A 114,768-nucleotide genomic window follows, 5' to 3' on the forward strand; every position below is an offset into this window, starting at 1 on the left:
TGTATTCAAACAGGCCATTGTGCTTCACCTGCTGAAGAAACCTTCGATCGACCCCACACTGCCATCCAACTATCGCCCAATCTCCCTCCTCCCCTTTGCCTCTAAAATTATTGAATGCCTGGCCCACCAACGCTTGACCCACTTCTTCAGTTCCAACTCCTTTCTCGATCCCCTACAATCTAATTTTCGTCCAGCCCATTCTATAGAAACAGCCCTCACCAAAGTGGTCAATGACCTTGCCAAAGCTGGAATACTCCATCCTGCTACTCCTGGACCTCTCCTCTGCATTTTATACTGTCGAGCACCACTCCCTGCAGTCAATTGGCATTCAGGACCTAGCCTTAAGGCTCATACACACATCAGACTATAGTCTTTGGAAACTGAAAGATCACAGACCAAATTTACCCCCCTTCATGTAGTATGAGAGCCATACTCTACACAGTCTATTCTATGGAGCTAAACTCCCCATCAGACAGAAATCTTTGCAAGATGCTGCACACACAGATGCTGTACAGACACAAAAGATCTGTAGCTGCATAATATCTGTTCCTGCCAAAAATCCATTCCTGCAAATTGCAATGATAGTCTATGAGATCTGCAGATCATCATACACACCTTGTTTAACAGACATTCATCTGCAGATCAGACAATCATCTGCAGATCTGAAAATCCATCCTGGTGGATCTGATCTGCAGGTGAATGTCAGTTAAATCATGTGTGTATGATGATCTGCAGATCTCATAGACTATCATTGCAATTTGCAGGAATGGATTTTTGGCAGGAACAGATCTTTTACAGATCCTGATCTTTTGTGTCTGTACAGCATCTGTGTGTGCAGCATCTTGCAAAGATTTTTTTCTGATGTGGAGTTCAGCTCCATAGAATAGACTGTGTAGAGTATGGCTCTCATACTACATGAAGGGTGGTAAGATTGGTCTGTGATCTTTCAGTTTCCAAAGACTATAGTCTGATGTGTGTATGTGGCCCTAGCCTGGATCTCCTCCTACCTCTCCAACCGCTTCTTCACAACATCCTTCCATAGCTCCTCATCCACTCCCACACCCCTCTCAGTTGGTGTTCTCCAAGGTTCCGTCCTGAGACCTTTACTGTTCTAACTCTACACTGCCTCAATTGGGAAAATCATCTCCTCCATGGGCTTCAACTACCACCTGTATCCCCGACACCCAGATATACCTCCACACCCCAGATCCCTCCTCCACCATGGAAAAAAGTCTCCACCTGCCTCACATACATTTCCTCCTGGATGGCCACCAGGTTCCTGAAGCTTAATTTGGACAAGACTGAGTTTGATATTCCCACCCCACACAGCTGCACCCCTTGCAGATATGCATATCACTATCAAAAACACTATCTCCCAAGCTTGCTGTCTAGGTGTTACCCTGGACTTTGCACTTTCCTTTGCACCCCACATCCAAATTATTGCCCAATCCTGCAACATCACCAGGATCCGCTTCTGCCTGTCCTCTGACACCACTAATCTCGTCATCCATGCCTCCTAGACTATTGCAATTCTCTTTTGTCTGGCCATCCCTCTAACCATATTGCCCACCTTCAATTGGTAATGAATGCAGCAGCCAGACTGATGAACTCTTCTCATCGCACCGCCTCAACGACTTCCCTCTGTAAAGCCCTCCACTGGCTCCCCATCCGCTTTAGGATCAATTTCAAAATTTTGTGCTTAGCCTTAGGGGCGTAGCTAGAAATGACTGGGCCCCATAGCAAAAAAAAAAATTATGCCCCCCCCCTCCCCCCACGACCTTCCAACCCCACGGACCTCGGACCTCCCACCCAAACATTTTCTGGGGCAATCTGATTTCCCCACAAAATGCAACCAGATTGTCGGCAGATTTCCCTACAATATGCAACCAGATTGTCGGCAGATTTCCCTACAATATGCAACCAGATTGTCGGCAGATTTCCCTACAATATGCAACCAGATTGTCGGCAGATTTCCCTACAATATGCAACCAGATTGTCGGCAGATTTCCCTACAAAATGCAACCAGATTGTCGGCAGATTTCCCAACAAAATGCAACCAGATTGTCGGCAGATTTCCCAACAAAATGCAACCAGATTGTCGGTAGATCTCCACACATTATGCAACCAGATTGTCGGCAGATTTCCACACAATATGCAACCAGATTGTCGGCAGATTTCCACACAATATGCAACCAGATTGTCGGTAGATCTCCACACATTATGCAACCAGATTGTCGGCAGATTTCCACACAATATGCAACCAGATTGTCGGCAGATTTCCACACAATACGCAACCAGATTGTCGGTAGATCTCCACACAATATGCAACCAGATTGTCGGCAGATCTCCACACAATATGCAACCAGATTGTCGGCAGATTTCCACACAATATGCAACCAGATTGTCGGCAGATTTCCACACAATATGCAACCAGATTGTCGGCAGATTTCCCCACAAAATGCAACCAGATTGACGCCAGATTTCCCCACAAAATGCAACCAGATTGTCGCCAGATTTCCCCACAAAATGCAGTATATGTAGTTAGGTCTATAGTGGGCTAACATTAATTACCTGGAGGGAGGGTGGTTGGGCAGGCTGGCACACTATTTGCGGTGCAGGCAATGCACTGGGTAGGCAGTTAGGTAGCTGGGTGGGAGGGTAGGCAGATAGGTAGACGGGTGGGAGGGTAGGCAGATAGGTAGACGGGTGGGAAGTTAGGTAGAAAGGTGGGCAGTTAGGTAGCCGGGTGGGAAGTTAGGTAGAAAGGTGGGAAGTTAGGTAGCCGGGTGGGAAGTTAGGTAGCCGGGTGGGAAGTTAAGTAGCCAGGTGGGCAGTTAGGTAGCTGGGTGGCAGGGTAGGCAGATAGGTAGCCAGGTGGGCAGCTAGGTAGCTGGGTGGGCAGTTAGGTAGCCGGGTGAGCAGTTAGGTAGCCAGGTGGGAGGGTGGGCAGTTAGGTAGCCGGGTGGGCAGTTAGGTAGCCGGGTGGGCAGTTAGGTAGCCGGGTGGGCAGTTAGGTTAGGTAGCCGGGTGGCAGGGTAGGCAGTTAGGTAACCGGGTGGCAGGGTGGGCAGTTAGGTAGCCAGGTGGGAGGGTGAGCAGTTAGGTAGCTGGGTGGGAGGGTGAGCAGTTAGGTAGCTGGGTGGGAGGGTGGGCAGTTAGGTAGTGGGCAGTTAGGTAGCCGGGTGGGAGGGTGGGCAGATAGGTAGCCAGGTGGGAGGGTGAGCAGTTAGGTAGCCGGGTGGGAGGGTGGGCAGTTAGGTAGTGGGCAGTTAGGTAGCCGGGTGGGAGGGTGAGCAGTTAGGTAGTGGGCAGTTAGGTAGCCGGGTGGGAGAGTGGGCAGTTAGGTAGCCGGGTGGGAGAGTGGGCAGTTGGGTAGCCTTCAGTTAGGTAGCCCTCAGTTAGGTAGCCGGGTGGGAGGGTGGGCAGTTAGGTAGTGGGCAGTTAGGTAGCCGGGTGAGAGGGTGGGCAGTTAGGTAGCCGGGTGGGAGGGTGGGCAGTTAGGTAGCCCTCAGTTAGGTAGCCGGGTGGCAGGGTGGGCAGTTAGGTAGCCAGGTGGGAGGGTGAGCAGTTAGGTAGCCGGGTGGGCAGTTAGGTAGTGGGCAGTTAGGTAGCCGGGTGGGAGGGTGGGCAGTTAGGTAGCCCTCAGTTAGGTAGCCGGGTGAGCAGTTAGGTAGCCGGGTGGGAGGGTGGGCAGTTAGGTAGTGGGCAGTTAGGTAGCCGGGTGGGAGGGTGAGCAGTTAAGTAGTGGGCAGTTAGGTAGCCGGGTGGGAGAGTGGGCAGTTAGGTAGCCGGGTGGGAGAGTGGGCAGTTGGGTAGCCTTCAGTTAGGTAGCCCTCAGTTAGGGAGCCGGGTGAGAGGGTGGGCAGTTAGGTAGCCCTCAGTTAGGTAGCCGGGTGAGAGGGTGGGCAGTTAGGTAGCCAGGTGGGAGGGTGAGCAGTTAGGTAACCGGGTGGGAGGGTGGGCAGTTAGGTAGTGGGCAGTTAGGTAGCCGGGTGGGCAGTTAGGTAGCCGGGTGGGAGAGTGGGCAGTTAGGTAGTGGGCAGTTAGGTAGCCGGGTGGGGTAGTGGGCAGTTAGGTAGCCGGGCGGGAGGGGAGGTAGCTGCCTCACCTGGGGTCCCCCCTCCTCTTATCAGCGGCGGGAGGTGCGTCATATACAGAAGGCTCCGTCGGAGTAATCAGCCACTAGAGGTTCAGCTGCCTCCGGGCTACGGTGTCCCCACTGTATTGCTGCTCGCAATAAACCAGGAAGCGGTGCGAGCAGCAATACAGTGGGGACACCGTAGCCCGGAGGCAGCTGAACCTCTAGTGGCTGATTACTCCGACGGAGCCTTCTGTATATGACTCACCTCCCGCCGCTGATAAAAGGAGGGGGGACCCCAGGTGAGGAGGGAGGGGGGGGCACTGAGGTGAGGGAGGGGGGCCCCAAACAAAAAGTAAAGAAAAAAATAATAAACAAAAAAAAAATTCCTCTCGGGCAGCTGCGGGCCCCCTGTGACGTAGCGCTGCCGCGGGGCCCCGTAGCAACGCTATGGCGGCTATCCCCATTGCTACGCCACTGCTTAGCCTACAAATTGGTGCACAGGACCTGCCCGACCTAAATTTCCAATCTTGTCCACAGGCGCATACCGGCCCGCCCCCTCCGATCTTCTATTGACCTGCACCTGGTTGCACCACGCGTACCTCACTCCCATGCAAGATTGCAGGACTTCACTAGGGCTGCCCCCACTCTCTGGAACTTGCTCCCTCCAGCCTTCAGACTCACCACCACCTTAAATATCTTCAAACAAGCCCTCAAGTCTCACCTTTTCATGCTCACGTACCCCCCCCCCCCACATCAGCACCATAATACGTTCTGCTGGGCACCATCTCAACAGATGCACCTATTGTCTCTACCACCACCCTTTAGATTGTAAGCCTCTGGCAGGGCCCTCCTCCCTAGTGTTTCCAGCTTGATTATGCAATCTTCGGGCTCATTCTCACGACGGCAATTAGCGAGCAATTCCCGCTAATCGCCAAAGCACTAGCGCTTTTTAAAGCGCTAGTGCTATTCTAACCCTATGGCAATGATCTCACTGCCACCATTGGCACCGATCACGGGTGATTAGCACCAATTGCAAAAGGTGTTACCTGCAGCATTTTGCCGCGATTCTGGAGCGATTGCAATACAGTGCTTATTAAAGCCCTGATCAGGATTGCTCTGAATCGCGGTTGTGTGAGCAGCGATTTTACCACGCTAATCGCAAACCGTTTTCAGATTTACAGGGTGAATGGGCCCTCACAGTCTGTCACCCCTCTGGTGGACTAGAACAGTCTCTATTTTGACCAATGACACTGAACTGTTATCAAAGACATTTGCATGATCTTGTTTTGTTGTGAATTACTTGTATGTCCTACCTTGCATGTTAACCCATTTATCTATTATGCAGCGCTGCATAATATGTTGGCGCTTTATAAATACAATAAATAATAATAATAAGTGATAAGTGACCCAGGACCACCTGTAAGGTACAATGCTGGGAATACACCATGAGATTTTTTGGCAGATAGATGGTTCGATAGATAATTTCTGACAGGTCCGATCTGATTTTGGATCGTTTTTCCTGATCGATGTCTCACAGAAGTGAATGGAAATCGATCAGAAATTCGATTGGGAGGTCGATCGGACAGCATTAAGGGCAAAAAGTGACCAAAAAGCCCTCTATCGAAAAGCCCTGCTTAATGCAATTTTGCCATCTTAAAACACAGAAGGAATTTGTGATAATTTAATTTTAAGATAGCACCTGTGTGGTTTCCCATGATGCATCACTCCTGAATATATGAATGCATAGATGCATCACGCCTACATAAAATCCTGGTGCTTCAGGTTCTACAAGACAATAGGGTTCCTTCCACTCTATTAAGCTCTACGAGTAAAACCACATCCCATTCCATGCCTTATACTGGTAATGGCCAAAATAGCTGGAAACTGCAGTTTGCAAGTTGAATTAAGTCTGTGGAATTAAAGGATATAGGTCGGCTATAAGCCAGTGATTCTGGGTACACGTCTGGTTTACAATTTGCACATTCCACTCACTGTGGCAGATTCACCTGCTGGTCATCCTATGCCCCAACATATCCAATAAACTCCCTTTCAACCAATTCTAAGCAGTTTATGTATTTTGCACTGCATCAAGCTGTACAATGCTTGCGGGTCGAATTGATGCTTGATAGATATCAGGACAACAGGGTCCAAAAGCATATGGTTGAACTTTGGGATGCTCTCTTTTATACACAGTTCTGTAATAATACATTATGACAAACAAAGAAACCATTTGCTTTGCTGAAAATCACTCCAGTGATTGCCAAAACAAGATTAGCAAAATGTTGTCTCCAAATCACTTCCTGCAAAATAAAGTCTTTATTACTGTTTCCACCTGACTGATCATGTGATCATGGAAAACACAGCTCAATAGGATAGAAATATTAACAGCAAAGATTGGGACTCATAACTAATCACCCTGCATGACTCATAAGAAGATTACAGGAGCTTTGTAGTTATTCTGATTTTGGAACCGTGTTTGGGAAGGCCAACCATTCACGAATTGGAAAGAATCACACCATCACGTTTCTGTAAATCTTTATTTCATGTGAGAATGAGATTTTCATGATTTGTAAAAGAAACAAAAAAACACACAAATGTATCAAAAAGTACAAATATAAATTAAGAGTTTTATATTTACAAAATAAATAAAAAACATGTACAAGTAAGACATATATACAAGATTGGTCTTTGACAGTAGGGCTGCTTCTCCTGTAGATGGAGATATTCAATTCTAGAAAATTAAAACAGAGTTATTGATTTGTGAGCGCACCAAAGAGTCAATAGAATTAGATTTTCTACATGTGGGATATAAGAGATCACTATCAATGCTGATAGCGAGGACAAATGTAAAGATTCCTCAGCGAATCAGAAGAGATTTTCGGCATACAGGTAAGCAGGGATGGGCTTTGGAGTGCTGAAGAACTCGAATTCCAAATTCTAAAGAAAATTACTTACTGTACCTGTGAGCGCGGGATGGGGGGTTAACTTACCCAGAAGTCCAGGGATCCTATGCGTGTCACCGCTGTAATACGCGGGACGCGTTCCACAACTCACTACCACATGTCCACGTCCTCCTTCCAGCGGAAGGACGAAGTGCGAAGCGTGGTAGTGAGTGGTGGAACGCTACCCATAGTTCACGTATTACAGCGGTGACACGCATAGGATCCCCGGACTTCTGGGTAAGTTAACCCCCCCATCCCGCGGTCACCGGTACCGTAATTAATCTTCATTAGAATTCGGAATTCGAGTACTTCAGTAATGGAAAGCCCATCCCAGCAGGTAAGCCTCTGGCTACTCATGTTACACATACAGTTGTGAAAAAAATGATACAGACCCTTTTCTGTGTCTCTCAGTCTGTATCCACGTATCAAAAGGAACAGCAAACACTTGGCAATTATTTTGAGGAGGAGTAACTCCAGTAGTAGCCTGTACAATTCTGGGGACATAGCAGATCCCCTCTAGCAAGGTATACAAACATTCTCTTCTTGTACCTCGACAAAGGGGACCTACCGTGGCCCCGAAATGGTCACTGGTTTTGTAAATGGACTTTTGTCACGACATGTGAATAAACTCAAGCTTTATTCTGCAGTTGAGAGTGCGGACCTTCTGGACTGTTTGCTTTGTCTTTACGGTCCAGCACCTCGGGAATTGTGTGCAACTAACTACCAGCTACCGCTACCAGTGGGAAGATAAAGGTGACCAGAGGATGCTGAGGGACCTTGCAGGCTACAGGGGGCTGGAGGAAGCCCCGGGTAAAGTCTGTTCAGGGTCCCTTTAAGCCAGCAGGTAATACTTTAAACAATCATAATTTTACTGTAATGTATGTTTTCTAGACTGCATTCTTTCTCTTAATAGCTTTTTTAGTACTAAGCCCACTTTACAAAAAACAACACGCATTCCCTTTAGAAGTGTGGCTATGATAATTTATGTGTAAATAACAGAAATAAATAACAGACACATATCTTGGTGCTACATTTAGCTTTCCTCTCCAATGCTCCATTTACAGGAGGCCTGTGTTTATCAGTGAACAGAAGACACTTGTGTGCATTAACGCTGCAACAATTCCACATCATGTGCCAAAGGAAGAGAAGAAATAAGTCAAAGTATAGACAAACCTGTTTTTCTTGGCCATCGTCTTCAGTCCACAGATTCCTCTCTGGGCTGTGTGCCTGTGAGGCCTCGGAAAATTTCATCTCCTGTTTAATGTATTTGAGCATTCCGCTGAGTGTACCTAGATCAGGACAGTCTGAGCTCTTATCACTGTGATCATCTACTGTGTACTCCAGAGGATTGAAAGAAGTGTTCTTCAAGCTGTCAGATGGCCTGTAGGCAGGCTTGGCCAGTGGGGGATTCGGCAGAACTAAGCCCTTTACATCATCTATTATGTTTTTAGAGGGATCTAGAGAACTAATGTCTGTAAGGCTCGTATCGCTAACTGAGCGCTGTAATCCCCAGTTCTTTAAGTCAGAGGTATTATGGAATTTAAGGGACTCCAGCAAATCATATTCACTGAGTATATCAGGAGACAGAGTAGAAGTGGCTAGCTGATGCTGAAGGCCCAGTTTCCTTTCAAATCCTGAAATGCGAGCTTTCATCCTGGTTAGCTCAGATTCCTAAAGCAAGAAAGAAAAATGTAAAGCAGATTTATATATGTGGTCATCATGAAATAAAAAATTTGAGAGCTCTAGATTAAACAAAGACTGGCAGGCCAATGGATCATAAGGATAATCCTGGACTCCATGTACACAGCCAAACATGAAATTATAGGTCACAGCAAATATAAGAGAACATCAGAGATGAGAATGTATATATGGGATGGATCAACTAAATTAGAAGCGATATTAAAGAATGTCCCTGATTTGATTAATAAATGAATTTGTGGTTTCCTCACTAATGCCAAAAACATACTGTGGGTTATTTGGTGTCCCACCTAATAGCCTGTAGACCACAGCAAAAACAGATTGTGGGACACACTAAGTGACCGGTAGGATGAACTGCTTAATGTATCCTGAAAGGGGCTGCACAAAATAGGTCATCACTATATTTAAATGTGCCATGCCATAAAAACAGCAGGGACCTCCTCCTATTGTTTCTTATTTTGCTGTAATTTGCCATATGAACGTGTACCAATTTTAGAGATATCTCAAACCACACGTTAACTTTGTATGAACACTCACCTAGAGGATTATTATGAACATCTGTTCAATTTCTCATTAATGCAGTTATCTACTCAACCAATCACATGGCAGTTGCTTCAATGCATTTAGGGGTGTGGTCTTGGTCAAGACAATCTCCTGAACTCCAAACTGAATGTCAGAATGGGAAAGAAAGGCGATTTCAGCAATTTTGAGCATGGCATGGTTGTTGGTGCCAGATGGGCCAGTCTGAGTATTTTATAATCTGCTCAGTTACAGGGATTTTCATGCACAACCATTTCTAGGGTTTATAAAGAATGGTGTGAAAAGGGAAAAACATTCAGTATGCGGCAGTCCTGTGGGCGAAAATGCCTTGTTGATGGCTAGAGGCCAGAGGAGAATGGGCCGACTGATTCAAGCTGATAGAAGAGCAACGTTGACTGAAATAACCACTCGTTACAACTGAGGTATGCAGCATAGCATTTGTGAAGCCACAACACGCACAACCTTGAAGCGGATGGGCTTCAACAGCAGAAGACCCCACCAGGTACCATTCATCTCCACTACCACTGGGAAAAAGAGGCTACAATTTGCACTAGCTCACCAAAATTGGACAGTTGAAGACTGGAAAAATGTTGCCTGGTCTGACGAGTCTCGATAGAGTTATAATTTGGCGTAAACAGAATGAGAACATGGATCCATCATGCCTTGTAACCACTGTGCAGGCTGGTGGTGGTATAATGGTGTGGGGGATGTTTTCTTGGCACACTTCAGGCTCCTTAGTGCCAATTGGGTATCGTTTAAATGCCACGTGCTACCTGAGCATTGTTTCAGACCATGTTCATCCCTTCATGACCACCATGTACCCATCCTCTGATGGCTGCTTCCAGCAGGATAATGCACCATGTCACAAAGCTCGAATCATTTCAAATTGGTTTCTTGAACATGACAATGAGTTCACTGTACTAAAATGGCCCCCACAGTCACCAGATCTCAACCCAATAGAGCACCTTTGGGATGTGATGGAACGGGAGCTTCGTGGCCCTGGATGTGCAGCCCACAAATCTCCATCAACTGCAAGATGCTATCCTATCAATATGGGCCAACATTTCTAAAGAATGCTTTCTCCCACTTGTTGAATCAATGCCACGTAGAATTAAGGCAGTGCTGAAGGCGAAAGGGGGTCAAACACCGTATTAGTATGGTGTTCCTAATAATCCTTTAGGTGAGTGTATTGGTACTTGTATTGCTGGATGTCCTGATTGTACAGTGTCTTGAACTTCTAATATACAGTATATATATATATATATGTTACCCAATATTGTTTTGTACTATGTACAGCGCTACAGAAGATGTTGGCGCTATATAAATAAAAAGTAATAGTAATAATGAAAAGGATATACAATGCAAAACATGACATGCAAATAAAATGAACCATTACTTTTTTTTTATTTTTTTTAATAAAACTGTATTATTTACCTTCAGAATCAGAACCTCATTGGTGGCTTTAATAACCTCATTTCTTGCTTCAACCTCTGTTTTTAAGTTGCAGATTGTATCTTGAGCGTCTTCAAGATCTTGTTTTACCTGCTGTAGCTGGTGAATGAAACACATAGATATGTATATGGATCTGTATGGACTGTCTGGCAGAAATGCAGCTGTTCATCTGTCGGCTATATGCTGCCCTCCCACTAGACCCCTCGCCTAAGCAGTACAGTCATGTGATGTTCAATAAGCCCAGTCAATGTCAAAGTTAAGATTAGATTAACCTCCTGAGCGGTATGGACGAGCTCAGCTCGTCCATCACCGCCGGAGGCTGCCGCTCAGGCCCTGCTGGGCCGATTTTTATCAAATAAAGTGCAGCACACGCAGCCGGCACTTTGCCAGCCGCGTGTGCTGCCTGATCGCCGCCGCTCTGCGGCGATTCGCCGCGAGCAGCGGCGAAAGAGGGCCCCCCTAGCCGCCTGAGCCCTGCGCAGCCGGAACAAAAAGTTCCGGCCAGCGCTAAGGGCTGGATCGGAGGCGGCTGACGTCAGGACGTCGGCTGACGTCGATGACGTCACTCCGCTCGTCGCTATGGCGACGATATAAGCAAAACAAGGAAGGCCGCTCATTGCGGCCTTCCTTGTTTATTCTGGGCGCCGGAGGCGATCGGAAGATCGCCTCCAGAGCGCCCTCTAGTGGGCTTTCATGCAGCCAACTTTCAGTTGGCTGCATGAAATAGTTTTTTTTTTATTTAAAAAAAAACCCTCCCGCAGCCACCCTGGCGATTTAATCAGAACGCCAGGGTGGTTAAAGAAGTAAAAACGAACTGTGCTTGTTCTTGATATGATCAGCAAACTTTGCTCTTGCCCTGGAAACAGCCGATTTATAAGGTTAGGTCATGTAGCTTGTCGCTGTACACATATTAGTGCTTGTGGTCCTGTCTGGCAGCCCGCTGCTCATGTAAGATCAGTCTGTAAGTTAAAGGAAACCTGAAGTGATAAACTTATGAAATAATGAATTGTATGTGTAGTACAGCTAAGAAATAGAACATTAGTAGAAAAGAAGAGAGTCTCATTGTTTTCCAGTACAGGAAGATTTAAAAAAAGATCTTCGAATACAGTCCTGTTTTCTGAAGCATTTAAACAGTGAGAGACAGCTTGAGATGAGGTTTTACTGCAAGAATGTTCAAAAGGTCATTATTTCATTTTTTTATAGCTTAAAAGACAGAGGGCCAGATTTATCAAAGTATTACCAACAGTTTTTTCTTCTTCTCTGGTTCTAACCAGCAGGGGCTACAGTTAAAGGGAACCAGAGATGAACGATTCACACAAAATAAACATATCAGTTGATAGCTTGTAAAGAATAAATGCTCTACCCGATAATTTCGCCACTCTGGTGTGCCTTTTTGAGTGCTTTTTATCCATTATTCCTCCAGGAAATATCCAATATGGCCGCCGGCTCATATTCCTTCTGTTCCAGGTTATGAGGTGTTCTGGATGTGCTGTATAGGCTATATGAGACTATAGACAAGAAGGGCTGCTGTAGGCTTTCATCTGTGTGCTTTCAACTTTATTATTCTGGTATGCTTTGTGGCTGCCTGTAGGAAGTGTCTCTCATAGTAATGAAACTGCATACAGTAGATAATAATGACAGGCTGCACACACAGAGCACACAGATCACACAGCCACACTTGTCTGTTAGACAGAGATTTTTCCTGCAGCATCAGCCCCTCCCATATCATCACAGCTCTCAGTATGTAAAGCATGAAATTTGAGCCAGGAGGGGGAAGGCTTGGGCTTGAAAAGACTTCACAGAAGAGTGACTCAGCTATAATGATTCCAGGTCAAACCTCGACTGAATAGTCGGTGGATTCTTATCACAGTTGATAACAGATAGATTAGACTGAGAAGAATAAAACTAAAAGCAGCGTAGGTGTTTACTGTCATGTTCCCACTGATAAATGTAATAAAATACATGAGGGTGCTTCGTCTCTGGTTCTCTTTAAGTAGGATTTAAGAATTTTCTTATTATCATGCATAATAGCAGCAGTTTAGCATGAATTTCTAGAAGTGCACTACAGTTAAGAAAAGTGCAAATCCACTCCTGAACTGCCACAGATTAAGAAGTGCTTAAAGTGAACCAGAGACGAAGCACCCTCATGTATTTTATTATGGGGACATTAGAGAAAACACCTATCCTGCTCTCTGTTACGGTCTTCACTGCTCAGCATGCTTCTAACCAGCCCTGATAAAATCCCTGATTGAGCATTCAGTCTGGCTTTGCTTGGTAATCATTACAGCTGAGTCATTAAAGCAGAGCCACAAGGGGGCAGGCTTGGGCTTGAAAATACATCAGAGAAGACAGACTCAGCTATAATGATTACTGAGCAAAGCCAGACTGAATGCTCAGTCAGGGATTTTATCAGGGCTGGTTAGAAGCAGGCTGAACAGTGAAAAATGTAACAGAGAGCAGGGTAGGTGTTTTCTCTAATGTTTCCACTGATATATATGGTAAAATACATGAGGGTGCTTCGTCTCTGGTTCACTTTAATAGCACTTCTACATAGCTTGTGCAGTTCAGGACATCATTTGTGAAGTGTTCCTCCCCCTGCTGAATCTTGTGAAGCTGTTCTGTGCTCAACCCTTCCAGTGCTGAACATTGATGCAATACAGCAGATGTATTGGTTACCTCAGCAACAGCACTTTCCCTCACACATTGCACTGCACACATTGTCTGAGAAACCTTCCTAACGCCTCCTATTTAAGAACAGTTTAGGAAGGAAACTGCACTGTATAGTGATTCCTTAATATGTCTGAGACAGTTCTGCACGTATTTATAAAAACCTACCAATATTTTGTCTCAGACACTCTTGATAAATGTCCCCCAGAGTCTGGTTTTAAAAATGCAACTGTGTTAGTAAAAAAAAAAAAAAAAAAAAAAAGTTTACAGATCGCTTATTGTGACTCCTCACATACTTTTAGTGTCACTTGTCAGGGTAGAGCGTGATCCTGAGGATGGCACTGCAGTGAATACGTGCTGTACAGCACCTCCCCATGGCAACAGAATGAAATGCTCTGGTATAACAGAACGAGGGGAGCAGGGATGACGGTGCATGCACAATGGAGCAGCTTCTGGTAGGCAGGGTAAGGAGAGGAACAATGCACACCCCCTATCAGTGTTGCTTAAATATGCAGCATGCCAGACCTGTACACACACTAGAGTCTCGGCTGAGACGGCCCTAGACAGCCACCTCAGCCAAGTTCCATACAGTGTGTGTTTGTGGCTTTAGCCTAAACTAGGTGCAAGCCTCTTACAGGTATGGGCTGTGGGACCATAGCATTTATGTCCAACATGTTTCAGGCACTGGTAACTTAAAAGAGGAATTCTGAGCACCAATTAATTCAGACTAAAGTCCATATCTAGGCACAGATCTATTAATACTATATTTACCTATAAAACATACCAGCTGGCTTTGCACTGAGGTAGCCAGCCAATTCCACCATAGAGCTCCATAGAGCTGACAGGTGTAGCACTGCTAAAGCAGCAGGCCTGGCCTCTGTGTGGTCATTAGTGCTTATTTACTCACTTTGCAGCTTACAACTAACTAATAGGTTAAGCAAGTCTTACAGCGAAACCAATTACAATATTAATGGTTTACTAAAATCATCCTAAAGGAGACATGCAACACCTAAGAAGTGGGAAAGGCGATAAACTTATTACCTGAACAGTGCATCATGGGAAGGTTCTAAAAAGCAACAGTCAAAAGTAATTACGGAAGCCCCCTGCTGGGTCAGTCTGTTACCTTTTCCCGGGAAAGGCGATCCATGCCCTCCAGCTTATGCTTAAGCCTGTCTGATTCTTTCTGAGCCTCAGCCAGCTGCTCTCGGGTTTCCAAGAGCTCTCGATGGGTGAACTGCATGCGTTCTCGGGCCAGCCGGACCTGCTGGTTGAGCTCCTTCCCTTCTTCTTGCTGCTCTGAGATATAGCTCCGCTGTTCTGCCAGTCTCTACAAGACAGAACATATGTCAGTTTAATGCAGAAGCAAAACAATTTATTTTTATTTCTTAAATGAGCTCCGGTACGCTTAACTGGTGTCTAACTCCGGAATAAAAATATGGACTTGCTTTTCCTTACTTCTAAGTGTATTTTTAAAATGCTCAAAGTGTACCTTAGATCAGAGTTCCCCAACCCTGTCCTCAAGGCCCGCCAACAGTACATGTTTTGCAGGAAACCACAACCATGCACAGGTGGGGTAATTAGTGTCTCAGCAGAGCTGATTAACTACCTGTGTGGATTTCTACAAAACATGCACTGTTGGTGGGCCTTGAAGACAGGGTTGGGGAACACTGCATTAGAGGATAGAAGTTTAAGCATTTTATACTTACCTGGGGCTTCCTCTAGCCCCCTGTAGGCTGTGGACTCCCTCAATGTCCTCCTGAGCTGCTCCATTCCCAAACAGTCTTCTCCACTAAAGTCCACAACTGATGTAGTCACGCTGCACTGCACATGAATAGTCCCGGCCGCACATGCTCCCTGGTTGTGCTTCCGTGGCCGGGAGAGCTCTGCAGTTCGCTGAGATTGCATCTGCACAGGCACAGAATGCTGCCAGCTACATGAGGGCAACCAAGGACTCTCACAGCCTAGTAGTTAGCATCTGCCGGAGTCGACTAATAGAAGCCAGTTGCGTGTGGTCCGTTATTAGTCATGGAGAGAATCCGAAGACATAGCAACAAAAGTTGTTTAGGTGATACCTTTAATGACCAACTGTACAAGATTCCTTTGCAAGCTTTCGAAACTTTACGTTTCTTCGTCAGGCATGTTTTAGAACTGGATCAGAACCATACAAAGTACTGTCACATACACAGGCTTTATATATGATTCTGCATGCACTATAAAATCTTGTACACTTCGGACTAATGGAAGGACAGAGCGGCTAGGAAGCGAGAGAGCCCACAGCCTACAGATGGCTGGAGGAAGCCCCAGGTATAAATGCTTGTGCTTCATCTCAGGTTTCCTTTAAGGTGCCTAGACAAGCAAGAGCACTGTTGCTGTTGCAGGGATAGGGACTCGATCCCTCAGGTTACAGTTCAGAGACAAAAGCTGTACAAACTAGTCTACCGGCTGGCGATGCATACTGTTGCTATGGAGCAGGGTCTACACATGGCCCATGATGCTGCAGGAGGGTTGGGGAGTAAAACAATGCCCCCAGCCTGCTTTTGGAACAGGTGATGCGACACTCCGGATCTCTCATTGATACATTTGATAGGGTCAGGGAACACCATGCACAAGCTAGATTCTGAGCAGAGGTGGTCCCGATCCATCTAGCATGTATACGAGGCCTAAGTCCTAGTTCAGGCATTAATGCATAATGTGTGGAACACATCATGATTTGCCATAGACAAAGCTTTGTGTATACCACATAAAACTATTTCTGCATTTTTATATCGTCTCTTGTTGGCTTGCAATTCTGACATCTGTGTTTTTTTCCAAACTCCTCACTCTGTCCCATCATCAACCACAGGAGGGGGTCAGGGACAGAGCTGGAATGGTGCCACTGCTAGTTACTGTAAACACAGAGCTGTCCCTGCGTACCTCCTCTGTGCTGCTAAGAGATGAACGCTTTATGGCCAGCACTACAGCTCTCCAGAGTAACATCATCCCTTCCTGCCCATATATCCTGCCTGCTATGTGTGTAATAAAGCATTTGCCCTTCCCATACTCTCTCCACTGCGTTGATGAAAAGGTTAAGGGTAGTGAGAAATGGTTTCATATTGCAGGCAGGGCTGGAGTACATGGGGCTTTCATACACCTCAACGATCTTTATTTATGCTGCAATAATTCCAACATTTTGAGGTAGCAAAGGAATATACAGGAATATATCAGGGGAAGCACAGAATAGTCTATGCATTCCAGCCCAAGATGCACTTCCAACCATAAGCTGAAGTCTTGGCTTAAACCAGGGGTGTCAAAATCAAATACAAAGTGGGCCAAAATTGTTCACTGGTACCTAATCGCGGGTCAACCTCAATTCAATGTCTACTGGCCACCTTCCTCCCTCATGAAGTTCCCAGATGTCTAAGGCCCCCCCTCCCTCCAACCCCTATCTAGTGTCCCCCTCCCTCCCCTATACAGTCCCCTGGTGTCTAGTGTCCCCCTCCCTCCCCTATACAGTTCCCTGGTGTCTAGTGTCCCCCTCCCTCGCCTATACAGTTCCCTGGTGTCTAGTACTCCTCTCTCCCCTATACAGTTCCATCTAGTGCTTACCTCCCACATATGGCTTCACTGGTAATCTAGGGCTTCACCTCCAATATAGCTTCCCTGGTAGTCTAGAGTGGGCCAAAACATAATGTAAAGTAGGGAAACCACTTGGGGGCCACATTTAATGGCTCTGTGGCCCGTGGGCCGGAGTTTGACATGTATGGCTTAAACACTGAAAATCTATTGGAAGATCTTTAACATGCTGTGCGTGCAAGAAGGCCCAAGATTATATCTAAATTAGAAGAAATCTGCAATGAGGAGGTGTGCAAGCTGTGTTGTGAGCCAAAGGGGTGTTACTAAATATAGACTTACTATTGCTTTTACATTTTTGCAGATGGCACAATTGCGGCTTAATGGAAACTCGAGGTGAGAGGGATAATGGAGGTTGACATTTATTTTGTTTTAAATAATGCCCATTGCCTGGCTGTCCTGCTGATTCTCTGCCTCTATTACTTTAAAGGAGTCATCAGGGATGATTTAATAAAATAAGTGCTACTTACCGGGGGCTTCCTTCAGCCCCAAGCTCCCAGCATGTCCCTCCCCGCAGCTCTCCCCGCAGCTCCATCCCAGTCCCCGGCGATGACGTCAGGGCTACCTCCAGGTCGGCCTGTACTGCGCCTGCACGAGCGGCGCTGTCAATCACCGCCATGTGGACCGGAGCGGACTGCGCAGGCGCAGTAGCCCAGGTAAGTAGCACTTATTTTATTAAATTATACCTGATGACTCCGTTAAGCCATTGACCCTGAACAAGCATGCAGATCAGATGTCTATGACAAATCTGACAAGATTAGCAGCATGTGTGTTTCAGGTGTGTGATTTACACCCTATTGACCAGAAAGATCAACAGGACTGCCAGGCAACTGGTATTGTTTAAAAGGAAATAAATATGGCAGCTCCCATAAGCCTCCCACCTCGGGTTCCTATTAAAGAGGAACTGTAGTAAAAAATAATGTAATTAATAAAATTGTTTTTTTTTTACAATATTATGTCAATGTTTGCCCTCTGTAAAATCTTTCCACTCCCTAATTTACATTCTGAAATTTATCACAGGTGGTGACTTCTTTAGTCCTGTCCAGATTTACAGCTCAGGAGCCTATAGGCACAAAAGCCCTGGCACCCTAAACCCCGCCCCTTAACACAGGCCCAACCCCTCAAGCCACACCCCTCAACATAAGGTAGATATTAGGAAGATCCACACTTGAGCAAGCCACCACGCTCAAAATAACATTCACTTTATGTATAGGAGGATCTGGTTGATTGATGAAACCACAAGGCAATTCTTGAGTTCAAAGAATTCAAAATCACACTTTACTGCAGGGGTAGGGAACCTATGGCTCGGGAGGCAGATGTGGCTCTTTTGATAGCTACATCTGGCTCACAGACAAATCAGAAGGGGTTGATTCACTAAGCTACACTGCTCAAGCAGCACAGCTTAGTGTGACAGCGCAAGTACCATATTTTTCGGACTAGAAGATGCTCCGGACTATAAGACACACCTAGTTTCAGGGGACCAAAAACATAGGAAAAAAATATATGTAACCTGGTGCGTCTTTAGTGCAGGAGCATCTTATGGTCCTTTACCCAAGCTGTCTCTATCTAAACTACACTGCCCAGCTAAACTAACCACTGCTGCCCCACTAGCTACACTACACTAACACCTGCTGTCCCCACAACCTACACTAAGCTACACTGACCCCACAACTTACACTAAGCTAACTTACCCCACAACTTACACTAAGCTACACTGACCCCACAACTTACACTAAGCTGCACTGATCCCACAAACTACACTAAACTGCTCTGTCCCCACTACCTACACTACAGTACATTTACCGGCAGTGGAAGGGCTGCAGTGTGCTTCTGGGTCCAAGCAGAGACGGAAGCTTCCTTCAGTGAGATCTGTCAGGGTCTCTCATCTGCACTGGGTCTCAGCAGCGGTGGACTTGTGGAGCTGGGGCCACTTCAGATCAGCTGGAGCTGCCCTCGTAGTCCATCTGGGTGAGAGCCAGGTCCACAGGAACATCATTGTGGATTTCGGCAGGGTGAAGTCTTTTCAGCGGTGGTGGAGCTGGAGCCACGTGGGCCATCCCCCTGGAGCTGCCCATGTGCTGCACCTGGGAAACAGCCATCGGTCCTGGTGGTCTCGGCGGGGGAATACTTCTCAGCGGTGGTGACACTGGATCCGCTGCTGGAGCCACATGGCCCATCCCTGGAGCTGCCCACGTGGTGCACCCGGGAAACAGCCATCGGTCCTGGTGGTCTCGGCAGGGGAATCCTCAGCGGTGGTGACGTTGGAGCCGCTGATGGAGCCACGTGGGTCATCCCTGGAGTTGCCCATGTGGTGCACCCAGGAAACAGCCATCGGTCCTGGTCTCGGCAGGGGAATCCTCAGTGGTGGTGATGCTGGAGCCACGTAGGCCACCCCTGGAGCTGCCCACGTGGCACGCCCAGGAAACAGCCATCGGTTCTGGTCTCGGCGGGGGAATCCTCCTCAGCGGTGGTGACGCTGGAGCCGCTTCTGGAACCATGTGGGCCATCCCTAGGGCTGCCCATGTGGTGCGCCCGGGAAACAGCCATCGGTCCTGGTGGTCTCGGCGGGGGAATCCTTTTCAGCTGCGGATGTGTTGCGCTGCCAACTACCTGCCGAGCAAGCACAGGGCATCCAGGGAGTCCAAGTGCCGCTCATCAGCCATGTGGAAGAGCCAGAGAACCTTGCATCCCGATCCATCCCAAGGATGGATGACATACAGACGCAGGATGCAGGACTCGGAGCCCGCGGCTGATAGGTGAGGGCTTCCACTATGTCCTGCACCTGCCTGTGGGGGACACTTGGCCACACATTCGGACTATAAGACGCATGGACTTTTTCCCTCTACTTTTAGGGGAGAAAAAGTGCGTCTTATAGTCCGAAAAATGGTAACATTTTCAGTGTTGAAAGCTGTAGCATGCTCTACTAACTTACTCAAGTTCCCCCAAAACTAATGGCCACTCCAATTGTCCCACCCTGGACCTTGTCAGGTCCCGTGACTTTATAGGATGAGATCCCCACACTCTGATTGGCCCAATAGGCTGCGTGTCACTTGACAGGCAGCCTATTGGGCCAAAGTGCAGGGATTTTGTCCTACAAAGTGAATCAACCCCCAAGTCGGTTACCTAATTGTACAAGCTGTTAGTCTGTATTTCTCCTGTCTGGCTCTCGGGGAAATTGCTGATACCCAAGAGAAGCTATAGACGTGTCTGACACTTCAGCTGCCCAGAGGATCAACTGTATACACAGGGTGCAGGCTGGGTCTGGGTTCAGGGTGGCTGGGCAGAGTTCAGGCTGGGTCTTGGTGCAGGGTCACTGGGGCAGGGTGCAGGCTGGGTCTGGGTTTAGGGTGGCTGGGTCTGGGGGCAGGCTGGATCTGGGTGAAGGCTGGGTCTGGGTGCAGGCTGGGTCTGGGTGCAGGCTGGGTCTGGGGGCAGGGTGGCTGGGGCAGGATGCAGGCTGGATCTGGGTGCAGGGTCGCTGGGGCAGGATGCAGGCTGGATCTGGGTGCAGGGTCGCTGGGGCAGGATGCAGGCTGGGTCTGGGTGCAGGGTCGCTGGGGCAGGATGCAGGCTGGGTATGGATGCAGGGTGGCTGGGGCAGGGTTACTGGGGCAGGGTGCAGGCTGGATCTGGGTGAAGGCTGGGTCTGGGGGCAGGGTCGCTGAGGCAGTATGCAGGCTGGGTCTGGGGGCAGGGTGGCTCTCATTCAGCACTTACAGTGTGATCCTGGAGTCATCCGCCTGCCGGGATGATGCTGGCTGCCTCTGTAACCACCACCACGGAGTTTGGCACTTGCAGCTCCCCCTCTCAGAGCAATTAAGCAATTCCTCAGGGCGATTGCTGTGCCAGTGGAAATACAATCGGCAAGGAGGGGGTGGTTGGAAACATCCATTAACTGGCCGGGTCTTCCGACAAATCCGAGCAGTTATGGGGACTAGAGTGGGGCTATACAGTACAGAAGGACACATGGGGGACACAGGAGGACACTATCCGGAGGAGAAAATTTACAAGACGCTCCTGGAACATGGATTAACCAAGTTTATTATATATATTCTTTTTCCCTGGTTTTTGCCCTCTAAACCTGGGTGCATCTTATATTCCGGAGCATCTTAGACGGCGGAAAATATGGTATGTTGTCCAAATGTTTGCATACAACAGCATATAAACCTCTGCTTGTTAGAATGCACCAAACACAACCACCCTGAAATAGCTGTCCCTGTTTGCATAGTGCATGCCAAGCCTACAATAACACTCCAATAGCTTCTACCTTTCTTTTTTCCTGTTTAAACAAACAAGGCACATTGAAAGGATTGTTCCCAGTCTGACTGGAAAAAAAGAACACAAACACTTTTTTGTTTTTTTTCCAACATGCTGAAAACCTCTGTGCAACTGCCACAGACTTTCTTTGCACTGTTCAGCACTTATTTCTTAACCACAATCTATATATTTATTGAAGTGCTTGGTTGACTGTATTGCTATCACAATGTTTGATCAGCTAAAGCCTTGCAGCTAGATTCATGGTAACCTTGGATTTTGTTCATGGCCACTTACCTGTTCCATTTCAGTCACCGCTAGCTGTTTTTTCTCCATTTCCTTTTGCAACTGATTTGCAAATTGATCTCTCTGAAGCAGGTCAATCTCTTTCTCTCTAAGCTTTTCCCTCATTTCCTGTAGTTTTTCATCCAAAGATGAGATCTGTTAAAAAGATGATGACCAGATGGGACAAATAAGCAAATATACTATTCTAGATAGTTAATTCATCAAAAAGGTTGTAAGCATTTCTTCAGTACACAAAATTGTTCCAAGAAAGCCCACCATATATTGCAGTAGCTAAGCCAACATTTTTTTTCCAAAATGTAAAAGGGAAGGAGGGAGATGGGGGTGCTTATCTGTGTGTGATATGGGTGTGGATCCCCCTATGTAGATTAGGCCTTGGAAGGGTCTCCCTGGCAGTTTCCTAACTTGCCGCTAGAGGTCTAGTGGTCACATGACAGGAGCTCTAGTGGCAAGTTACAAAGCTGCTGGTTAGACGCTATGCTTTCTGGCATGCTCCCAATGTGCGCTTTGTCATAGGGGGAGGGCCACTAGGGTAGCACAGGCAGTGGAAGCGGGAAGGAAGGATGGCCTATAAGCAGGTCACATGATTTGGCCTATTTTTCTAGGACAAAAGTGTGAGCGTGTGCTTATCTATGAATGAGCTTGTCCACTGTGATATATACTGTATATTGATTTACAGGACGTAAGAAAAAAAAAATTGTTCCACCCATTCTCCTGTTCCCTCCACATAGTAACACGGAGGACGGCTCCTCCATGGGCCGATATAAACATGAATGGACCTGCATCAAGGGGTCTGGAAGACACACATTACATAAACGAGAATACTGAGATATAGAGGCGAATTCATAAAAATTTACAAAAAGATCACTGCTTTCTTGCTCTCCCATTTTAACACTAGGACTGTCGCTTTCATAAAATAGGCACAGATATAAAAGGGCAATCATATTTTGGTTACTGGCAGCTCTGGATCACCAGTACTATAGCTAAGCTAAAACAGCAATAAACAGCTCCATTCATTGGAATGACCAGCTGCAACCTTAAATCTCACTAGAAAAAGCAGTGGTATGTGCCCCAATGCAATCTTAAAGTGGCAATCTACTGCAAAAGAGGTAAAAATATTTGAGAAAAACACCAATATTTTCCATTCTGCTTCACTATGCTTATGGCATGGAATATGTTGAAGGCTATTTGGTAATAAGCATAGTGAAATCTCCTAACCAATCTGTGCAAATTAAAGTAATTGATCCAATATTCGGATTGATACCGTCAGTCTGATCGGATTGGTTAGGAGATTTTTTTGTCCATTAGCGGTCGTACAAATAATAGTTTGTAAATGATCATTTGTCAAATTGTATCATTAGTGGCCATCTTTATACTTGGGCCCTATAATAATGTCCCTGGCATGCCACTACTCCTAGCTGATATCTGCATGATCCCAGAATAAACCTGCAAATGGCTCCTGAAATCCTAAACAAAAGTTGTGCACAATCCTAATAGAGAAAAATGTGAGTATGAGGAATATCAAAGCTACCATAATTCCCATGTAAAAAAAAATTCTGCTGCCTCTATTTTGTTTCAGTACTTGGATTCCCAACCCGGAACACATTTGCAGCCAGTGATGTCAGAAAACCTTATCTACAGGGGTGTAGCAATAGGGGGTGTAGAGGTAGCCACTGCATCGGGGCCCTTGGGCCAGAGGGGCCCCAAAGGACCCTCCCCTAACTGCAGTATTAGCTCTCTATTGGTCATGTGCTGGTAATAATCACTTCTATAGATACTTTTAATAGTAGTGATTACTAACTAACTGTTCCCCATCCCCTTCTAGCACCTCTGACACTGTGATTGCTCTTGGCAGGTTTTAGTGTGCCGTATCAATTGCTATGTATAGAGTGCTTGGGGGGCCCCATTGTAAAACTTGCATCGGGGCCCACAGCTCCTTAGCTATGCCACTGCTTATCTACATACTTTTCCAGAGTTGAAAACAGTTACATGCACAAGATCCAGACAGCAGGCAACCAAGGATCATCATACTGAAGGGTGTCGGTAACGGTAGCTGCCATATTGCTCTCATTTCAGGTTACCTTCCAGGTGAATAAACATGTTATATCACTGCTAACCTGTTTGTTGTGCTCATGATTTTCCAGTTCATATTTCTTTAAGGCAGTTTCCAGGTGAATAACTTTCTGTTCTAGTTCTTCCTTGTGTTGCCGGATGCTCATGTCCAGCTGGGTGAGCTGCAGCAAGAGAGAAATGCAGCAAAGTGAGATTCCTTCAATAGCCATAGGACAATGAAAGCACAGCTCTCCCTTACAGCAGCCTTCTGAAGACTGCAGTCACTTTATTCAGCTTGATAACTCTGCACAGTACTTCAGTCAGGTGAGGCTTCCCTTAAAGGACAACTGAAGCGAGAGGTTTATGGAGAATACCATGTTTATTTTGTTTTAAAGTGTACCTGAGTTGGACATCAGGGGTGTATTTATACTTACCTGGGCCTTCCTGCAGCTCCATGAGGCTCGTGGGCTCCCTCGCCGTCCCCTCCAGTCACTCCGTTGTCTTCTAATCCTCTCGGGTAATCTGGCCAGTCACATGCTCCTACACATGTGCAGCCCCCGCTATGCCCCTGTTCCTGGGCGTGCTCTGCGCCTGCGCAGTACTAATGTGCAGGACGCTCCCAGCGAGCGAGCCCCACATGCGCAAAAGAGTGTGGCTGGATTACCGGAGAGGGAACCCACAAACCTCATGGGGCTGGAGGAAGCCCCAGGTAAGTATAAATACACCTCTGATGGCCGTCTCAGGTTTACTTTAAGCAATACCAGTTACCTGGCAGCCCTGCTTGCTGGTCTGTTTGGCTGCAGTAGTGTCTGATCACACCATAAACAAACATGCAAATAATCTTATCAGATCTAACAATAATGTCAAAAACACCTGATCTGCTGCATGCTTGTTCAGGGTCTTTGGTTCAAAGTATTAGAGGCAGAGGATCCGCAGGATAGCCAGGCAACTGGAATTGCTTAAAAGGAACTAGCTTCTTTCATTTACCCCTCACTTCAATTGTCCTTTAATATAGCTGCAGGTAACAAATTGCAAAGCACAGGTTTCAAGCAGCTTTAGGGGAACTAGCGCCCTCTACAGCTCCACCATAGGAACTGTGATAATATATACAGGTCTGCTTTATTGTACTGTGGTATGCGTAAAAAAAAGCGACAACACTAATCTTACTGAACATGGACAAGATGCACACAACTATTACGCAATGATGTGTCTATCCACACTTATTTATGTTATCTGTAGGTCCAACTTCTCATTATATTACTAATCTATATTCATACAAACAGGGTTATTTATGGTAGCAGACAACACAGCAATAGCAGGATGAAACTCTGGCATAACATTCATAAAAATGTGTTCTTCTACTTTTTATTACATATGCAGTTATCATATTTGTGTGTGGGCGTGTGCATGCGCAGGTATGCGGGCGTGCTTACATGCGGCGGCAGTCATAGGGGTGGTAGGGGAGCTTTGGTTGTGAGTGACTAGAGCCCGTTATATTAACAGGCTTACGTCCACCTACCATAGTATATTATAAAGTATCCAACGATCATTTATATCCTTTCCCAGCTTCTGTGAAGCATGCAACTGAGATAAAGCACTGCCAGGAAAGTTTACTAGTTTTGCTGATAATGAAACATAAACAACAAAAACAATGTACAGAGAGTGCAGAATTATTAGGCAAGTTGTATTTTTGAGGAATAATTTTATTATTGAACAACCATGTTCTCATTGAACCCAAAAAACTCATTAATATCAAAACTGAATATTTTTAAAAGTAGTTTTTAGTTTGTTTTTAGTTTTAGCTATTTTAGGGGGATATCTGTGTGTGCAGGTTACTATTACTGTGCATAATTATTAGGCAACTTAACAAAAAACAAATATATACCCATTTCAATTATTTATTTTTACCAGTGAAAGCAATATAACATCTCAACATTCACAAATATACATTTCTGACATTCAAAAACAAAACAAAAACAAATCAGTGACCAATATAGCCACCTTTCTTTGCAAGGACACTCAAAAGTCTGCCATCCATGGATTCTGTCAGTGGTTTGATCTGTTCACCATCAACATTGCGTGCAGCAGCAACCACAGCCTCCAAGACACTGTTCAGAGAGGTGTACCGTTTTCCCTCCTTGTAAATCTCACATTTTACGATGGACCACAGGTTCTCAATGGGGTTCAGGATCAGGTGAACAAGGAGGCCATGTCATTAGTTTTTCTTCTTTTATAGTCTTTCTTGCCAGCCACGCTGTGGAGTACTTGGACGCGTGTGATGGAGCATTGTGCTGCATGAAAATCATGTTTTTCTTAAAGGATGCAGACTTCTTCCTGTACCACTGCTTGAAGAAGGTGTCTTCCAGAAACTGGCAGTAGGACTGGGAGTTGAGCTTGACTCCATCCTCAACCCGAAAAGACCCCACAAGCTCATCTTTGATGATACCAGGCCAAACCAGTACTCCACCTCCATCTTGCTGGCGTCTGAGTCGGAGTGGAGCTCTCTGCCCTTTACTAATCCAGCCACGGGCCCATCCATCTGGCCCATCAAGACTCACTCTCATTTCATCAGTCCATAAAACCTTAGAAAAATCAGTCTTGAGATATTTCTTGGCCCAGTCTTGACTTTTCAGCTTGTGTGTCTTGTTCAGTGTTGGTCGTCTTTCAGCCTTTCTTACCTTGGCCATGTCTCTAAGTATTGCACACCTTGTGCTTTTGGGCACTCCAGTGATGTTGCAGCTCTGAAATATGGCCAAACTGGTGGCAAGTGGCATCTTGGCAGCTGCACGCTTGACTTTTCTCAGTTCATGGGCAGTTATTTTGCGCCTTGGTTTTTCCACACGCTTCTTGCGACCCTGTTGACTGTTTTGAATGAAACGCTTGATTGTTCGATGATCACGCTTCAAAAGCTTTGCAATTTTAAGAGTGCTGCATCCCTCTGCAAGATATCTCACTATTTTTTACTTTTCTGAGCCTCTCAAGTCCATCTTTTGACCCATTTTGTCAAAGGAAAGGAAGTTGCCTAATAATTATGCACACCTGATATAGGGTGTTGATGTCATTAGACCACACCCCTTCTCATTACAGAGATGCACATCACCTAATATGCTTAATTGGTAGTAGGCTTTCGAGCCTATACAGCTTGGAGTAAGACAACATGCATAAAGAGGATGATGTGGTCAAAATACTCATTTGCCTAATAATTCTGCACTCCCTGTATGGTGATCACTTTCTCAGCATAGATTGCTAAACTTCCCAATGAAGAAGAATGAATGCCTTTCTGCACCCACATTCTTAGTAGGTTTTATGCTGCAATTATGCTGCAATTACGGTAATCTTTTAAAACAGAGAAGAAATGCTGAGTTCCATACAACTTTAAGGCTACTTACACACCAGGACGTTGCGTTAGAGGGGACGTTAAAGCGGAATATAACCCTGCATTTCAACTTTGCTCTAAAACATTATTTACAGCATATTATATGCAACCAGCATTATTTTTTTACTAGACCAGCATTGGAAGGGTTAAACACAGAGGTTTAAAGTTCCCTGAAGAGATATGCAGAAGTTCATTTAGATCCATTTAACTAAATAAAATGTAACAAGTGATAAATGTTACACACTCTTTGGATGTCCTCCAGCTCCTTCTCAGTCAGAGAGATGAGTCACATGCCACACTTAGATACATTTATGTAAACAAAATGTATCTATGTCAGCTTCAACTGCAGTTCTGTCTAGGAACTTGAAAGCTCTGTGTAACCCTTCCAATGCTGGTCTAGTAAAAAAAAAAAAAATGCTGGTTGCATATAATATACTGTAAATAATGTTTTAGAGCAAAGTTGAAATGCAGGGTTATATTCCTCTTTAAGGTCGCATAACGTGTCCCTAACGCAACGCATGGTGGTGCGGGAGAGGACGTTAGAGTGAGCCGCGTTAGGCGGATCTATCCGCATAAGGTCCACCAGAGTGGCGCTGATTGGGCGGCGGGACCTCGTGATGCGGAGTGAGACACTCCGCATCACGTGGTCCCGCCTGCCAATCAGCAGCCGTCAGTGCAGAGCCTATTAAGTAGCCATGTGCGCGGCTACTGTAGCGGCATCTCCCCGCCTCCGTCTCGCCCCCCACTGAGCATGTGCAAACAGTCTTAACACAGCTTAAGCCGCTCAGAACGCACAGTACGCTGCACTTTGCCCGAACATGCAGCGTTACTGTGTAACGCAACGTGGGCAGTGTGAACAGCCGCATTGACTTTGTAGTGCTGTGCGGTGGGCTGCATTACAGGCTGCACTAACGTGCGCCTGTAACGTCCTGGTGTGAAAGAGCCCTAAATGAGGCAGCAATGCTGTTAATTGGTTAGCTATACTAACTAGCAGATCATGAGTTGTTAGTTTGGTTTCCATCACACACCATTTACATGGAGTTTGTATATTCTGTTCATGTTAGCATGGGTTTCCTCTGGGTATTTCAGATTCCTCCCACATCTTAACAATACAATGATACAATAATTAGTTTCCACCCAAACTGGTCTGAAAGAGTATCAACTACTATTGCTCATGTCTACCAGAACCCAAGAAGTATACAGTCAGTTTGATCAGCTATTACTGATTTGCTGTGCTCTGTCCTCTTGATTTAGCACATGATCATACCCAGTAGATTGAAGGTATGAAATGCTTCTCCACTAATACTGGAAGACATGAGTGACACTGCTAGGAACTCTACTTTCTGATGGACAGGAAATGATGCGTGTAGTTCAGTGTTCCCTGTAAAGCATTATATAAAGTGTGTCAGTGCTACATCACTTAAATAGAAACCGTAACCAACAATTAAACTTAATCACAATCAGTAGCCGATACCCCATTTCTCATGAGAAATCTTTTCCTTTTCACAAACGGATCATCGGGGGGGGGGGGGGGGGGGGGTGTCTGTATGGCTGATATTGTGGTAAAACCCCTCCCTCAGTGTGATGTCAGGACCATGATTCTGACATCACACTGTGGGAACCTTGTTGCATTGTGGGAAATAACAGCTGTTTCCTACTGCCAAAAAAAAGCAAGCAGCAGCTACTTCCACTGACATCACCTGCCAGCAGTAAAAATATCACCATGCGATAAATTTCAGAATATAAATCAGGAAGAGGAAAGATTTTACAATGGGCAAACGCTGACTAAATCATTTACACATAATTATTGTAAAAATTAAACACTTTTGTTCATTACGTTATTTTCACTGGAGTTCCTCTTTAAAATGTCCACTGCCGTAATCACGTAATACTGCCTGCCATGCACTTGTTGATTACTGTTATTTTCATAGTTACAGATAGCCCAGGAACCTTATGGTGAACCAGAACTAAGTGGAGTGTGTAAGGGGCAAAAAAGGACCAAAAAGCCCCGTTTCTAAAAATGCTATAGAAAACTGAATTTTGCCTTCTTGAAACAGAAGGCATTTGCACTTATTCAGGTTGGAGTGAACAAAGGATGATTTGCATATTCAGCAGTGATGCATTGTGGGAGACATCATATGCTCACTCCAACCTGAATAATCACAAATACCTTCTGTTTTAAGAAGGCAATATTCTGTTTTCCATATCATTTTTCATCTACAGGTAATTTAAAAGTTAAGGTGGCCACTAATGGTCCAATCTCTAGTGAAAAATAATTCGAGCGATCAGAAATTTTGATCGGAAGAAAAATCGCCCACTACACCATCAAGGAACCAATCTTTGCTTCCTATCTATCACAACCAATGAAGAAAATCCAAATTTTGGTTTGACAAAAATCCAATCGGATGACTATTTTTATAATCGTTCATAATGGATTGTACCAATCAACTGAGATTATTTTCAACCAATCCGATCAGAATTTCAGATCGCTCGAACGATTTTTCGCTGGAAATTGGACAGTTAGTGGCCACCTTTAGACTCATGAATCTTTGTTACATGCAATGAAGGAGCTGCAGTAACACATTTTGACAACAGGTGGTGCAACAACCACAGTTATTAGCGCTGTCCAACACACAGGGAAAAGAAATATGAGAATGTGTTTGCATACGTTTTGTTCGCAGCAGAGGTTAATTGATCAGGCTCACAGAAAAACTTATGGTGCCCGTACATCACTCTACTCGCTCTAATTTTAACAAAAATTGGTGCCGGGAAGAGCATGCCCGATCAACGATGCAACCAATTTTGGGTAAAAATTGGTCAAAGTAACGACTTGACGTGCTGGATCTCAGGTCAAGTGCTGAACATAGAGGAAACCCCCGGCCGCTGTCCACCCTAGTGCCTGTGCAGTTATACTTTATCTGTCTGATGTCCATCAGACAGACAGTGATTTCTGCTTTCAGCTCCACGTGGCTACCGGCATATGGCACGTGGGGGCGAGACGCAAATTTGGAAGGATGAGGACACGGATGGACAGTGTGACAAGTAAAATTGCACGGGCATGGGGGAGGGGCATAAAACATTAGTGGGAACACCGCACGGGAAGGGGGATGTATAAATAGGTGTCATCACAAGGCCGATTTGAAGCGATCGGGATTCAGCCTGTGGTTTATGGCAGCCAACATATCTTTACCTGATCAGATTCATTAGAGAGAGGTCTGTCTCTTGGTTGACTGGCTTCCACAATCACTAGATGTATGGGTGTACCAGTATATACTGAGCATAGTACTGTCAATTTTTTGCAGGACCTTTACCAAAGGCATTGAATTGAGACTGCCTCTTTAACAAGGCGACTAATAAAGAGGCAGTCTCAAATCAATGCCTTTGGTAAAGTTGCTGCAAAAAATTGTCAGTACTATGTAAATGTATGATAAAAAAAAAAATAATCTTCATGTATTTGAGAATGTTCTATTGGGATTTATTTCTTTTCGATAAATTCTAACATATCTGTGTGTCATATTCTGCAGCTTTGGGGTGAGAGGGGTTCTGCAGCTACATGGGTGAGAGGTAATACATAAGTCCTATTTCATGTGCACACTAAGGCTGAGTTTCTACTGCTGCAATTCCCAACGGGGAATCACAGTTTATCGAAATCATTTATCAGCTTGATAAACTGTTGCTATTTATATTTGAAGTGTAAAAGAAGAGTTCTTTTCCACAGTGCGGGTCCAATTTTGAAAGAGCGTCTAAACACCTGCTATTCAGGTTTCGACAAACTATGCCTAAAGTGGTGGTATGCCTCCAAACAGTGGCTGGGTGCACACTTTCTTAGCGTAGAACAGTGGTCCTCAAACTAAGGCCCGCGGGCCTAATGCGGCCCCCTGAGGCTTTTTTTCCGGCCCCCCACACACAAAATGTATAACTTATAGATGCGGTCAGCTACATCTTTAAATATTGGTGGTCCGCATATAGAATAGCAGTGCTGGCACCACCCATCCACATGGAAGCCAGAAAGCAGTAATTCGCTGGTTTCCAATCAGATTCCACATCAGGTGACATTGCTCTCCAATCGGACTTCAGGTTGTCACCTGGGTATGCTCCAGTGTCTGGCCCGCAAAGACATAATTTTATGTATACTCCTGCCCCCCAGCAGTCTGAAGTATGTTGACCCGGCCCTCGACCCAAAACGTTTGGGGACCCCTGGCATAGAAAATAATACTGAGCTGCACTAGCTGTAGAAATAACCCACTTGTATCAGGTCACTTAGCAGTATAGCTGAACTATAGGATCACACCATAAGATTTCAGATATACTTTGAATTCCAGTTTAGACCCAAACAGCATTAGCAAGTCTGGAGGAGTAATACAGAACACTTCATTCCCAGCTGGCCTGTGGAGGGGTGACATGGTGACATCATTATACCATTTTCAGCTACACAAGTGGTTAAACTGAAAAACAGCACTACAAAAAAAAAAAATTGACAGGAATATTGCTTACATGACTTGTTAGTCTAGATTTTGCAAATTTGCAGCGATCATGGATGCAGGACTGTTTCTTTAATAATACAGATGACAGCCATGCTTTAAAAGGAAATCTTTTTTGTGCTGGAGTTCAGACTTGCCTGTGCTGCCCTTTGCTTCAGCTCCCAGTTCCTGTCCTTCAGAGCTTGGTCCATATCCAAAAGCTCATTGTCTCTCTCCTCCAGGTCATTCCTACACGTTCTTCAGTTTAAAATATCAGAAATTTAAAAAAAAAACATTCTAATAAATATTCTCCATACGAGGAACACTTTAAATGAATTTTCCTTATTTTTATTCAGTGTTCAAATCCTGGCAGTGGTACACATCTTAACAGGTAATGCCTAAATGCAGTCATTAGTACTGGACTGTCACTTAAAGAGACACTGTAATGACAACCACTTTTACAGTAACTTTCCTGGTTTCAGCATAAGAAACACTTCCTATATTTATTGCTGTATATTGGTATGTAACCCCGCTCTCCCAGTGATGCTTAGCCTAGACTGTTTAACTCGGCTGAATTCTCCTCCCAGAGCATTCTGGGAGACCAGACCTTACTTTCACTGGCTTCGGCATTCTCAGAAACAAATATTCCCAAAAAAATGTACCTGCCAGGACTAAAGCTGTCACCACCTGTGAGAAACTTCAGAATGTAAATCAGGGAGAGGAAATATTTTACAAAGGACAAACAACTGGCTAAATCATTTATAAATGAATATTGTAAATGAGCAGTTTTGTTCATTACGTTATTTGCACTATAGTTCCTCTTTAAAATAAGATCTGAGCTTTTTTTTTGCCATGTAGAAAAATTGACTGACTAACAAACAAACGATTTCACAGAGGAGGCACTACACTTCCAGAACTCTGTGGAATATGCTGCTAGTTTACCTTAACTCCTCTGTAAGAGCTTGTATTATGACTTCCTTCTCCTCCACTAGCAGGTGGGTCTGTGTAAGAGTCTCTTGAAGCGCCTCCACTTGTTTGAGATTATTCTGCAATTCTTTCTGTGTATAACCAAGCTCTATTTCAATTTCTTCTTTTCTCTTGAGATCCTTCTCAGCTCTGCTCACCCTTTCTTGTAACAAAGCAACTGAAATGACAAAGGTTTAAGGCAGGCATACACAATATACGGCTTTTAAAAAATTAATTAAAGATGCCAAACTCAATCACATAAAGGGGCCCAAATCTAAAACAGTCTACGGGTGCGTACTTACATCTAATTTTGATTTTACCACTTCCATACAGTAAGAGGGGCAATAGATTTTGCATACTATGAATAGATTGTGTAGATAAGCTCTCATACTACATGGAAATGGTAAAATTGACCAATCAACATTAGATGTGTGTACACACCTTAAGATGTGGGCCAAATTGTTTGATTTGAGCACCTATACAGCAGAAGTTGCTGCATTTTCTCCTTCCTTTAAGACCCCATTCACACCTAAAAATGAAAACGCAAGCATTTTTGTACAACGCTGTTTTTGTTCCCCTCCCGGCGCTCCACTGCGCCCTGCATTTTTTCAGAGCGGTTTTGTAATTCACTCCCTGATGCAAGTCGGGAAGTGAACTCTTTGACCCAGAAAAGAATAAATACAATGTGTTTATTCTTAAAAACGCGAATGCAATCGCTGCACAAAGCGATTTTGTAAGTATTTTGCGTTTTACCTATACCTTCCATTATAACAAAAACTCCTCACAAATGTACAGGCACCGATTTGCTGTGCGGATCGGAAATGAAGCGCTCAACTGTGAACTCTCTCATAGGGAATCATTGCACAAGTGTTTTGTGGGCGATTTTAAAAATCGCCCGTACTGGAAAAAAGGTGGAAAACGCCCCTAGTGTGAACAAGCCCTTACTGCTTGCAGTCTAGCACATTTGAGGCTCCTGAAGGCCACATAAAATGGTGAGGTGGGCTGGATTTGGCCGGTGGGCCTTGAGTTTGACATGTGTGGGTTAGGTGATTGATTTGAGAAATGTATTGAATAGCCCGCCGTCTAACAAAAAGTCCGGCCTTTCTTGAGCAATGCTGATTGAAATATCAATTGACCAATAATTGAGAAAAAAACAACATATTTTTGTTGATGGAGTGTGGGTGGGAGACTTCCATACAGCGAAATGTCCTGGCACCGGCCTAGCACCATTATAAGTATATGGTAATAATGCCTGGTATAGCAAACCCTGATATAATAGAACTTCTGTTATAATATACCCAGCAGTATTCTGTATCCGGCTATAGTTGAAAGTGGGCGGGTGCATGTCTCATACATCAGTCGGAGACCCATGAGCCATGTTCAGGCTGGCAGCCACTTGTAGCCTGTCGCTATCTGCACACTACTCTGGGCCTGTGTAGATTACCTCAAAAGCTCCAGCCAGTGAGACATGTGCTTCCTGCGTAAGCTGCTGCCTGATTACTGAGGGAATTGCCTGTCATCTGTGACTTGCTTGTGCATGGATGCCACCCTACAGCATCATCCAGGCTGCACAGAAATATGAACAGAGGAGCACACTAAGTACTGTAGCAACATTAACTGGTGAGACCTGTGCTTCCTGTGCAAGCTGTTGCTTGATTACTGCATGCAAATCCCTGCATATTGAGCACTGTGCATTTTGATTTAGCTTAAACATGGTCTATGCCCACTTGCTAAAGCATTGAAAAGAAAAAAATACTCCCAATTAGTGTCTGAATTAAGATAAAGTACTATAGTATACTTTATGTACTTGAGTATGATCATTTATGATATAGTAAACCTCTGATATAGAAAACCTTGGAGTTTACTATAAAGGGATTGTACTGTACTTTCTGTATGGAATATAGCCCACGGTGGTTAAAGATTTCTCAGTTTACAGATTTTGTTCATTTATTTTCACTGTAAAGTGAGATTTTCTATAAATGAAGAAATCTCCCACTACTTTACATAAATATGTACTAAGTTTATGAACTCTGTAAATATAATAGCTTACTATAATCGGCTATTTGTCCCCACAGGTAAAATTCTTATAATAAACAAATGTAGGGCTGCACTGCTATAAAAAGTCATATGTTCTAACTGCCCCATTTTAACCTGTTAGTCAGTGCTGTGTCCTTTAGCTCCTCAGCCAGTATGAGGGTCTGTGGAGCACTCTGAAGACTTCTGCTGAAGTGGGGTTCTGTTAAGGTGGCCATACACTTATCTATTTTTACTTTGAATTACATGATTAGGGTTAGGGTTAGGGGAGTTGGAAAAATTTGGGGTGTTCAATTGTGTGCTGAGATCTGATTTGTTATCTGGAAAATGTTTGATGCAAATTTATGCTCATTTTAAATGTATGCGTCAATTGTATACTGATTGCATCAATAAAAAGGCATATTTAGAAACCGAAGACCTAGCCATAAGGGTATGCATAAACGACCTATGTCATTCAAATATCTCAGGTTTTTAGTGTAGCGTTCAGTCTAATTTCAGGACTTACCAAGCTGTATTTTGTCATCAAGTTCAGTCTGTGTCTTCTGTAAGTTTAAATCCAGCTGACTCAGCTTACTATTCTTTGATTCACCATCAACAGTAACCGCCAACAATTGTCCCTCTGTCTGCAGTAGTTTCTGTGCGCAGCTATCCAGTTCACACTCCAGCCGCCTAGAAAACACACAACGACATTTCATAGAATAGTTATTAAAAACGAGTGACCTTAGCCCGTTTAAAAAGGGGCTAGGTCTGCCACTGCGCATGCGCCCACCATGTGCACATGTCCATCCCGCGCGCCCACCAGTCTGTCCGCCCCTTGGCCCGTCATGCCTTGCAAGCCGTGCGTCACGCCTTGCAAGCCGTGCGTCACTCCCCCCTCAGTGCCTCTGCATCCCTGCACATGCGCAGAGCGCAAAAGGACACACACAGGGACATGGGACGCAGATTATTATAGAGGATGTATTTAACAAAACATATTAGTACAACCAACAATAATGAATAGTACACCAGTGTACTAGTCACCCCCTTATCATTAAATCTGAATAAACATCAGCCCTGTATACTGGCTAAAACATAGGTATTTTTTCGGACAACAACCAGAACCAGAATCTAAAACATAACATTTAATGCACAGCATATAAACACAATGGATGGAAAAAAACAAATAAAACCAAAGGGAAGGGATAACATCGTATGTATTCTATTCACTTACGTCAAAATGACTGATGTGCGTTTCAGGATCCAAAAGCTGCTTCATCAGAAGCAAACTCCTACTTCACTTATAACATGCAGATCTTCACACTGCCCAGAATATGTCCACAGTCTAAAACTCAATTTATCGCCAGCAAAAGAAAGCTGATGCCAGTCCATCCCTTAGTGCAATGCAGACCCCACTTGTTGACCGTGTCGCGCCGATGGGCGTGGATGTGGCAGCAGCCCCAGGACCGCCTAACGCGGATCAGCAGAAGATCCTTGGGGCGTGGTTTGCAGGCGATCGCCGCTCTGATAGCAGAGCAGTTTCTGTTAGACGGTGCCGTATTTTATTGCTGTACAGTGTTGCAATCTAAGGCAGCGCCGTACTGGGGACATCTGTGTCACACGGCTGTCCCCTCCAGAAGCAGGGAAGTGATCGGTTGTCATAGGCTAAAGCCTATGACAGCTGATCACGCTGATTGGCTGGCGGGGGGAATACAAAATAAATTAAAAAATAGGCATATTTATTCACAAAATAATAAAACAAATATTTACAAAAAAATAAGCATCTGGGGGGTGCGATCAGATCATTCTGTTGGTGGGGAGAAAAGGGGGGGGGGGGGGGGGAGGAATCACTTGTGTGCTGAGTTGGACGGCACTGCAGAGAGGCCTTAAAGCTGCAGTGGCCTATTATGTGAAAAATGGGCTGGTCTTTAGGGCAGTCCTCAAGAGGTTAATTAAAATTATATTTTCAGATCAAGTAGTGATAGAAAGGCGGCATACCTAGTTACACTGTTTGGTTCAAAAAGACTTTTGGCCATCGCGTCCAACCAGGAAAAAAATAAATAAATAAATAAACAACCCGAGCACCATAAATGCTATATTAGCAGGGGTGCAGCCATCACACTTGCAACTGGGTAGAAAGGGGCCTACCGACCGGAAGCCATTGAGTACTTCAACACCTTAAAAACATCAATGCTACACATTCTCTCTCCTCTTTGCATAGCAAATTTAGTCCATCAGTTGCAGCTAGCCTCTGCTGCCTGTCCTGTTCAGTTAGTCACTGACTGGATTCAGGCAAGAAGCCTGAAGCCAACAGATATAACTCTGGAATGGAAGAAGAGGTATTTCTGTTATGTTTACCATTCATATGTCTTAAGGTACATACACACATCAGACTATAGTCTTTGGAAAATGAAAGATCCCAGACCAGTCTTACCACCCTTCATGTAGTATGAGAGCCATACTCTACACAGTCTTTTCTATGGAGCTGAACTCCTCATCAGAAATAAAATCTTTGCTAGATGCTGCACACACAGATGCTGTACAGACACAAAAGATCAGTATCTGCAAAAGATCTGTTCCTTCCAAAAATCCATTCCTGCAAATTGCAATGATAGTCTATGAAATCTGCAGATCATCATACACACATGATTTAACTGACATTCATCTGTAAATCAGATCCACCTGGATGGATTTTCAGATCTGCAGATGATTGCTTGATCTGCAGATGAATGTCAGTTAAATCATGTGTGTATGATGATCTGCAGATCTCATAGACTATCATTGCAATTTGCAGGAATGGATCTTTTGCAGATACTGATCTTTTGTGTCTGTACAGCATCTGTGTGTGCAGCATCTTGCAAAGATTTTTTTCTGATGTGGAGTTCAGCTCCATAGAAAAGACTGTGTAGAGTATGGCTCTCATACTACATGACGGGTGGTAAGATTGGTCTGTGATCTTTCATTTTCCAAAGACTATAGTCTGCTGTGTGTATGCACCCTTACAGAGTAACTTCTTTAGCTCACATCAATAAATTGGATACTTAAACATTTTATATGCAGGTGACCCATATTTCAGACCAGCTGACTGATTCTATTATGCAGATAGTAATTGTTTTAGTGCCTGGCTGAAAGTGTGTGAAAAATGCCAAAACATCTAGCCAAACAAAATATAACCATATTATATATTGATGGCAGGTGGTGTCAAAGGCTCCCTACCCTGTTTAGTTGCTTTTTGATAAGTGTTATATATCTGTACTTGCTTGTATGATAAATGAGGTACTATATTTACAAAACAGAAAAAAAATGAATGTATTGCTTTCAGAACTGAACAAAAAAAAAAAAAGCATGCATGATCAGTAGTATGATACTTCTATATATTGCTGATTTTTTCCCATAAGCACATTAATGAGTACAAAAGGAAATGGTGTATTCTGTATCATGTAGACCCTAGGTTCTCAACATGTGGTACGCGTACCCCAGGGGGTACGTTTGATGGTTCCAGGGGGTACTCGGGATTGATATACCAAATCAAAAACAACAACTGTAGAGTTTCAGAAAATTATAAATATTATTTAAACAACACCAAATTATTTTTAAGCTAATCAAAAGCAATAGTAAAAGCTTGGAAATTGTTTAGAACCAATTATAATGTACTACAATTAAATATATATTTGTCAAAGGGTACTTGTGATCATGTTTACTATGCTAGGGGGTACTTGGTGAGTACAGGGTTTTAAAAAGGGGTACATACCAATAAAATGTTGAGAAACACTGATGTAGACCATACCCACGCAACAAGCTAATGTCAGAGATCTATATACGTAATGCATGAACTGCGCTTACTTGATAGTATTTTTCAACTCATGAGCTTGTTGAATTTTCAGTGATAGTTCCTTATTGGCTGTCTGAAGTTTCTCATCGATCGTTTTCTTTTCTCCTTGAAAAGCTGACCTCTGTTTCTCCAATTCAAGTTCCAGTTTGGAAATCTGCATTAGAGAAGTCAGTTATACATGATATCTAGTGGAGACGTGCTTTCTGCTGAAATGGCCGAAGAGCTCAATGCATGCAAGTGTGTAGGGTTCCTGAGAATATGAAGAGAGCTCAATGCATGTAAGTGTGTAGGGTTCCCGAGAATGTGGAGAGAGATCCATGCATGTAAGTGTGTAGGGTTCCCGAGAATGTGGAGAGCGCTCAATGTATGTACTGTAAGTGTGTAGGGTTCCTGAGAATGTGAAAAGGGCTCAATGCATGTAAGTGTGTAGGGTTCCTAAGAATGTAGAGAGAGCTCAATGCATGTAAGTGTGTAGGGTTCCCGAGAATGTGGAGAGCGCTCAATGAATGTAAGTGTGCATGGTTCCCGATAACGTGGAGAGCGATCAATGTGTGTACTTTAACTGTGTAGGGTTCCAGAGAATGTGAAAAGAGCTCAATGCAAGTGTGTAGGGTTCCTAAGAATGTGGAGAGAGCTCAATGCATGTAAGTGTGCAGGGTTCCTGAGAATGTGAAAGAGCTCAATGCATGTGACTGTGCAGGGTTCCTGAGAATGTGAAAAGAGCTAAATGCATGTAAGTGTGCAGGGTTCCTGAGAATGTAGAGAGAGCTCAATGCATTTAAGTGTGTAGGGTCCCTGAGAATGTGAAAATAGCTCAATGCATGTGAGTGTGCAGGGTTCCTGAGAATGTGGAGAGAGCTAAATGCATGTAAGTGTGCAGGGTTCCTGAGAATGTAGAGAGAGCTCAATGCATGTTAGGGTGCAGGGTTCCTGAGAATGTAGAGAGAGCTCAATGCATGTAAGTGTGCAGGGTTCCTGAGAATGTAGAGAGAGCTCAATGCATGTAAGTGTGCAGGGTTCCTGAGAATGTAGAGAGAGCTCAATGCATGTAAGTGTGCAGGGTTCCTGAGAATGTAAAGAGAGCTCAATGCATGTAAGTGTGCAGGGTTCCTGAGAATGTGAAGAGAGCTCAATGCATGCAAGTGTGCAGGGTTCCTGAGAATGTGAAGAGAGCTCAATGCATGTAAGTGTGCAGGGTTCCTGAGAATGTAGAGAGAGCTCAATGCATGTAAGTGTGCAGGGTTCCTGAGAATGTAGAAAGAGCTTAATGCATGTAAGTGTGCAGGGTTCCTGTGAATGTATAGAGAGCTCAATGCATGTAAGTGTGCAGGGTACCTGAGAATGTGAAGAGAGCTCAATGCATGTAAGTGTGTAGGGTTCCTGAGAATGTAGAGAGAGCTCAATGCATGTAAGTGTGAAGGGTTCCTGAGAATGTAGAGAGAGCTCAATGCATGTAAATGTGCAGGGTTCCCGAGAATGTGGAGAGTGCTCGATGCATGTAAATGTGCAGTGTTCCTGAGAATGTGAAAAGAGCTCCATGCATGTAAGTGTGCAGGGTTCCTGAGAATGTGAAAAGAGCTCAATGCATGTAAGTGTGCAGGGTTCCTGAGAATGTAGAGAGAGCTCAATGCATGTAAATGTGCACTGTTCCTGAGAATGTAGAGAGAGCTCAATGCATGTAAATGTGTAGTGTTCCTGAGAATGTGAAAAGAGCTCCATGCATGTAAGTGTGCAGGGTTCCTGAGAATATGAAAAGAGCTCCATGCATGTAAGTGTGCAGGGTTCCTGAGAATATGAAAAAAGCTCCATGCACGTACGTGTGCAGGGTTCCTGAGAATAAGAAAAGAGCTCCATGCATGTAAGTGTGCAGGGTTCCTGAGAATGTGAAAGAGCTCAATGCATGTGACTGTGCAGGGTTCCTGAGAATGTGAAAAGAGCTAAATGCATGTAAGTTTGCAGGGTTCCTGAGAATGTAGAGAGAGCTCAATGCATTTAAGTGTGTAGGGTCCCTGAGAATGTGAAAATAGCTCAATGCATGTGAGTGTGCAGGGTTCCTGAGAATGTGGAGAGAGCTAAATGCATGTAAGTGTGCAGGGTTCCTGAGAATGTAGAGAGCTCAATGCATGTTAGGGTGCAGGGTTCCTGAGAATGTAGAGAGCTCAATGCATGTAAGTGTGCAGGGTTCCTGAGAATGTAGAGAGAGCTCAATGCATGTAAGTGTGCAGGGTTCCTGAGAATGTAGAGAGAGCTCAAAGCATGTAAGTGTGCAGGGTTCCTGAGAATGTAAAGAGAGCTCAATGCATGTAAGTGTGTAGGGTTCCTGAGAATGTAGAGAGAGCTCAATGCATGTAAATGTGCAGGGTTCCCGAGAATGTGGAGAGTGCTCGATGCATGTAAATGTGCAGGGTTCCTGAGAATGTGAAAAGAGCTCAATGCATGTAAGTGTGCAGGGTTCCTGAGAATGTAGAGAGAGCTCAATGCATGTAAATGTGCAGTGTTCCTGAGAATGTAGAGAGAGCTCAATGCATGTAAATGTGTAGTGTTCCTGAGAATGTGAAAAGAGCTCCATGCATGTAATTGTGCAGGGTTCCTGAGAATGTGAAAAGAGCTCCATGCATGTAAGTGTGCAGGGTTCCTGAGAATATGAAAAGAGCTCCATGCATGTAAGTGTGCAGGGTTCCTGAGAATGTGGAGAGAGGTCCATGCATGTAAGTGTGCAGGGTTCCTGAGAATGTGGAGAGAGGTCCATGCATGTAAGTGTGCAGGGTTCCTGAGAATGTGAAAAGAGCTCCATGCATGTAAGTGTGCAGGGTTCCTGAGAATATGAAAAGAGCTCCATGCATGTAAGTGTGCAGGGTTCCTGAGAATGTGAAAAGAGCTCCATGCACGTACGTGTGCAGGGTTCCTGAGAGTATGAAAAGTGCTCCATGCATGTAAGTGTGCAGGTTTCCTGAGAGTATGAAAAGTGCTCCATGCATGTAAGTGTGTAGGGTTCCTGAGAATGTGGAGAGAGGTCCATGCATGTAAGTGTGCAGGGTTCCTGAGAATGTGAAAAGAGCTCCATGCATGTAAGTGTGCAGGGTTCCTGAGAATATGAAAAGAGCTCCATGCACGTACGTGTGCAGGGTTCCTGAGAGTATGAAAAGTGCTCCATGCATGTAAGTGTGCAGGGTTCCTGAGAATGTGAAAAGAGCTCCATGCATGTAAGTGTGTAGGGTTCCTGAGAATGTGAAAAGAGCTCCATGCATGTAAGTGTGTAGGGTTCCTGAGAATGTGGAGAGAGGTCCATGCATGTAAGTGTGCAGGGTTCCTGAGAATGTGAAAAGAGCTCCATGCATGTAAGTGTGTAGGGTTCCTGAGAATGTGGAGAGGTCCATGCATGTAAGTGTGCAGGGTTCCTGAGAATGTGAAAAGAGCTCCATGCATGCAAGTGTGCAGGGTTCCCGAGAATATGAAAAGAGCTCCATGCATGTAAGTGTGTAGGGTTCCGGAGAATGTGGAGAGGTCCATGCATGTAAGTGTGCAGGGTTCCTGAGAATATGAAAAGAGCTCCATGCATGCAAGTGTGCAGGGTTCCCGAGAATATGAAAAGAGCTCCATGCATGTAAGTGTGCAGGGTTCCTGAGAATATGAAAAGAGCTCCATGCATGTAAGTGTGCAGGGTTCCTGAGAATGTGAAAAGAGCTCCATGCATGTAAGTGTGTAGGGTTCCTGAGAATGTGGAGAGAGGTCCATGCATGTAAGTGTGTAGGGTTCCTGAAAATAACTGTGAGAAGCCTGCATATCTGTACAGGAGTCTCTGGTGTGACTGAAAGATGGAAATTGGATCATGGTTTACACATATATCTACGAGTTAATGTCTGTAAAAGATGTATGTTTGTATAATGGAAATCCTTAGTTACATGTCGACATAATTATAAAGAATGGGCCCCACAAAGCCCTAGCGGTCCTTAAACATGCAGCACCTAGAAATACTTGAAGTACAGGTACAGCCTGTACCATTCTTAGTGCGAACGCCGATCCTGTCGTTTCAGCCAACCCTGGAAGCAACATGCAGCTGCCAGAGTTGCTTACCTCCACGTCTCCATGTCCCCTGCAGTCCTCTCAGTACCTAGTTCTTTTTTTTACCTCTGTCCTTTCAATACCTCAGGTTTCTGTGCTTTGTGTCCCCATATGACTCAATCCTTCCTGCTGGCCAAACGTCATATCTCAGTCCTCTCAATACCTCATGCCTAAGTATACCTCAATACTCTCAGCACTTCATGCCTTTTTATACCTCAGTCCTCTCTGTACATCACGCCTTTTGTCAGCTTTCTGTGCCTTTTATCTTTATATGCCTAAATCCTTCCTACTTAGGGCTGGTTCACATGATTGATTGCGGTTCCGTTTGCGCCGCCTTTTCTCTTGTCGGTTAAGCGATGTTCTTTTAAGTGAATGGTAGCGCTTGTTCTGTACTTTTACCATTCTTAGTGCGAACGCCAATCCTGTTGTTTCAGTCAACCCTGGAAGCAACATGCAGCTGCCAGAGTTGCTTACCGCCACGTCTCCATGTCCCCTGCAGGGGAGGAAAACGCTGATCGCTGCAGAAAGCCTTTAAATGCTTTTCTGCACACCTGCAGAAAAGCATTTGAGTGAACATGCTTTTCTGCAGGTGTGCAGAAAAGCATTTGACCGGGACGTCCGTTAGTCTCCCATGTGAACCAGCCCTAAATTGTGTCTTGGTCCTTTCTGTACCTCATGCCTCTATATCTCAGTCCTCTCAATACCTCATCTTGCTGTATCTTTTATCTCCATATGCCTCAATCAATCCTGCTGCTCACACTTCATTATAGCCCAGCCCTCGCTGTACCTCATGCCTTATTACACCAGTCTCCTCTATGCTTCATACTGCATTGTACCTCAGTCCTCAGAGTGCCTTGTGTCACATTACACCTCAGTCTTCCCTGCTGTTTACACCTTAAAGTGAACGGGGCATCATTTTTAACTCCCAGGGCAGCTCTATAGCAAATTAAAAATGCATTCTAAAAATGGGGTTATTATTAAAAAAAAAAAACTTTCATTTTACTTTATCTTTTTACATTTAAGGGTTAAAATCATCTACCTCTTCCGTCTGTGCAAGGACTTGCGAACGGAGGAGCAACAGATGATGGAAGGCAGATAAGAAATCACCTAATTAGACTTAATTGACCAAACAAACCCTAAGTCTTCCCCACTGTACTGCAAACAGAAAACATTAGTTACACTTGAAGAATTTCACACCTTGCCTGTATAATGGCAGTGGAAAGGTAGCAGAGGGGTGAACCTCTCAAACATGGCAGTCCTTTCAGCTATTTGAAGCCAGGAGCTGCTTAGATCCCTTTAAAGAGAACCCGAGGTGGATCTTCGGGGGGCAGATGGGACACAGAGGCATGTCCTCTGCCTAATGACATGGCTCTGTGTCCCCCAACCGCCGCGCTATAGCCCCCCGAGGTTAGCGACAAGATTTGTCGCCAACTCAGAGGTAAACAGGGGAGAGGTATTCCCTGTTCAAAACGTCCGCCAGGGGCATTCCTGTAGGGTTTCCCGAGCTGCCATTGGGGAGCTCTCTCTCCCTGTCCACTCCCCTACTGTCCACTCCCCTACCTCCCTGCACGCTATGAGGGACACACAGTCCCTCAGTGCAGCTTTGTGACCCAGAGGTCACGAAAGTGAAAGTGGGCCATTGCGGCCCACGGGAGCGATGGGGAGCAGTGGTTTTTGCGGCTACCTGATCTGCTTAGCCCGCTGATCAGGTAGCCTACTTTTTTTTCATTTTTTGAGCCCACCTCGGGCTCTCTTTAACTCACACCTCACCTCTCTCTGTGCTTTATTATATATTTCTATCTTCTCTGTATCTGATACACTTCTCCGCTTTTTGTACCCACTATGTTCTCCCCAACCAGCACGGTGTTCTCTGAACAAGTTGCTAGTAAGTATCCAAAGTCCCTGGCGTTAAATTTTCCCAGGATTTCTGTGCAAAAAGTAAAAATTTATTTTTTTAACTTTTTTTCCCTGTAACTTGCCAAAATGTGTCAAGCAAGGGTCTAGTATACAGTGCAGGAGAGTATTGATGTGTATGCACGTTTATACTGCTCACAGCATGTTTTTATGGACGGATATATCTGTCCATATCGCTAGGGAGGTCAAGGAAGCTGAAAATGATGAAAAGTAATAAGCTGTACATTTTTCTGTCATGAAGGGAGCAGAAATGAAGGAGGGAAGAGAACAGTGACTGCTGCACCTGTTTCTGTAGCTGTGCCTGAGTGTCCTCCAGCTCTCCGATGCGAGCGGTTTCCTGCTGTAACATCTGCTGCTGCTGATGGAGAGTCTGCTGTAACCGTAGATTTTCTTCACCAGTTTCCTGGAGGTTCTGAGTCTTTAATTTAATTTCCTTTCTCAGACACTGGACCTTGTGTGGGATTTTTAAAGGTAGAAAAATTTGATGCAGGAATCTTCATACACTTCCTTAGCACTTGTATGCACTCGGGCTACCTCACAAACGGCACAACTTCATTACATTATAACACTGTTATCCAGATGCCTTGTGTACTCTGTCTAGACAGAGACAGGTTTTTTTTTAGCACAAGTAAAAGTGTATTAACCCTTTAGCAGCCAATTTATTTAGAGGCTTGCAAGTCCTCCAAGATAATTTGTTTTAGCACATTTTTTAAATGTCTTCTTTGTTACATTTCCTTGCTTCTAAATAGTAGGTAGGTTATCTCCTTCATGGGTTTTAACTACCATCTGTATGCAGATGACACCTAGATCTACCTCCACACCCCTTCCCAATCCACCACTACCATGGATAAGGTCTCCTCCTGGATGTCCGCTAGGATCCTGAAACTTAACCTGGACAAAACGGAATGATCTTCCCACCCCGGCCATCCCTGACTTTCCAGATGTGAATGTCACTGTTAACCATACAACCATTTGCCCCCTACCTCTCAAGCCCACTGTCTGGGTGTTACCCTGGATTCTGCACTCTCCTTCACCCCCACATCCAAAACCTCAAAAAGTCCTTCAGCTTCCACCTTTGTAAGATCTACAAGAGCCGCCCTTTCCTGACCTCTGTCACCACCAAACACCTCATCCATGCCCTCATAATTTCCCGCCTTGACTACTGCAATGCCCTTCTCTCTAGTGTCCCTATGACCCGAATTGCCCCGCTGCAGTCCGTCATGAATGCGGCAGCCAGAATTATCCACTCCTCCCATCGCTTCACCATGGCAGCTTCCCTCTGTGAATCCCTGCACTGGCTTCCTATCCAGTCCAGAATCAGATTCAAGATACAGTGTCTGGCCTAAAAATCTGTCCACAAAACCTGACCAACCTACATTTCCAATCTAACTCAGAGGTACACACCTAGCTGCTCACTCTGCTCCTTCAATGAACTTCGCCTGACTGCCCCCTGCATCACCCAATCCCATGCACGCCTCCAGGTCTTCTCAAGAGCTGCTCCAACACTATGGAACTCCCTAAATCCCCCCATTAGGGTTTACCCTGCTTCAACATCTTCAAGAAGGCCATCAAAAATCACCTTTTCACTGTGGCCTACCCCCCTTCACTAGTGCTCTAACCTGCAGTTGAACTCTGGTCCCCTACCTGTCATGTCCATACCTCTCCCTCTAGATTGTGAGCCTTCGGGCAGGGTCCTCCCCCTTATGTTTCCTACCTGTTCATGCACCTCCATTACCGTACACCCATCCGATGGATCTGAGTGAACTCTTGAGTGAACTTGACCTGCCCAATCTCCATGCTCACATCCAGTGACTGACTAAGTAGTGTTCTCCCCAGGCTCTTTTACCCGGGTGCTGCACCCGGCTAGTTTTGGTGAGCACCCGGCCGTCATTGGCTCACTTCCTCCTATGCTGAGAGCTGAGAAGCGCCAGCCCTGCATTGTCATTTCGCCCCACCCAGCTACTTTTTCATGCCACCCGGCTGGAAAAATATTCTGGGGAGAACACTGCTAAGCATTACCTTGTACTCATACTGTGCAGCGTGATCGGGTTTTCATGTATTCCTGTATTGTCTTATTACTGTATGTCACCCCTATAGTCTGAGACCTTAACTAATGTCCAGCGCTGTGTAATACATTGGCGCTTAAGAAATACAATAAATAAATACAAATTATATAGTACTGCTGTAATGTGTATTTACAGCCACTTGTCACTAGGGGGCAGTGTGAGACAATAGCAGAGGACTTCCGCTTTCAGTTTCTATATTTTCTGCTAGTAGAGAGAGATCAAAGCATTCCAAGAATTTTCAGCACAAGTAGTTCTGCCAACTCAGGTCAAAAGCAGTGCTCTATCTCAAATGAGAAAACTCTATTGAAGATGCTAATGGGTTAAAATAAGAGCTGTCAAAATGTGTTCTTAAGCTGCCCACATACAATTAAGTATGATTGGATTTGAACGCACAATTTGACTATCGGCTATGAGCCGACATCCTTCACTCGTTAATAAGCATCGGGGATCACTTATTTTCTGGCAACTGCGGTCTACAGTGTGTATGGGGCATCACACATAATCTATTATTCTGATAAGATTTACCTCTTCCGTTTTTTTTCTTATCTGCTCTTCAAAGTCTCTTCTGTTGTCCTCCAGTTGTTGTAGATAGAGGCCCAGCTCTTCCTTACATATTGCCAGCGCTGCCTCCAGCTGTCTCACCTGTAAAAGCAGTCAAGCATACATTCACCATTCAAGCCTTGCTGTGTACGAAGCAGGGTAATAGTATTACAGAAAGCATATGGTCATAGCTTTCCTACAGTTCCTCACCTTTACCGATTCTTCCTCCACTTGGTTCTCAAGCATTTTCATTGCATCTGCTGTGCTGTGGGTTTGATGTTCCAGCGCCTTTATGGAAAGAACAGTCTTATTACAAGAAATAAAATATAGAAAAACTGGCCAAATTTCTCCCTGTGTTTGCTTTTACTTGTAAACCATGCTTGGTGAAATTTTCCTTCTTAAAACAGAAGGAAATTTGCAATAATTCAGCTATAAGTGAACACTAGTGGTTCCCCACAATGCTCCACTACTGAATATGCAAATTATCCCTTTTCGCCCTTGTAAGCCAGGGAAGCATCCAGAACCGCTGGTGTATAGCAAGCCTATAGCTTTAAATATTACACAGCCACATCAACCCCACATGTAGACAGCCTGTTTTGGGCTTTTGGCCCTCATCAGTACATGGCAGGGAACCAGAAATGCTTGATAACCTAAAAGAAATATATGGTAATTACAGTATTTTGCTTAATGTCAATTGCATAGGAGTTAGACCAGTGTTTTACAACATTATAAGAGCATGTATCCTTTTTGAAAGATGAGGTTCAGATCAGGCCAAGGGCACTATCTGCATGGAGTTTGTATGTTCTTCCCGTGTCTATGTGGGTTTCCTCTGGGCAATCCAGAATCCTCCCACATCCCCAAAACATGCATTGCGTTAGTTCCAGAGCAAATTTAAATGTTGTCCAAGATGTTTTTTTACTATGCTCAAGAAGGTCTGGATAGGCTTAAAAGGAGATGGTGAACATGGAAAAAGCCCACCTCACCAAACAGGATACAAGGATAAAAAGGCAGCCTGATTACACCAAACTATTCCCAAATCTTGTCTATGGAAACAACACACACATTATTATTGTTCGCAGTACAGAATTCAAAATCAGGATCCATTGTACAAATATATGGGTATAGATCCCTAGATGCTCTTAAATGCATACAATTACAGCTTTGAAATTGAAAACCATTGTTTAAGCATTACAAAAGCTTGACCTGTACTCATATGAGTATGTTATGTGAGCAGTCAACTTACTGTCAATGCATGAAATGGGATTACTAAATATCTCAGTGTAACACCGCAGGGGATAGAATTAATCTGTCAGCACTATCCTGGATTACGGTTACAGCATCACTTTGGCACTATCAGTAACCTGTCAAACATAGATCTGAACAGCTGTGCCAGAGCAGTGTTGGAGTTACATCATGTAAAGTTTCCCATGTACAGTGCAAGTACATCATTTCCTTCATGTTTATTAAACTGTGATAAAACACCAATGTTCTGCTGCGTAGTGCAAGGGTTTATTTATGAAGTATCCTCATCCCAAATTTACTCCCTTAAGGTACCCATACATCTCTTGCTCTGCCATCAGACTGAGCATCAGATAGATCCCTTTCTGATCAGATCTGAGAAGGATCTATTGCCTTGCCCACACACTATAGACAGGTATAAAATAGAGTTCAGCATGAGATCTATTGGAAATCGTACTAGTGTGGCCTTCCCATGTAATGTCCTCCACCGGGCTGAGTGTTGCAGGCTCACCTGGCCCGTGCCTCCTCCCATATCCGGCATCTTTTTAAATTGTCATCGCGAGCACCTGTACCACGTGACACAGCCGCATGTAATAAAGTCAGTACATGTGCCGGTGTCACGTTGTATAGGCGCTCGCATTGGCAATGCAAAGAGACCTTGGACACAGGAGGAGGTATGCCAGCGTGAGAGTTGATCCTGGTGGGAACACAAACATTGAGAGGGAGACCAGACGGTTGTCAGTCAGTCGTTAGGATATCAAACAGTTACCGTGGGGCACCCGATCAAGCTCTTTTGACTGAGATTTACTATCTGGAAATTAAGGATGGAATTGATCGATGGGGTGGCCATGTTTTGGCATCGATATCTGCCAGATTCCATCATTATGATCGAAATGGGTAGATGTCGATGGCGAAAATCAAGTATTTTACAGGCAAATCTGTAATGATTATTAATGCCAGAAAGGCAATTGTTCTTCAATAGAAATCAAACTAAGGTTCCATTTCAAATATGCAGTGCAGTTTAATGCTCTCCAGCATAATTAATGAGCACCTTAGCAAGCGGTAGTCAATATACTAGTTATATTATACCTTCTTGGTGTCGGTGAGCATACTGTCCAAGGATCTGAGCTGCAGCTGCTTGGACGCGGTTTCTTCTTGTAGAGCCTTTATGGTGAATTCTTGTTCTGCTATCTGAAGACTCCTCACCTCCAGCTGACACTGAAGCTGCAAGGAATGACGATCATGTAAGAATGCATTGCAGTGATACAGTATCTCTGTGTGGCAAAGGAGATTGACTCAGCTATAACCATAAACCATTTTTACATAAAAGCAAGAGATGCCAGACAGCATAGCAAGGAAAGGCCTACACACTAATGGAGTACAATGATACACATAAAAAATCCTTTATATTTTATTAAATCCAGTACTGGTCGCATGATATTATGGGAAATAGCGGCTAGTCCAGGGGCCGCTTACTAGATTTTACCCTTCTGGTCAAAGGAGGAGAGGAAGTGGAGATGGGCAAGAATTTCCTCTGACCTATTCTAAGTTGTTTTCCCTATAAAAAAAATACATGTTGCACATTACATACGTTTACACTCATTTAACAACTAAATCCAACCTTCCCTCTCCTCACACTCATGAAAACCATTTTCCTGAAGCCTTACCCCAACCTGCCTTTTGCCCTAATCCTTAAATGACAACAAAAGCTAACCATACATGCATCGATTTTTACCGGCAGATCCAATCACTATTATCAAATCTTTCGGTTATCTGTGACGCAACAAAACACATTGACCATAAGATCGATTGACACCATAAATCAAGCAAAATTAGGATCAGGCAGTAAATTTCGGTCAATCGGATGTGGCAAGGGAGCTGTGGAAGATGGATGGCCTATAGAGTTACGCTGTATCAAACAGTGCAGTGCTGTAGATTTTCAATAGATTTCACAGTGAAATCTATAAAAAATCTAGGTGCCGTGTATGGGGGGGGGGGGGGCAGTCAATATATTTCTGATTAGATATGTAGATCATAGAGAGATTGATTTGCTTCCTACATTGGGCAGAAATCTATGTGTGCATGGCCACCACAAGTCCAAGCACTTGGAGACAATATTTTGACAGAGGACGCTTCTGCAATGTAATACTTGAAGGTCAACGCCCGAATTAACCCTTGTAGCTGGAATCTTCACTACAGGTGTAAAAGCTGCAGGCCAATGACCTCACATCACCTCACATTGCCAAATGCAGGGTGCATAACCATACACTTGACCATGCTACACAATTCAACATGCTGGATTACCCGCTTTGATCCCGTACACATCCTGTAAGTGTTCTGCACACAGGGCTTGGCATCTTGTTTTAGAAAACAAACCTAAGTGTAATACTACAGTTTATACAGTAAAAGTTCCTCTTACATGCTCATTCTGCTTCCTCAGCTCATTATGTTGCTCCTGGTGGATAGTTTTAGACTTTTCAAAAGCCTGCAGAACCTCTCGATGTTCCTTGCTAATGTTTTCTTCCAAGCGAATTATCTGAGCTCTGCAGTCCTGGAAAAAAGTAAATACGCTTTAACTCATTAACTTTAACTAATTAAATGCTCTTTAACTAGTAAACAAAAATATTAAATATAGCAGCTGTACGACAAAAAGTAAACCATCAATAAAAAAAATATATGAATATATAATATACTAAGCTTGCATTGGTGCTGCTAGCGTAGATGAATAAACCTGTTTTTCAGGTTTTGAAGTTCATCCACACACAACTTTAATTTTGGTTAGTGCGAGAAATCAGGTACAGTATTGTTGTAAAGTGTACCAGTGATGGGGGATTAGGAATAAAATATACATACCTGGGGCTTCCTCCAGCCCCCTCCTGATCAGTCACACGGCGTCCTCTTCTTCCTCTCCATTCACCCGCTACAGGCACCCGGGAAATCCATCAGTCGGGGCCAGTCGGTACATGTGCAGTCCGGCCAGGTGCGCTCCCGTCTCGCTCCTGTCGCCGGGAGTGTTCTGTGCCTGTGAAGTAGTACTGCACAGGCGCAGAACGCTCCAGGTGACGTGAATGCGGCGGGAGCACACATGCGAGCCCGGGCCGCGCTTGGGCAGTTGGTCCTGGACCAAAGGACTTTCCGGGCCAATTGCGGGCGAACGGAGAGGAAGAATAGCATGCCATAGGAGCAATCAGGCCAGAGGGGGCTGGAGGAAGACACAGATATGTATATTCTTATCCTGATTCCCCCTCTCAGATTCCCTTTAAAGCGCGACAGAAGCATTAAAACAAACACTAGAATGCTCCCCCCCTGCTCTTTTTTGTTTTTTGTAAAGAGCACCTAGGTTGTACTATACAATACTTTTTATTTATACCTGTTTGCATGTTATGCTAGAATAAGCGATTTCCAGGGGAAGTAACTCATCTGCTCGCCCGTAAATCTGCATTGTTGTTAAACTCCGGCCCGACCAGCTGCCTCGGCTGAGAACAGTCTAGCATGCGCACGAGGCTTAAAGGGAACTTGAAGTGATAGGGATATGGAGACTGCCATATTTATTCCCTTTTAAACAATACCAGTATGCTGATCCTCTACCTCTAATTCTTTTAGCTGTAGGCCCCAAACAAGCATGCTGCGACTGAAATCTGACTGTGTTGGCTGCATGCTTGTTTCAGGTGTGTGATTCTGACACTACTGATGCCAGAATGATCAGCAGGACTGCCAGGCAACTGGTATTATTTAAAAGGAAATAAATATGGCAGCCTCCACATACCTCTCGCTTGAAGTTCCCTTTAAAGGTCTGACAACAAGATCTGCATATTTGCTCTCGATCAGGTATTATTATTATTATTTTTTATTTATATAGCGCCAACATATTCTGCAGCGCTTTGCAAAGCACAATAAGACGACAAGGGGAACATAGATACAACAAATGTACAGCAGAGTTCCAAGCAGCACAAATATTGTTACAAGAACAGTAAACATTAGGAGGATGACCCTGCCCTTGCGGGCGTACAATCTAACGGGTTGTGGGGGACACACTAGGTAAGGGGGTGGAGGATGGATGAGGCAGTGATTCTTTGCCTCTGATTACCTTGTGACAGAGAAGTAAATAAGGGCTATAGAATGTTATAAGCTTGTCTGAAAAGGTGTGTTTTAAGAGTGCGTTTGAAGATGTCCAGGTTTGGAGCATGACGTACAGGCTGTGGAAGAGAGTTCCAGATAAGGGATGATGCTCGTGTAAAGTCTTGGATGCGAGCATGAGAGGAAGTGATCAGCTTAGAGGCCAGGAGAATTTCTTGGGAGGAGCGGAGGTTGCGGGAGGGACAATATCTTGAGATTAGTGAGGAGATGTATGGAGGAGACAACTCGTGGAGGGCTTTGTATGTTAGAGTCAGGAGTTTGAACTGGATCCTCTGGGTAATGGGTAACCAGTGGAGAGAACGGCACAGTGGGGCTGCATCGGAAGAGCGTGTGGAAAGGTGAATGAGGCGGGCCGCTGAATTTAGAAGGGATTGGAGAGGTGCTAGCCTGTTTTTTGGTAGGCCACAGAGCAGGGTGTTGCAGTAGTCTAGGCGGGAGACGATTAAGGAATGAACAAGCATTTTGGTGGCTTCTTGTGTGAGGAAGGGACGGATACGGAATATATTTTTGAGCTGGAAATAGCAGGTGGTGGTTAATGAGGCAATGTGAGGTTTAAAAGAGAGCTCTGAGTCAAGTATAACCCCCAAGCAGCGGGCCTTAGTGGTTGAGGTTATTGGGGTGTTGTCTACCGTTATGGTTGCAATTGGTGGGGGTGTAGATAGCGATGGTGGAAAAATCACAATTTCCGTTTTAGTCATGTTGAGTTTGAGGAAGCGGGAGGACATGAATGCAGAAACGGCACGTAGACAGTCGGGGACTCTGGATAGTAGTGAGGACAGGTCAGGAGTTGAGAGATAGATTTGGGTGTCATCCGCATAGAGGTGATACTGGAAGCCAAAAGAGATAATTAGTTGTCCCAGGCCACGGGTGTAGATTGAGAAAAGAAGTGGCCCAAGAACAGAGCCTTGAGGTACACCAACAGACAGTGGGTGTGGAGAGGAATTGGTGTTAGAGAAGGAGACAGTGTAAGAGCGTCCAGAGAGATAAGAGGAGATCCAGGAATGTGCTTGTCCCTTGATTCCTAAAGATGACAGTGTCTGCAGAAGCAGAGCATGATCAACCGTGTCAAAGGCAGAGGAAAGGTCAAGGAGTATTGGAATAGAGAACTGGCCTTTGGATTTAGCTACCAGTAGGTCATTAGAAACTTTCGCGAGGACCGTTTCAGTGGAATGGTGTGTGCGGAATCCAGATTGAAAGGGGTCAAGTAAGGAGTTGGTAGAGAGAAAGGCAGACAATTCTGAGTGGATGTGACGTTCCAGCAGTTTAGAAGCAAAGGGGAGGAGAGAGACAGGACGGTAGTTGGATAGAGAAGTTGGATCAAGAGAGGGTTTTTTGATAAGTGGTGTGATGATAGCTTGTTTGAATAAGGAAGGAAAAGTGCCAGTGGAGATAGACAGATTGAATAGAGTTGTTAGAGCTGGATGAAGGGCCTTTTTCCACTAGCCTGCGATTTGCGATTTGCTTCTGATCGCAAATCGCAAGGTACATTAAACTAATGGAAACTGCAGCAGCAATTTACATTAGTGCGATCCGATTGCGATGCGATTTTGGTCAAAGCGCAATCGTCGCCCTGCCGCGTTTTGTATGCGATTGAGCTGGACTATAATGAGTATAGTAGCTCAATCGCAATCGCATGGTGGAAATTAAAAACGCGATTGCGATCGCGATTGGAATCACGATTGCATTTCATAGTGGAAAAGAGCCCTAAAGGAGGAGGAAAGCTGGGGGATTAGATGAGAGGGAATGGGGTCCAGGGCACAGGTAGTGTGATGCGCAGGTAAGGGTCAAAGATCAACACTGCTGCCAGGAAAGCAACATCTTCCAGAAGGAAATCTACAATGTCAGCCTTCGTATATTTCTCGTAACACCGATCTCCTTTCACTTGTGCTGATAAAATTGCATAGAATGCTATTGGCGATTTCTTTTTAAGAGTGCTTTTTCTTGCTAGTCTCTTGCATTCAATGCCCTCTGCTCCACAGATTCGGAACAAGCACCTTTCACCTGTATATTCCTTGTGAATTAAATTACGTAAAAACTAACATTTTTTAGGAGATGAGTTATGGTACCCCGCAGCCAAAACTCATAGCAACCAACAAAATTATTCCTTTCACTCCATTGGAAAACATAAAAAGGGAAGTGAAATGGATGTTTGGGGCAGCAAGAGGACTCTACTATGAGAAAAGCATCTTGGAGCAGCCAGTCACCCATTGCTGTCTCTCAGAGAAAGACCTTTCCCATGATGCAGTTGGCTTATAACCTACCTCTAGCTCTTCCTCTAGCTCAGCATTCCTAGTTATAGCTGCTGTGTAAGCCTGAGACTTCTCTTCCACCAGTTTCTGCAAGGAGGTGATCTTCTGGGATTTCTTTGTAATCTGAAACACAAGGAAACTAACATTTATTTTAAATACATTTATTTTAATTTGTAAAACTTTGTAAATAAAACAGAAACACTGAAGGTTCAGTTTATGTCTATGACTGATAGGTAAATAGACAGATGGACAGACAGTTGTTCTCCACTGACTTCATTATGAACCCTCTCTAAACCCAAACTGCTGTGAGTAAAGTGGAGCATCTTCCACCACATCAGTCTTGCCACTGATACTGCTACCTAATACAGAGTATATGCAGCCAGCTTGCTGAAGAGGGAGTCTAATGGCTTTTACTAAAGGTGCAAACACACATCTAATTTTGATTGGCCAATGATTGGCCAATTTTACCACGTCCAAGTAGTATGAGAACTGACATATATAAATCTGTTTGCCTTCACACTACATGGAAGTGGTACAATTGGTCAGTGATTCAAAACTGAATGTGTGCATGCCGATTCAGTTCCTAGTTGGCAGGTGTCTGCTACCTTTTGCTGGTTCTCCATAACTTGTATGAAGAACAGTACCCAGAAAGTAAGTAAAGACCTTTAGGTAAGATTCACTCTTATTTAAATTCACATGCATCTAATAAACTCACAGCTGATCTCTGGTCCCTTACCTTTCGTGTCCCCAGCTCTCCTTCTAGATTGTAAGCCTTTGGGCAGGGCCCTCCTCCATATGTCTCCTACCTGATCACGCACCTCCATTACTGTACACCCATCCTATGGATCTGAGTGCACTCAAGTTTCCTAATCTCTATCTCCCATTCAGTGACTGACTAAGCATTACCTTGTACTCATACTGTGCTGCGTGATCTGGTTTGTCTTGTATTCCTGTATTGTCATATTGCTGTATGTCACCCCTAAATATTGTCTGTAACCTTAAAGAGACACTGAAGCGAAAAAAAAAATGATGATATTATGATTTGTATGTGTAGTACAGCTAAGAAATAAAACATTAAGATCAGATACATCAGTCTAATTGTTTCCAGTACAGGAAGAGTTGAGAAACTCCAGTTGTTATCTCTATGCAAACAAGCCATTAAGCTCTCCGACTAAGTCTTAAGGTGGCCATACACTGGTCGATTTGCCATCAGATTCGACCAACAGATAGATCCCTCTCTGATCGAATCTGATCAGAGAGGGATCGTATGGCTACCTTTACAGCAAACAGATTGTGAACCGATTTCAGCCTGAAACCGTTCACAATCTGTTGTGGTGGTGCTGCTGCTGCTGCCCCCGCCCGCATACATTACCTGCTCCGCCGGCGCGACTCCAGTCCCCCGGTCACCGCTGCTCTGTCTGCGCTCTGGTCTCCAGGTCCGGCATGCCTCACTTCTTCTAGCCCGGCAGGAAGTTTAAACAGTAGAGGGCGCTCTACTGTTTAAACTTCCTGCCGGGCTAGAAGAAGTGAGGCATGCCGGACCTGGAGACCAGAGCGCAGACAGAGCAGCGGTGACCGGGAGACTGGAGTCGCGCCGGCGGAGCAGGTAATGTATGCGGGCTCTATTGCGTCGGTCGTCGGGCACTCGAATGCCGCTAGCGACGCGCTCCCTACCCGCGGGCGATCGACGGTAATTTTCCGCACGGAGCGATCGACGAGATCGGACGAAATGGATCGAAATTCGGCGTGTAGCGCGAACGATTGGCAGCAGATTCGATCCCAGTGATCGAATCTGCTGTCGAAGCGGCGGCAAATCGGGCCAGTGTATGGCCAGCTTTAGTCGTGGAGAGGGCTGTTATCTGACTTTTATTATCTCAACTGTTTCTGGACTATTTACTTTTCCTCTGCTAGAGGAGATGTCATTACTTCACAGACTGCTCTGAAAGACTCATTTTGAATGCTGAGTGTTGTGTAATCTGCACATATTATAGAATGATGCAATGTTAGAAAAAACACTATATACCTGAAAATAAAAATATGAGAATATTTTCTTTGCTGCTAATCTTCTAGTAATTATTCATAGTACACAACCAATTCACTATATCATATTTTTTTTTTTCGCTTCAGTGTCTCTTTAACTAATGTCCAGCTCTGCGTAATATGTTGGCGCTTTATAAATACAATAAATAAATGAACGTCTATGAAGAATCGCACTTCTGCTAGAATCCACAAAATTGTGTTTTCGAATGTGTGAAAAAAAAAAACATTTTGCAGCATAAATTTACACGTCTAGCTGTGGTAAAAAAAAAAGTGTGCAAACAAATGTGAAAATGATGTTCAGATATTCGCAATGATAAGGGCTCAGTGTTCTCCCCAGGCTCTTTTAGCCAGGTGCTCCACCTGGCTAGTTTTGGTGAGCACCCGGCTGTCACCAGCTAACCTCCTCCTATGCTGTAAGCAGAGTTGTGCAGAGAAGTGCCGGCCCTGCATTCTCTCATCACGCCCCACCCGGCTACTTTTTCATGCCACCCAGCTGGAAAAAATTTCTGGGGAGAACACTGGGGGCCTGTTTCTACTGTGCCAAGCATGCATCTTTGCAAGATGCACGCTGGCATTTGCTGTGAGAATGCATCAGAGTCTTCTAGTTGTGCCAGACACGGCTATAGGGATTCGCATGGGTGACACGATTTTTTTGTTTATTTGCTGCATGCTGTTTTTTCCCTGCATGCGAATCAGGCGGCAGCCTATTGGTTTGTATAGGCTGCATTTCCCTGTCAGAAGTTTTATGAGGGGAAATGCTGCGAATCGACTAGTAGAAATGAGTGTGACCCCTTAGTCTACGTAACAAACAACACACAACTATTTGTAGTATGAAAACTCACTTCTTGTTCTAATTTGGTTGCCTTTGCCACTTTCCCCAGCAGCTCTTCCTGTATGAGTTGAAACTGACTGGTTCTCTGAGCCATGGAGAGTCTCGCATTAGCAAGTTCAGTTTGCGCTTTACCAAGTTTCCTTTGCAACTCTTTCACAGTTTCTGCCAGTTTCTCTTTCTCCATCTGTAACTGCTTGCTAGTGGTCTCCAGTGACAGGTATTTCTCTGCCTCTGTGGGATATAAAATAAACACATATGTAAGGGAAAATGTAAATCTTACACATCAAAAGAAAAGATCATAATGTTGTTGTCTTGTTTCAGACTGCCGATACAATAAGCTGCAAAAAGTTAAGCAGAGTTTCCTTTTGGCTTATTTGTATTTATCTTGTTTAGAAGTAAATAATACAAATTGCTGTATAAAAAATTATACAAATACAATTAAGGTACGTACACACGTCTGATATTTCTGAACGGCTTGTCGTTCAAACGACAGTTTAGCGCGTGTACGAACGATCTTTAGACTGACAGCAGCAGTTTTGACTGATGCGCTTGGCAGATCCGTGGACTAACTATCGTTCAAACGACAGTTAGGTCCGTACATGGAGTTTCTGTCAATCAATAATGAATTACAGGCCAGCAGATGGGTTGTTAATCCTACCACCTGCTGATCCATGCAGCAATAGTATAGAGCCTTTTACATTGCAGACTCTCTATTGTACACTGGAAGTACAGGTAGTCCACGGTTAAAGCGGTATTGTCACTATAAAAAAAAAATCAAATTTCAACAGCAACTGGTCTGAGTGTATTAAATGATAAAGATGCTAATCCTGCATTCAAAACTTGCAAAACTTTTTCTGCTGTTATGATTTGGAGTTATCACATACTTAACCCGCTTGGCGGTACGCAGTTTCTGAGGGTGTGTCCGCCGGGAGGTTTTTCGTCCCCAACATTTTTTTTTTTAAACGCTTTAGCTAGCATTTAGCTAGCTAAGCGTATGTCCAAAGTTGCTCCGGTCCCCCCCATGCCCGCCGATCGCCACCGGCTATACGTACCTCGCCACGATCCTACGAAAAGCGCAGTTTCCCGATCGGCTTCTGGCGTTGCTACGCCGTCATTGCGAAGCCTGGAGCCGATGGGGCGACTGCGCCGGCGTGGAAAAGCTGGGGGGTACGTATACCGGAAGCTAATGCGGGTGATCGCAGGGGACCGGAGCAACTTTGAGCATACGCTTAGCTAGCGAACCGCTAGCTAAAGCGTATAGCAACATTAAAAAAAAAAAATCGTCCTGGGGCCATATGATCCTCCGCGGCAGCTACCCCTTGTGTAGCACGGGGTTACCGCTAAGGAGGTTAACAGCACTGGCCCTTTAGTAGTCAGTGCCAATCAGTTGAATGCTGGGGGATCTTTTTATCTAGAATATGTTCCTCCTCTTCCATTTATTTCCCTGTCTAGCCTATCTGAAACACAGGGCCGGATGTGTGCTTTTTGCCGCCCTAGGCCGATCATCACCAGCCCCCCCACCGACCAACAGCACCCCTCACACTCACACATAATTTATATGCACCTTTTCATCAGATTACATAATTTAATAACCACTATGCCCCTAGATAAAATAAATAAGTAGTTATTAAGAAGTGTAGCAGAGCTCAGTAAAAGGCAAAAATGTATATATACCTGGGACTTCCTCCAGCTCCATACGCTCCAATCGGTCCCACGCCGCTGTCCTCAGTCTTCTGCAGCGCCGGTACCGGGTCCCTGCATTCCGTGAGTCTGAGCTAGTCTCACGTAAGAGAAGTTCGCCCTCTACGTATCTCTCCGGCTACTGCTGGAGAGATACGCGAAGAGCGCACATCTCCTGCATAGACTGGAGCCGACTGACGGCAGAGCGGGGAACCAGTGCCGGCGCTGCAGAAGGTCGAGGACAGCGGCGTGGGATCGATTGGAGCGTATGGGGCGTGGAGGAAGCCCCAGGTATGTATACATTTTTGCCCTTTACTGAGCTCTGAGTCCCTTTAAGTAGCCATGGCTACAGGATGATTAGGATGCCCTGACCTGTGTAATAGAGTAAAAAGCTAAAGGCCCGTATCCACTACACTATTTTTTCGACAACTGGCAATTTTTTTGAGCGACAAGTGATTGTTTCGGTATCACAACATTGGTGCAGTTGCACGATTACATAAACGTTTGAGATGCGCTGCGACAATGTCTGTCACGGAGGATCAGATCTTTAAGCGTCAACAACTCCTGCTCAAAGTACAAAGATCTATTGAACTCTTGTTCGCATTCGTGTGCCATCGTCGCATGTACCAGCCAGCAGGAAGATGGATTGGAGAATGCTCGTGGACGTCTTTGTGAGCCATCTTCCTACGTAGTTAGGGGAGTATTCAGCTTAAGATCAGCAGTGGAAGGGTTACAAGACAAGGAGGGATGCAGCTGGTGGGAGCAGAGATAAGAGCAGCAGAGATCAAAGCTGGTCAGTGAGAAAATGACAAGGGGGGGAGGAAGAGGGGGCCGTTTACCTGGCATACCGCTGGTGTCTGCAGGATGTCACTTGTCCCTGTATTAGTGTGCTTCAGAGAGGGAAAGGCAAACTGCAGCTGTTGCCGACAACCAGAGATGCAGCCTGGGAGTGAAAGGGTGGTTGGAGCTTCTGCACAGCCCACTACATAATAGACTGTCATGCAGCTAGCTACAGTCTGAATCTGGCGCCCGGGAAAAGGGGGCGGCCACTCACGGAGACAGCACCAGTATTGCCTAATTGTGTGTACAAGCACACTGAAAATGCTGAATATATACAGGCACATTTGCCATCTGGAGGGCTGAGCCGTGACTCACCTGACCCCTGTAATAGCAGCTTCCCTGGTCTGCTGCCCCACTCGCTGGTGGCTGTCCACTTCCTTCTCTCCCGCATCTTGGTATATTAACTCTGCTGTTACTGCCCGCTTACTCCCTGCTTTCACCTCCACTTGTCCGCCTTTAATTGAGACCCAAACTTCCCCTTGCTCGCTGCCCGGGCTTTCCTCTATCAGACCTGCAGCAATCAGCGTGACCCCCAGTGATGAGTCAGGCGAGTGGTGACCAATGAGGGCGCTGCATACTTCACATAAAGGAAGTGTGAAGTATACAGTGCTGTGATTGGTCACCACTCGCCTGACTCATCACTGGGGGCCACGCTGATTGCTGCAGGTCTGATATCGGCAGCGGAGTAAGGGGAAGTTGCGTCTCACACATAGACAGACAAGCGGGGGTGAAAGTGGGGAGCAAGCGGGCAGTAACGGTACATAGCTAGGTTGCATAGCAGGCGCCCCAGCTGCCCTTTCCGCCCTAGGCCTCTGCCTCGGAGGCCTTCCCACAAATCCGGCCCTGCTGAAACACGATCTCCTGCTCCCCTGTGTTTACAAGCAAGGCTGAGGTGACTCAGTGATTGGAGTTGAAAAGGAAAAAGACGACAGTGCAGTTCCTAGTATACACCTCAGTGGGAGTGTCTGAAGACTCTGGGAGGAGAGCAGCTAATAAATACACAATGAGCAAGAGAAAGGAGGGGGGGGGGGGGCAAGAGTCAGTGAGGATATGATGTCAGTGTTAGCTTAGCAAGATGGCCACTGCTTAGAATAGGATTTTCTGCTTTTCCTTTATAAAATTCACAGGAATCATTACATGGATAGCACAATACTTCTGTTATGTACTTCTATATGTGTTTTTTTATTTCTAGGTTAGTATGGGTGTCGCTTGTTCTTTAACAGATGAGATAGGGACTGTAGGTTCGTTCTTAAAGGGGAACTGAAATAAGAGGTATACGGAGGCTGCCATATTTATTTCCTTTTAATCAATACCAGTTGCCTGGCAGCCCTGCGGGTCTATTTCTCTGCAATAGTATCTGAATAACACTAGAAACAAGCATGCAGCTAGTCTTGTCAGATCTGACTTTAAAGTCTAAAACACCTGATCTGCTGCATGCTTGTTCAGGGGCTATGGCTAATAGTATTCGAGGCAGAGGGTCAGAGGGCAGAGGGTCAGCAGGGCTGCCAGGCAACTGGTATTGCTTAAAAGGAAATAAACATGGCAGCCTCCATATACCGCTCTCTTCAGTTCCCCTTTAACCTGAATCCATCCAGAAGTCAAAATACTGAGCCATCTCTGTCCCCTGTACCTTCTCTATGACCCCCTGTGCCTCTACTGCTCCCCATTCCTTTGGTGTCCTCCTCGGTCCCCTGTGCCCTCAGTGTACGGCAGCAAATTGTAATTTTACTGGTTTAACCAGTTCAGCCTTCAGTCTTTTTCACCTTATGCATCAGAGCACTTTTCACCTCCCATTCATTCGCCAATAACTTTATCACTACTTATCACAATTAATTGATCTAGATCTTGTTTTTTTCCGCCACCAATTAGGCTTTCTTTGGGTGGTACATTTTGCTAAGAATTATTTGTTTCTAAATGCATTTTAATGGGAATATTAAGAAGAAAATGGAAAAAAAATAATTATTTATCAGTTTTTGGCCAGTATAGCTTTAAAATAATACATTATACCATAATTAAAACCCATGTATTTTATAAGCCCATTTGTCCCGGTTATTACATCATTTAAATTATGTCCCTATCACGATGTATGGAGCCAATATTTTATTTGGAAATAAAGGTGTATTTTTTCAGTTTTGAGTCCTTCACTATTTACAAGCTTATAATTTCAAAAATAATAGTAATATACCCTCTTGACATGCATATTAAAAAAGTTCAGACCCTTAGGTAACTATTTATTTTGTTTTTTTATTGTCAACTTTTTTTTTTTTTTTTTTATTAAAAATTTTACTTGGGTATATTTTTGGAGTGTGGGAGGTAAACAGTTAATTTTAAATGTAATGGTTTGTGGGTTTATTAAAAAAAAAATGTATGTAGATGTAGTTTTACTATTTGGCAACAAGATGGCCTCAGTCAATTTTTTTTTTCTTGTAAGCGAGCGCTCTAGCTTACAGAAAGTGAAGGGAGGTTGTGAAACTTTTTTTTTTTCTTTAGAAAGATCAAGGCGTCTAATAGATGCCATCTGTCTTTCTAACGGGGACTTAGGTCAATGAATGGGAACTGTGTTCTCATTCATTGATTTCCGGGCTAACGGCTGGCGGCACAGAAGTGCGCGGGAGCTACGTCCAAAAAGGCTAAAGTAGTTAACATTTTTTTTCTTTCATTATTTAAAATCGATTTTCTCAAAAACTACAAGGTCTTTTTGAAAACCCTTTTTATCATTTGTTCCTACAGAATCAAATTCCCCATTTTCAGGCTGTTCATATTGGTGGCTCATTTATAAGTGTGATGTTTTTTAATCGAGGACTACCTGTAGTCTTTAACCTGTTTTACCACTTTGAACCTTTAGGATTTCAGCAAAAATCTTGCTGTCATCAGAACAAAGCTACAGAGCAGACCAGGAATGTCAGAGTGAAGTCAGAACATCAGACATATTCCAGATAAATGGATTACAGCTGTAGGACAACCGGCAATGCAAAGATAGTTGCCATACCTCTATCATCACATCTGTACTTTAAAATTAGAAAGACTTACCGATTTGCTGTAGGGGTAACTTCACAGGTTCAACATCCAGCGATTGGAAGCTATTTAAGCTCAGAAGTCTGGCTTGTAGTTCTCGATTTTCGGCATCCTTCAGTGACAGCTGTGCCCTGAAGGAAAGATAACAGGAAGATGATGAAACGCTGTTCATTATGGTAAAATAAATACATGATTATACAAGACGTACGGCACACAAGTACCTAAGCTCCATGATGAGTAGACTGCTGTCATCTGGCTGACTGCTCTGTTCATTTACAAACAAAAAAGAAAAAAGATGGCATTGGACAAAAGAGCTTAAAAGTAATGATAGATGCAAATTATTCTTTGAAACTGACCACATAACATTTTTAGCAATGTAAATGGTTTGTGGATTAATAGTGAGAAGCATGATGTGCAGGAGAAGACTGACTTCGAGCAACCCTACATTAAGGATTTGGCCTCAATTCACTAAGATCATGCTGGAGATAATAAGGCAAGAGAAAACTTACCTCCACATAAGAGAGTTATCTTATCTCTTCATTCCTTAAGTTACCTACTCTGTAGTTATTTTACCTCCTCTGTAGTTATTTTCCCATGCAGTTAATAAACAGCCTGTCTTTAACTCTGGAGTTATTTTAAGGATTGAAGAGTTAACTTAAAGACAGAAGAGTTAACTTTAGGTTTGCCTGAGGTAAAATGTTTCCTGAATACTACATGCCTTATCACCATGGTAACAACTCTAGAAGAGTTATTAAAGAGGATCTGTAACCTCAAAAAATCCCCTGGGGGTAACTCATCTCGGGTGGGGGAAGCCTCCGGATCCTAATGAGGCTTCCCACGCCGTCCTCTGTCCCACGTGGGTCTCGCTGCAGCCCTCCGTGCAGCCGTGACGTAATAATTACCTTCCTGGCTCCTGCGCAGGCGCTCTGACGGCTGTCGGCTCCGAACTACACGGAAATACCCGATCGCCGTCGGGTCTGCTCTACTGCGCAGGCGCAAGTTTCCGGCGCCTGCGCAGTAGAGCGGACCCGACTGAGATCGGGTATTTCCGTGTAGTTCGGAGAGGAAAGCAGCCACAGCGCCCCCGCTGGAGCCAGCAAAGGTAAATATTGAACTGACAGTCAGCACAGTCGCCGGCTGTTCGGAGGGCTGCAGCGAGACCCCCGTGGGACAGAGGACGGCGTGGGAAGCCTCATTAGGATCCGGAGGCTTCCCCCACCCGAGGTGAGTACCCCCCAGGGGATGTTTTTCATGTTACAGAGTCTCTTTAAAGACAGGAGATAAGCTTAGTGAATTGAGGCCAAAGTGAGTACAGCAAGCAACATTGCTTCAAGGGGCAGTGTTAATCTTAGCAACTGTCCTCACTACAAGATCACATTCAGGTGTTTGATTAACTTAAAGTGAACCTTAACCGTGGCTTTCACTTACCTGCAGCTTCTACCGCCCCTGAAGACGTCCTGTGACCGCGCCAGCACTCAACAATCCTCCGGTCCCTCCAAACAACCCACCGCAGCTAAGTTTCATTTTCGGCGAATGGTCAGTCCCCAAGCCACTGCGTCTGTGCAGGCGTCCTCGCTCACGTCGCTGTCCTGCACAGTACAAGTTTTTCTCATAATTGGCATGCACAGGACGGCGACGCAAGCGAGGATGCATACGGCCAGTGCCGTGCAGGTGCAGTGGCTCAGCAACTGGCCATTCGCTAAAATTGAAACTCGGCCGCAGCGTGGGACCGGAGGATCAGGGAGTACCGGCGTGGGCACAGGACATCTTCAGGGGGTTGGTAGAAGCCCCAGATAAGTGAAACCTTTTTTTTTTTAGCCACGGTTAGGGTACAAGGTTGTTAAGGACCCAAGGTGGGAATTTTTGTAAAAAAACAAAACATGCTACCTGTTCCAAGGGCTAGCCGGATCAGTTAGCCTCAATTACTTCTGCTCTCTGTGGCCAGATATCCTTTTGTTTCACTTTCCCCTGGGGTCACGACGCTGTAAGCTCTGGGACTCATCACAGAGCAAACTACAGGGAGGAGGGGGAGAGGCAGAGCTGGGGAAGGGGCCCCCAGTGGACATTTTGAACAAGTGCATCTCCTGCAAGGGACAACTCTTCCCCTCGAGATTGCCAACAAGCTGCATGTCGGCAATTTTTGGGGGTGACAGAGAGGCACAGGGAGGGCAGAGAGCGATGCATAGGGGACACACTTGCCAACCCCCCCACCCCCTGTGCTGCCTCAGATACACTTTAAGATGTGTAGACTTTTAAAAAAAAAAAAAATGGGTCTTCATGTACTAAGGTTCCCCTGGACTAGTAATCACTAAATAACTTAAGTAAGGCTTTTTTCAGATGGGCTAATGAAGGCTTTGAATTCCACCTTTCAGCTTATCTCATGCACTGGCCGGGCGCATGTTAGCTTTTGGCACTGGCGGTGGGCACCCATGAAGTCACACCGAGCGTGGTCATGCTCCAACATGACGTGGTTTTTCTTTGCCACGTGGAATTACAAACACTGCCATTTGGCTGTATTTAAATTGCACCAGAATGGCGCTCGTGGCCGGCTGATGAGATGCTGAACTGCTCCACAAGCGCACAGTACAGCTGTCCCTCTGAATGAGGGCTAATGCTAAAAACCTGGCCAGATTTATTAACAATTGTCATCTGTTATGTGTCAAAAGTTTGCAACCCTTGCCTGGATCACATAGACCAGTGATGGCTAACCTTGGAACTCCAGCTGTGACAAAACTACTAATCCCATCATGCCTCTGTGTCCCTGAGTTATGCTTAGAGCTGTCCAGAATATTGCAATGCCTCATGGGACTTATAGTTCCAACACAGCTGAAGTGCCAAGGTTGGCCATCGCTGACATACCATAGTAAGGGCCTGTTTCCACTATGAAGTGATGCGAGTGCGGCTACCTAGCTGCATTGCTTAACTTCCGCATTGGGAGATGTGGAAGTGTATGAAGGGGACGGCGGGCGGATGCGGCTGTGCAAGAATCTGCAGCATGCTGCAGATTCTCAGATCGCTCAGCACACAATGGAATCTGTTCCATTGCCGTGCATTGGTTTCAGGACCATGTAGCCACATTGGACCGCATTTAATGGAAACAGGCCCTAAGGATTGCAGTGGGATGCATACCTCGACAACAGGACCTTTCTTTAAAAACAGTAATGGATACACTATGGATGCATACACACTAATTAACAGCCTGCACTATGATCCAATACTGCAGATTCAATCACCTTAATAATGACCCCAATTTGCAAGGCTGTGGAGTCAGTACAAAAATCATCCAACTCCTCAGTTTATGAAACCTCCGACTCCAGGTACCCAAAATTGCTCCAACTCCTTGACTCCGACTCCTTAGTCTAATTTTTACAAAGGCTATGGATTTGGTTCAAAAATCATCCGACTCCAACTCATCAGTTTATTGAAATGACCGACTCAGACTCCAGGTACCCAAAATTGCTCCGACTCCACAGCCCTGCCAATTTCATAAGCTTCTGGCTGATTGCAGACAGTTTACGGAGTGGGAGGTTTAGAGAAGAAGCAGCTGAAACTTCTTCTATGGTATCAGACTACACAAAGCAAGTGCTGATTGATTCTGGATAATATTTCTGCTGTATTCTGATGGGTGATGAAAGGTAATAAATTGATTGGGCTGCCACTATCGATAACTAGTTAGGAGGTGCACAAATGGTCAGCTTTTCTCACACTTCTACTGTTGGATGACAACCACGTCTGACTGCCCTCCGATGCCTCTACCCAGCTGCATTGCTCTTTGCGCTACTATTATCAGTCTATATGTATAAGCACAATACAGTAGTTCGTGACATAAATCACAAATGCATGCACAGGCATAAAGCAAGGCCTACCTTTACCTTTTGAACATTACCAGACTCAGAACTGGAATGACCTGTTCTGTTGAGTTCTTCAAGCTGTGAGAGGCGATCTTTTAGTTCTTTATTATCCTGCAGAAGTGTTGCGTTTTCTCTGAGCACTTTCTCTTTGTTCTCAAGTTCATTCTCAAGTCTCACAACCCTCTGATTAGACAAGGTGAGAAGTGAAATGAGCTCTGTGTTATTAACCACAACACTCTTCAGCTTCTTTTCTTCATCAGTCCTTTCTGAGGTCACATGACTACTTTGGAAGAGAAGCAGCCAGTTAACCAACTTACGACAAATCAAAATAGGAAAGCATCTAAACCAAATATATATTTACATTCTATCTCATTCAAGCAGTCATAGATCGGGAAGGTTTGATGTTCATTTCTCATCCAGAGAAAAAATATTCACCACGTAATCTGTCTGACTAAAGCCTGCTGCTGACATTAGAAGGTTTCCACTTATGAAAAATCAATCATCACAGAGTATGTACATATGATGTATGTATGAACAGGAAGGTTTGGGTAACTGTTTGTACTTGTTCATTCCTATGGAGGAAAGGATGGAGAGAGAAGAAGGTGAACTGATAACGCATGAGTAACCAGTGGCATCCTGCACAAGATGTTGTTCCCAAAGCAACAATGGTCCCAGTTATCATGTAACCCTCACACAAACCTGTTGCCCAATCCCTATAGTCAGACTGCTGTATAAATGTACAAAGTTTCTATGTACATTTAGTCCAATAGGGATAGTCAATGAGACGCATGGAATACAAGAAGAACCCTGCCAACAGCTAGAGATACCAACCCTGCTCCATAAAAAAGAAGGATTCCTCAAGTGAGCTCAGCACAGCTACCCACCAGGAGTGCAGGACAGCAGGGTGTGTTGCATCCATTTTTCTGTTAAAAGCACTAGTGAGAATGGATGTGGTCCGCTTTCATTGTGTAGCGGAAGCGGTGTCTGGAAAAGTCACACAGGATCGGAGTTTTAGTTCCATTACTGTAACAGACACGTTCCCAATGGACATGTCTGAACAGTTCCAATAGGATCCATCGTCATGTACATTTGCCTCCACTGCAGAAAATGGCGACAATTACGGTTTTGGTGTACTGCCATCATCAGGAGTGCTCACCCCAATGACAGCAGGGTGCAGATACTGGTCGGGGTGAGAGTGGGCATTGTGTTATATTAAAAGTGATTCTGAGTACCACAAAATATAGGAAGCGAGCAGAGCCAGTGTGACCTAAATTATTTAGGACAAACACAAGTGAGTCTTTATGCTTTTTATTGGCTTTTTACTATAATACAGTCTGACATACAGAATTCCACACTGAAGGAACCCCTCCTCTTATTTTGTCCCCACATGTGCTGGCACAGAGGTGACTGGAACCGATAGAGGGTTTACTGTACAAGAAACAACAGTGAAAGTGGATGTTGGCATTGGCGCACCGCAGGCACTCAACATAAACAACCAAACCATGATGACTAAGCACAGTATCATGGCTAAAGTGTTCTCTGCTAATAAGTACCTTAGATGTTCTTTCACATCTTCCAGTTCTCTCTCCAGGGTTCTGCACTTCTCCTGCAATTCCTCTCGTTCTCTCTCAAAGCTTTGCAGAGTTTTGCTTCTCTGCTCTTCTTCTTTTTGAATCTATGAAAACAAGCAGATATCAGAAATAAAGGTAGGTTTTAGGTGATCAGGCCACAGGCTGGTTGGTAGCTGCACAGTTTTGTACTACACTGAGTTTTAGAAGACTGGGAGAGCAACAGTGTTTACAATTTTCATCAAATGTCTGTTGACAGAGGTCACATATCCACTTCAAACAACTTTCAATCAGGGAGTAACGTTTAAGTTAACCTCCCTGGCGTTCTGGACGAGTTAGGCTCGTCCAGAGACGCCGGAGGTCACCGCTCAGGCCCCGCTGGGCCGATTTGAATAATTTTCTTTTTTTTAAAACACGCAGCAAGCACTTTGCTTGCTGCGTGTCCTACCTGATTGCCGCCGCGATACAGGGCCCCCCGGCCCCCTCACAACCCCCCCCCCCCCGAGACCCCGTGCGCTGCCTGGCCAATCAGTGCCAGGCAGCGCTGAGGGGTGGATCGGGACTCCCTGCAACGTCACGACGTTTGTCGCCATGGCGACGGGGAAGCCCTCATTGCATTGGATTGAACAGCGGTACTGCACCTTATGCTTGTGTTGGTTACAGTGAAGCATACAGTCAATGAAAAGTATGCTTCACTGTTACTGTTGACACACGCGTTTACTGGTAACACATTGCAGGCAGTGCGTACCCATACTGCAATCCGTTATGCCGCAATGCGCCCGCCACACAGGTGGTGCATTGCAATGCGGTTAGCTGCGTTCCAAAGCAGCCGTTAAACTGTGCCACAACACACCACTATGAACGTGGCAACTGTGTTACTCAATTGAGAAAATAAAAACCTTACACATACTTTTTTGTTAGCTTTTAAACAAAATAAAACTGTGGTATTCTAGAAATGTCCCTCATTGAAGTACGACAATAGATACAATTGTCCAACGCATCAGTTTATTTTCAGTTCAGTTATGCTTTAAACTGGCCAATCCCATGCTTACAAGAAGTGGTAAGAGTTCTTAATTGAAAACAGAGTACAATGTTCCACTCTGTGTTTAATTCTTATCTATTTAAGGCAGAAATAATTGAAAAATAATAATTGAAAATAATGTACATCAGTTAACTTTCTAAGAAATATACACATCAGTGTGCTCCCCATGCTCTTTTAGCATGGTGCTCCACCCGGCTAGTTTTGGTGAGCGCCCGGCTATCATCAGCTCACCTCCCCCTCTGCCACAAGCAGAGTTGTGCGAAAAAGCGCCGGCCTTCCATTCGCTCATCTCACCCCAACCAGCTATTTATCCATGCCACCCTGCACATCATTATAGTTTTTTGTCTCTCACATGCAGCCCCAGATCTGCTCCTTATTTCTCACCTTTTCCAGTTTCTCAGTCACATTCTTCTTGTATTGCTGGAAAGCTCTGGTCAGCTCTTCGGCATTACACAAGGCTTCATTCCTCTGTTTCTCAGTTCTTAGGAGACAAAGCAATTGTGTCAATGTCAGTGGTGGAATCTCCGCACATCAGCAAGAAACATTCAAGGCTGAGAAGGCTGAGAATGTCTGGCACAACATAGTTTCAATACAGATAACAGAATACAACTACAAGGGCCCATCCACATGTCTTTTTTTTTTTTTTTTTTTTTTAATCAGCCTTTATTAAACCATATAAAGTATACAGTACATCTCCAACATAGATATATTAGTATATGAACTAACAATGCAGCAGTACTACACACCACAAACAAATTACTTTAAGACGAATAATTATAATATAGCAGCCTCGACCATACCCCTTATGAACCTCCTGAAAATAACCTGTCTTGAATTAATGAAATATCCGGCAGACCCGGAGTATCTAACCACCCCGCCCAAATTGAGTCAAACTTCCCAGCTGCATTTCTGTGCTGGTAGGTAACTTTTTCCAGCTTTAAAGGGGAACTTCAGCCTAAACAAACATACTGTCATCAAGTTACATTAGTTATGTTAATTAGAATAGATAGGTAATATAATCTCTTACCCACCGTTTTAAAAGAACAGGCAAATGTTTGTGATTCATGGGGGCTGCCATCTTTGTCATGGGGGCAGCCATCTTTTTGGTTGAAAGGAGGTGACAAGGAGCAGGAGACACAGTTCCAACTATCCGGTGTCCTGATTACCCCTCCCAGCTGCGCATGCTAGGCTTCAAATGTCAAATTCAAAATGTAAAAAAAAAAAAATTGCACCAAAACAGCAGAACGAGAACAACAAAATCAGAAATCCCATCATGCTTTGCACTGCATAAGGGGAAAACTGCCCGGGCAGTTTTCTTCTGTGCAGCTAAAAATGAGGCTTGTATAAGAGAAACAAAGTTCTGATGCTGTGAAACTGTTAGAGAAACACCAAGCCTTTTCAGTGCTGCTGAGTCGATTTTTAGTCCGGAGGTTCACTTTAAGTAGTAGTTCACTTGTTTTATCCAATCTTCTACTTTAGGGGTATTGGGGCTTTTCCATTGTATTAAAATTAGCTTTCTAGCTTGAAATAGGCACATAATCATCATTTGTACTTTTTCTTGTACTTTCAGATCCAGGGATGAGCCCAAAATGCATATCATTACAGATCTAGTTATTTTTTGTCTAGCGACCGTATATATAATATCCATCACCTCCCTCCAGTATCTATGCAACTTTGGGCACCTCCATAGCATGTGTATCAAATCTCCGTGCTCTCTGCGGCATCTGAGACAAACTGGATCGTCTCCACACTTCATAGAGTAAAGTCTCTTTGGGGTTAATAAATTCCTATACAGGATATTTAGCTGGGACAAATTTTGTGAGGCGTTAGTAGATACCAAAGGGACATTTTGAAGGATGTTAACCCATTCCTCTTCCGTTAACTCCCCCAGCTCTTCACACCATTTATTAAAGCATTTGAGAGGGAACTTTTTCAGGAATAATCCCAGTATCATAGAATATGAAACTGAGATGAAGCCGCTACGCCCCTTATACTGGCTTACTAGATTGTAAAGCGGAGCCGGCTGCAAATATAAGGGATGTACCACTCGCTGCCTATCAACTGCATGTTTCAATTGCATATATTGAAAATTCACTAACATAGTATGAGGTCTATTCAAAATGCCGAGAAGATCAGTTAACGGTTTCAGATGCTCGTTTTCAGTCAATACCTGATTTAATGTTAGAGTTCCCTCTCTGGACCAGTTCTTCAAAAAATCCAAATTGGCCAGTTCCTGGAAACGGGATCGGGCATATAACGGAGTATATATAGTGATTCCTTGTACATCTTGAATTGCGCGCATCCTATCCCAAATTTTTTTGCATAAGGAGGAGAGTGTATTGTTTTCTGTTTATAGCTCCGCATATCCCAGCTTCTAAGGCAGCATAAATTGAATTAAACCCCAGCACCTTATTAAGTAGCAGCCTACTAGAGTCCATTAAATCAGCGTCCTCCCAACCTACCAGATGTTGCACTTGTGAGGCAAGATAGTATACCCACGGATTAGGGACTGCTAGTCCTCCCTCTTCCTTAGGATATTGTAAATATTGTAGCTTAATTTTTACTCTTCCTTGTCCCCAAATAAAGTCCCTAAATATTTTATCAATAGTTTTAAACAACTTTAGACAGAGCCACACAGGAGCATTATGCAAAAGATAGAGCAATTGAGGCATAGTGACCATTTTCAGTAGGTTTATACGCGCGACTGGGGACATTAATACCGTATATACTCGCAAGCAAGCCGAATTTTTGACCCCCCAAAAGTGGGCCAAAAGTTGGGGGGTCGGCTTGCTTGCGAGTCATGGGTGGGTGGGTGGGTGTATAGGTACTGTCCCTCCCCGCTCCCCCCGCGGCCGCCGCTGCTATTACCTTAGGCGGCGCCGCTTCCTATCCCCGTCCTCCTCCGGTAACTCATTCACAGCAGCGCGCCCCCCGCTGCTGTGATGACGCAGGAAACCATAGAGAGCGGTTCCCATAGTAACGGCATCGCCGCTACAGGAAGCAGCTCTCTATGGTTTCCTCGTCATCACAGCAGCGAGAGGCGCGCTGCTGTGAATGAGTTACCGGAGGAGGACGGGGATAGAGGAAGCGGCGCCGCCTAAGGTAATAGCAGCGGCGGCCGCGGGGGAGCGGGGAGGGACAGCACCTACCCACCCATACTGGAGCACTATGCTAGCTATATTGGGCACTATACAAGCTACACTAGGGCACTATACAAGCTATAATGGGGCACTATACTAGCTATAATGGGGCACTATACTAGCTATAATGGGGCACTATACTAGCTATAATGGGGCACTATACTAGCTATACTGAGCACTATACTAGCTAAACTGGGGCACTTCACTAGCTAAACTGGGGCTCTTCACTAGCTATACTGAGCACTATACTAGCTATACTGAGCACTATACTGGCTATACTGGGCACTATACTGGCTATACTGGGCACTATACTGGCTATACTGGGCACTATACTGGCTATACTGGGCACTATACTGGCTATACTGGGCACTATACTGGCTATACTGGGCACTATACTGGCTATACTGGGCACTATACTGACTATACTGAGCACTATACTAGCTATACTGAGCACTATACTAGCTATACTGAGCACTATACTAGCTATACTGAGCACTATACTAGCTATACTGAGCACTATACTAGCTATACTGAGCAATGAGCACTATACTAGCTATACTGAGCACTATACTAGCTATACTGAGCACTATACTAGCTATAATGAGCACTATACTAGCTATACTGAGCACTATACTAGCTATACTGAGCACTATACTAGCTATACTGGGGCATTTTACTAGCTACACTGAGCACTACCTACCTATACTGGGACATACTGGGGGGATCACGCGGCCAGCGTTTCCTACCCCCGGCTTACATGAGGGTCAATCATTTTTTCCTGTTTTTTGGGGTAAAAGTGGGGGGGGGGGGGGGGGGGGGTCGGCTTACATGCGGGTCGGCTTGCTTGCGAGTATATACGGTAATTTGGACCAGGTTTTAAGTTTTTTACGTATTTTGACTATTAATGGAGAGATATTTAGCGTTTCATATTCAGCGACATCAGCTGATAAAACTATTCCCAAATATTTAAAATTGTTGACTTTTTAAATCTGGTCGCAGGATCTTGGCAGGACAGAATCAGCCTTATCTAAAAGTAATATGGAGGATTTGTCCCAATTTATAACAAGACCGGAGAATCTGCAAAATTCCGTCAGAGTGTACATAACATTCTCTAGGGACTCGTTGGTATCTTGTAGAAAGAGCAGCGTATCGTCCGCATACAGCGCAACTTTCTCTTCCACCTCCCCATATTTAAATCCCTTTATTAATTTGCTGGATCTAATCACCTCAGCCAGTGGCTCTATAGCGATCGCAAAAAGCAAGGGAGAGAGTGGGCAACCCTGCCTGGTACCCCTCCCTAAGGCAAAGCTAGGTGACATTGAATCATTTACTCTAAGTTTTGCTGAGGGGGCACTATAAATAGTTTTGACCCATTGGATAAAAAACGGGCCAAAGTGCATTGCCTCTAGCACTGCATATAGATAGTGCCATTCCACACTGTCGAAGGCCTTGGCGATATCAAGCGATAAAATAGCCCTGCTGCCCACATTGTCTGCCTGCAATTGAATATTCAAAAAAGCTCTCCTGATGTTAATGGCCGTGGATTTTGATGGTATAAAACCCGACTGATCCGGTTTTATTATGGATGTTATCACTTTAGCTAATCTATTCGCCAAGACCTTCGACAGTATCTTAACATCAGCCGTCAATAGGGATATTGATCTGTATGAATCTGCCTTAAAGAGAATCTGTATTGTTAAAATCGCTCAAAAGTAAACATACCAGTGCGTTAGGGGACATCTCCTATTACCCTCTGTCACAATTTCGCCGCTCCTCGCCGCATTAAAAGTGGTTAAAAACAGTTTTAAAAAGTTTGTTTGTAAACAAACAAAATGGCCACCAAAACAGGAAGTAGGTTGATGTACAGTATGTCCACACATAGAAAATACATCCATACATAAGCAGGCTGTATACAGCATTCCTTTTGAATCTCAAGAGATCATTTGTGTGTTTCTTTCCCCCATGCACTGAAGTTTCAGGCTGCTCTTTTCTTCCTGCAAACAGCTTTGCCCTTGTTTGTAATTCCTCAGTATGTGAAAGCCCAGCCAGCTCAGAGGACGATTTATCCAGCTGATTAGAGCAGCTTCTCTCTTATCTAACTAAAACACAGGCAGTGTGCATAGAGGGGCCAGGAAGGGTGAGTTCATAGCAGAACCACAACACTGAAGAACTTGGCAGCCTTCCAGACACAGGCCGACAAGTCTGACAGGGGAAAGATACATTGATTTATTACAGAGACTGTCATAGTAGAAAGTGCTGCAGTTAGCCAGAACACATTAGAATAGCTTTTGGAACATGTAGGATAATAAAAAAACAGGATGCAATTTTTGTTACGGAGTCTCTTTAAGGACATCCTTTCCTGGCTTCGGAATCAAAATAATGGTTGCTTCAGACATGGAGCTTGGTAAAGCCCTCCTAAGAAATGACTCGTTAAAAACTTCCAACAAATGTGGTAGTATCAATTCAGAGTAACGCTTGTAGACTTCGATCGGAAGGCCGTCGCACCCTGGAGCTTTATTACCAGGGAACGAACTGACCGCAATTTCGAGTTCCTCAAGCATAATAGGTGCCTCCAGCAGGGCTCTGTCTTTGTCACTTAGATTAAGCAAGGGAATAGAATTCAAGTAATCTGTTAGTTCCTCTGGGGTATAATTCACTTTAGACGAATATAATTCAATGTAAAACCTCTGCAGTTCCTTCACAATACCCGGTTTATCAGAGACTATGTCCCCTTTAGGCGTTGCTAAAGCACTAATATGACCTATCGGGATTTGGGCTTTTGTTATTACAGAGAGAAGATGACCTGTTTGATCCCCACTTTCAAAAAAAGCAGAGTTAGTACCTGCTAACGATGTTTTCAACAATCCTTCAGGGCAAGGTGAGACGTCGCTCCTCCCAGACGCAGGAACAGACAGCACTTCCCCTATAAAAGAATCAAATGGTTAGTCCACCCTCAGTGCGTTTAGACAAGTACCCGACAGGTGAACAATCCACTAACCCACAATCAGTGCTTCCTATCTGACCAGACACAAACACCCGGGTGGGATCGTTGCCCTGAAGGATTGTTGAAAACATCGTTAGCAGGTACTAACTCTGCTTTTTCCCCACAATCCTTCAGGGCAAGGTGAGACGATAAACAAGTAATATAACCTTAGGGTGGGACCACCGCTTGGAGAATCTTCCTTCCAAACGCTTGGTCGTGAGCCGACAATGCATCAATTCGATAGTGACGAATAAACGTAGAAAATGTTGACCACGTTGCCGCCTTGCATATTTGTTCAGGTGACGCTCCTGCCCTATTTGCCCATGAAGCTGCCATAGCTCTAGTAGAGTGTGCCTTAAAGGAGGCTGGAGGGTCTAGATTCATACCCCTATAAGCCTCAAAAATTGCTAACTTAATCCAGTTCGCAATAGTAGACTTTGAAGCCGCTTGACCTGAATTTCTGCCTGAATGTATAACAAATAATGCATCTGACTTCCTTATCTCAGCAGTTCTAGCTAGATATTCTAATACACATCTCCTTACATCCAAAGAATGGAACGTCTGCTCCTTCTCCCCTTTTGGATTTACACAAAAAGTTGGCAATACAATATCTTGTGACCTATGAAATTTTGACATCACTTTAGGACAGAACTTAGGGTCTGTTTGAAGCACTAGTCTGTCCTGAAAGTCCTGAAAATAAGGACTTTTCGTCGACAAGGACTGAATCTCACTGACTCTCCTAGCTGTCGTAATGGCCACCAAAAATACAACCTTAAATGTAAGCATTTTGAGAGAACAACTCTCTAAAGGTTCAAATGGAGCTTTAACCAAACCCTGCAAGACTATAGATAAATCCCAAGGGGATACATATTGTCTGAACACTGGAAGTTTTCTTGAAACTGCCTTCATAAATCTCACAATCAAAGGAGAGGTAGAAATAGGAATCCCTGAAAAAGCAGTAAGTGCTGCCATCTGTACCCTGAGAGTACTGACAGACACCTTCTTTTCCCAACCCTCCTGGAGGAAATCCAGAACAGCCGGGATTGAAATACTATCAAATTTAGACTTTTTCAGCCAGAAATGGAAAGTTTTCCAGTACTTTAGATAAATTTTTCTCGTAACTTCTTTCCGACTTCCAATTAATGTTGAGGCCGCCTTATCTGATTCATTTGAGCTTCCATTAGCGTCTATCTGTTCCTGACCCTCAGTCACAGGGTTCACAGAGATAGTACCTTGGGATGTAGAAGCAACCGCTCCCGATAAGGAAGATTTAAATGAAGCTAAGGAGGAATTGATCTCCTCCCTAAAGGCTTGCAAGGTCTCCTGCAGTGAAGGACCCGATTGCTCCCCCAAAATCTTTTCTGTACATTGCTGACATAAAGTTTTGGCATATGGCAATGGCAACTTCACATTGCATACAGGGCATCTTTTGTAAGTAGGAGGAGGTCTCCCTGCTTCTGTTACTTTGGCCTGCAATAGAGACATACACGTACCATGTAACTAGCAAAAAAACGCCCATAATAAAAAAATGGCAAACATATCCCAGAAAGAGACTATCTGTCTCACCTTCTGAGCGGCTGGATTACCCTCAGTCTTCTCTGAAGCAGACATCCTGATCCCAGATATCCTGCACAAGACTGCAGTCTGTCCTCTGCAGGGTAATAATGCCACCGCCAGCCTGCACACGCTCACTTTCAAACTTCCGCGCACGGACGTCAACGAAGGCGGGACCAGAGCCGGAACCGGAAGTAACAGAAGAAACCGGCTCCCATTAGCTCAAAACGCAGCCTACCCGCCGGAAACTACGCATCCGGAAGCACCACGCGGACATTTTTCCGACATGCGAGCCCACACATGGCCCGCCCGCATCTGGTTTCCTTCCGCTCCGACCCCTCCGTAAGCGGCAAAGTGAGCTGTGCCCTCCACTCTTGCTCCACCACCTTCGGCAGAGAAAGGTAGGCAACCCCACAGACAAACAACCCAGTGTGGGGTGAAGGCTAGACGGCCTCAGTACCGCCGTCTCAGCCGCCCTAGGAACTGAAACCTGCAGCCCAGCACACAGGCTCAATCCCTCGAGGAGATGCCGACCTGCCTGGACGCAGGAACAAACAGCACTGAGGGTGAACTAACCATTTGACTCTTTTATAGGGGAAGTGCTGTCTGTTCCTGCGTCTGGGAGGAGCGACGTCTCACCTTGCCCTGAAGGATTGTGGGGAAAAAGCCTGCTTCAGAAATAACCTTTTGTGGTTGGCTTCCATCCACATGTCTAAGCTAAATCTTCTGGGTTCACTAAAGTGCATCTAAACTGGTCTATGCTAGAAAAACAAAACTATAGAATCTATGAAAAGGATTACACAGAATGCAATTATCATACTCCATAAAAGTATTACCGTTTATATTGCTTGCTACATTCATACAATTGTATTTTCATGCTTTTCAGCTCTTCTCGACATTCTTGAATAAAGTTATCTTTTTCAATTATGACGTTGCGATTTTCCAGTAACTTTTCTTCTGCAATCCTAAAAACAAAAACAAAAAATAGTAATATACTGTAAACCTACAAGAGTTACTGTTGATTGGCTTACACAAGTATATTTTTAGTTAATACATGGACGCCAAAAAAGTATTTTCTCTATGTTTATTTGTGCATAACATTTAATGTATCCTATACAGGAGGAGATGACAGCTCTTCACAAGGCAAGCTGCATCTGAATTACAAGCTGCCTGGATGTGCAGAGCCTAAATATAGGCAGGTTACACAACTTGCATTGAAACCAGATGCAACAAAATAGAGGATGTTGGCTTCCAAAACGCACACAGTGTTCCATACTAGACTCTTCCACCGTGTTGAGGTATCCTCATGGAAGAGACCCTAACCACTAACAAAAACATAGTGTGAACCTGGGGAAGCTGGCCATTTACACATTTTCCTTGGGAACAGAAAGAAATTGGCATCGCTCCTAATCTGGCTGCACCTGAAATGACTACCAATAGAGGCTAAATACAAACACTGAATTTAAAACAGATGCAAACTATGCACTAAACCCTAAACTCAGATTTAAACTGAATGCAAACTGAAATAGCACATGGATGCAGTGATTCATATGTAAACTTACATTTCTATACAGCAGGAGGAGGTAGCAGCGCTTCACAAAGCAGGCTGCATCTAAATGACCAACTGCATGGATGTGCAGAACCAAAATATAGGCAGGTTACACAAGTTGCATTCAAAACAGATGCATCAAAATGGAGGATTCAAAAACAGTTTGGGCGCAGAGTGTACCGTATTAAGATTCTTCCACCGCGTTGAGGGATCCTTATGGAAGAGACCCTAACCACTAACTAACAAAAACAGTGTGTGAAACTGGGGATAGCTGGCCATAAAATGGTTTACACATTTTCCTTAAAACAGAGAGAAATTGGCAACACTCCTAATCAGGCTGCACCTGAAATGACTCCCAACGTCAACTTAATTGATCCTAATCAACAAACAATTTTAGTACAATACAAAAGACAACCTGAGTAATATCTGGTTGTTTACTGAAAGACCACTGCTTCCAACAACTTGCAATACTTCCTATGCAGATCCACATTCAATTATAGTGAATGGGACAGAAAGACAACTCTGCCAGAAATGCAATATGCATTTGCTGATCACACTGCATCTTATTAGTGGAAAAAGCAATATGGGCTTTCCTATGTCATTACGATTCTCCATTTGTACTCATTCCAAAAAGCACATCGGAACGCACATAGTGGGAACAAGTTCTAAAAAAAATTCTAAAAACAAGAGAGACTGATCCAGAAAATAACTGATATAGATCAGTTGGGAAAGGGTTACAAAAAAATCTCAGAAATACCCAGAGTACATCAAACCCCAGTGAGAACCATCATCACCTCTGAATGCAGTAAAATCTGGAACGGAGGAAAACCGGCGCTAGTTTACTTGAGGGAACCTATCAGGAAACGTCACGGACCAACGGCAGCTTCCTGCTCATTGCAATCTTAGCGCGCCCACTAATATTGAGGAATGGGGGACCCAGCATAAAACACTAAAGATAAAATTGCACACCAGGACCCTCAGGACATCAGGCATGGTGCTTACTTCTGCTATCGCTTCTGCAACTTTACTAAACCTATTCAGTTGGTGGTGTTGATAGTGTTTACTGCCAAGTCCCCTATTTCTTATACATTTTTAGTGGTTATGGCCAGATTCTTGTGAACAGAAAGTGGCTATGGGTCCCCTCAAGTAGACTAGAGCTGGAAATCTGCTACAGAGAGTTACAACCCCCCAAATATATAGAAATTGCCTAGAAAAATGATGTGTTAAGAACCCAGATGAACAGGACTGACAGGTAGCAGGACTGACTGATGACTGGACAGACAGGTCTGACTGAAGACTGGAATGACAGGACTAGTAGTGCAGGTTGTATCTTATTTTTTAAGTTTATACAGAACTGCATTTGCTTCCGCAGACTATTAAAGACTATCCACAGACTATAGACTATCATTATAAGCGTTCTGCCACATACCAAATAAGCATTCGGACTTTGTCAAGTTTAAATTGCGGCCGGGGGTTCTATCCTTGTTTGTGATCATCGCATGCAGTTACCACAGTGCACCCGATCAACCACGTTGGCCCGAGATTTCCCAGCATGTCCCATCTATACATTCAACAAATTTCATCCTGGTTTTCATCCGATTGATAATTATTGTCTGAAGTATGGCCACCTTTAGTCTCATAGTCTCATGGTCTTTAGTGTGTACACAGTTCTGCCAGACAAGTTGTGTTATTCTAAACGGTAATATTGTGAGCTAACAACTCATACCACCTTACCCACTTCATCACATCAAAGTAAGATAAATAACATTGCCGGATTAATGAGGTGAGACATCGCTGACGCAGTGTAACCTTTACACTCCATACAGTGGACTTATTAACGGTCTGTAGTCCTATAGCTGTATGTTTCTCAGCATTATTATATAAACGCATAATCATAGCTATTCCTGTTAAAGGGACTTTGTCAGAATTCTCAGAGACTGTAAGACACGCAGCTTATAGCAGACTTTGCTGTGAGAAAATCTTGCTTATTGCTATACGGTCAGCTGAGCAGTCACTGAAAAGCGTTGAAATTTGACCCCAGAAAGCGGAACCACATGCTGATTTGATGTTTAGGAATTTTCTGAAGTGATGGACAGATTACTCCTCTAAAGACCATCCGATTCAATACCTTATTGAATCTGATGAAAATCGTTGCCACATCAAGTAAGCCTGATTGACTGGGGGCTGAAATCGGTCAAATGTATCAATTGAACAGGCTGGAAAATGTCACTCCAACACGATACAAAACATTTTATCATATTTTTTTTTCTTTTAATTACAGTTAAAATTTATAAAAAGTGGGAGTTGGTGCATTTTTTTACAAGTCAAAGTACCCAAAACATTTTCTGACTCCTCACCTCGCCTCCACAGCCCTGGAGGGAACTGTTTTCACTGGAGGTGCACAGCAAGGCCAAGCAGTAAGCTAGCACTGTCAACATTCACAGGTTTTAACAATTAACCTTGACAGTGAAAAAACAGCCATTAACTCCTGAAAACCAGCATGAAAGGTGTTAACAACTGGTAGGTGTGGAATTGTCTTTGTAAGAGGAACCCACCACTTTGTTTTGTTGAACTGTATGTGAACTTAGGGATGCATTTGATAATGCTTAAAGTGACACTATTTGCTTTGACTGGCTTATCACAGTATTTCTACACTAATATGAGATTTCTGAGGCCTGTTTATGCAGCCTGCATGGGTACCAACGCGTTACTTGTGTTATCAGCACATCAGCTTGGGAAATTAATCAACTTGGGAAATCTTGAGTATTTTTTTATTTTATTCTCTTGACGATCTTAAAAGGAGAACAGGCAAAACACTGGAGTTTCCAGTGCCCTCTAATGTAAATGTACTGAGACATAACCAAACAGCAGCGGTTACAAGAAAATGTACCCTTAAAAGGACAACCGAAGCAAAAGTAAACTAATGAAATAAATGATTGCATCTATCTTCCTCCTAAAAATTACTTTTTAAGATATTTCACAGTTTTATTTTATGTTTAAATCTACTTTTTAGGTTTAAACTGTTTTATTGATTCAGGACTGAGTCATCCACTTCCATACCTGATATTTAACTCTTTCAGGCAGAGAAAGGAAAAAAAAAAAAAGGAACACAGCATAGTTATTTGTGTGCTTGGCACTGTACATACCCATGTCTATCTACTCAAGTCACCTCGGGTATCCTTTAAAGGATACCTGAACTGAGAGGGATATGGAGGCCGCCATATTTAATCCCTTTTAAACCATACCAGATGCTGACCATACCAGTCCTGCTGATCTCTTTGGCTACAGTTGTATCTGGATCACACCCCTGAATGCATGCAGCTTGCAACTGAAGTCCAAGTAGATTAAAGTGACAGGTCCGTCAGACCCTCCCGCAGAGCAGTCGTTCTGCAGACAGTAGCACGTGTGTACAAGCTGTCGGCAGACTGATAAGACTATTTTTGACCGATTCGCCATGCTTGTACACACGTGCTACTGTAGGCACAACGACTGCTCCGCGGGAGGGTCTGACGGACCCATCGCTTGTAAAAATACGGCGTGTGTACGCGCCTTAGATCAGAAACTTCTGATCTGCATATGCTTGTTTAGGGTCTACGCATAAAAGTTTTAGAAGCAGAGGATCAACAGGAGAGCCAGGCAACTGGTATTGTTTAAAAGGAAATAAATATGGCAGCCTCCATATGTCTCTCAATTCAGGTTTCCTTTAAGCTTTCCAAAGCACTCTATAAACGTATTCAGCATGTTTTGGCAAATAGATCAACTATTGTTTCTTTAAAACCCTTTTTGACTGCCAGGGCAGGAGCTCTGCATCCTGGAGGAGGTCCGTTCACCATGACCTCTTCATATCAAGACTACAGAGGCTGCTATTTACTTTTCCCTGCACTCTTCTGAGTTAAAAGGGCTCATTTGACCTGATCTCCTCCTCCTCTCCTGCAAAACAAGTATTACTTAGTAGTTTAGCTTCCAAGGGAAGACAAAATCAGTGCAGCTTAAAGGACAACTGTAGTGAGAGGTAAATGGAGGCTGCCATATTTGTTTGCATTTAAACAATACCAGTTTCCTGGCAGCTCTGCTGCTCTATTTGTCTGCAGTCATGTCTGAATTAGACCAGAAACAAGCATGCAGCTAATCTTGTCAGCTCTGACAATAATGTCAGAAACACCGGATCTGCTGCATGCTTGTTCAGGGTCTATGGCGAAAAGTATTAGAGGCAGGGAAGCCAGGCAACTAGTATTCCTTATATTAACTGGTTCTGGACCAACACAGTTTTAATTTACGTCCAGTAGGTGGTGCTGCCACTCTCGACTGGGTGTAGATTCAACATCCTGATTAATGACGTGTCCCCGCCGTTCTGAACCAACCGCAATTTGCTCGCTCTGCCATCTACAAGACGGCAGAGCTCTGTAAGCAGGTCAGGAGCCACTTTCATTGGCTCCTGACCACATGATCACGGAGAGCCAATCACATTGGCTCCCATTGATAGACAGCATCAGGAGCCAATGAAAGCTGCTCCTGACCGGCTGTCAGCACTCTGCCGTCAGGGAGATTGTGGGGCAGCATCACACACCAGACACTGGACATTTCAGCAGGCAATCCCTGTACACAAATAAACAAAAAGGGGCTTATTTCCACTGAGCCTGTGTGCATCTTGCTGGACGCATCTGAATCCTTGTAGTTGTGTCATGCAGAATCACACCAATATGCGATCTGGACAGCATGCTATTGACGGAATAGGCAGCGTTTCCTCTTACGACCCGGATGTGGGGAAAGTTTGTGTATTCCGCAGTAATAGAAACAGGCCTTTATAATAAACATCCTTTGCTGCTCTGGGGCATGCACTATTTACCTTTTGTATCCCCTCCCCTTTTATAAAACACCACCTAGCACCACAGCAACCCCCATCCCACTACCAAAAAACCTCTATGCCTTTGTTGTGTGAAAGGAACACTAGAGAAAAACCCTCTCTTGTGGCTTTAATGATCTGGCAATTGTAGAAATTATTTCTTATTGGATCACCATTTGTAGTAGTAAGACTACACTTCCTGTAGCCTGTCAAGTCCAAGAAAAGTGCAGGGCTAGTGCTGACTTGCTCAGCAATGCCCTGTATCTCTTACTACCCCCAGCAGCATGTTTCTGTATGAAGCTTAGTTGAGAGCTCCTCTATACCCCTTTCCATTTCTGCAGCCTTGGTTTCACAAATATAATACAGTAAGGCAAACATTTTTACAAGCGTACAAACTTTAAAGCAAAGTGAAAATGAACTTATAAGATCAATGGTTTTACAAGACACGGTTATGGGAATAATGTACTGTGGAAGAGGTCATCACCCGGACTGCAGCCTGAAACTGTCCGCAGCACTAGTAGTTATGGCTCAGGAAATACACTCAAAAGAATTCACCAATACATGAAATATATATGAAATATATAACCTGTTACCTTAGAGCTTTACTCTGAGCTTCTGACTCCGCTTCCAAACAGATAATTTGCTCCTCTAGCTCTGGGATCTTGGCTGGATGATTTCCAAGAGAAGATTCATAGAATCGTACCTAAAATACATGAATTAACTTGTCAAATCTATAAAAAAAACCTGTACACATTGAAAGGTGTAGTGATATGTAACATGAAGAGGGCGATACAATGGTAGACAGACCAGGACTGCACATTAAAGAGACTCCGTAACAAAAATTGCATCCTGTTTTTTATCATCCTACATGTTCCAAAAGCTATTCTAATGTGTTCTGGCTAACTGCAGCACTTTCTACTATGACAGTCTCTGTAATAAATCAATGTATCTTTCCCCTGTCAGACTTGTCGGCCTGTGTCTGGAAGGCTGCCAAGTTCTTCAGTGTTGTGGTTCTGCTATGAACTCACCCTTTCTGGCCCCTCTATGCACACTGCCTGTGTGTTATTTAGATAAGAGAGAAGAGAGAAGCTGCTCTAATCAGCTGGATAAATCGTCCTCTGAGCTGGCTTGGCTTTCACATACTGAGGAATTACAAACAAGGGCAAAGCTGTTTGCAAGAAGAAAAGAGCAGCCTGAAACTTCAGTGCATAGGGGAAAGAAACACACAAATGATCTCTTGAGATTCAAAAGGAATGCTGTATACAGCCTGCTTATGTATGGATGTATTTTCTATGTGTGGACATACTGTACATCAACCTACTTCCTGTTTTGGTGGCCATTTTGTTTGTTTACAAACAAACTTTTTAAAACTGTTTTTAACCACTTTTAATGCGGCGAGGAGCGGCGAAATTGTGACAGAGGGTAATAGGAGATGTCCCCTAACGCACTGGTATGTTTACTTTTGAGCGATTTTAACAATACAGATTCTCTTTAATAAAACACTCTCGAGGATGGCTGCAAGTCTTCAACCCCACTGACCCTTTTGCACAACTCTACAGAAATTACAATTGGCTTATACAAAGTTTTATTTCAGTGCCTGTTTTTGGTCCGAATCTTGAACATATCGCCAACAACTAGCTATAACGATAACCCCCCCACACATCACAAAGTTAAGACAAATCCATTGAAAATCAGTTACAACACACAGTAGCATCTGATTTGACGTATGAATGCATCTGACCGCAAGTGCATTCATGAATTGCCAGGCTGACCTATTGATCCTATGAGCCTGATACTTTCAGCCACTGACCCAAAGGAGTATGAACATCAGGTGCTCGGATTAGTTAGCTATATTAATAGAAGAAAGACTGGGTCTCTACCTGGATTTATGCAAAATATGCAGATTTATTATAGTACCATAACCACTAAAAAACACAACATTTCGGTCGGAGGGCTTTCTCAAGTGGTTATGGTACTTTAATAAGTCTGCAAATTTTGCATAAAACCAGGTAGAAACCCAGTCTATCTTCTATTTGGACTTTGCTCTTATATACCCTTGGAGAATCCGGGTGTGGACTGCTTGACTCTCTGGTGGACTGGCCTTGCAGTTTGAGCAGCAAGACCACACTGTTTGTTTGTTTGGTTGTTTATTAGTTAGCTATATTAGCCACATACTTGTTTCAGGTGTGTGATTCTGACACTAGTACAGAATAGCTGCCAAGCAACTGGCATTTTTTTTAAAAGGAAATATATATGGCAGCTTTCATATCCCACACTTTGCAAAAAACATTTTCACTATCAGTTTTCCCAATACATCCAAAATAATGTTTACACAGTCATAACCAAGGGTATTCTAAAAAGATAGGTCATGTTTTACAAACTCCATGTTTTCTCATCCTCTCCTCTGGATGCAGTCAGTGGCTCGGTAAATCAGGTGTGACCATGTAAGACTGAAAGTAGGAGGACCAATAGATACTAGACTACATTTCCCAGCATACTTACATTACAGCAGGTAACGTGACAAAATGAGGTAGCAAAGATGGGCAAAAGAGGCAATGAGCACAAAACCAGAACTTGCACATGCCCAGTAATTATGCTGCCCTATAATGCAAACTTGGGAAGTCATACTGAAGAGGTGGGAAAGGGGAATGATAAACTACTCAGGAATCAGAGGCTGTATGGATAAAAGAGGAGTGCTGCGGGTGACATGAGCATCGTAGAATCACAGCGATGGCACCTGGTAGAAGCCCCAGGTACAGTAAGTTAAACAGTTTTTTTTTCTGCTTTATTTTTCCTTTAGTGTTGGCAAAACAATACAGTACTGTACTAATTTCCTCTACAGCGGCTCACAACTGCCTCATTCAACTTTACATAGTCCACCAAGCATATTGGACTCCACATTCTATGTTTTTGAAGCAGCTGAGGGGGACTCGGACTGTCCTAAGTGTGGAGGGGCGGGAGCAAATTTTGTCCACCTTATCTGGTCATGTCCCATTGTGGAGGCATTTCAATGTTAATCGGGGATCACCTTATAACCCTTGAACCTAAATTATGTCTTTTGGAACAATGGAGGAAATAGACGGCCAACGCTATCACAGAATGATTTTTAAAGGAAACCCTGTTTTGATCCAGGAAAACGATTATTTTGAAGTGGATCTCCCCTGATCCACCGCAGGTGTCCTTTTGGAAATCCCTGGTTCTGGAAGTTATTTAATTTGCGCAGGTGCTGTACTCTTATTGTAAGTGCCCAGTGAAGTTTATCAAAACTGTCTAACTCTCAGACTAAAATTTAAAGGACAATTGTAGCAAGAGGGCTATGGAGGCTGACATATTTATTTTAAATACCAGTTGCCTGGCAAGCCCACCTGATCTATTTGGCTGCAGTAGTGTTTGAATCACACCAGAAACAAGCATGCAGCTAATCTTGTCAGATCTGACAATAATATCAAAAACACCTGATCTGCATATGCTTGGTCAGGGTCTATGGCTAAAAGTATGAGAGGCAGATGATCAGCAGAATAACCATGCAACTAATATCGCTTAAAAGGAAATAAATCGGTCAGCCTTCATATCCCTCTTGCTACAGTTGTCCTTTAAATAAAAGGGCCTTGGGGCCTGTCGACGTCTGTTCCCTCTCCCCTCAGGTTGGCCTAATTTAAGCCTGTTGCTCATATGAGTTCTAATGGTTTAATTGTGCGGCTGTTGATCAGGAAATATGCCTGAAGAAGGGGACTAGATCCCCGAAAGCTTGCATAATTTAACTCTATCAGTTAGCCATTAAAAGGTACCGTATTATACTCGCATACAAGCCGAATTTTTGACCCCCAAAAAGGGGGTCAAAAGTTGAGGGGTCGGCTTGTATGCGAGTCTTCCCTGGTTGTCTAGTGGTGGGTGGTCCGCGCCCAGCTCCCCCCCCCCCTCCCCGCTCCCCCCAGCGGCCGCTTCCTAATCCGCGTTCCCCTTCTGAAACTTTCTCAGAGTGTATCACAGCAGCGCGCCCAGCGCTGCTGCTGTGACGATGCAGGGGGCAGGAAAGAGCGGTTCCCTTGGTAACGGCGATACAGATCGCCGCTATAGGGAGCCGCGCTCTTTCCTGCCCCCCTGCATCGTCACAGCAAATACACTCTGAGAAAGTTTTAGAAGGGAAACGCGGATTAGGAAGCGGCCGCTGCCTAAGCAGGTAATAGCAGCGGCGGCCGCGGGGGGAGCGGGGAGCTGGGGGGGAGCACTACCTACCTATGCTGGGCACTATACTGGCTAAACTGGGCACTATACTGGCTAAACTGGGCACTATACTAGCCATACTGGGGCACTATACTAGCTAAACTGGGCACTATACTGGCTAAGCTGGGCACTATACTAGCTAAACTGGGCACTATACTGGCTAAACTGGGCACTATACTGGCTAAACTGGGCACTATACTAGCCAAACTGGGCACTTTACTAGCCAAACTGGGCACTATACTAGCTAAACTGGGGCACTATACTAGCTAAACTGGGCACTATACTAGCTAAACTGGGCACTATACTGGCTAAACTGGGCACTATACTGGCTAAACTGGGCACTATACTGGCTAAACTGGGCACTATACTAGCCATACTGGGGCACTATACTAGCTAAACTGAGGCACTACCTACCCATACTGGGCGCTATACTGGGCACTATACTGGCTATACTGGGCACTTTACTAGCTATACTGGGCACTATACTAGCTATACTGGACACTACCTACCTATACTGGGCACTATACTAGCTATACTGGGACACACTGGGGGGCTGCACCAATCCAGCATTTCCTACCCCCGGCTTATATGGGGGTCAATCATTTTTCCCTGTTTTTTCAGGGAAAAGTTGGGGGGTCGGCTTATATGCGGGTCGGCTTATATGCGAGTATATACAGTATTATTTTTTACAAACCATTTTTTCTACCTATATAGTTTTCTTCTTTGAAATTGCTAACAGTTTTTATTATCCGCTGTATTATCGTACAGACACATGATTAATCACTTTACATATTCAAGTGCGTGCAGTAATTCTATATAAGGCAATGTATACTATTACTATGTACAGTATAATTGTACTGCTACTTGGTTGTCTTATATTGTCATATTACATCTACTGTATATGCCTTAATCCGTACAATACTCTGTATGCTTTGTATATTCTATAAAAAAATGAATACAAATATACTGTACTACTTATAGGAAAACTGAAGAAAGGGATGAATGAAAGCAGCATCAATGAGGATCTCATTCTCAAATAAATGCAACGTGCCTAACTATTGTGCTGCTGAAATACAGCCTCTAATACAATCTGAAGAACTGACCTTGAAGTAGCATAAGGATCTGTTGTTATGACTACACTAGCTGCATCCTTGTACCATGTGTGACTAGGAAACCTGTGAACACAATATGAGAGCCAGGCAACTGACATTTCTAAAAGTGAATAAAACCGCAACTTCCAAATACTCATTTCAGGCTTCAAGGCCTACAATGCACAGGTGATTTAACTGGCAACAAATCACTTCACTGGCAAGAATATGCTTGACAAGCCTGAGAAAGTGGGGAAGTGCCCTGTGGAACGCATGGCTAATAAAGTATACTAATGTTTCTGAATCTTATTGCAGCCATTGACCGCTGTACTTCATCTTCATACCACACTCACAGCCGGTGGAAAAGCTTGTTCTGGCCGAGCACATTTATCCACACACAAAACGAATGACACATGGCTAGGCTACACTGGAACCTATCACAGCTTCTCCAGACACGGCCGGTGGCAAAGAAGGGAAGCCCAGGAACCAGAGGATCTAATCTGCTTGCTTGTTCAGAGTCTATGACTAACAGTATTAGAGGCAGGCCCGGTCCACCCATGATGCCAAATGAGGTGACTTCCTAAGGAGCCAGAAGTCTGGGGACAGCACCAGGCAGAAACAGGAAGTGAAGAGAGTGCCTTTCCAACCTATACTAGGGCAACTGTACCTGGCTAACCTATACAGGGGCAACTGTACCTAGCTACCAACACTGGGGGCACCTATAACTGGCTACATACCTATACTAAGGGTGTTTATTGTGGTTCACCACAGCTAATTGCAAATTGTCGGGCGCTGTGCGATCATTCCAATTCGGGGGGGGGGGGGGGGAGAAGGGGGGTTATTCCTCACAAGTTTGCCTCAGGCATCAATAAGTCTAGAACTCTGGCCCTGATTAGAGGCAGATAATCAGCAGGATAGCCAGGCAATTTGCATTGTTTAAAAGGAAATACATTTGTTAACCTCCATATTCCTCTCACTTCAGGCTCCCTTTAAGCAGGGACAAGAGGACAACAGACAGACCTTCCACCTAGTGAAAGACTGGCCTGCATGCAGCCACTGAATGGCTTTACATAAACCTTGAAATGAACTATAAAACTACCAAGGATTACACTCAAGACTTAAGTAAACAACCTTTGATTTGGACTTTGTAAGCTCCAGCTGCATAGTCTTGATTTTATTCACCAAAGAGCGGTTTTGTGAGGTCAAAGAAGAATTTTGCTCCTGAAGAGAATTCATTTTCTCCCTCAGCTTCATGTTCTCCTGTTGTGAGCTCCTCAGTGACCCCATTTGCAAAAGAGAGTCCTGTGAAAACATACAATAAATAGCAAGCTAGCTTCCGTTCATTGTCAACCACCTTTCCTTTCTATTATAAACTTAGATCTACATTACTAAGCTGTGACTATTTTCCTCCTTAGGTGGGAGGTTTTCTGGCAGCAGAAACATAAACAGACAGACTGGAAACCACCTGAGCATCCACCATTCCCAGTGATGTAACTGTACTCCCCTTAGGTAGATTGTGATGTACTGTATACAGTGGAGGAAATAATTATTTGACCCCTCACTGATTTTGTAAGTTTGTCCAATGCCAAAGAAATGAAAAGTCTCAGAACAGTATCATTTCAATGGTAGGTTTATTTTAACAGTGGCAGATAGCACATCAAAAGGAAAATCGAAAAAATAACCTTAAATAAAAGATAGCAACTGATTTGCATTTCATTGAGTGAAATAAGTTTTTGAACCCTCTAACAATAAAAGACTTAATACTTAGTGGAAAAACCCTTGTTTGCAGCACAGAGGTCAAACGTTTCTTGTAATTGATGACCAAGTTTGCACACATTTTAGGAGGAATGTTGGTCCACTCCTCTTTGCAGATCATCTCTAAATCCCTAAGGTTTCGAGGCTGTCTCTGTGCAAGTCTGAGCTCGAGCTCCCTCCATAGGTTTTCTATTGGATTAAGGTCCGGAGACTGACTAGGCCACTCCATGACCTTAATGTGCTTCTTCTTGAGCCACTCCTTTGTTGCCTTTGCTGTATGTTTTGGGTCATTGTCGTGCTGGAACACCCATCCACGACCCATTTTCAGTTTCCTGGCAGAGGGAAGGAGGTTGTCGTTCAGGATTTCACGATACATGGCTCCGTCCATTTTCCCGTTAATGCGATTAAGTTGTCCTGTGCCCTTAGCAGAAAAACACCCCCAAAGCAAAATGTTTCCACCCCCATGCTTGACGGTGGGGACGGTGTTTTGGGGGTCATAGGCAGCATTTTTCTTCCTCCAAGCACAGCGAGTTGAGTTAATGCCAAAGAGCTCTATTTTGGTCTCATCAGACCACAGCACCTTCTCCCAGTCACTCACAGAATCATTCAGCTGTTCATTGGCAAACTTCAGACGGGCCTGCACATGTGCCTCCTTGAGCAGGGGGACCTTGCGAGCCCTGCAGGATTTTAATCCATTGCGGTGTAATGTGTTTCCAATGGTTTTCTTGGTGACTGTGGTCCCTGCTAATTTGAGGTCATTCACTAACTACTCCCATGTAGTTCTAGGATGCTTTTTCACCTTTCTCAGAACCAGTGACACCCCACGAGGTGAGATCTTGCGTGGAGCCCCAGAGCGAGGTCGATTGATGGTCATTTTGTGCTCCTTCCATTTTCGAACAATCGCACCAACAGTTGTCACCTTTTCTCCCAGCTTCTTGCTAATGGTTTTGTAGCCCATTCCAGCCTTGTGCAGGTCTACAATTTTGTCTCTGACATCCTTGGACAGCTCTTTGTTCTTTCCCATGTTGGAGAGTTTGGAGTCTGCTTGATTGATTGATTGATTGATTCTGTGGACAGGTGTCTTTTATACAGGTGACTAGTTAAGACAGGTGTCCTTAATGAGGGTGACTAATTGAGTAGAAGTGTCTAACCACTCTGTGGGAGCCAGAACTCTTAATGGTTGGTAGGGGTTCAAAAACTTATTTCACTCAATAAAATGCAAATCAGTTGCTATCTTTTATTTAAGGTTATTTTTTCAATTTTCCTTTTGATGTGCTATCTGCCACTGTTAAAATAAACCTACCATTGAAATGATACTGTTCTGAGACTTTTCATTTCTTTGTCATTGGACAAACTTACAAAATCAGTGAGGGGTCAAATAATTATTTCCTCCACTGTATATAGGAGCTTAGAGTCGGTTCACACTTGTTTTAACCACCCTGGTGTTCAATTTCCCCAGGATTTCCGTGCAAAAAGTGTTTCAATTAATTTCCAATAATTTTCAACCATTTTTTTTTCCAATCAATCAAATTTTTTTTTTAATATTGAATGCAATACAGGTTATTGTATTGAATTCAATAAAAAAAAGTGTTTGCTGCAAGATGTTGACACTGTGTGACCCTGGTGTCATCAACGCCGATCGGTGGGGGACATGTCATCGCCGAGGGAGAAGCAAAATCCGCCAAGGGACATGGAAGAAGGCACTGGGTAAGCAATCAGAGGTACGCGACGAGGGATCAGCACGCCAATGGTGAGTATAAGACCCAGATGTGTAGCCAGGTATATAGGTAGCCAGGTTTTAGGAATCCAGATGTGTAACCAGGTATATAGGTAGCCAGATGTATAGGGAGCCAGATGTAAGGGTAGTCAGGTGTATAACCAGATGTATAGGGAGCCAGATGTAAGGGTAGCCAGGTGTATAGCCAGATGTATAGGGAGCCAGATGTAAGGGTAGCCAGGTGTAGAGCCAGATGTAAGGGTAGCCAGGTGTGTAGCCAGTTGTTGGTAGCCAGTTATAGGTAGCCAGATGTGTCCCTGTTCCCGATTCCCTGCTCCCCGTCTGAAGCCCCTCTATGGGGGGCTCCCACTCTATGCGGTGGGCGGGTCCCTTTCTGTATGGGATTTGTCCCCCTTCTATGCGGGCTTGTGGCCGGGCGGGGGCTCCCCCTCTATGCGGTGGGTCCCTTCTGTACGGGCTGGTGGCCGGGCAGGGACTCCCCCCTCTATGCGGGCGGGCTGTGGGTGGCCTCTCTCCCTCCCTCGTACCATCTCCTCTCCATCCCTCCCGATACTCTCTTCTTCAAACCCCCATGATCTGAAGCCCTTTGAGGTCTACTCACCCGAGGGCTCTCTCCAGCGGCGGCAGCAGCACTTCCTGCTCCATCGCAGAAGTCTCGTTCTCGGTGTGTAGTTACAGTACAAGGCTTGGTGAGGTCACCAAGCCTCATACTGTAACTAAACAGACCGGGACTTCGGCGATGGAGGAGGAAGTGCTGCTGCCACCGCTGGAGAGAGCCCTCAAAGGGCTTCAGATCAGGGGGGTTTGAAGAAGAGGGTATCGGGAGGGAGGGAGAGGAGATGGTACGAGGGAGGGAGAGAGGCCACCCACAGAGGGGGGGGGGGGGGTTTGAGTCCCTGCCCAGCCACCAGCCCGTACAGAAGGGGGACTACTCCCATACAGAAAGGAATCCCCCGCCGCATAGAAGGGACCCCCCGCCCACCGCATAGAAGGGGGAGCCCCCACCACCCCTGCAGAACTCTGCCCCGCTGATCCGCTGCTCAGGGATTCCCCAGGGTGGCTGGATGCTAGTTCTGCACGCTAGGGGTAGCACAGATCGCTACCCGCAGCGTGCAGTCAGGCATCCAGCCATCCTGGGGAACCCCTCTGATGAGGGAAAAGTGAAGCCGGCGGGGCAGACAAACAGGAAATCTCCCTTGCAGTATTGACGAGCTCAGCTCGTCAATACCGCTTTCAGCATGTTTCTGCTGGACGAGCCAGGCTCGTCAATACCGCCAGGAAGGCTACAAACGTATCCGTGGCTCTGTTTTTGGGCCCGGACCAAAACTGGAGCCACGGATACCAAATAGCGGCCATCTTCACACACTATAAAGAGACTCTGTAACAAAATTTTCAGCCTTATTTCTTCTATCCTATAAGTTCCTATACCTGTTCTAATGTGGTCTGGATTACTGCAGCTTTTCCTAGTTGCACAGTGGCTGTATTATCTCTGTTGTATAATCTAATCTTCTTTCCTCTGACGGCTTTGTCGGGCTCAGGCACTCAGGCTGGAATGTGTAGCTCTGCTTGTGATAGGATAGAAGCTATACACACCCTCTCCACGCCCCCTGCATGCTCTGTGTGAGTCACAGACTGAGCTACTCTCAGCCTATCACAAGCTGGTTAGAGGCCATGTCTTTTGTTTGTAAACACTGCCAAAAACTGGCAATTCCAAGCCAGGATTGCATAAGGGCGTGGCAGAAACAGCACAGAGGGGCCCAGGAGAACATAATGAATAGAATGGTATTCTTTTTATTGTAAGAATTCTAGCGTACAGATTCTCTTTAGAAAATGGATGTGGGAGATCCGTTTTGAAAAAATGAACGGAGAGCTGGGATTTGTCGGGACTTTGTGGACCACGGATACACGGAGGGGTAGTGAAAGGCAATACAAAAATGGATCTCCCTCTTGACAGGCTAGTTTGCACACAAAAACGGAGGGAGGTCCGGATTGTCTACTCCCCTCAACACCCCCCATAGGTGTCCCCAGGTAGCCTGGAGGGGTAGCAGCCAGGAAGGGGTGGCAGCAGGCAATTCGGCGGGGAGGGGGGGTTGCCTCCCCTCACTCACCTGGATCCCCCGTCCCCGCTCCCCCTCCAACTATTTGCGCCATATGTAAAGTAATGTGATGAGCAGCGAGCAGGGAAGCAATTACCTACTTCCTTCCTCCGCTCGCTGCGTGACTTACTGCAATTGCTTCCCTGCTCGCTGCTCATTACATTAAGCGCAAATAGCTGGAGGGGGAGCGGAGACGGGGGACCTAGGTGAAGGAGTGGGGGTGAACCCCTCCCCTCCGCTGTGACCGCTGGCTCCTTTCCTGGGTGCTATCCCCTTCAGCTCGGCGGCCCTACCCACCCACGGCCAGGGTTGGGGATACTGTATGCTGTAGGCACAGGTAGGGAGAAGCAAATGCTAATCAAAGATAAGGTGACAGCATAAGTACTGAGCATGGGCTAGGGCAGAGCCAATATTGTGGGGTTGAATTGTTAGCATTTGCTAGCACTTAGTTCTGGCAGTTTAGTGCCATGATTAACAGCAGCCAAGCGGTCAGTGCTGTACTACATGAATCAGGTGATTCCATCTTTGAAATATGCAGGTGGCGCCTTACAAGGCAGATCACAAGGAAGCAGTATCCATCTGCTGAAGAACAGACATTTTATGGCAGGATTCAAGTCCAAGCCACATATTTTGGAATCCAGAGTTAATCATTTTTAATATATATAGCAATTTAGCTTTTTATTGGCAATACATTGTAGCTTATCTCATCTACTGCAGGAAAAAAGGCAGGCAAGAAATGACAAGCAAGTATTATTGTTTTTCTTTTAGATTCCACTGCCATACTGCAAGACCTCTATTGCTGTCTCAGGGGACATGCTGACATATAAATAGAGAGATACACACCTTATCTTGTGCACTCATTACAGGATCCCGACCACTTGCACCTGTGCTGTGTTTCTGCATAGAAACAGAATCCCTAGGCTGGGGATGGCCGGGTTGTCCCAGATCCTCTAGAGTCAGAACCACGGGTGCTTCGCTCAGGGAATTCTCCAATCTGCTGTCACTGATACAACGAACAAGAGGGAAAGAAAGCAATTGAAAGAAAGATTAGATAATAATGAAGGACTGCCCTGCTTGCCCAAAACATTTCCTAAACAACACAGAAACATTATATAAAGAAAAACAAACAAACAAACAAACAAGTATGTATATGAAAAGCAAAGCATTTTTTTTTGGGGGGGGGGGGGGGGGGGGGTAGGGGGGTAGTGGTGCCTCTTTGAAGCTGCGCCCCTAAAATCAACACAAACAAAAATTCCATCGTGTGAGGTTAGTGCTACATTTGTGTCCGTTTGTGCTGCAAAAATTAAGTTGTGCTGCTTTTGTTTGAGTTTCAAAAAGTTTTTATTTTCAAAAGAGAAAAAACAACAACAACAATACTTAATATGCATTATAATTGCCCCAGTGGGGCCATGGTTACAATGATATGCTTAACCACCTTGGTGGTATGGACAAGCTCAGCTCGTCCAGTACCGCCAGGCTGAATATCTCAGCCCCTGGTGAGTCTTTTTTGAAATTTTTTTTTTGAAAACACACAGCTAGCTAGCTGCGTGTTTTACTCGATCGCCACCGCTCGCCGCTAATCCGCCGCTACGTGCCACGAAAGAGGGGCCACCCACCGACCCATTGAGCAGCCTGGCCAATCACCGCCAGGCTGCACTAAGGGGTGGATCGGGACCCAACTGACGTCATGACGTCATTCCGATCGTTGCCAGCCATGGCGACGAGGGAATCCCTAACAGGAAATCCAGTTCAGAGCGGGATTTCCTGTTGGGTATGGTCGCCGGCAGCGATCGGAGGGGTGGGAGGGATAGCGCAGGGAAGGGGGAAACATGTAGCTAGCGTTACATGATTAAAAAAAAAAAGTGAAAAAAACCCACCTGCAGCCGAGCGCTGCAAAACAATTAACCGCCAGGGTGGTTAAAGGATGAGACAAAGACAAAACAAGTTAAGTGGCCCATACACTGAGCCGATTAGCGGCCGACCGATCAATCGCAAATCGATTGACCAATCGATCGATTTGCGGCCGATTTTGATCGATTTCAATCGACCTGACATGCTGGAAAATCTAGGTCGCTCTGTTGAGATTGCTTATCATTTTGCATTGGACCTAATGGAAATCTGATGGCAAAAAAATGCCATCAGATCTATTTTCATACTGAAATCTATTGGAAATCAGTTCCTAGTAAAAAATGTTCCTAAACGCATGAGATAGATTAAAAATCTATATGATGATCTATCTGCTGCTAATCTAACGAGTGTATGGCCACCTATAGACATGCCAAAATTATGGGTTTGAGGACTACAGAATCTACAAATATTGAGAAGGGGATGATTTCTTCAACCAGGCATTGAGTAAGCTCACAAGGGGGAAAGATAAAACAGTACTTCAGATGTTTTGGGTGTCGGCCAGAGATAGCCAGGGCTGCCAGGTTCTGGTAAATGGTATAGTAGAATCATTGACAATTGCTAGAAGGCGCACATTTATAAGTATATCGTTTATGATTTCTTTAGTTTGGGATAAGGAGAGAGAGTTGGTTAAAGCCATTGTCTGGCTAGATGTATTCTGGCAGCCTTGGCTATGTGTTGGGCCAGTCGGTGCTGAGGAGATTTCCATCCTTTTGGCTTGTGACCTAGTAGGAGGAGAAGCGGATCAGGAGGTAATGCCTTTTCAAGCGCAGAATTTATGAGAGCTGAAACCTGGTCCCAGAAGATTCGAGCAACTGGGCAGAACCACCAGGTGGGGGAGAGTGTGCCAATTCTACCACAGTTACGAAAAGGAATATTTGGATTTAGATGGGTCAAAATTGTGGATTTTATGTGGGGCTTGGTATGTGCGGTGTAATATTTTTAGATTGGTCTCTATGTGAGAGTAGTAGCCACTTCCCTTTGTGAGTGTCAGACAACACTTTGACCATTGTTTTAGGGGTAGTGTTGTGCCCAGGTCTGGCTGCTTTTGTTTTAAAGATAAGTCACAGTAACATCACCCATCAGCCAATAGATTTTAAAAATCTGACTGTGTGCGCTCCCGCCGCTATTGAGCTTCTGTTGCTGCTCAATTTAGCCATCTAATGAGTCCCATGTGCCTGAGGAGCCAATTTCACTGGCTCCTATCTTGACCCTGCGATCACCATGAGCTAATCATAATATCACAGGGGGGGGGGAGGCTCTGGTCCTTAAGAGGCCAGTGTCTGCCAGTAAAAAAAAAAAAAAAAAAAAGAAGAAGTTAAGCAAAAAAACAACCCCAACAAGAGCAATTATTTGGACAGTGGATATGTTGCCATTCATCTAACAATGCCATGCATCCACTCCACAGTAGTAGCAGACATTGAAACTTTACCTGGAGAGGTACAGTGTATTTGTACTGTACTGATACTGTACCACACCAGCACACCGGGCGGATCGCTCAAACTCACTCTTATCAAGCGAACGACAGTCTGTACACACGCCCGATTTAGCGGGCGAACGACGGGACGTTCAAACGACCCGTCGTTCGCGGAAATCCGACGTGTGTATGGGCCTTTATACTGGGCATACACGGTAAGTTTTATATTATCAATCAAGCCGCTGATGGCTCGATTGATAATATTCAACCTGTCCGTTACCCCACCGGATCGATACTGCGCTCGATACTGGCGGGGAGAACAATGGCAAGAAACGAGCGGCTCATTAGCAGCGCCCGCGGGAACGAGCGGCAATCAATCCGCACGCACATGTGGATGAGCGGTGACGCGCTGGCTCGATACCGTGTATGCCCAGCATAATGCTGGGGTTACACCATACAATTTTCTGTTATGCTGGGGATACACGGTACGTTTCTGTACCGTGTATCGACCAGCTGATCCGGCCAGCTGATAATATTCAGCTGGCCCGATCAAGCCGATCGACCCCCGCCCACTCGATCCCCACCGGCGGACAATGGCAGGGAATCGAGCGCTGAAAGGAAAGTGCCGGCGGGGACAAGCGGCTGGGGTCGATCCGGCGGCTAATCGGCCGCAGGATCGACCCGTGTATTCCCAGCATTAGATTTATCTGCCAGATAGATAAAGTTCAACATGTTGGAAATGTATCTATCTTACCATCTATCTGGCGAGGAATTAGGAATTGTTCTACTCAGCAGGAGATAAACAGAAGACAATGCACCAGAGATAATGACCATTCTCTGCAGAAAATAATCTAATTATGCATTCTAACAGAAAATCTAACAGAAAATTGTATGGTGTAAACCCAGCATTAGGCAGCAGATGAGCAGTCACTTCCTGTCCCAGAAAAACAGGAGAAAGATAATGCCCTAGTTCAGTTTTTCCTTTATTAAAAACAACGATAGCAGGGTGGTACTCATGCAGAGGATAAATAGGTATGCCCAAGACTTTTGTCTCTGCACCGAGAGACCATGTGTACAGGAGATAGAAGAAGAGTAGTAGGCTGGTACCACCACATGTCCCACAGTAGGCTTCACAGCAACAGCCCGCTGTTTCAGGCTACCTGCCATTTATCAAGCTGTATAGTCAAAATCACGTGTGTGATCCCTCACATACAGTACACCAACCCTCAGGCAATACGAACGCTCTCCCTCTTTGTACGCCATCCTAATTACAGGACAGTGGTGTGAGTGCGTATTGCTGAATCTCACTCACTCTGGTCTCTGGCTCTCTCCACTTAACTTGTATCTACTTCCTTCACTACCTACAATCTAACATGACTATCATTATGTAAAAGCATTACTTATTAGCTCTTTGTGGCCAGGACAGCAGCTACAGTGCCTCTCTGCTCAGCAGGGCTGTGGAGTCAGAGCAATTTTGGGTACTTGGAGTCAGAGGTTTCATAAAGTGAGGAGTCGGAGTCTGGAGTCAGAGGATTTTTGTACCAAATCCACAGCTCTGGTATTAGACTAAGGAGTCGGAGTCGAGGAGTCAGAGCAAATTTGGGTACCTGGAGTCGGAGTTGGAAGTTTCACAAACTGAGGAGTCAGAGTTGGATGATTTTTGTACTGGCTCCACACCCCTGCAGCTCAGAGTTAAATAAAGCATTTATTTTTTTCCCCATACCCACCCCAGTGTGAGTACAAATTCATGGGTAGTCATTACGCTGTCCTGTCTGTAAGAAGAATATTTCCTTTGTTCTTTCAGTTAACCCTTTATAAAGATAATTAAGGGTAGAAAAAGAGGCCTTGCACATCACTAAAACTTCACTTTTAATTAATCCAGATAAAAGGCATACATTACATCTCCTTTGAGGTGGAAAGAGAGGTACAGACAGATAGGGAGGTCGACAGCCGTTTCGCGCCGTTTATGTGTAGTGGCGCATCATCAGGACGTCCTGATGATGCGCCACTACACATAAACGGCGCGAAACGGATGTCGACCTCCCTATCTGTCTGTACCTCTCTTTCCACCTCAAAGAAGATGTAATGTATGCCTTTTATCTGGATTAATTAAAAGTGAAGTTTTAGTGATGTGCAAGGCCTCTTTTCTTTTTTGACATGAACTGTTGCAATAGGTATTGGCCTTCTGCACTCTGTGTTTAAAACATAAAGCCATTCCTGTGCACGGAGCTATATCTACTCTATTGGACTGAACGATAATTAAGGGTAGTGGGAAGGGTTAAATGTTGCTTCACATACTAGGCACAAATAGGGAAATAAGACTATGTTCAGCTGTAGTCCTCGCTACCAAGAGTTTGGCGCTATGTAATATGTTGGTGCTTTATAAATACAATAAATAAATACAAATAAATAAATAAATATCTGTAGAGCTCTGGTGTGTGTAAAATACAGCATGCTGGAGCCTTAAGCAATGTTCAACACCTACCCAACCCCCAAGCTCATTGTTCTTCCACTCACCCCGCCTGTAAGAGCATCTCAGTCAAGCCCCCCCCTCCAGCAAGTGACACGTCGCTAGTCTATTGGCTAGTGACGCCTCTGTACATCACTCAGCTCCAAACTGTCACCCAAGGGATCAAGGCCCAATCTGTCTGTTTTGTATGTCTGTACATATTGGACCCTCAGGGGAAAAAAAACAAAACGGGAGTGATCTGTACTCACAATGAAAGAATACCGCCAGCATAAAAAGAACAGAGCCCGTCATGCCAGGTTCTGTCTTGATGCTGCAGGATCAGAGGGGTCCCAAGAAGAAATACTTACCTGATCTAACATAATTGGAACACAGGTGATGCTCCACCCCCCTCCTCAGAAATGCAGTTGCAGCTATGTTTCCGAAGCTCTTTGGGAACCTCTGCCTGCATTGCCACAGCCTGCCCCGAGCTCAGCAGCCACCAATTAGGCTGCAGCTGCTGAGTGGTAATTCTCAGGGTTTCTTTTCAAAAGCACTAAGGACTTGTTCACACCTAGGGCGTTTTGCGCTTTTTTTGAGCACCAGCGACTTTGAAAAACTTCCTAAAATACCTTGTGCAATGAATCCTTATGGGATAGTTAATATCAGCGCATTTCGTCTGCTTTCCATTCACAAAAGTGCAGCATGTACCATTTTTGGGCGATTTTGCTACGATAGAAGGTATAGAAAAAACAGAAACGCTCACAAATCGTTTTGTGTTTAACCACTTAAGCCCTGAGTGTATTTTTACCTTATGGACCAGAGCAATTTTCACATTTCAGCGCTCCTCCCAATTATTTGCCAATAACATTACCACTACTTATCACAACAAAATGATCTGTATCTTGTTTTTTCTGCCACTAATTAGGCTTTCTTTGGGTGGTACCTTTTGATAAGAATTATTTTTTTTCTAATGCATTTTAATGGGAATATTAAGAAAAAAAATTTAAAAAATCATTATTTCTCAGTTTTCAGCCATTACAGTTTTAAAATAATACATGCTTCCATAATTAAAACCCACGTATTTTATTTGCCCATTTGTCCTGGTTATTACACCATTTAAATGATCTTGCTATCACAATGTATGGCGCTAATATTTTATTTGGAAATAATGGTGCAGGTTTTTATTTTTGCTCCTGTCACTATTTATAAGCCCATAATTTAAAAAAATAACAGTAATATACCCTCCTGACATACATGTAAAAAAAGTTCAGTCCCTAAAGTATTTATGTCGTTTTGTTTTTTTTACTTTATTTTATAATTTTTTCTAAATGCAAAAGTTTTATTTGGGCATTTATGGGAGAGAGTGGGAGGTAAGGGGTTAATTTTAAATTATGTGCAGGTCTCTTTATTAAAGTAAATGATTGTAGGTGTAATTTTACTTTTTGGCCACAAGAGGCCCTCAGTTATTAGCTTCCTGCGCATGCTTTTAGTACACAAACAGGAACTAATGCGTGTAAGTGTAAGTTACAGTGTTTACAAATGACCGCAGGCATCTAATTGATGTGCGATCATGGACACAGGGAACTAGAAAAATGAATGGGAACTGCATTCCCATTCATTGATCTCTGGGCTAACATGTAGCAGTAAGAACTAGTGCGTGAGCACATGAGAGCACGCACAGCGGCGATTGTAGCAGAGTTACGAATATCTACTCCCCTGAGGCTTAGATGAAGTTTTGTAGGGGAGTAGATATACTGTACTGTAAACATTAAGTGGTTAATCCTGCGATTGCGTTCGCGTTAATAAAAATAAATACATCATATTTATTCTTTTCCAGGTCAAAGAGTTCACCTCCCGACTGACATCAAAAAGTGCAAAAACTGCAAAAGCGCTTACAAAAGCATTTTGCACAAGATCGTAAGGCTCAAAAAAAAATAAATTGCTGCCATCAGCGATTTCGATTTTAGATGTGAACAAAGCCTTACTGAACAGCAGTTGTTCAATATAACTGCCAAAATAGCTTGCAAGCAAGTAGGAAAGCTGGCCCGGCATGTTTGTATAGATCCATTCCAGGGAGTGTTTTTTTGAAAGAATAAAATAACGAGAATCCCCATGAGGAGATGGACTAGTGAAAAACCTGGCCAAAAGTTTTGAGACTCAAGGCCATGGACCCAAAATTTCAACGTTTTGGTCCCAGAGCCACTTAGTTATCACTTTTGCCTTATGACGCAGTGCTCCATTGTGCTGGAAAATGCACTGTTCTTTACCAAACTGTTGTTGGATTGTTGGAAGAAGTTGCTGTTGGAGGGTGTTTTGGTACCATTCTTGATTCATGGCTGTGTTTTTTGGCAAAATTGTGAGTGAGCCCACTCCCTTGGATGAGAAGCAACTCCACACATGAATGGTGTGCTGTCACAACAGCCTCCTTTAATGTTATTTAACAGTATTTATATTCTTTGTATTAGTATATTCCAGTCCCCCTGCAAGATTTAGTTATTTAGCATTTCCCAACTGTAACTCCCTGCTCAACAGCCTTGTCTAGATGTTTCTGCAACAGTTGAGTTCAGTTAGTGAGGAGATCCTGCTGTGCTTGTAGTCGCATCGTATTTTTACCTATGAATATGCTCTAAAAAACATCTTTGTATGCTTTCAACGCAAGTAAAGATACTACAGATTATACTTGGAGTCATTATTTCATCGAGTAAACTGCCTGTGGAGGTTTCTAAATCAGTGTGGAGTTATACTGCTATACAGACTGGGTCTTCTGGAGTATGCCTCACACATAAAGCGGGAATTCGAAACAGAACAAATGGTCTCAGGATGCTTTACTGTTGGCATGACACAGGACTGATGGTAGCGCTCACCTTTTCTTCTCCTGACAAGCCTTTTTCCAGATGCCCCAAACAATCGGAAAGGGGCTTCATCCAAGAATATGAATTTGCCCCAGTCCTCAGCAGTCCATTCACCATACTTTCTGAAGAAGATCAATCTGTCCCTGATGTTTTTTTGGGAGAGACGTGGCTTCTTTGCTGCCCTTCTTGACACCAGGCCATCTTCCAAAAGTCTTCGCCTCACTGTGCATGCAGATGCGTTCACACCTGCCTGCTTCCATTCCTGAGCAACCTCTGCACTGGTTGCACTCTGATCCCGCAGCTGAATCCTCTTTAGGAGACGATCCTGGCGCTTGCTGGACTTTCTTGGATGCCCTGAAACCTTAACAAGAATTGAACCTCTTTCCTTGAAGTTCTTGATGATCCTATAAATTGTTGATTTAGGTGCAATCTTAGTAGCCACTATATCCTTGCCTGTGAAGCCATTTTTATGCAACGCAATGATGGCTGCATGCGTTTCTTTGCTGGTCACCATGGTTAACAATGGAAGATCAATGATTTTAAGCATCACCCTCCTTTTACAATGTTAATTCTGCCATTCTAACCCAATCAGCCTGACATAATGATCTCCAGCTTTGTGCTCGTCAACATTCTCACCTGAGTTAACAAGACGATTACTGAAATTATCTCAGCAGGTCCTTTAATAACAGCAATGAAATGCAGTGGAAAGGTTTTTTCAGGATTCAGTTAATTTTTATGGCAAAGAAGGACTATGCAATTCATCTAAACACTCTTCATAACATTCTGAAGTACATGCAAATAATTGCTATTATAAAAAACTCAAGCACCAACTTTTCTAATTTCAAATATTTTTGTCTGAAAACTTTTGGCCAGGACTGTACTATAAGCAACAGCAACACAGAAGAAAAGTAATTTGTAATGCAGGGAGAAATGTACATCTTATGTGTATGTGTACACATGTATTTTAAATGTAAGATTTTGTATTTATGATAGTGGTCCTTTACGTTGATTTAACATATTTATACAGTATTTTTATTGAATAAATAGCAAAAAAACAAAAACAAAAAAAACCCCTCACGTATGGCCATTGTTTGGAACATTTTATTTTTATACTGCATAAAACATACCCAGAGATGTGACCTCCTAGGCTTCTCAAGCTCTTCTCTTTCTGCATGAATTGTTTTTTTGACTTTGCATTCTCCTCTGATAAGCGATGATTTTCATATTTTGATGGACGCGATTCCATTTCCCTGAGGACATCACTATGAAAAAAAATATTTAACGGGTAACTATTTTTGCTAAAAAAAAGTAATAAACATGCTATGGATAAAAATTGGTATGATTACTTTCCACTTCAGAACATATCACTACACAAATACCACACATACAGTATGTCTTGTACACATGCTGGATGGTTCTCAGTAGAGGTGGCGCCAGTTATGCTCAGCCACCTCAGCTGAGAATCCAGTGTAAGTACAGAGGGCCGCAATGCCTCTGCCAGCACATCTGTTTGCCTCAGAGCACAGAGAATATCTACAGTAATAGTCCACTTCCAACAGATCAGACTGGTCTAATGACACTCAAGAGAAAACTAATTCACACCATCTGTTCATTTTTAAACACTCTTGAAGTCTGTAAAATAAGCAAAAGTTAGAAATTTACCTCAGTAGTGGGAAGCCTTTGGATGATCCAGAGAATTCCTGTATCTTCTTAGCCTCAACAAACACCATACAATCTTAGTTGTACAGATTTACCAAACGTATGTAGTATAAGGGCCAACAGATTGAAAATACCTTGAATGATTGATTGAATAAGCTCTTACTACATGAAAGTGGTAAGATTGAACAACCAAGATTGTATGGTGTGTGTTGATCCTTACATCGTACAGTTCCAGTGCTGTGTCCCTCAGTGTCTTCAGCATGCAAGCGCGACCATCAATATGGCATACATGCAAAAACAGTGCAGGGAAATTTGGGCACAAGGTGAAGCAGAAAAACTGCTCACCCTGCTCCTGCAAAAGTCCCGGCAGCGTTAATTAGTATTCACCCTCCAGGCCGCATGGACTCAAGGGAAAGACGCAATTCAGCCACCCGCTATTGCTGGTGGCCAAATTATTATTATTTAGTATTTATATAGCACCGACATTTTCCACAGCGCTGTACAGAGTATATATAGACATGTCACTTAGCTGTCCCTTGGAGGCGCTCACAATCTAATCCCTGCCATAGTCATATGTCTATGTATGTATCGTGTAGTGAATGTATCCTAGTCTAGGGACAATTTGGGGGAAAGCCAATTAACTTACCTGTATGTTTTTTTCTGGGATGTGGGAGGAAAAGAGTGCCCAGAAGAAACGCACACAGACACAGGGAGAACATACGAACTCCTTGCAGATGTTGACCTGGCTGGAATTCAAACCAGGGACCCAGCGCTGCAAGGCAAGAGTGCTAATCACTAGGCCACTGTGCTCCTTTGATAGCATCCAAATTAATGGGCGGGTGCCGCCATAATTCACATTACCACCTATGGCAGCGCATGGTTCGCCCAAATTTCCCTGTACCGTTTCGATGAATATGGTCCAAACAGGCGAAAGCTGTGCACAAGCTCATTCGTTATACTGGGCCTGCGCAACCTATACTTGTGCGCAGGGCTGTGGAGTCGGTACAAAAATCCACCAACTCCGACTCATCAGTTTAGGATTCCACCGACTCCTCGACTCCAACTCCTCTAATTTGCATATTACAGTCTTGTTGATTGAAAGTATGTAACATGAAATTCGTCTCTTAACTGCCAACGCTTAGGAATTTTAAAAGACAACTGAAGTGAGAAGGATATGTAGACTGCCATATTTATTCCCTTTAGTCATAGACTAAAACTAGTCCTTGGTAAGAGTACTTGAACAAGGTACAGACCGGAACAAAAAACATCTATCAGGCCCTAGGCCAGGGGTCTCAAACTCGCGGCCCGCGGGCCATTTGCGGCCCTCGATACAATATTTTGTGGCCCTCACCAGCAAAAGCTTCCTTATAGTTCACTTCAGTGCTCCCAAGTAATCCGCCGCATCCCCGCCGCTAAACAAGGGCTGCAGAGCCCCCAAAACACCCGGGGGGCATCCGCCGGCATTTCCTGGAAGGGGCAGAGCTTTCAGCTGCAGCTCTGCCCCCCTCCTGACGTCAATCGCCGCACGGATCGCCGCCTCTCCCCGCCCCTCTCTGTGAAGGAAGAGTGAGAGGGGCGGGCAGAGGCGGCGATGCGCCGCGATTGTGAAATTCCTTATGCGGCCCAGCCTCATCCTGACTTTGCCTCCTGCGGCCCCCCAGGTAAATTGAGTTTGAGACCCCTGCCCTAGGCAATATAACTGTGGGTACATGTAAGAGTGATGTGCAGGTACTCTGCAGGGGAATGAGGAGATTTTTCCTCTATTACACATTCTTCATGCACAATCTGAACCAGGTTTATGGGTGATAGACAACACCTCTGTGTTCAATGTGCACAACATTCTCAGTGGATTCCCTGCAGCTCTGTGGAGAGTGCATATGTAGAGTATAGTCCTACTGTGTAACAAAGTAAACCTGAGACAGATGAAATTAAAACGTTTTATACATACTTGGGGCTTCCTCCAGCTCCCTTCAGGCTAATCAGTCCCTCGCTGTCCCCCTCCGCCACCTGGATCTTCTGCTATGAGTCCAGGTACTTGAGCCAGTCTGGCGTAGTGCACATGCACACACTCCGCCGCCGGGAGTGTACTACACCTGCGCAGCACTATTGCGCAGGTGCAGAATGCTCCTGGCTGTGGGAGTGGCACATAGCCGGACTGCGCTGACTGGCTGAATTACTGGGACTCATAGCAGAAGATCCAGGTGGTGGATGTGGACAGCGAGGGACTGATTAGCCTGAAGAGGGCTGGAGAAAGCCTGAGGTATGTATAAAACTTTTCTTTTCATCCGTCTCAGGTACCCTTTAATTTGTAGTCAGCAAACCAAATTTTAACAACATATTAAAGGATTTGATTTCATGAGCAAAGGGAGTGCATACATTTGCATAAACCAGCATCAGCGCAGAATTATTTCCATCTCATTGACAATCTCTATTAGTGACACAGCTACACATCAGGCTTTATTCTTACAGCATAAATGTTATTTAGTATATATAAGAGATTCCTGTGTACACATCATATATACAGTCACAATCAGATGTGTATATCTGACTTTAAAAATACGGGGACTGCTTTATTGAAGCAGCACAAGTAACTCATTTTGATTGGTTTATTTCATTTTTGTGGACTGAGCACAGGTATTACTGTATGTATAAATTATTTATGATGTCTATTATCTGAGAAATAGAACATTTTATCATATTTTCTATTTCAATTACAGTTTAAATTCATTAGGAATCAGAGTATTTTTTCTCGACTCCGACTCCAGGCACCCAAAATTGCTCCGACTCCACAGCCCTGTCCTGTGCGTTTGCAGTACTGACACACTTGTCTATGGCTGCACTGCATTTTTTTTAAACTCGCTTCAGGATTGCTTTAAAGTCAGTTATTTTCTGTGGCTTAATTTGTTTAAACCAAACATTTATTTAAATGCCACAAGATGTTTTCTCTGTTACAGCTTCCCTATCACTACTTTTTTTTGCTCTTTTCTTGTTGATGATATTAGCACTAAGCCCAGGGCCGGATTTACCATAAGGCACTGTAGGCACGTACCTACAAGTGCCTGATGATGGAAAGGCAGCTCACTCCTCCCTCCCTCCTTCCCTATGCAGAGTCCTGATGAGCGTGTAAATTAGAGGATACTCAACCTCCTCTTGGCATTTCACTGACAAGATCTCTCTTCAGTCCCCTACCTCTAGCTACTTAACCTTAACGTAGTTCGGGGTAAGCCGCGCAGGAGGTTTTCTCAGGCCCTGCTGGGCCGTTTTGCTTAATTTTTTTTTTGCTGAACGCAGCTAGCACTTTGCTAGCTGCGTCAGCACACCGATCGCCGCCGGCCCGCGATCGATGGCCGCTATCCGCTCCGCCGCCCCCCCCCCCCCCCAGACCCCGTGCGCTGCCTGGCCAATCAGTGCCAGGCAGCGCTGAGGGGTGGATCGTGACTCCCAAAGACGTCACGACGTCGCTGAGGGGAAGCCCTCCAGGAAATCGCCGAAGGCGTTCGAAGCTGGCGGGGGGATGCCGCTGAGCGGCGGCTATCATGTAGCGAGCCTTCGGCTCGCTACATGATTTTAAAAAAAAAAAAATGCTGCGCTGCCTCCTGGCGGAAAACATTAGACCGCCAGGAGGGTTGATACTAAGGGTACCTCTGGCTGCCTAATACTAAAGGGCACATGTGGCTACCTACACCAGGCAGGGGAAGTAGAGGAGAAACGACAGCTGGGCCAGCCAGCACATGTGCGGTTTGGTGAGGATTTGTAGATCCATAGAGGATAAAGTCTAGGGTGTCAGGACATCCGTGTCTATAGCCTCCTGTGATGTAAATCTGGCCATGACTAAGCCTCTTACCACAACTTCGACCCAGGGCTGTGGAGTCGGTACAAAAACAATCCAACTCCTCAGTGTATGAAATCATCGACTCCAACTCTAAGTACCCAAAATTGCTCCGACGCCTCGATTCCGACTCCTTAGTATAATTTTTACAAAGGCTATGGATTTGGTTAAAAATCATCCGACTCCTCAGTTCACTGAAACCACCGACTCCAGGTACCCAAATTTGCTCCGACTCCACAGCCCTGCTTTAACCACGTTTTCAGGAATGCGATGTGATCCGCAAGGACATCAAAAGTGCATATTCTGCACTAATGTCAATGTAAGTGCAATTTACAGCGGAATCGCAACAAATGGCTTCCAACGAATTTCCCCAAACGCATTGCAATTTCCATTCATAGCAATGAATAGATGAATCACCCGGTCTTCCCTTTTCTCGCCATTGCTGTACCAACAACACGATGCCGATGTCACTCGCTTGATTCAAGTCAAACCGACCTAGGTGATGCACCGCAGGATATATTAATCCGCCAGTTAAGAGAGAAAGAAAGAAATGGGCCTATATTGCCCCATAATAGTGTATGAGCGTAGTCGCACTGTACAGGCCAGTAGTGTTCGCATGTGCGCAGTAGCACGGAGCCAATAGCACACAGTCCATACTTTATGCCTGTGTAGTCAAGCTTGTACATGGAGTGGAATGCAGCTGGACGTAGTCAAAATTATTGTTAAATATATTCTATGGGTCCCAGGGCAGGAATGGAGAGGCATAAGATCAGGGAAGTCTCTGGACAATCCAGGGGCCTCCCTCTACTAAGGTAAGTATCTAACTTTTTTCCTCTCTGACTTCAGGTACCCTTTAAAGGAATACTTAAAGGGGTTCTGTGGACTGCTCAAATAAACAAAAACGACACTTACCTGGGGCTTCTATCAGCCACCTGCCGCTGTCATGTCCTGCGACTATCCTCTGTTCCCCCGACGCTGGTCTCTGTCTAATCAGGTGTCTAATTAGACTGCGGCTGCACGCACGCTAGCTCCCACGTGCGTTATCAGGAGCTTACTGCGCAGGCACAGTACAACAAAACTTCGGGAGCAAGCATTCTTCGTCTTTTTAGACGAATATTAGACTGGGACCGGCAGCGGGGAACAGAGGATCATAGGAGGACAGCATGGGACATAACAGTTCAGGGGGTCGATAGAAGCCCCAGGTAAGTGTTGGTTTTTGTCTCTGGATTGTCCAGAGACTTCCCTGATCTTATGCCTCTCCATTCCGGCCCTGGGACCCGTAGAATATATTTAACAATAATTTTGTGAAAATTAAAAATGATTTTAACTTACCTGGGGCTGCTTCCAGCCCTCTGGACTTGTTCTGTACCCACAATGTCCTTCTGGTTCCCTCCGGCCAGCAGCGGCGACACCCACAAAGCTGGCTGGGAGTTGGCGGCTACTGCACATGTGCGGCCCCTACCCGTGCGCACCCGTGCTCGGTAGCACTCTGCACATGTGCAGTACGTGGAAATCACTACTGTGTCTACTCAGATCAATACTGCATTGTGTGTGCATTTTTTTATATTATTTCTGTATTCAAATACATGCTAAAAAAAAAAAGAAAAATTACTTGGGCATATACCACTCAATATTTACTGCAGTGCTGATAACATCTGCACAGGGATGGTAAAGAACGTAGAGGAATGATCTACAACCAGGGACATGGGGAGGAAGCATTTACAAAACAGCGGGTAACAATTTACTACCAATAGAAGCACAACAATAATATATTCTAGGCCTGCCATACAAATATCTTAAAAATTTGCTAAATCAATAAAGCAAATACATTGCATTAAAATATAATCTCGTTATAGTAAACTCTGATATAGAAAAAAACTTTAAGTATAGTAAACTAATGTCCAGATTCTGGCCAAGCACCATTATAAGTATACGGAAGAAACTCGTTCACATCAGGGCCGTTTCTGTGCGCTTTTCACAGCGCACTGCCCTGTGCGATCAGCAAGGTATTTACTTTCCCATGTAACTAAATGTAGCTGGTTCACATCTATGCGCTGCGCTGAGCAGCGTTACAGAAACGTAGGGTTGCATGCATTTCTGTGCGTTGAGCTGGAAAGCGCACATCAATGCAAGTGAATGGGTGCGCTTTTTTAGCGCATAGAAGCGCGTACAAGCACATGCGGTTTTCACCCCTAATTGGAGAAAAAATACATTTGTTACATACAAAAACAAAGTTTTATTGACAACTGCTGCTGGTACAACAAGCAAAACGTGCTTTAAAGAAGCGCAACGCACAGAAACGCGCACTAAAGCTCGCACAAGCGCAGGCGTTTTTTACCACGCGCTTTCACGCGTTTTTCAGCGCAGCAGATGTGAACAAGGCCACCTGTTTTTTGGCCCCTGCAGTATTCTGCATCTGGCTGTAGTGGAAAGTGGGCAGGTCCATGCATCATACATCAGTCGGAGACCGATGAGCCAGGCTGGCAGCCACTTGTAGCCTGCCGCTATCTGCACTCTACTCTGGGCCTGTGTAGATTACCTCAAAAGCACCAGTCAGTGAGACATATGCTTCCTATGTAAGCTGCTGCTTGATTACTGAGGGAATTGCCTGTCATATGTGACTTGCATGTGCATGGCTGCAACCCTACAGCATCATCCAGGCTGCACAGAAATGTGGACAGAGGAGAACACTAAGTACTGTAGCTGCACTAACAGGTGAGATCTATGCTTTCTGTGCAAGCTGTTGCAAATCCCTGCATATTGAGCACTATGCATTTTGATCTAGTTTAGACCTTTGTCTCTGCTCTCTTTCTAAATCATTGACAAGAAAACAAATGTGTCCCAATTCTTTATTAAATTGAGATACAATACAATAGTATACTGTATGTGCTTGAGTATAAACATTTCTGATATAGCGAGCATCTGATATCGTAAACTACTTCGTCTGGTGACTAGTTTACTATAAAGAGAGTATACTATATTACTGATCAGGCAGCATTATAAACAGTAGGGAGATCAGTTTGTACTGCACGTGCCCCAGCCTTGGCCAATAAGCAGCACTCTGACTGCAAAGACTCTGCCAACAAGAGCAGCAGACAGAGCTTGTCGCGCCCTGAGTGCCAGACCACCGCATACATCACTCACCAAGCAGTGCCCATCCACCGTCCATTCACCATCACCACCACTAAACTCCATGGTGTACTCACTACTCCATGGTGTACTCCACAACACGCCCCGCCCACCTACGACGCGTCCCGCCCACTCCAACTAAGCTGACAGAGAGACTGATCATTGGCAAACCGATTGGACAGAAGCTATGACGGCGCTCCTTCCCGCTTTGCTATACTCAGCCAGTGAGAATAACGTCCGTTACACAAGGGAGGCGGAGAAACGCTCTTTTGTCGCTATAGTGACAAGATTTGTCAAAAACTTTATTGACACTCGAACATGACAAAAATATCAACTACAGCTGTTGTTGGACTGCACAGAAACCGTCAATTCCTTTGTATAAAGTTTGTACTTTGTGTGTGAGGTGCATGCTGGACATTTCAAGTGTGCACAATTTAGATGGCATGTATTACCACAAGGTATGGTAATTGTGTGCAGGGAGTACAAACTACCAGGAGCTAGAAATCATGTGGCCCCATTAAAAAGCTTTGTTGTAGAGCCAGGAACTTTTGTCCTGCTCCCCAGTATTGAGTAGCCCACTGCACGTGTTTCCAGACGCGTTTTGGAAACGCGTGCAGGTGGCCGATACGCACGACATCAGACATTGCATAGAGTGCAATGTCTGATGTTCACACTGCATGCATTCCGGACCTGTGCGGTCCGGGAATGCATGCTGCACGCAGATTTTGCTAAAACGCGTGGCTGTCCCATTCACTTTTCAGTGATGGGATCAGCCACGCAACGCACACAAACGCGGATGGCCATGCGTTCGTACGCGTTGCGGTCCGCACGCGTTCCACACGGATGGCCATCCGCATTTGTGATCTGAACGGGCCCTAATATTAGATAGCTCCAAGTAGCCCTCCAGTATTAGCGATAGGAAGTCTGGCTCTTTCCAATGAATCGATTTGATTCGATTCATTAAAAAGAACTGGATCATGAACCGAATTATTTGATTCATTTCATGTATAAAAAAAGCACATCAAAATTGGTCAAAAACGCAAACGCATAAAAAAACACATCAAAATTGGTCAAAAATGCATGCATTTGTGTTTTGCAGTGGAAAAGGATCCTGTGCAGCTGCAGTTCCTATCTCATCCACTGAACTGATTCGGTTCAGTGTGATGAGACGGATCACTCAACTCACAAGAAAGAACCGGCTCAAATGAACCAATCACTCATGAACCAGACATCACTACCCAGTATAGCTAGCCAAAGATGACCCCCAGACTACTAACCAAAAGTAGCCCCTCTCAGTATAAGCAGCCCCCGTACAGGTAGCCAGAAGAATATTATCCCACACAAACCACAAACCAGATTCTGGAGGTGTGTTTAGCTTCTAAGGGTACAATGGTTAATTTGCATATATTCAGCAGTGTTGCTCTGGGAGACATCTCAAGCTCACTCCAACCTGAATTATCGCAAATTCTTTCTGTTTTAGGAAAGCAAACTTTTGTTTTTCTTAACATCTTAGTAAGGGGGCTTTTAGGACCATTGTAGTCCCTTACACACTCCAATGAGTTCTGGGTCACCATGAGCTTGCTGGTTAGTCTGTACCTCTCGGATTTACAAGCCCTACTCCATAGAGCCAAATTAATCCATGCCATGCACTGATGAGGATCAAACAATCCGAAACAGTCTGTATGCATGTTGGATTATTATGGCTCTGTACAAATTAACAAACTGACACATCATTGCATTCCAGCGGTTCTGGAGGTGTGCTTAGCTTCTAAGGGTACAATGGTTAATTTGCATATAATCAGCAGTGTTGCTCTGGGAGACATCTCAAGCTCACTCCAACCTGAATTATCGCAAATTCTTTCTGTTTTAGGAAAGCAAACTTTTGTTTTTTTTACAAACCAGTACAGGTACACCCCTAGCAGGGGCATAACTAGATTTAATAGAGCCCCCCTGCATAAATGATAGCATGGGACCCCCTGGTCCCTGAACCACATGCATTGTCACATGATCGGGAGCCGGTGTAGTGACATTTTTTGCAACTTTATCAGATTTTGCAACCGGTTGCATTTATAGGTATAGCTATCAGAAAGTGCAACCTAACCATTTACTTCAACCTATCTGTATCAGAAAATGCAACCCAACCAAACCCTATTCTCACACAGAACCCTCCCCTCTTGCTCAACTAAAACCCCCCTGGAGGGAACAATCCACCCACTTGCTCAACTATTAACCCCTCCCCCCCCTGGAGGGAACAATCACCCCCTCTTGCTCATCTATTAACCCCCCCCCCCCCAGAGGGAACAATCCCCCCTCTTGCTCAACCAATAACCCCCCCCCCCCCCCAGGGAAAAATCCCCCCTTCTTACTCAAATAATAACCCCCCCAGGGAACAATCTCCCTTCTAGCTCATTGGGATCTGTGGTTGCAAAAAATTACAGGCGTGTTAACAGAGAGAAGCCGTGCCTATGTAGTCATAGGGTACGTACAGACATACGATAACGATCGTTCGTTCTGAACGACGAACGATGTTAAAGGAGGTATCGGCCGATGATCATTTGAAAAAAAGGCTACTTTGAACATCGTTCGTGTACGAACGATCTTGGAAAGAGCGTTGCGTGCGCAACATGATGTATAAACTGATTTCAAACACAAGTGTCAAAAAGAACTGTTTGAGCATGTGGCAAAGCTTTGAGAACGAACAATCAACGACCGATCATTGTACAGACATTACTTTTTGAACGATGGTCGTTGGAAAAGATCTGGCAGAATGGATCGTTCTTTACCAACGACATATCTCGTTGGTCGGTCATTTTAATGATCGTTCGTGCACTTTTTACGAACGATCGTCGGGCAATGCTGTCGGTAACGATCGTTTTAAACGACTATAGTCGCATGTCTGTACGCACCCATACACTGTCCTCTATGGTAAGTTGCAAAATATAATGGGTTGCAAAATCTTTCATTACATCGGCAAATGGCAGCAGAGAGTCTTCTGCTGTGAAGCAGCATCTGCAAGCAGGAAAAAAAATTACACATACTCCTGCACATGGTTTTTGTGAGCAAACAGAGATTTTTTTTGTGCTAATTGGCTGCAATTGCAGTCGGGAGAGGGAGAAGGAGGGGCCCCCAAAGCCTGTGGGCCTCCCTGCAGGGGTCGCAGGGGTGATTGTTACGCCCATGACCCCTATCATAGGTAGTTGGAGGTAGCCCTCTCTGTATAGGTAGCAAGAGGTCCTCTAGT

The 114,768-nt window shown here is 44.6% G+C and overlaps 1 protein-coding gene across 4 annotated transcripts; it reads right to left on the reverse strand.

The window, feature by feature from the left end:
- Positions 1-6,655: 6,655 nt before the first annotated feature.
- CCDC18 (coiled-coil domain containing 18) lies at positions 6,656-111,629 on the reverse strand. 4 transcript variants are annotated; one of them, XM_068239787.1, is made up of 28 exons: positions 111,543-111,629; positions 104,038-104,172; positions 95,131-95,290; positions 89,830-89,985; positions 83,980-84,089; positions 77,831-77,959; positions 69,702-69,798; positions 68,261-68,382; positions 66,729-66,990; positions 63,078-63,121; positions 62,872-62,987; positions 57,332-57,552; positions 54,462-54,572; positions 50,483-50,614; positions 49,153-49,287; positions 47,035-47,112; positions 46,810-46,926; positions 44,502-44,669; positions 38,254-38,396; positions 34,940-35,103; positions 32,377-32,578; positions 31,593-31,692; positions 23,664-23,780; positions 21,541-21,684; positions 14,504-14,707; positions 10,696-10,812; positions 8,197-8,694; positions 6,656-6,812 (listed from the first exon to the last, which is right to left on the reverse strand). In XM_068239787.1, exons 1-28 carry the CDS (start codon positions 111,572-111,574, stop codon positions 6,807-6,809), a joined length of 4,020 nt encoding a protein of 1,339 aa, XP_068095888.1. In that variant the 5' UTR covers positions 111,575-111,629; the 3' UTR covers positions 6,656-6,806. The 4 variants fall into 4 exon arrangements, with proteins under 4 accessions (XP_068095888.1, XP_068095887.1, XP_068095886.1 ...); XM_068239786.1 differs by having other exon boundaries at positions 66,729-66,987; positions 89,830-90,000; XM_068239785.1 differs by having other exon boundaries at positions 89,830-90,000.
- Positions 111,630-114,768: the final 3,139 nt, after the last annotated feature.

Source organism: Hyperolius riggenbachi, chromosome 6 (genome assembly GCF_040937935.1).
Source record: "Hyperolius riggenbachi isolate aHypRig1 chromosome 6, aHypRig1.pri, whole genome shotgun sequence".
NCBI classification, from domain to species: domain Eukaryota; kingdom Metazoa; phylum Chordata; class Amphibia; order Anura; family Hyperoliidae; genus Hyperolius; species Hyperolius riggenbachi.

Bases quoted from the DNA above. Each gene is read 5' to 3' on its own strand.
- CCDC18 (XM_068239785.1), bottom strand. From the start codon at position 111,574: ATGGTGAATGGACGGTGGATGGGCACTGCTTG. The intron at 104,173-111,542 runs GTGAGTGATGTA...TTTTTTTCATAG, and splicing joins CGGTGGATGGGCACTGCTTG to TGATGTCCTCAGGGAAATGG. The intron at 14,708-21,540 runs GTAAGTGGCCAT...TCTGTCTTGTAG, and splicing joins CGGTGACTGAAATGGAACAG to AGACTGGCAGAACAGCGGAG.